Source organism: Dermatophagoides pteronyssinus, unplaced genomic scaffold (assembly GCF_027571235.1).
Source record: "Dermatophagoides pteronyssinus isolate colony J.1.1.1.1 unplaced genomic scaffold, Derpt_VIB-CSIC_2022.12 sq0038, whole genome shotgun sequence".
Taxonomy (NCBI): domain Eukaryota; kingdom Metazoa; phylum Arthropoda; class Arachnida; order Sarcoptiformes; family Pyroglyphidae; genus Dermatophagoides; species Dermatophagoides pteronyssinus.
In genome coordinates, this window is record NW_027461562.1 from 25,774 (window position 1) to 166,851 (window position 141,078).

Genomic DNA, 141,078 nt, shown 5'->3' on the forward strand with positions numbered 1-141,078 from the left:
CGCCCAGAATCTATTCTGGTCTATTGAAAAAAGAGAAAAGAATTCTGTCTTTCCATTGTTGTTGTTGTTCTATTTCGACTATTTCGATATAAACACACACACATTTCATTTTGATAATAACCAAATAGGTTGAAATAGTCAAAATTAAACATCTTTTTTGGTGACTTTAATCTTTTTTGTTTTGGTTTTCTCGTTTCAAATGTCAAAAAATCATTAATCAAATTTCAATTTTTGTTTGGACTTTTGGATTTCTATTCTTCATTTGTCCATTTTTATTCTTTGAACACACACACACACAGAGACTTTGAATTTTTTTCTTATTTTCTGTTTTTACTTCACTTTATTATCAAATGTGACTTTTATTGTTTAATCAACAAGGAACGAAAAGAAAAAAAATTCGTTCAATGTTGTTCAATGTCAATGTTCATTTCAATTTCAATTTCATTCGGAAAAGAGAAGATTTTATGATTCAATTCAAAACAACAAACAAAGAACATCAACAATATTGGATAATTTTAGGATGTTTAATTCTCTCTCTCTCTCTCTCTCTCTCTCTCTCTCTCTCTCTCTCTCTCTCTCTCTCTCCCTCGCTTTCGCTTTAATAATTTCTTATCTTATTTGAAACAGACAGACCAAAATAATGATAATAATTTTCACTCATTCTGGCTAACAAACACTGAATGTCTATTTATCTATCTATCTTGTGTTTAGAATCTTCTTCTTTTTATTTTCTTGGCTAAGCGCTTGATTATTATTATTATTATCGTATACATTAAGTTTGACTATTTTATTTGATCCATCGAGAGGAAAAAACACACAAAAAACAAAGAGAAAAACAAAAATAGAGAAAAACTTATTGGTCGTTGTCGTTGTCGAATCTCATTGGCAAGTAACGAAACAAAATGAAATGAAATGAATCAACCGAATGAAAAAAACAAATGAAAATGATGACCAAAGTAAAAATAGTCGATTCTTGGATTCTGCATTCAGTCATTTTCATGTTTCTTTCGTTTCGCCTATTTCGATCCTTTTTCGGTTCATCATTAATTTGTTCGTTAATAGGAATTTCTTCTTTTTGTTTTTTACAAATAATAATGGTTAATAATAACAATATTATTAATGTGTTATAAGTAGCTTTGTGTGCAAAAAACAACAACAACAACAACAACGATAAAAACGACAACAACAACAACAGAATATTATCATTCTTGACCTTCTTCTTCTTCTTTCCAATCATATTGGTTATTGATGATGATGAAAAGTAGCCAAAAAAAATTGGCTAAGGAAAAAAAATGTAGCAAAAAAGCAAAATTACTATAGAGAGAAAAATAAAATGTGATACAATTAATTACAATCATAATAAAAGAGAGAGAGAGAGAGAGAGAGAGAGAGAGAGAGAGAGAGAGAGAGAGAGAGAGAGAGAGAGAGAGAGAGAGAGAGAGAGAGAGAGAGAGAGAGAGACAATAAATAAATTGTAATGTAATGAAATGTGGAGAATGCGAGAATGTTATGAAATTAATGGGAAATAAACAACGACGAATGTTTGCAACGTTGAATCAGCAGAATATTCTTCTTGGTCTTCTTTGATTCTTTTTTCGTTTTATTTTTCCAGATTCTGATTGGATTCTGGGCTCCACAATGAAAGAAGTAAACTATAGTTTAGTTTTAGTGGTTTGTTTTTTTGTTTTGTTTGATTACAAAAGGTATGTGCGGTTTTAGTTTGTTGTTGTTGTTGTTATAACCGGATTGTCTGAAATCAAAAACAACAACAACAAAAGAAACTACTACAACAACAACAACAGGAATTCTTTCTTTCGTTTGTTAATTAATTAATTAATTAATCTTTTCTTCTTTTTTCTCATTTTCACCGTTAATTGTTTTTTCATTCTTATTGTTGATGATTTTCGTTGGTTTTCGTTGGTTTTTGTTTTTTTACACCGTACACACTTGATAACTTAATTCAATTCTTAACTCACCAAAAAATAACGAACGAATGAATGACAGATCGACTGACATAAGATTCCTGTTAAAGAATTTTTGTAGTTTTTTGTTTTGCAGTGTAAAAAAAACAGAATCTTATAAATCTTTTTGCTTTGTGTTTATTTATTCATGATATCGGTTGTTGTTGTTGTTGTTGTTGTTGTTGTATGAACAAACAACAACAACAACAACAACAACAGAATATATTATTGTCGAAAAAAAAATCATGTTTTGAAATCAATCTTAATTAATCAATCTTTTTCCCGTGTTACGTTGATGAAATAATCCAAAAAGGTTCAATCAACCTAACCAAGATGGGAAAAATGAAGCAAAAAAACTAAAGATTAAGTAAAAAAGAATGAGGATTTTATTCAATGATGTTGATGATGGTCGTTCAATTTTCTCTTTTTTCTTCTCAAGAAAAAAAAAGTTTCTGAAACTTTTTTTTGCTTTCCCTTTGTTTCCTTCTTTTTCTTTCCTTTTTCTCCATTTCATTCATTCATTCATTCTTCGCTTTTTCTTTATCGCTATTTGAAAATTTTCAAAAAAAACAATTCAAACAACAACTTTTGAACAACAACAACTTCTGAAGCACATACACATTCACAGCACACACACACACACACACAAAATGCTTGAGAACATTTGATTTGTCTTTTCTTTCTTAACTAAGAAGAAAAGAAAGAATCAATATTATTTGGCGATGCAAGTCATTCATTCAGTCAGTCTTTCTTCACAGGCAATTTTCATTCATTAGTTTTCGTTTTTTTTATTTGTTCGCCCATCAACCAAACCAAGTTACAGAATTGAAAAAAACGTTAACCAGAAATTTTCCTAGATTTAGATTTTCAAATTCGGATTTTTTTTTTTTTTTGCTTTCTTTCGAAATCAGCTTTTGAAGAATCCAGTGAAAATGACAAATTGATTTTTGATTTAATTGAAATTTAATTTTTAAAACAGATTTCAATGATGATATTTTTATGTTTTTTTCTCTCTCTTAGTTGCATCAAGTGAATTGTGTCATCTTTAGAGTTTTATTTGTGTCAAAAATCAAAAAACAACCAACCAACCAACCAAGAATAAAACATTAGCAATCAATTTTTGGAAAAGAAGAAGCGAAACGAAAAGAATTTTGTTGAAGTTTTAATTTCCACTGTTGTTGTTGTTGTTGTTATCAATGTTGTGATGTTATTCTGAATTTCTTTCGCTGTTTTCAATTTTGTTTTCTTTATTTTTTCCCAAATTTTTGTTTCGTCCTCAATTTTTGTTTTCTGTTTTGTTTCGAATTCGACAATCAAAAAAAAAATATTCAAAAAAAAAAAAAAAATGTGCGACAAAAATCGAAAACGATGATGATGAATAAACCAATTTCAACAATGTTATTTAAATTTTTTAAAAATTTTGAAGAAATTTTCCTGGAAAAAATACCTGCTATTCCTGTTTAAATTATTTTTATTTTCTAATATTTTTATAAGGCTATTGATTGTTTGAACATCAAATGAATGTGGGCAATGTGCGCCGAAGTATCCATCAAACGGTGCCCATCATATCATCATTATCCAAATTATCATCATCAACAACAACAACAACAACAAAACAACAAAAACAATCAAAATCATCATCAACATCAGCAGCAGTATCAAGATCAACAACAACAACAACAACAAATCAATCAAATCGGTTAATTGATTTTGATTCGAATCAACAACAACAACAACAACAACAACAATCATTATCCTCATTGACCGGTTGTAAATCAAATGATTATCTAATATCATCAATTAAATCGATTGAATCATCATCATCATCATTGATTGTGAATGGACAAACAATTAAAAATGGCGCCAATGGCGCCAAAACAATATTCAGCATCAAAGATGCTACAATTACAGTTCCGACTACAGCTATTATTAATAATAATGTTAGCTGTAGTCATCAAAAAATTCCGTTACAATACAATCATCATCCGCATTGCGTCCATCATTTTCAACAACAACAACAACAACGGCAAAAATTGCTACATCAAAATCAGCTGACAACCACTAAAAACGCTACATCGACCGCTAAAAAACGCTACAATCAAAAATCCTTCAATAGAATATAATAATTATTATTCAAATATATTTATAGGATCAAATATTTTTTATTATAAAATTTTGTATTGTGATATTTTTACTTTGTTTTGTTTATCTGTGTTCGGGTGATCAACAACAACAACAACAACAACAACAATCATCTTCATTTGAAAATTTGTAGCCAAATCATCATTCACCGCATCACCTATTGCATCAATGTCTTCTAATGTAAAAATTGTATCAAATTTTTCAACAACAACAATAACTAATACAACCAAATCAGCTACTTCAATCATAAAAAACATTGATCATCCTAATCCTAATCCTAATCATAATCGTCATCGAAGAAGTATTGTAACAAAATTGGATACAATTCCTGAACAATTCATCATATTAGCACTATTACCAGCGGAAAATGCACCATTAATCACACGAGCATTAAGAGATGGTCAATCAAAATGGGAAATATCCACTCATAAATCTGATTATTGGTTCGATAATGATAATGATAATGATAAAAACCAAACTGTAATGGCCACGAATAATATTCAACAATTACGTGCATCAGATTTACAATTAACAATTTATTCGGAACCAATTGAAAATGATACTGAACGTATATTACAATCCAACTTGTGAATGGATAAAAATACATAAACCAAACTATAATACTTTCATTATTAGATAATTATCGTTCATTTTATACATCATTAATTGCGGAATATTTTCAAATACCATTCATATCGATGACACAAAATTATCAAAATGAAATTGAATTCAATTTTAACAACAACAACAACAACAAAATCGACAACAACAACAACAAAATCAACAACAACAACAAAATTGGTAAGTTTTTTTTCTGGATGATTGTCGGGATGATTGATGTTTTCAAAAGATGATTTTCTGTAAACATCACTTTTGAATTCGAAAGCAAATATGGATATCATTGAATTTTTGATGGCACTTACGCTTTTTTTGTTTTATTTGTTTGCTACAATGTTTGCTACAATCATCTTCGTCGTTTTTTCGTTTTTTATGTTTCTTTTGATTTATCGCCAATCACACCATCAAACAAATTCACCCAAGAATTTTTGTTTCATTTAACAAATCCAAATCGAATCCAATCATCATGTCAAAATCGATTTCAATTTGAAATGACTGAAATAAAATGAATTTCCGTATAAAATTACATTTTTGTTGAAAAAATTCATGAATTTTTCAAACTGGCTTTGATCCAAATCAAGAACTTTTTCGATTTGGTTTGGTTTTTTGTTTATGACCAAAAAAAAACTTTCAATTTTGTTTTTGTTTTGTTTATTTGTTATGATTGTATGTGAAAAAATATTCTTGGAAAATTGAGAAAAATTCAATCAATCAATCGATTGATTGATTGAATTTGAATTCAAACCAACCAACCAATGAATCAATTTACCATCCGATATTCTTACATATTCTTTGATCATCATCTTCAGCCAAAGCCATTTATTCTCTAGCCATTTCATATTCTCTCACACTCTCTTTGTTTTTGGATGGCAGAAATAAAAAAAAACATTACACTTTCCAAAATATGTGATGGGATCGTGATGTTTTTTTTTTCGTGATTATCGAGAATTTGGCCAAAAGGCAAAATCAAATATGGACGATGATGATGATGAAAATTGGATTTTTTGTTTTTACTGGTACAAAAATAAAAGCCCGGTTTATACGTGTGCTGTGTGTGTGTACTGTGTGTATACTGTACCAGTGTAAAAGTGTCAAAGAGAATTAGGATTTTCGTTTGGGCAAAGAATTGAAATGAATGAAAATTCTTCAAGAATTTTTAATTCAATTTTCTTTTCTTTTACAAGGAAAAAAGAATCGATCGAAATCAATCGATTTTGGTTGGCTGAGAAATGGAAGAAATGGGTCATTTTTTTTTCCTTACATTGGACCGGATAAATAAGTGCGTTGATGGCGTGCATGCGTGCGTGAGTGTTAAAAACAAAAACGAAAAAAAAAATGTCTACAGAATTAATTTGTTGTTGATGATGATGAGAAAGTGAGGGGAGAACAAAAAATTCTTGATACTTAAAAAGAAAAATTTCCGACAAGTTTTGCAAGTGCAAAACGAGAAATGTTCTCGAAAACATTTTCTTTTTTTTTGATGAGAATCTAAATTGAATCAAAATGACTATTTTTACAAATTGCGACAACAACAACAACAAGCATCATTTCTTTTCATTCCTTATTTTTTTTGGGGGGAAGGGGCTATTAATAAAAGACATACCGTAATGTGTTTGATTGAATTCAAGTGAAGTGAATGTAAGTGAGAAAGACGCCTGTTTCTGTCTTTTCAGAGAATTTCTGAGTGCAAGAATAAAAAATTGTTTTTCATATGTATGATGATGGCGTGTGTTTGCAGCAGCAGCAGCAGCCGTGTTGATGATTAAATTAAAAACAGGGGGTGGAAAAAACGGGGGGTGGAAAAAGCGTCGTTTTACCCTCATATAAGATTTGGTATTCATAAACATGATGTGTGTGTGTTTGTGTGATATACACAAACGTTTGTTCCAAACAAATAGATCCAAGAACGAGAAAAAGGAAGGGAAAAAAATAAGAAAAAGTTTCTTTCCGTACAAAAATGATGGACAGAAAAGGAAAAAAGAAAAGTAGCAATGGTGGGGGAATGGTGGGGGAAAGAAAAGAAGAAAGAAAGTAAGGAAAATGTAGGTCATTTTTGTCATTTTTGTTTTTTCGAGAAAAAAATTGGTGATAATGATAATGATAATGATTATTATTTAAAAGACATTTGTAGTTTTTTGGCTATTTCTACTTTTGCTATTTCTACTTTCCTTTTTTCTATTTCCCTTTTTTTTTCTCTTTAATTGCCAATAATCATTTGTAGTTTTTCGTAATCATCATCATCGATATTATTGATATTGATTATCGATTGTTAAAATATTGCAAAGTTTTTCTCATTTTCTTTGCTATTTTCCGCCATTTGGATTTTTGTTTTTCTCGTTTTTTGTTCTTCCTATTCAATCAAATGAAATGAGAATGTAAAGGAAAAAATCAATTGATATTTTTAAAAGTAGAAAAAAAAAATTTTTTTAAACGAAAAAGAAAAAAAACCACTTTAGAGTAATATCCATTTACTTTATAATTATAATAATATGATTATCATTTTAGTTTAATTTATCGAATTTTAATTTATAAATATAATTATAATTAATTAATTAATGGTTTTTTCTTGTTTTTGTAATTTATTTTTTTTTTGTATATATTACTCTCTGTGCTGTGCGTTACAAACAAACAAAATCATTAAATCAATTAATCAATTGGGAAATTACAATTTCCCAAAAAAAAAATTTCAATATTTTTATCTAATTTTAACATTACTTTTAATCATCATCATCATCATCATCATTGATTTAATAACATTACTTGATTAGAGAGAGAGAGAGAGAGAGAGAGAGAGAGAGAGAGAGAGAGAGAGAGAGAGAGAGAGAATATTGAATTTAATCATTTGAAATTATCATCATTATGATGATAATGATGATAATAATAATGAATTTGAATTTACATGAACCGAATGAAAAAAAATTGGATCATCATCATTATAAATATATAATTCAATTTCCTTTCTTCCAAATGATTCAAATTTTCCTTTTTTGTGTATATAAAGCTAATCAATGTTGATGATGATGATGCTGTTTGAGAATTTTTCCTGGGAATTTTCTATTTTTATTTTTCCGTTGTTTAATTTAGAACGGGAGAAAAAATTACGGAAATTTTCTCTTTTCGGTAATCGACTTGAAATGAAATGAACGGGAGAAAAAAGCGTAATAATGAAATGTTTGATGATTTTCATTTCAGAAAACTTTTCACTTTTTTTTTCCTTTTCCTTTTCCTTTTCTTCATTATCATCATCTTTATCTTGGATCTTTTCGTTTCTTTTTTTCTTTCAAAAAACTCCAAAAACAACATCACTGATAATCGAGAAGAAAAAGTGAATCACTTTTTTCCCAAAAATAAAATCGATAAATCAACGAATTCAGTGATAAAAGAGTTTTGTGAAAATTTTTTTTTTGTTTCTCATTAAAAATCATCAATCGACAACACTTTTTTCTTTTTCTGCAGATAAGAGAGAAGGCAAACATAAAAACTTTTTTGGAAATCACATACACCAATCAGATTGACGGGTATTCGACAGCCTGATGTTTTTGTTGGCGTTTGAAATGTTGAAATTAACCCTTTTTTTCCCGATCAAAGGGTTTGTTGCTTGTTTGTTTGATCAGAATTTTTCCATCAGTTCGATTAAAATCCATTATCAATATGGTTGTGACATAAGTATGTGTGTATATAGTCGCTCGATTGAATGAATCGAGTGAAATGAATCAAGAAAAAGCAAAGAGAATAAATGTTTGTTTCGCTTAAAAAAAAAATATTGTTTTCGCTTAAATTTGGCTTTAAAGCCTTTGCATTGTCATTAACCCTGATAATTTTTTTTTTGTCCAGATAAATTATTTCATTGTAATTTCACCAGAAACAAACTTATTAAAAGTTTTCAAACAAAAAAAAAAAAAAAAATCAAGATTTAAAAGTTTTGGCATTCAAAGTGATCCATTTTTTTTTTGTTTCGGAAATGTAAAAACAATTCAATTCACCTCACCCATTGTAGAATAACACACACGAGCGATGCAAATGAAAAAAAAAATAAATCGAAAAGTTATGAATTTTGATGAATGAATTTTCGAATGTAAAAGAGAGAGAGAGAGAGAGAGAGAGAGAGAGAGAGAGAGAGAGAGAGAGAGAGAGAGAGAGAGAGAGAAGGAAACCACATTCCCTTCGATGATGCATAATGTTGTTGTTTTGCGAAAAAAAGTTTCTTTTTTTTCGAGAAAGAAAAATCGATTAATCGAATCAATAAATAAACGAAGAAAAATATTCATTCATTTTTTTGCTTGGTTCGGTGCGGCTGTTTGATGATGATGTTATTTTCTCCCTGCACTTCCCTCCCCCCCTATTTGCATTCAGCCACCCTCCTCTCCGATCGTTAAAAATTGCTTTTTTTTTTGCTACAAATTTTTTTTATTTGGAAAATTCGAAATTCAAAATTCAAAAAGGAAAAGTGAAAAAGTGAGAAAATAAAGGTGTTTTTGGTTTGGCACACACAAAAAAAACTTTGGAAAACACACTTTGGAGCATCGTTTTCATTCGTTCGATGATGCTTCAGGTGTTGTTGATGATGATGATGATTGTTTCGAAAAATCAATTGAATCAATAAATTCTTCAACTAAACCACGATATTCTTTCATCGATAATTTTGGATATTTTCGTAGAAAATAACCAACATTACCATTTTCCAATAAATCTTTTTCAATTTTTTGTTTTTTTTCTTTGGATTGTTGTCGCTGTTTTTGTTAGAGATTTTGATTTCAAACGCAATTTATTCTGAAAATTATTATAAATTTTTTCAATTTTTTCATCCATTTTTTCCCGATCATTTGTATCCAAATATAGTTTCCATTTTTGTAATGTATTCATTAATTGTTCAAACATTTTATGATTATCATTCGATATCAATGGTTGATGTAGTGTTAATAATTTTGTTATTATTAAATAAATTACATTTAAATCAAAATTTGTTTCAATTGTTTCCAAATGATTGTAGCCATTTTTTTTGTTGTTCAGTTAGTTTTGGTATTTTTTGTTTACAAATTATTTTATAAATCATACGATAATCAATTTCATCATCATTTTTGAAGAATCATCATTTGTAGTTTGATTACGAGAAATCATTGGTGAATAAGTAGTGGCTGGTGATTGATTTTGATTTGGATCCATCATCGGAAAAAAAGTATCAATTTTTTTCAAGATCAGTTTCGCTACTTTTTTTAGAATTTTTTGCTACAAATTCACAACAAGGTTAATATATAGTTGACACATTTCTCGAATTTTTTTTCTCTCATAAATTTTTAAAATTAATTTAATTTAATTAATTTTGGTTTTGTAATTAATTCTTTTGTTTCTGTTTTTGTTTTTCTAAATTTGTAACAGGATAATCAACAACAGCAGCGACAACAACAGCAAAGAAATTTCCCGAAAATAAATCATTGGTTACCCACATCATCATCATCATCATCAACATTGCTACATTTATCATTAGATCCACCAATACAAACATTAGCTGATGCAACATTTAAATTATTACGAAAACAATATTGGTTTGATGCCTTATTAATTATTGATGAATCAATTATATCCGATCAATTTGCTAGACGTTTAAGTTCACTTTGTAATTCATTTCGTTTTGATTATGAACAACGACAACAACGACAACTATATCGACATCAACGACAAACAACTAAAACAATATCGTCGACGAAGACAAGCAAGACATTCATTTTACCACAATTATCATCCTCATCATCATCGACAAAAGCTCAATTTAAATAATAATAATGCTGCCAAACATTCATCATCCTCATCAACATTAGCATCATCAACATCAGAATATGATTGGATACAATTAAAACGTTCAACAATTAAAAAAAAGTGCCATGTTGGCTGATACATTATTGTTACAAAAGCCTACTATTACCACCACCACCACCATCCCCACCACTGCTACAGATTCAAAATTATCATCTAGAATTTCAGTTGTTGATGATGATGATGAATCAATATTTGAACAACAACAAAAAGAAGAAGAAGAAGAATCTTTGAAATATGATAGAATAAAACGACGACGACAACGTCAACGACAAAAGCGAGAAATAAAACCATCAAGTGCCAAACATGAACAACATGAACAAATTCGTCAATCAAAAGCTGGTCTTTTGATGTCAATATGGAAAAATCTAATGATTATTCGTGTAACAAAATCATTACCACAAAAAGAGGTTTGTTTTGTTTTTGTTTAATGTTTTCATTCACACAATATGAATGTTTTGGTCGTGGGATAATGTTTCAAATCAAACAAAGTAGCCAAAAAAAGAAAAAATGTAGCCAAAAAGACAAAATTGCTACATTGTATCAAATATTTAATATTGTATCTTTTTTCCCCCCTTTGTCATGTTTCATTAATTGAATGTTTTTTCCTTTCTTTTGTTTAATTTTTTTGTTCGTAACAAAAAAAAAAAAAAATTTAGTTTTATTTACGTATGGCTGAAATACAGACAACACATCGTCGTATTGTTCTTGTTCATTGTGATAAACGTATAATGAAACGTGTTATTAATACTGGACAAGAATTAGATTTATTTAATGGTGAAAAAATTTGGATTCTATTGGATGGCCGTTTGAAATCGAATGAGAAATTTGATACATCATCAACATCCACTAATGCTCGTCATCAATTTGTCAACAATGTTAATGGAATACCACCACCAGTAACAACAACTAATGGCTACAATGTTGATAATGATGATGATGATTTACCACCATTACCAATTGGAATGCTAGCCATACAGAATCGTTATCGTAAAATTTATGATCCAAAATTATTAGATTCTATTGTTGAATTAATGGGTAAAGCAGCATTAAATTCTTATCAATTAAAATTATTACAACAATCATCAAATTATCAACAACAACAACAAAAACAACAACAACAACAAAAACCCTTTGGTTATTATACATCAAGTGCCTTAACATCATCGTTTGTTTCCAAATTCTTCATCGCCATTACCCAAAAAGTCTTTCATAAACGATAATGATAATGATAAAAAACCAGAACCAGAACCAGAATCAGATGAATTGAAACAGCGAAAGAAAAAATCATTAATGTCATCACCATCATCGCCGACATCGACGACATTATTCAATTCTGGTTGGATAGATTCACCGGAAAATTATACAGCCGAACAAATTGAATATCGTATCAATATTTTACGGTAAAGTTTCTTTTTGGTTTTGTTTCCGGGAAAAGTTTCCAACTAATTATGTCAATGAATAAATTTGTTTTTTTTTTTTTTTTTGGTTAAAAAAGTTTTTTGTTGTTTCCAAATTTGGTTTTTTTTATTATAAATCCCTTATATGGATTGATCAATGGAGTTGAAATAGTCGTTTTTTTTTGTTTGGTTTTGTTTGTTTTGGTTAGAATAGTCTGCATAAATAGTGTAATGTTTACTTTCCGTTATCCAAAAGGATTAAAATTTCTGGGAATTTTTTTCCCGGGAATTTTCCTAAACTGAATTTGAATTGAAAACAAAAAACAAACTGAGAAACAAACTAGAAAACTCTTTTTTTTTCCAAAATAAATTCCTTTCTTTTTGCGTTTTGAAACATTTTGAACACCAAAATTTCTCACTTTGTAACAGAAAAAAAATCCAAGTAAACTTTCCCGAAAAATTTATGACAAATATAAACCAAACACACACATTTGGCGTGTGTCTGGTGTGTTTGAAGCAAAAAAATTCCGTTACAATGAAAAAATAATGTTTGCGAAAAAAAACGAAGAAAAGAAATTCTTTAGTAACAAAAACAAACTTGATTCTTCTTCTTCGTTTTTTTCTTAGTAATTTGAGATTATAAACACACATTGACACACTTGAAACTTGAACACGCAACAAACACACACACAAACACACTTGAGATTCGTTTGGATTCTTTTCTACGATTTTCAAATCGATTGTCGTCAGAGAGAGAGAGAGAGAGAGAGAGAGAGAGAGAGAGAGAGAGAGAGAGAAAATTGATATTATTTTCGATTTCGAGAATGTGATCAAAAGTGGTGATATTCAAATTGTTGTTTTTGCAAATCGAAAACATTCATTCATTCATCCATTTATCCATCCATCCATCCACCCACACACACACACACACTCATGCATATTGGATAAACAAAGTGAAAGCGAGAAAAACCATTTTCTTTTTTATTTTTTAAATGTTGTTGTTTATTCATATAAACAACAAACATAAACATAAACATCGACGATGATGAAACAAAATTGTTGTTTTCTGAATTGGATTTGATTTGATATTCAGTCATTCATTCATGAATGACCCATTTTTTCGCATTCTCAACAACAAATCTTTTTTTTTTTCGATCAAAACCAATCATTATCTGCTTCCCCCTCCATCATGGTACACTTCATCCATAATTTGAATATTTGGTTGTTGTTGTTGTTGTTGTTAATGTTTTCTGTTTTTTGTTTTATATATTGATTGAGATTGACAATTACAATCATCATCATCATTATTTCGGGAAGATTTCCCGAAAAAATTTCTCAATTACACAAAACACTGGATACTTTTTTCCTTTGTTTTTTCAATTGATGATGATCAACTTGATGTTTTTTTTCTCTCTCAATTTCAGATACACTTGGTCATTTTGGTTAATGGATGATTTGTGTTTCAACACAAGTTCTTTTTAATTTGTTTTAATTTCGGTGAAAAACAAACAATGATTTTCAATCAATCCAGAGACAAAAACATCGATCATAAACATAAGGATTTTCAGTCGCTACTGAAACTCTTTTTTCTCTTTTTTTTAAAAATATTTATTCTTTTGATAATGTGATTCTGGATTCTGTAGATTCTTTAGATTCTCTGTTTATATTTTGCCCTTTTTTTCCTGATGTCTATATTTTCACTGATTTAATCTTTTTTCGTTTTTCGGTAATGTTTTTTTTTTGCTTTTCTGAATGACACAGAATTCATTGTTTGTTGATATTCTTTTGACTTTTGAATGTTGGAATAGTGAAAATCCTATTCGTTGATGAAAGAGAATAAACAGAATTTTCTTTCACTTTTTTTCCAAAAAAAAGAAAAACATTTTATTTGAAATTAAAATTCGTATCATGTATGCACGCATACACAAACAAACACCAAATTTGCATAATATCGATTTTCTGTTGGAAAAAAATATGGAAATTTCGAAAATCTTTTTTCTCTCTCTTTGCTTTGATTAAGAATCTCTTTTCTTTTCAGTTTTTCTTTGTTATCATTTCCATCACCGAGAATCTTATTTTTTCGATTTTTTTTTCTTTTTCAGCTTTCGGCTGAAAAAGAAAAAAATCCGTATGACAACAACAAACGACAAATGACAAAATCAAACAAATTTCCATCTTTTTTCTGGATCAAAATGTTTGAATATTTTTTGATTTGAAAAAAAGTTTATATTTTCTCTCTCTCTCTCTCTCTCTCTCTCTCTCTCTCTCTCTCTCTCTCTCTCTCTCTCTCTCTCTCTCTCTCTCTCTTGTCATCATCATCATCATCATCATTTTCGGCATTTCCATTTTGACATGGTTGTCATCATCATTGGACTCTGACAGCAACCAAAACAAAAAAGTTTCTCATCAACGAATATCAATGAATTTCATTTCATTCATTGCTTCGATCATCATCATCATTATCATTCTATGTTTATCTTTGGAATTTAATGAACCATTCTCGTGTTTGCCTTCTTTCAATATTTGTTTTTTGTTTACGATCATCAATTGCATTGATAATATGGTTTTCTGCCAAGTCTCTGGTTCAATTGAGTAAACCGGGTTCCGTCCTCTACAGATCTACAGAAATCCTTTTCTTTCGACTTTGTTTTCATATGGATTTTTCTTCCAATGTTAAGTTGGTCGGTCGGTTGGTTAGCTGATTGTCGTTCCACACACAAACACACAACATTAACCCGAAAAAAATTCATTTCAAAGGAAAAAAAATCGAAATAAAAATTTTGAACCAAAAAAATGACGACCGATGTAATGGACCGAGAGAAGAAACGAAAACCCATTTTCACTCTGTGCAAAGTTTTTTACAGTGCAAAGTTTTTTTCTTTATTTCAATTCTTTCGCCTGCCTGAACTACTCAAGATTCTACAGATATAGATTTTTCAAATTTTTTCTTTTTATTTGACAATTCAGCAACGAAGCCAAAACAAAACGAAAAAAACATTTTAAGAAACCAGAAAGGAACAATGAAATGAATGAATGATGGAAAGAAAACTGGAAAAATAAAAACAAATAAAACAAAAAAGAACAACAACTGGAAGAGAGATGCTAAATAATTCAAAATTCAATATCAAAAGAAAAAAAACCGAGAACAATATTTTTTGTCATTGAGAATGAAAATGAATGAATTTTTTTTCTCCTATTTCCACACAACTGGCTTTTTTTTCTGGATCACGTAATCATTTTTTCTCTTTCAGATAAGTGATGTATGTGTGTTTGGTTTGGTTTGGTTTGATTTAATGCACCACCATTTCCCCACCAGTCATTCATTCATTGAATGGAATAGTGAATTAAGGCAGTGAAGCCAACATTTTTAAACAAAAAAACTTTTCTAAAATATTTCTTTTTGAATCTTTTCCGGAAACTTTTTTTTTTTGTTTGTTTTTTTTTTTTTGACTATCCTATCAGTTCAATATATAACCGATGTTTTTTTTTTTGACTTTTTCTTTCAGTGAACTAAAAAAATTATTGAATCCAATATTGAAAAAATATCATATTCGTTCACATTGTTCATTATCAACAATCGTACAACAACAACAACAACAACAACAACAACAAAAACAACAACAACAATGGCCTTGGTATCATCATAAAATTGTCAACAACAACAACAACAATAATAATAACAATAAACATCATCATCATAAACAACAACAACAACAAAGAAATCGTCGTCATTTTGGTACAAACAACAACAACAACAACAACAACAAAAATAATAGCTTTACTAACAACAACAACAATGACAACAACAACAACAACAACAACAACAATAATGATTCGATTGAAGAAAAAAATGAAAATATTTTCCAAAATTTAGTTACAAATGATAATCATCATCATCATCATCACGATGATAATGGTGATCAGTATAATGGTGATGTTGATGATCATTTGAAATTGTCTTCCAACCTACCACTACCACAACTATTACGATCATCATCATCATCCGGTTTATCAAAAGGGTAAGTTTATTTAATCATTATTACCCAGAAAAAAAATATTACCACTACCCCTAATTTTGTTCCAAAAAAAAAAAATAATAAAATAACTGTATAAACACTGATGACCTCGGTGTAAAAATAAAAAAACACTGATAATAACCGGCTGTTTTGTTGTTTTCTTTGTTTTTTTCACGAATTCCCGGAATTACAGAAATATCTTATCCGATACTATTGATGATGACGATATTGATATCGAAAATATTGATGACATTGATGACAATATTGATGATGATAATAATAATCAGCAACAACCAAAACTAGATTCTTCAATAAAAAGATTGCAGCAACAACAACAACAACAACGACGAAACCTAAATAATAACGATTATAATGATGATGCGTATGATTGATGATGAATATTATTATGATGATAATATTGATGGTATTGATGGTGATAAATATAACGATAAACAGCAGCAAAATAAATATTTTGATGATTTAACAGATGATGATGTTTATGGTGATGCCATTGATGATAATGTTGGTGATGATGATAATAATGTATTTATGCTCGATATGTATCGATCAATAGTGCCTCATTTTGATATTTTAAATTTGGTTCCAATCGATACAATCGATAATGGTAAAATCTCTACAAATATAAATAATGGTCGTTCGACAATCAATCAACCGACATTATCATCATCATCATCAACAACAACGAAGAATCGATGGAATATAGTTGGTAATATTACGTTTGATCGTGCAAATATCAATACTATTATCTATATTGGTTCGGAACAAACAAAATTACCAAATTATATTGTTTATGCTGAAAATATGAATCAACAACAACGACAACAAAAACAACAACCATCACAACAACAACAACAGAATATTATTGTTGATAATCATGATGATAGTGGTGGCGGTAATAATGGTGGTGTTAATGGTGGCAAAGGTGGTGGTGGTGGTGGTGGTGGAAAACCACGTTTTCGTGTTGTTACAAATATTGCACCCCACCATTTGTTATTGAATCAACAAAATTAGATAATAATACTTGTCTGATTGGTGATTTTTGCCTTAAAGTAAGTTCAAAAGTTTTGTTTTTTTTTCGTTTGTTTACATTTTTCATATTGATCGATTGATTAAGAAAATCAAACAAACAAACAAAAAATCTTTTCAAAAATCAAAATTCAATTAATTGATCAATTTTCATCAGAGAATTTTTCTTCTTGAAATGTGAAAAAAAGTATTCTGTTTTCTGCTTCTAGTGATGACAGATATTATTATATTTGCCTAGGGCTTAGATTACTGATAGTAGAGAAAATTTCTGACAATAAAATGGAACAGAAAGTTTTTTTCTTCCGTTTTTTTTTGTTTGTTTAATTAATGAAACTTTTAATAAAATTGTCGCTTTCTTTCTTTAAAAAAAGAAAAAATTTCCGGAAAGAATTTTTTCATTTTAAAATTCTAAAGACAGAATTACGAGAATAGAATTTTCAATTGTTTTTTTTTTTTTTGTTTCGCTCTGTCCAATTGTTTGTAATGATGAAGAGAGAGAGAGAGAGAGAGAGAGAGAGAGAGAGAGAGAGAGAGAGAGAGAGAGAGAGAGAGAGAGAGAGAGAGAGAGAGAGAGAGAGAGAGAGAGAAACGTAAAAACCAGATGCTAATTTAATACCACAAAAACAACAACAACAATTGTCTCTAGAGAGATTAAAGTGAAGTTGAGAGAGAATGATCAATTTGACAAACAACAACAACAACAACCTCATTGAATTTTTGAAAAAAAAAGTTTTCGAGAAATTTTCCAGAAATTCTTTTCCACATCGCTTTTTTTAATATTGAATTTTTTCCTTTCCTTCCTTTTTTTTGCAATAGGTTTCAACAAATGTTCGTGATGATTTAATATCAATATTTACTGATTTTCGTTCACAACGACGACAATTTGAAGGACAACAATATTATGTTAATTGTTGTGCCGGTATTGCAATCGATCTACTAAATGCAGTTGCAAGAGATTTACATTTTGATTATGATCTTTATTTGGTTGCTGATGGTTTATTTGGTATTCGAAAAGATGGTAAATGGGATGGTGTTACTGCTGATCTAGTTAATGATGTTGCACATTTAAGTTTTACTGCATTCAGTACAACTAGTTCACGTGTACAGGTATGGATGCAATATTTTTTTTTTGTTGCAGAAAAAAAGGGTTAATTAGGCTTTCTTCAATCTCTTTGCCTAATGATTTATTCCTTTTCTTCTGCAATTTTTCTTTTTGATTTTTCTTTTCTCCCTGATTACTGGATTCAATAACAAGTTTTTTTTATACATCATTAAATTTCATCCAAAAAAACACTGAAGATTTTCTGATGATGAAACATCAATTTATTGTTTGATTTTTTGTTTTGTTTTTTGCTCATTATATGGATGCAATGAAATTAACAACAACAACAACAACAACAAAGAAAAAGTCATTTGATAGTCAGTATGTATTTCCATCATCCACCATAGAACAAACGAATCAAAATTCAAGTTTTATTGAAAAAAAAATGATGCTAAGGATGATGATATAATTATGATGAATTTCAGTTATTCCTTTCTTAGGATATTCTATTCTTGTTACACACGCACATTTGAATACACTTTATTCTTGCATACAAAAAAACAAACGACAGCAACCAAACTGAAAATAAAATAATCTCCACATCTATATTTCATTTGTAGTTTCGCAAAATATATATATCTTCTTCTACCAAAAAAAAGTAAAATCATTCATATTACACAATCATTTTTTACATTGAATAATGATGATGATGATTATAATCTTGAAATTTGATTCCTATAAATAGAACATATACATATAACACAACGCACACACACAAAGCACAGACACTCACTTATGCAATAGATCTATTTATTTTGAATATAAAAAAAAAAGATTTTTCATTAAATCGAAACCAATCAGGCAAGCAGGCAGGCAGGCAGGCAATAGAAAACAAATAGGCAGGCAGGCAAATAGGCAATTCGTATTTGTTTTTATTTGTTTTTTGTTTTTCAATGATAGAAAAGAACACAATCCGTTTTTGGAACCCGATTTTTGATTACCGAATCTAATTAACTTTTTGTTTTGTTTTGTTTTGTTTTGTTTTGTTTTGTTTTCGGTTTCGGTTTTTTTCTCCTGATATGATTGTTTTTTGTCCCGGCCAAAAAAGAGAAAAAACCAATCATATCATCAATGAAAATAGAATTTTTTTTTTTCAATTTTCAAATCAAAAAACACCGAAAAACATTTTGTTTCATTTCATTGAATTCTAATGACAGATGTGAATTACAAGTAGCGAAAACAAAATGTTTTTTTTTGGTCCAGAAAAAAGTTTCCAGGGAAAAGTTTCCAGAAAACCAAATGAATGTTAATTGAAACAAATTTTTTTTTTTTCACCAGACACAATTCGTGATTTATATTAATTGTTTTTCATTTTCGGCTGCTCTTCATTTTCATTTTCTCTAGTTTTTCTGTTTTGCTTTTCCCTGATCGTCCATTCATTTTGTTTTTTCTGTTTTTGTTTTTTCTGTTTTTCTAATCGATCTAGGCAATCGATTATTCGGTACCATTTTTTTATTCCGGTGTATCATGTTTATCATCAGTTAGTTCATATTCGGATGTACGTTTATTAGCATTCCTGATACCATTCAGTTATGAATTATGGGCTGCAATATTTGCATCATTAGTTGCAACAGCAATTGCTGCTGCAATTTATGAATGGTTTTCACCATTCGGCCTTAAATCCATGGGGTCGACAACGTACGAAAAATTTTTCATTAGCATCAGCATTATGGGTTATGTGTTCATTATTATTTAGTCATCTTGTTGCATTTAAAGCACCTAAATCATGGCCAAATAAAGTAAGTTTTTTTCTATAGAAATTTTCTTTCTTTCCGGGAACATTTTCGTCATTATTAATTTCTTTTTCCTTTCTTTTGTTTTCTTTTGTTTGTTTACCTTTCTTTTGTTTGTTTACCTTCTTTTCCACCTTTACTTTACTTTACTTTATTCGGTTTGTTGTTTGTTTTCCTTTTAGGTTTTAATCAATGTTTGGGGTGCATTCAGTGTTATATTTTTAGCTACCTATACTGCTAATATTGCTGCACATTTTGCCGGTTTCCTTCTGCCAGAAGTTAATGATTTTCATGATAGTAGTGTAAGTATACATGTATACTCTCTATATATTCATCTTATTATTATTAACCCTACACTACTCTCTCTCGATGATGCTCTAAATAAAAAAGTGCCAAAATATTTAGTTTTTTTGTAGAATCCAAGTAGCATTCTATTATAATGCATTAATTTTATTTTCCTTGGGTTAATATTTTAATTGATGTTTTTAATGACTTATAATAACTAATTATAATTATAAATATAATTGATGATTAACCCTTCCCCCCTCCTTCCACCAGAAACAAAAAAAAATCCATATTCCATGTTGTTGTTTGGTTGACAATATACATTATGCACTTAGGAATTTTTATGATGTTGCGAATGTTTTTCATGTGTTTGATGTTTGTTTTTTCCTTTCCTGTCTTTTTCCTTTTCCCTATTCATTTATAGTTAATGCAACAACGTACTGGTACAGCAAGATCATCAGCATCTGAAGGTTATTTAATGGAAAAATATACTGATTTATGGCATCATATACAACGTTATAAAGTTGATAGTTTTGATGCTGGTTTGGAAAGTTTACGGTAAAGTTTTTTTTGATTTGATTTTCTTCAATTTTCCCAGAAAATTTACACCCAAAATTAAATCAAAGTGATTTATCAATGATGATTGTTTTTGCTTTTCTTTTCAAAACTGTTATTATTCGATTAACAACAATAAAACAATCATCGAAATGGTCGAAATAGTCGAAATAGTCGAATTAAGAAACAGAAAAGAATCCAATGATTTTATCATTAAATATTACTTTATCTAAATGATTCTCAATATCAAAAAAACAACAAAACAAAAATACAATTATGTTTCTTCAAGTGAAAATCTTTTTTTGTTTGAGGAACGAAAAACCAATGAAAGTGGAAGAAAGAGCGAAGGAGAGTGAGACATTGTCCGAATTCCGGAGAATAGAATATCATTGTTGAAAAAGGGGAAAAAAATTGTCCAAATTCCATTCGCAAAACACAAGAATTTTGATTGATTATACATTGAACATTGAAGAATGAATCGGATTGTTTTGTGGAAGAAAAATTAGAAATTAGAAATCAAGAATGAAATCAAGAATGAAAACTGTTCCAAAGTCACATTTCACCAGAAAGTTTTTCGGAAATCCAAAACCAAAACCAAAAAAATAATAATCTTGTTAAGAAACAATAAATTTTCTTCGGATAACAACGATAACGACAAATTATTAACTGACCCCGAATGATTTTTTCATTTTCATTTATAATAAGTATATCTTAAATACAAGAAAGAAATTACCGAAAAACAAAAACACAGACCACAATCATTAAGTAAAGTAAAGCAAAGCAAGTAAGTCAGAAAAAAAATCGACCAAGCAGAAAGAAACTTCAAGTATCTTCTAAAATACCAACAACAACAACAACAACAATCATTTTTCATTTTTCCAGAAGGATATCCAAAAAAGAAAAAAAATCTTCCCGGAAAAGTCTTTCCGAAAATATTCTCTCCGCGGTTATTTTTTTCCAGTTTGTTTGGTTTTTCGGTGGATTAAAGTTATCAGATTCTATCATTAATTTTCCCAACAAAAAAAATAAAAAAAAAAATAAAAATAACACTGATGTATCATTATTTTCTTTGCCCTCTCTCGACCTTATTCATTTTCTTTTCCAACCAACCAATCATTATTTTCATCTTTTTTTCTGTTTTTTCTTGTTTCTGCTTTTTTTTCTAGAAATAATAAACTAGATGTATTGATTAGGTGATACAGCCATTCTAGATTATTATCGTGCAAATGATCCCGGATGTAATCTACGTTTATTAGGTGATTCTATATTTGATGATGCATATGCTATTGGTATGCAAAAAGGTTTTCCATTTCGTGTAAGTTATTAAAATTTTTTAATTACAAATTTTTTATTACAAACTTTTTACAAACTTTTTACAAATTTTATTAATTTTAATTTAATGTTTTCTGGATTATTATCGAAAATCTGAATAGTCATTTCACTTTTGGGTTTCTTTCTTCGCTTCTTTAGCGTTTTTCTTTTAGCGTTTCTTTTTCACTGATAAAGATCCCTGCATATAGTTGTTGCTGTTGTTTTTGCTATATGCGACTAGACTTGACTCGACTAAACTAAACATTGTCGGTTTGACCTAGTTTTTTTCCCATCAGCAATGTAGTGTAGTACAGTAGTGTTAAGTTGGGCGTTATTGGTTTCAGGATCAGAAAAAGAAAAACCAAAGTGAACATCGACAACAACATCCGATAGCATCTTGTTTGTTCATTTTCTCTCTCTGCTGCTGTTTTCAATTTACTGCATCCCTTTTTTGCATCCCTTTTTTTCGTTATCGTCGGGACAATACTGTCATCACATCATCATCGTTTCATTTCGTTAGTTTTGCTTTGGTTTTTGGTTTTTGGTTGCCTGCTTTATTTGATTTTTTTTTCCTTTCATCATAATCATCATCATCATCTGTTTCTGCATCTGAAAGCTTTTTTTTTTTTTGGTTTCCGATTCTGGATTCTATCACGATTCTTTCAGGATTCTCTTTTTTTTTTGTTGATAAAATGGATTCTGTATGTGTACCCTTTCAGTGTCTCTCTAGTCTATAGTTATTCTTGAGGGGGGTGAAAAAAGTAGCAAAATTTTATATCTGTTTTGAACAACATTTTGAAAATGAATTTTTCAAATTGATAATTTTTTTTTCGGGTTTTCTGGCTGAATCCCGGGCAAAATCGAAGGAAAAACCGAAGGAAAACCAATAGTGATGATGATGATGATGGAAAAAAGATGGTAAAACAAAAACGAAAACAACGAAAAATGAAAAATGAAACAAAAACAAAAACAACAAAAAACAACAAAATAAAAATTCAAACATGAAAAACAGAATCATCACTTTGATGATGATTATGATTATGATGATACATGCTGCGAACATTATTTTTAAAACATTGTATTTTTTTGATTCTTGAAACACAGAATCCAATAAAGAAGAAGAAGAAACAAAGTAGGAATATTCTTCTATAAAATTATTATGATTATATAATTCAAACAACAACAACAAGACAACAACAACAACAACACAACAACAACAAACGAAAACAACAACAAGGCATGATATTATTCCTTGCCTTTGGTTTTCGGGTTTTTCGGGTTTTTTACCGATTTCAAACCCGAAAAAAAACCAAATGACATGAATGTGATTTCAACCGAGTGAAATTGAATTTTTTTTTGTTTTTCCAAGTTTGAAAAATCCCAAAACAAAACAAAGAAAAAATTTATTCATTCATTTCGCATCATTTCGTTGTTGTTTGTTTTTGCCATTTTTTTGAAATTTGTTTTACTTAATGATTCGATGATTTATTGTTACTTGATTTTTTGGTTTCTTCATTCATTCATTCATTTTCTTCATTGGACAAATAAAATTCTTCATTTCTTAAATTCTGTTTTGGGGTTTCGGTTTTCATTTACCAAACAAAACAAAAAAAAAAAACAAATTGTGGTGATTGTTCATTTTTTCGGGAAATCTTTCCTCAATTTATTTTGTTTCGAGAGAAATTTTCCTTTTCACTTGGATCCTGGAACATTTTTTTTTGTTTCTTCTAAAATTAATGATGGATTTTTTTCTTCTTCCGAGGAAAGTTTCTTTTGAAAAAATCATATTTTTTTTCGTTGAAAAAATTATTTGCTGTTGTTGTTGTTTTTCAACCGAGAAAATTTTCGGGAAAAAAAATTCATTTTTGACTTTTTAATTTCATTTTTCATTTTCCAATGTGCATTGCCATTGTCACCATTATATAAGATGTTCTCTCTCTCTCTCTCTCTCTCTCTCTCTCTCTCTCTGCTGAAGACCCAGAAGAAGAAGAAAATGATGATTCCGGTTGACTTGTTCAAATTCTGTGAATTCTGTTTGTTTGTTTCTCTCTCTAGCTCTCTATACTGGCCTTGTTGGATTTTTTCATTTCTTTGCTGCTCTATTTATCATCCAGTTTTTCCGCATCTTCTTCAGTTTTCGTTTGTTGTTTTGTTTTGTTTCGTTGTTGTTGATTGTCATCGTTGTTTTTCATCAATCATTTTTCGCTTCTTCGCTTTCTTTCGTTATTATCATTTTTTCAAAATTATTTTTAAAGAAATTAAAAATCATTTTTTTTCACTTCTTTGAATTGAATTTTTGTATTTTTGTTTTGTTTCGTTTTTAACCCCTCTCTCCCACCTAAAGGAATCCATTTCAAATTTAATTCTTAAATATAATGAATATGGATTTTTGGATCAATTACATCGTAAATGGTATGGTCGTGTACATTGTTTAGAATCAACATCGTTATCCAAACCAGAACCATTAACCGTACGTGGTGTAGCCGGTGTTTTCCTTATGCTTTTTATCGGTATTTTGGTTGGAATCCTAATATTATTGGCCGAACATTTTACATTTAAATATCTATTGCCCGGGTTTCGTAAAAAACCTAAAGATTGTTTTTGGAAAAGTCCAAATTTAATGTTTTTTTCACAGGTAAAGTTTATAATTGACGCCATAATCGATGGTTACCTTTTGATCTGATATTTACCTTTTTTCTGTTCCCTATGTTTCTTTCCCGTGTTAAAACTATAGAAACTATATCGTTTTATTAATACAGTTGAATTAGTATCACCACATCATTCGGCAAAAGAAATTATTACAAATCTACGTGAAGGACAAATTGCTAGTTTATTTCAAAAAAGTGTTAAAAGGGTATATTTTCGTAAAGTTTTCTTTCAATTTGAATAATCTAAATCCGGGAAAAATTTCCTTCCCCAAACAGAAAGCAAAAGAAGAAGCCCGAAGACGAAAAAGTAAATCACAATTTTTCGAAATGATACAAGAAGTTCGTAAAGTGTAAGTATATAATTTGTTGGGAAACAAACTTTCCGGGAACTATTCTTTTCATTTTTTTTTCTTCTCCAAAAGCGTCCATCTACAACAAACCGAACGTAGTATGCAAAAAGATGATGCTGATGTTGATATTGATGATGATGATGATGATGCGGATGGTGATGATGATTTATTATCCGATCTAATGATCGATGAAGAAGCAGCATTAAATACAAATGTTAATATGCGTGTAACACGACCATCATTTTCATTATCATTATTATCAACTACAACGGATAATTCAATCGATATGGATCAAAATCGTATTTCATCAATTCGTTTTCGAGGTTAGTTATCGTTTTCCTGGAAACTTTCCCATTGAAACTCTCCCATTTTTTCCCTCTATGAAAAACAGAGCCGAATGACCATCAACTGGACCAGCAAACCTCAAATATTGTTGGTGAACGTAAAAGTAATTTGAAAAGTTCATTAGAATTGGAACATCCATTGTTTCGTTGTCGTCGTCGCCATCAACAACATCGACGTCATCGTCGTCGATCAAATCAAAGTAATCAATCGTTAAAAGATGATGAAAAACCAATTGAAACAGCAACCAGATTACGAAGACAAAAATTGCTACAAAGCAAACAAACAAGTCAATCATTTAGTTTGGAAAATATTTATTTTGAAGGACTGTTATCCGAAGGTATTTGTGATCCGGAACAAAAACGACAATATTCCCGTAAACGACGGATATTATCATTTGAAGATTTACCTGCAATAAAAAAAGAATTAAGTGAATCATCACAAGAAGGTGAATTCAGTGGTAGCGGTGGTTATTCAATGATTGAATCCGAACAATACCGTCATTACACGACCAAATCATTATCATCGAAAAAACCAACAAGGAAAACAAAATTGAAAAATTTGCCATCAACATCCACAGCAGCAGCAATGATCGATCATTCATCAATCGAACGGTTATCGAAAAATGAAATTATAAACCTATGGAATTCATCGGAAAAACAACTGTTAAATCGTTTAACAGTAACGATTCAGAAAAATCATATTTTAGAAGAAAAATTACAATTATTACAACAAATGTTAAAAAAACCACCTTGATTTTTTATTCATAATGAAATAATATTTGAATCAAACAAACAAACAATCGATTGTATCGATGATCAAAAAAATTTTTCACACACACACGCCCATCACTTATTCACACACCTTCCTTTCTAAACTATGTTTTAAAAATTTCAAAAATATTTTGATGTGTGTGTGATGTGTGTGCGTGTTAATCTTTATTGTTCATCGTAAATCGTATTGTATGTTGTGTGTGTGTGTGTGCGTTTATGTAATGGAATCAAAAAATTTTTTTTCTGAAATTCTGTTATTCTGTTATTCTGTGTTCATCGATTCCGTTTTGTTTTTGAACAAAAAAAAACAAAACAAAAATGGAATTTGATAGAACCAAACGATCGACACACACACATCAACACAAAATATTGTCATTTTTTTTGTTCTTTTTCTTTTTTTCTCTTCATTTTTTATTCATTGATGTGTGTGCGTTTGATGTGTGTGTGTGTTTGGGATGCCAGAATATTCTTCGATGAAAAAAAAATGTCATCATCATTGTCGTCGTTGTCAAATGATTGTCATAATTCTCTCTCTCTCTCTCTCTTCTTTTTATTACACACAAACACAAACCGACAGACAAACAAATGTGGCAATATAAAAAAAATTTTCAATTTTTTTTTTGATCGCTTTTGGCATTTTTTTTCTCCTGTTAGCTGGTTGGATACAAAATATTATTCTTTTCTGCTTCTGCTTTTTTTTTGTTTTGTTTATTCGATTCCTAAAACATTTTTATGAAACACGTACATTTATAAACAGCTGTTTTTCTTTTTCTATTTATTATTATTATTATTATTATTATTATTATTTGGTAATTTCATTTTGATAAACATAACATACAAAATATAACCAAAAATAGATTCAAATGGATATTTATTATTAGGATTCTGTATTTGATTGTGGTAGCTAGAAACTAACGGCAACCACAACAACAACAACAATCAAAATGATTTTAAATGCAAACCAATGATGATCATCATCATAATGATCGTTTTTCTTTTTCTTTTTTTATTGTCATAAGGAAAATTCTTGAAAAATTTTTTTCAACACACAAACTTCTATTTATTTCTAATACACACACACACACACACATTGCGCCGAATGAGATCTGAAAAAAAAATCAAAAACGTAAAAAAAAAAAAAATTCAAAGAAAAAAAGACTAGACTAGATTAGATATATTCAGGTGTTCAGTAGAGTTGTTTATGATATTCGTAGATTGTTTTTTTCATTTCGGAATTTTTCATTAAAATTTGATTCTTGCATAAAAGAATCGATTTGCTAATCAATCAATTGAATATAGCCATTTTCAATATGAAAATGACAATGACTTGATGATGATGATGATGTTTAACTAACTATCGATCGATCGATCGATCGATCACAATGATAATTATGATGATGATGATGACAATGGCTCCCAAAATAACCAACCAAAAACGAATAAAAAACAAGAATCGTATTTTTAGATGAATTGAATGTAAAAGTGTTAATCATGTTTACTACATTCTCACTGTGATCATTGATCAAAGTTTTTTTTTTAAAAAAAAGGTAAAATTTCTAAAAATAACAAAAAAATTACAACATTTTTAGATTGATTAGATACGGAGTTATAACTTAGGGTTAATATAAAACTTGACTTAATTGGATTAGTTTTTCTTTCTTTCTTTTCTCTCTCCAATCAATCAATCAATCAAAAAATTTTCATTTCAAAGAAAAAAACTAAACTAAACTTTCTCTGCTTTCTTTCCGGCTATTTGCACACACACACGACACACACTTATCTATCTATCTATCTATCTATTTTTATTGCTGAAACACTTACCAAATACAAACACCATAAAAGATTTTTAAAAAAAATTGGATTCCTCACTAACTTATTGTTGTTGTTGTTGTTGATTGATTTTTAATTATTTTGTTTTTATCTTTCTTTTCCTTTTTCTTTTCCTGATTTATAATCAAATTACAAACAAAAAATTAATATTACAAAAATTCATCTTTAGAATCTGTATTATAAATTATAATGATAATATGATTATGAAGCTTTTGCTCTCTCTTTTCAAAATATACTTAACACTTTCACACACACTTAACACTTTATGCCTCATGTTAATCACTGGAAAAAAAACATTGTTTCAACAACAAACAAACAAAAAACCGTTTTTAAGATGAACTTATAAGAAACCAAAGAACCAAAACAAACAAATTCAAATTCAATTAATGGCGGATTCTCGAAAGAATCATTGAATTTCATTTCATTTTGTTCAAATTTTTTTTCTTCATTTTATTTTCTTCTTCGTTTTTGCTTTTTTGCTTTCGTTTTCTCTGTTGAAAAAAATTATTGTTATCAAATAAATAAAAAATTTTAAATTTTAAAAAATGTTTTTCGGATTTTTGATTTTTCATCGATGATGAGAAACTTTTCTGGAAAATTCATTTGAATTTTCAAAAAAAAATTGAAAGAAATTTTCCCGTAAACAAAGAATTTCGAATTTTGCTTGAGCGTTTGTGTGTGTGATGTGCGCTTGGTTGTTTTGTGTTGATTTTCTCGTGTCTTTTCGTTGATGGTTCTGTTTAAATCCGGTTATTGTGGTAATTATCTTTGAACAACAACAACAGAAAACTATGGATGAATTAGCAATGACAAGATTATCCGAAGAACGAAAATCATGGCGTAAAAATCATCCATATGTAAATATTGTTGATGAATTCGTAATGAAATTTGTTAATTTCCATTTGTTTTTTTTTCAATCAAATAGGGTTTCGAAGCTAAACCAGTTAAAAATCCGGATGGAACATTCAATTTATTAATATGGGATTGTTCAATACCTGGAAAATCTGGTACACCATGGGAAAATGGACAATTTAAATTAAAAATTCATTTTAATAATGGTTATCCATTACAACCGCCTGTTTGTCAATTTGATCCACCAATATTTCATCCAAATATATGGAAAGATGGTAAAGTTTGTTTATCGATATTAAATCCAGAAAATGGTTGGCGTCCATCATTAACCATAAGAGAAATATTAATCGGTATTCAAGATTTATTAGATGATCCAAATATTAATGATGCAGCAAATTTATTTGCATATGAAACATATGTTAATGATAAACAAGCTTATACACAACAGATTATTGAACAAGCAGAAAAATTTAAAGTTACCTATTGATTAACCTCCACTTTTTGTTTTTTTTGTTTTGTTTTGTTTATTGTCTATATTTTTGTCCAGATTCAGTATTTATAATATTTTTGAAAATTTTTGTTGTAAAAATTTTTCATGTGATTCTATTGAATTGTTGTTTTTGGTTCCAAAAGATGGCAGCACTGAAAAAAATAAATTATTGTAACGCCATCTTTTGTTTCAAAAAAACAAAAAATCGATATACATTCGAAAAGTATCTATTTTTTTTTTTCATTATTCATTCCCAAAAAAATTCTCAAATAAAATTTTGTAAAAAAAATTTACTTTACAAATTTGTAAAGTATAATTTCTCATTTTATAATATATTTTATTTTATTGGATATTTCTCTTTTCATATTAATAATTTTTTTTGTTAAAAAAGAATATCAAAGATAAAAAATCAAATAAATCAAAAATGATCCTACTCTTGGATGTAAAACACATGTAAAATGTTTTTTTGATGAAACGAAAAACTTATTTCTATTTTGTTTAAAGTAAGTTGGTCCATTTTGATATGACTGAATTGATAATCGGAGATTATATCCCAAATTTTTTAAGGTTAACGAATTCATTACAAATGATAATGAATTCGTCTTTCTCGTTTAATAATTTCAGATATCATCAAGTATTTTCCACATTTTGTTTTAACGAATTGGTTTCGATGTTGAAACTTTTCACTTTTCAACCAATTATATCCATGCTATTCTCTACGTGAAAAGCCGAATTAACCATTAATGGTCCATATAATCGAACGACTTCCGGCAGATGATGGATTACATGAACATTGTAACGATACATGTCCGTTGGGTATAGCTTGTTAAATTCAAACATAAATTTGTCAATGGATAATTTACATTTTTGGATCTCTTCTTCTTTTATCATCGATTTGGTCAGATTGGAAATAATAATATTCGAAAACAAAGCAAAAAAAACTTTGAATTCATTTTCCGGGATTACACCAATAATAAAGCATAATTAATCCATAATACAGGATGTTCTCATAATCGGTCGGTCCTTCAATTTATGCTCAATGTTATGCTGAATCTTCTCAAAATTTGGGAAGGAAATTTGATTTGATTGAAACCCATATTTATCATTTGGATTTGTTGGTTATTGAGTTTGATATTTCCTTTTATCTTTCCCAACCACGAACATCCAAAATAGCCATTGTGTTGGACTTGGTATTTAAAACTTTGGCCTTAGCTGGCGCATCACATATTGCGCGCAAAGAAGTTTGACTGTAAATTTTTTCTCAATCCAACGATCGCCATCGAGAATAAATACATACTTCCAATGGATCATTTTCGATTTGAATTAGTTCATCAATTAATGGTTGGATCATTCAACAAGTAAAGAGAGATGATTCAACAGCGTCACCATGATATTGCTGATTCGAATGGCATTTCTTTTTTGCAAACTAATAGGCTCGATTTTTTTTTTATCAACTGGACCAATAATGCCACAACCACAATAATAATATTTTGATATGATTGGATCGTAAATTCTAGCGTTATCGTGGCATAACTCAATGGAAAAATCTGATTTTCAGCACAAAACGATTATTTACGACTCGCAGAATCGACAACACATTGATTAGTTAAATTGTGCTTAACAGGTTCGCTACCGGAGATTTGGAAAAACACATGCATAGAACTACAGCAAATAAACGACGCATATATGAGTCGCTGGTATACCGCTATAGCGAACGCGTTAAGTTGATTCAGGAACAATGATATAACGCCATCTTTTGTTTCAAAAACAAAAAACAAAAATCGATATACATTCGAAAAAATTGATATTTTTATTTTTTTTTTGATGAAATTCATTCCCAAAAATCTCAAATAAAAAAAGATTCAATAAACTCAATAAATCTTTACTTTACAAATTTGTAAAATATACTTTAGATAATATTAGTTAAAAAATATTATTATTTATATAAATTAAAAAAAGTAGAAAGTTTCAAAGCAAAATTTTGTCGTTTTGTTTGTTTGTTTGTTTTGGTTTTGGTTTCAACTATAACGTTTCCAATCATAAACATTTGTTTCGGTTGTTGATTTAATTTCTTCACGTTCTTCAATCGATTGAATTTGATTACGTCGACGTATTGATCCACTATATGCTAAATATGATTGTGATGGTTCTAAACTTAATGCATCTAAATCCGGTGAATATGGACGAAAATCATAATCATAAAGACGTTGTTTTATGGATGAATTTGTTGTGGTTGTATATGGATTTTCTAATCGTCTTGTTCCAAATACTGATGTTGATGGTGATGTTGGTGATATTGTACCCGATGGTCGTGATCGACGACCACTACCATATCGATGTATTGTTTTGAATGCAGGTTTTATTGGTGTAAAATCCGGTGAATAACATTCATAACGTTTTGGATCGGGTAACCAACGATTACCCGATAATGATGGTTGCTGATCATTATCATCATCCATAGGATAATCAGGTAATGGAACATAATGTCCACTACTAATACGATTACGTGAAAATGTTACATCTTCTTCTGTAACTGAACGTACTTCTTGTGCAGAAAATCCCGATCTAATATGCAAAAAAAATGGAAAACGAAAATCAATCAGAAAAAACCAGACAGAAAATCAAGGGTTAATCCATTATCATACCTATATGTATCCGAATATCTTGTTGTTGTGGTTGTTGTTGGCGGCCTTCTTTGATTCACTTCAGGCAATGATAATAAACGGAAAATTATTTCCCAAGTTGGTGGTTCAAATAATGGACCATACTTGGGATGTTTTTCAATACGTTCAACATATTCATCGATTGTTGTTGATTCACAAATTAATGTACGAAATATTTCATCAGTTAATATAATTTGTCGAAAACGATTCCTAGTTGGTAGCATAAAATATTCATCAATATTTGGTATTTGATCACGTGGTGGATTATTCAATACGCGAATTATTTCATCAATTTTTGTTGTTGTTGTTGTTTCGGATATCGATGTCGTTGTTGTCGTATGTTGTGGTAATGGCTTTCTTGGTATCGAACGTAAACGAACATCAAATCCAGTTAAACGTGATTTAGTTGTTTGTTCTTCTTCTTCAATCAATCTTTCCTTGTTGTTCATCATATTCTTCTTGTTCTTGTTCTTCATAATCAATTTCCAATGTTAAATTTGGCATTGAACGACCGATTTTCGTAGTTTGTTCATTTGTTTCTGTTTCAGTAATATTGGTTATATAAAAATCATCAATATTTTTAACCATAATTTTTGGTGGTTCCGTTGATGGTTTTGGTACTAAACGACGACGATGAACAGTATTATCCAAAAATTCATCTAAATCTCTTGAATGTGTTATATAATCATCATCAACCGTTGATTGTGTTAATGGTCTTGTGGTTGTTGCATTGATAATTGTTTCATTCAAATTATCAATAACTTCATCAATTTCATAAATATCTGAATGAAAATAATCATCTTGATCAGTGGTGGTTAATTGTGGCTGTTTTGTTGGTCCTCGTATACGATGTTGTTCAATATCATCAATAATATCCAATTCCTCGGCTGAATGTACATAAGTATCATCAATTTTTTCGGATTGCAATGATGGTTTTGCAGGACCAAAACGTCTTTGATTTGTAATTGTTTCATCAATTTCATTATCAATTTGTGGTGTAATCATTGTATCATCCAGATATTTTGTTAATAACGTTTTTTTCGGTGGTACAATAACACGATGTGTTATTATTTCATCAACAATTTCGGTTGTTGTTTTCGGTGTTACGAAATATTTTTCCGTTATTAATTTAGTTATACGTGGTTTTTTCGGTACGATTAAACGATCAACTTCATAATCAGTATCGATATCAGTTTCCGAACCATGCATAATGAAATGATCATCAAATTTCCGGGTATCGAATATTGGCATTGTTGGAACCATTAAATTTTGCTGTGTTTGAACAACATCGTTTTCGATAAAATCTTTATCCTGATAAAATATATCATCCATATAGGAAAGTTTAGCTTCCGGAATATATCCAAGGTTTTGAAATTGATAATCATCATGATGTATGATTGAACCTTCCGATATAATAGAATGTTCCTCTGATGATGATGGTGGAAAATATGGAATTTCAGCCGGTGGAACAAATTTTCGAATAACTTTTACTTTTCTTTTCTTTAAACAATAATAACCGATACCAATACCTAATAATAATAATGTTAAAAATAATAATGCCGAAACGATTAATAATAATTCAATTTCGGATAATTTTGCCGGTATGAATGGTATCATTGGTGGTGGTTGTTCTAATCTGGAAAGAAAAAAAAACGTAAACGTAAGCGAAAATTGAATGATTTGAGCGGAATTCGTGAATCAGAAACATACATTGGTGCAGCAATCAATGGTGGTGGTGGTGCTAATGGTGGTGGATAACGACAAACAATTGTTTTTATTTCATCTTCTTCCAATTCTAATGCACGATGAAATCTAAGTATAATATTGTTGATGAATATTCTTGGTGCTTCCTGTTTTGTTTTTCGGTAAAAAATAAAAGAAAAAGTATCGATTGATTATATCGATAGTATCGATTTCGAACATTTTGAAGGGAAGTGAGAGAGAGTGAGATGTGATTATTTACCTGTTTAGTACCGCAACCTTTTAATGGTAAACGCATTTCATAATAACGGCCACCATCACCATAAAATTTACATGGACTTGAACGATCATAATCAGCATAACCAATACCACGAAATGGTTCAGTAAAATTTATTTTTACAATCATTTCACCGCTTTCGCATGATAAATATGCTAAAAAACAAAAATGACAAACGAAAAAAAAGAAAAAAATGGTAAAAAGACAATTGAAATGAAACAAAACAAAACAAAACAAACATGACAAAAAAAGCAAACAAGCAAAACAAAACAACGAGAATAGGTCGTCATTTTCTCTCTCGCCTTCTCCATCTTCAATTTAATATCAATTTGAATTACAATCGATCATTTTGAAACAAAATGACACAGAGATCGATCAATCGATATCTATATTTAATTATATAAAATTGATTGATTGACAGGTAACAAATGATGAATTTGAATGAAATAGGATAAACTAACTAAATGTTGAATGAAAAATAGACATTTTTGTTGTTGTTGTTGCTGCTTCTCTCCATTGTTACAAAAATGTATATATTTGATCTTTAATTGCAAAAAAAAAAACAACAATGCTTAAACAAAAATGAAAAGAAAACATATTTTGAATTGAATAAATAATGTTTTGTTTTGTTTTTTTTTTTTTTGACGAAAAGGAAACTAACTAAATAAAAATCCTAACTATCCTTAATATTGTTCAATCAATCAATCAATGATCAATGAATGATCATCATTATCAATTTCATTCAACAACAACAACAACAAAAAAAAAATCATTCATTGTAATAGCATTGGATTACATCTTTTACTGCTGATGATGATAATGATGTTTATCATGATGATGATGAAAAATGAATGGGGAAAAAAACTTTTTACTAATTATTAAAAAATGAAGAGAGAGAGAGAGAGAGAGAGAAACAATTAATCGTTTATCATTTTTTGTAATTTAATCTTATTTAAAAATGATAAATGAAAGTTATTGAATGTTTTTTTGTTGTTGTTTTGTTTTGTTTTTTGATTGATTCATTAAACTTACCTCTTGTACGATTAGTAATAATTTCTGATTCTAATTGATCAGTTGCTGCTAAACGAACAACATTTTGTGCTTGTTTTTTCGCTTGTTCTTCATTTGCTTGTTCAGCATAAATTCTAGCTTTATTAATTGCTTCAACATCATTATCGACTATATTAACATTATTATCCAATGAATTTAATGATATAAATGCTGTTCCGGGTTGTTGTTGTTGTGATGATACTGTTGCTGATGAGGTTCGATTACCGTTGTTGTTGTTGAAAGTTCTTAATCGTTGTCCATTGATGGATTGACCACCACCACCACCACCAACTTGTGTTTGATTATTCAATCTTCCGATTGGAAAATGAATATTCGAACCCGAATGATGATTGATGGTAGCAGCCGTTTGATTGATCGGGTTAACTTGTTGTTGATAATTCGAATGTTGATTTAGTTGTTGTGTTGTACTATTTTGACGTACATTTGAGGGATAAGTCGATATAGCCGATGAATGATGATGATGATGATGATGAATTTGTGTTCGATTTGGTGAATCTAATCCCGAATGATGATAATTTGGATGTGATGATACACCACCACCACCAGGTTGATTACCACGAGCAAAATTATCAGTTACATCAACAATAGTACCATGATAATGATGACCAATATTTGAACCACCAATAACTGTATCATCTGGATTGATAATAGCAGCACGATGATAACTTTCTAAATCTGTACGACTTCCTTGATGTGCTGATGTAATTAAACGACGATGATGATCATCATCATTATTACTTAATGCTGATCGATTATAATGACTGATTATCGGTTGTTGATGATTTTGATGATCCTGGCCCGAACTAACTTCATAATGAATATTTTGTGGTCGTTGATGATTTGGATGATGGATAATCGATGGATTTCGATGATCAATATGATCAATTTGATTATGAAGTGGATGATGTTGACCACCATGTTGATGATTATTATCATGTATTCTTATTGTTGATGGTTGATTTTCTTCACCAAAACTTCGATCATTATCATCATTAACATTGATACGATCGCTATGAACATTTATGACTGAACCAGTTATTGGTCTGGTTTTAAAACGATTATTATTATTATTATTATGGATCACATTTGATGACGATGATGATGATGGAAATGTTAAAACATTTTGGCTATTTTGACCTCTACTGTTACTGTTACCACCAAATTGAAATATGGTACCATTTGGAAAACGTGGCCTATTATCTTTTGGAATATTTTGATGATGATGAAAATTTTGATTATCATTAACAACAACAACAGAATCAGTGGATATTTGACCACTAACAATAACGACTAGATTGATAATGATTGTGACCAGAATAATTAATGCAGCATTGAAATGGATTGATGTTGGCCGACATTTTGTACGAATTATATTTCGATACGTTTTCCTAATCATCTTTGCTGTTTTTGTATCATCACACACACACACACTATTGATTGATTTAATTGATGATCGATTGGCTGAAAAAATAAATATGGCAGATTTGATTATCGATTGATTATTGATTGAGGATCACATTTGGTCATTTTTTTTGTTTCTTGGAACGAAATTGAAAACAGCGTTGGTATGTTGAAATTTTATTACATTCTATTGATTGAAAAAAAACGTAAAAATACGAAGAAAATTTTAATTCAAAAGAAAAAAATTAGCTAAATGAAGAATGCGTGCGTGTATCGTCATCATCAACATCGTCGTAATGATGTTTTTATTGGATTTTTTGTGTATGATTGCAACAAAAGACAACAACAGAACTAGAGAAAAATTTGTAGAGAAAGAAAATTTACGAAAATCGTTCTTTTAAAAACGAATGTTTAATAGATTTTCGTTTCGCTTCGTTTTTTTCATCATTATTTAATTAAGAAACTTTGAATGTTTGAGAGCCACACACACACGCACACACACACAGACACAGTGCATTCAAGATCAACACGATGTTAACAAGGAAAACATGTAATACACCTTAGGAGAGAGAAGAAGAAGAAGAAGAGAAAGTTAAAAGGGAAAAAGAAAAAAGCCACCAAAATTAAAAAAAACACATTTTTGTTTAGGTGATTAGGCGATTAAGTGAATTTTGTGGTAGGAATAATCCTTGTTGTTGTTAAAGAATCCAAATTAAGGCATCAACAACAACAACAACAACATGGTTGTTATGATTGATAATGATTTTTTTTCGGGAATCCTACGCTTTTTGATTGTGGTTAAATGGATAGATTCATCGAAGAAGTTTATACTTCGATGATGTTTGACGATGATGGTTATTCATTCGTTGTCCAAAACAAACTCCTACGCAAACAAAGCAGAATGACTACGACAACGACGACCACGAAGATTTTCTTTAATTTTTTGGTCATAATTGACTACAACTAACTGACTACTGTAATGATTACCGCTACTACCACTTTCATTATCATTATCATCATCGACATCGACATCGACATCAACAACATTATCATCACCTTCATGCCAATCATTCGAATTTTTTTCTCTCTCTCTCTCGCTCACTCGCTCTCTCGAGCAATCTCACATGTATTCAATGTAATGAATTAAGAAATGTAATGAAAATGAATAATTTATGCATCATAGATTTTGTCATTGTTAATATTTGTTTTGTCTCGCTTGTTTTGTTTCGTTTCGTTACAAAGAACGGAAGAAACCTCGAAAGAATCTCTATCCTATATATGGCTAAAAAAATGAATGATAAAAGTTGATGATTATCATCATCAATTGAGAATGAATCATTTTTTGCTTCTCTACAGGTGGATATTACCTTGAAAATGTTTTTGTGAAAAAAAAAATTGAAATTTTTTTTTTGTTTTGAAAATCAAGTTAATTAAAGATTTTTGTTATGGAGAAGAACAAAGAAGAGAAACGAAGAACGAATGAAATCTATCCGCGGATACATTTTTTTTTAGGGATAAACGTTTAGGATGGAAAACCACTATTACGATGAAATAAATTTAATCACGATAATTGATACATCGATCGATCATCCATCATCATCATCGATATATTCGATTATTAATCGCAAAACTAATTGGATTTGATTTTTTTTCCGCACAAAAAACACATGTTTTTTTTTCTTTAGTCCGATTGATTGAATGATTCCGGGTTAATTATACAACAACAACAACAACAAATCATTAATTATGGTTATTATATAATTAGGAAAATTTCAATCAATCAATCAATCAATCATCGATCAACGTCAATCCAAAACGATCTATTTTCCAAAATTCCAAAGATGAATCATAATGGAAAAAAAATGGGAGAAAAAGAAGAAACACAATGCAAGGAGAGAGAGAGAGAGAGAGAGAGAGAAAGCCATGTTAAAAAAAATTATAATGACCTTTTTACAACTAAACATTTTCTCTTGTTACTTTTTTTTATAATTTAATAATAAAACCTATGTGTCATCATCATTACCATTACCATTATTATTATTATCATCATCATTATTGGAATTTGATAGTTTCGTAATCATTTCATCGTTTGTTTTGTTTTGCATTCTGGCAAAAAAATTGACAATGGAAATTGAGAAAAAGATGATGATTTTTTTTGGAGAAAAAAAATAATGATGATGATGATTACTATATATAAACATCTTCAGAACTGGAAAAATCTGAATTATTTTGGAGATTTAGATCAAGTTCACCGTAATGGAAGATCCTTGAAAATCATCATCAAAAGAACAGACAAAAATAGCCAAAATGAAGAAAGTTTTTTTCTTGTTTTTTGACCAAATTTGGTTAAAATGATGATGATCATCATCGAGGAATGTCAAACGAAAACAACGAAAACGAAAATCCAAAAACTTCAATTCTTCAATGAAAAAAGCGAATTTTAGTGAAGGTTGTTGTTTTGTTTTTTGTATCGAACCAACCTGAATAAGCAAAACCAAACAAAACATAAAAAAATCATATCATTGTGGTGGATGGATGGATGGTTTGGTGGATATAACCATATTTGTAACAGAAGATTTTTCCTTTGATGATTGAATCCAAATTTGAATTGAATTTCAATCGGAGAAACGAAAAAAGAGAAAAAAAATCATATCAATTTCCAAACCACCAACCAACCAACCAAAAATACTTGATGATTATCAGCATCGTCAAATTATCCAGCGATATAATTATCTTATCAAACATTTTTTTCTTTGATCTAGATCGAGCGGGAAAACTTTCTTTCTCGGTTTTCCATTTTTTCCGTAAATTTTTTCGTTCGGTTGATCAATGAAACACATTGATTATTAACTTGATACTTTTTTTTTCCGTCGTTGTTGTTGTTGTTGTTATCATTATCCGATCAATGAAGAAACTATTATCATCATCATCATTATGTAATCATCGATGATAATGATGATGATGATGATGATGATAATGATCATGTCCGATGACCAATCACTCAACAACAACAACAACAACAAAGAAAGAAAGAAAGGATAATTTCAGTGACCATCAAAAACAACAACAACAACAATAATCAAGATTAGCTGATTTTGATCTGGATTTAAGTTAAGAGAAAAGTGATTCAAGGAAATGAATTGAATCAATGACCATCAATGACCTTTGCTTTTCTGTTTTGCTTTCTGTTGTTTTTGTGAAAATCATTCATTCATTCTCTCTCTTGGTCTTGATGTTTGCTCGCTTTTTTCGTAGAATTTTTGGATTTTTTTTCACATTTTTGATACAGGGTGTTTTTTTTGGGAAATTTTCTGGAAAATTTCGATTCAATTTTCTCATTGATTTCGGAAAAATAATCAATGATGATAACCGGCGATTAACGAGGGAAAACAAAAAATGATGTGAACATTCACATCGGAAAAAAATACAGTTTGAAAAAAAATATTTTCAAAATCTGGAAATATTTCGAGCAAAAACAAACCGGAAAATTATTTTCGAAAAACTTTTGATTTTTGATTTTTCTAGAATTTTACGTAAATTCAAATTCGACTTTTATTTTCTATATTTACAAATTTTGTAATTTCAAGTTAAAAAAACTAAATCTCACCATTTTTTATAAAAATTACAAGTTTTACAATGAACAATTTGTTATAACGAAATTGAACTGAAAAATGATGGAAAAAAATTTAAAAATTTTATTTATCATAATTATAATTATAAAAATCGTTATAATTATAATTATAATTAAAATATCTAAACAACCATTATTAATGAAACCAATAATGTTGGATATATTGAATAGAATTGATAATAATAATAATACAAGTTTGAATAGAAATCGTTTGAAATCCATAACAACAACTGAATCAACAGCAACTGAATTTTCATATATAACTGGTTTTCGTTCGGAAAACATCCTAGCCATAATTGATACATATGAAACGGGTTATGTAACAAAAAATTGTACCTTGTTTAATGTTGAAAAATTTCAAGATCAAGAAAAACCAGAAGAATTAATTCGTAATCATCCTGCACTTTATGTTTATCAAATGAAATATATTGATTATAATTTACTATTATCGTTGATACGTCGGTCATGTACAATGAAATCGTTGGAGCAACAAAGTGTTAATGAAGTTGGTGAAAAAAGTAGCGATTTTGATGATGAGGATGACGACGAAATTTCATCAAATTTAGCATCAATATTGAAACAAATTGATAATCAAACAACATGGCATGCACCGAAAACATTGTGGTGTGGTACAGATTTAACCACCACCACCACCATTATGAATGATTATTGGAATTTGGGCCCGGCTAGATTTGTTGATATTTGTTGTCGTGAACATGAATATTGTTCAATCGTACTTAGACCAAATGAAAAACGATACAATTTATTTAATGAAAGTTTATTTAAAATGTATCTTTGTCAATGTGAACAATTTTTTTATGATTGTCTTAAACGTAGAATACGTTTGGGAAAAAATTACGGTGATGTAATTAGAAATGTTTATTTTAAACGATCAAATCTAAAATGTTTACAACCAATCGATTGTAATGCTGGTTGGATTTTCGATAATGAATGGCAATTGATAAATGATAAAGAAATTTTTCAAAAACCATGTAAAAATAATTTCAAAATAATTGATTTTAAATTATTAAATTGAATTTTGCAAATTTGTAATTTTGTAATTTTGTAATAAAATAGAATTATAGAATTTTTATAACAACAACAATTACAAATTACAAATAAAATTACAAACAGCGAAATAATTTTTTTTTGGTTGTAAAAATCTTCAAAAAAAATTGTAATTTTGAATTTGTAATTTTTTTGTAATATTTTGAAAATGAAACAAATATTTCGTTTCGTAATCAACATTTCAATCATCCTGTTGTTTATTTTTACTGATAAAATTTCAAAATTATCCGTATTATCATCACCGGAATTATTTGAATTATTTCAATCGAAAATTGATACAAAAAATGAACCACTTAAACAATCAAAACATTCGATACAATCAAGATCAATACGAATGCCAATCTTCATTGAATCAACATATTTAATTGGTTTTCAATATGAAAATTTACTTACAGTATTAGAATTATATTATTATAATCATACTATTTATAATTGTGCAATATTTGATATGAAAGAACAGACAAGAAAAAAAGAATCCAAAATTTATATAAAAAAATTTGGCCATAATAAATCCTATTCAAAACATCATATTGATTATAATTTAATGTTATTAATTATACATTCATGTACATTATATGCATTAAAAAGATATACAAATAATATATTAATTAAAACGGATAATAGTAGCAAATTTTTCAATGATAATGATCTGAAAAAAGATGATAATAAATTTATGGATTTTATTGCACCGAAAACCAAATGGTGTGGTATTGATGATGTAGCAAAAAGTTATTGGGATCTTGGTAATCAACCATTGGTTGATATTTGTTGCAGGGAACATGATCATTGCCCTATACATATTAAATCAAAACAAACTAAACATGGTTTACATAATAATAATATGTTTATGGTATCATATTGTCAATGTGAACAATTTTTTTATGATTGTTTACATCGTCGAAAAGGTATACATTATGAAGATGTTATCAGAGAATTATATTTTTTACGTTTTGATGTTGATTGTATTGATACAATTGATTGTAATGCTAAATGGATTTTTGATAATGAAAAATGGAAATTATTAAATTTTGAAAAATTATTAAATGAACCATGTTCGGAAAAATTTCATATTGTTAGATTTAAAGATTATAGAAAAAATCGTACAACAATAACAGCAACAGCAATAACAACTGATCAAAATGATAATGATGTTGATAATATTGATTACAAGGATGATGAACATGATGATGATAATGAAATTAAACCAGATACATTTCGAAAACCTAATGATAATAATGTTACAAAACATAATGATAATCATAACCAATAACAAGAAGAAGAAGAAGAAGAAGAAGCAAGACTAAAAGAGATTCGGGATAAAAAATAGAATTTATAACAGAATAAAAATTTACAAAATAAAAAATTCTTATCTTTTGCTACATTTTTTTTTTTGCTACATTTTTGTTGCAATTTTGCTACATTTTTTTGCTACATTTTTTGTTGCAATTTTGCTACATTTTTTTTTTTGCTACATTCTTTTGTAACAAGGAAAACAGAATCAAAACTCGAAATATTCGAAATCGAAATTAACAAATTAATTCGATATTGTCGAACAACAACAGCAAAACAATTAACGTTTGTAAAAAAGCTAAAATTCAATTATTAAATTTCTAGATTTAAAAATGGTCGAAAATTTCTCCCTGGTTATTTGTATCCATTTTTTTTCTAAATTTGTTTCATTTTTGAAATCCAAGAAAAAAAATAAAATGAAAATCAAACATTTTTGTTTATTGTTTATCGTTTTTATCCTATTCACTTGTAAAATTTCAATGTTACCAACATCATTATCATCAATATTTGAATCAGCATCAAATTCTGAATCATCTGAATTTAATATCCAACCCAAATTACCGATAATGGATAGATCAATAAAGATGCCAATATTAGTTGAATCAACATATTTGGTTGGTTTTTTATTTGATAAAACATTAACCGTATTAGAATTATTTTATAATACACATAGTATATATGATTGTGCTATATTTGATTTAAGCATACCTGAACGTAAAAAACAATCAAAAATTTATATAAAAAAATATGGTAAAAATAAAACCTATTCAAAACATAAAATTGATTATAATCTAATGATATTAGTTATACATTCATGTACATTATATTCATTAAAAACATATTCAAGATTGTTACATATTAAAATGGATAATGGTAGTAAATATTTTAGTGAAAATGATATGAAAAAAGATGATAATTTTATTGATTTTATAGCACCGAAAACTAAATGGTAAAATCATTTTTTTTTACTTATAAATTGCTACATTTTTTTCCTGTCTATTTCAACCTGAACACAGGTGTGGTGTTGCCGATATAGCCGAAAATTATTGGGATCTTGGTAGTGAACCATTAGTTGATCTTTGTTGTAGAGAACATGATCATTGTCCATTAAATATTGAATCAAAAAAATCTAAACATGGCTTACATAATGGTGGTATGATAACAGTATCATTTTGTTTATGTGATCAATTTTTATATGATTGTTTACATAGACATAAAGGTTTACATTATGAAGATGTTATTCGAGAATTATATTTTTTACGTTTTAATATTGATTGTATTGAATCAATTGATTGTTATGCTGAATGGAAACGTGTTAATGGTAAATGGAAATTATTAAATTATGAAAAATTATTAAAAAAACCATGTATGAAAAAATTTCGTTTAACAACATTTACTGATTATCAGAATACATTATTAATTACAAAATATAATGATTATAATGAAACACTTAATGATGAACATGAAATGAATGAAACAAATGTTACAAAAGATGAAATTAATAACAACAACGGAACCAAAGAAGAAAAAGAAAAAGAATAAAAAAAGCGATTTGTAACAGGAAAAAATTACAAACTTTTAATTAACTTTTTTTTCAAAAAAAAAAAATTGTAGCAAAAAATTTTCTAATTAAATTCAAATTTTTGTAAAAACTTTTTTCTTCGAATTTAAAAATGTTTTTGAAAAATTTTTCTTGCGATTTTTGCCTTTTTTTACGTTTTATAATGAAACATTCATTCAACAACATTCTGATTCTATGGATCGTTTTTACCAATCAAATTTCAATGTACTTTTCACTTTGTAACCAAAAATGTTGTAACAAAAATCACAATAATAATAATGGTGATGATGATGATCAGGAATTGATATTTGAAATTTTTTGTAACAAAATTATCTGGGATTGTTGTGATGATGATAATCGAACAACAACAACAACAACAAGAATAACAACACCAACAACAACATATCTGGTTGGTTTTAAATCGGAAAATATATTTACCATTCTCGAATTACTATTTGTAAAACATGAAATAATTGATTGTATAATATTTGATTTAAAGAATTTCGATCGTCAAATACAGGCAAATGAATATCTTGAACAAAATTCTCATAAAAAACAATATTCATCGCATGAAATTGATTTCAATCTTATGTTACTTGTAACTGAATTCTGTTCGAGAATGGCTATAAAACAACAACAACAAAGACAAAAAAGACAAAAAAGACAAAAAAGACAATTAATAAAATGGAATCTGATTTCACCTGGTACAAATTGGTGTGGCCCTAATAATAAAGCCCAAAATTATTCGGATTTAGGCCAGGCAAAATTAATTGATATTTGTTGTCGTGAACATGATCATTGTCCAATTATAATTGAATCTAAAATGACTAAATATAATAATATTTATAATAATGATTTTTTTACATTATTATTATGTCAATGTGATGAATTTTTTTATGAATGTTTAAATCAATTACCATCATTATATTCATATTATGAATATCTGATTCGTAATTTATATTTTAAAAGACCATTAATGAAATGTATTGAAACGATTGATTGTGTTGCTGAATGGCAAATGTATAGACCAATTGTTATTGTATCAGCTAATAAACAATGGATATGGAAATTAGATAATTTTGAACAATTATTTAATAAACCTTGTAGGAAAGAATTTCGATTAATTACATTTGATGAATATCAATATAAAAAGAAATTATCATCGATTATCATTATTGATGGTGGTGGTAATCAAGTAAAACCAGTTCATAGTCATAATAAAATGAAACCAGGTAATAATAATGGATCCAGGGAAACGACCACCACTACGACAAAAAGTGACCATCGTGATGATGATCATCAGGACAAAAATCAATCCAATTCAAAGTGTTTATGTGTTTATATTTGGATATTCTTTTCAATTTTACAAATTTTTTTCATTCATTAAAATTTTAATGAGTGAATTCATCTATGTAATTCATATGAATTCTTAATGATAATTACTGAATAGATAGATGAATTCATCCACGGAATTCTGAATTTTTGTTGCTGTTATCGTTTTTCCTGTGATTGAAATGATTGCCAGTGTCAAGGTTATTTCCCGAAAATTTCAATGTTGTTGTTTTTTCCCTTTTCAAAATGAAAAAAAAAACATGCAAAAAAAATAAAAAACAAATTACATTCGAGAATAATGAATGGATTGTTGAATTTTTGAATAGAAAATTTTTTTTTTATGAATGTCAACGATTAGTTGTAGCTTTTTGTAGTTTCCAACAACGTTTGAAAGTCTATATGTAAAAAAAACCATTCAACCATGTCACAATCATGGATGTGAAATTTAATGAATTTTAATGATGATAATGTTCATCATCATCAAACAAAGTTTCAATCATCATTAATTAAGGTTGAATCATCAAATGATTGCACCCAAATAGACAAAATATTCAATTAAGTTCAAGATGTTAATGTTAAAGTTGAGTTTTGTTTTCAATTTCACTTTTTGCAAAGATTTCATTGAAATTTTTGAAATTTCAAAACAAAACTTTTCTTCATTACACACAGTGGTTGGTTGGTCAATCATCAATCTTTTTATGGTCATTTTTGTTTTTTTTTTTTGTTTCGTTTCAGACGTTATGTAAATTAGTCAAATTTGTTTGTTGAAATGTGGCCGAAAAAACTAAACACTGTTTTGGCCAACCACTAATGATGTTTGTGGTGGTCAACAAAACAACAAAATAAACATCCTCAACATTCTGGGGCAAAAAAAACAAGTGAAAGTTATGAATATTGTAAGCAAGGGAAACTTTCCGGAAAAAATATTTTTTCTAACAAGTACTTGATAAATTTTCCTAGAAATTTCCTAGGTGTTAATTTTTTTTTATCGAAAAACTAATTAGGAAAACTACTACTAATGATGATGATAATAATCAGAGAAACCATTTCAACTCAAATGGTCAATCAAATTTTACCTTTTTCGGTAATCAATTTTCAATTTGGGTTTTCTCTCCCCACACATTACCGGTGTGCGTTTGGTGTGAAAAATCAACGATAGTTTTTCAATCTAACACTTCCGTCTCTACTGCACGAACTGAAAAAAATTAATAAATTTTGAAAAATTTTGAAAAAAAAACACGAGGCGCACCTTTTCGTTTCGTTTCATTTTTCTTAATTAAATTTCTTAATTAATGATTTTTTCTAAGCGAAAACGAAAAAATCCTGTAAAAAAAGTTTCGTTTGATTTGATTCGATTCAAGTTTGATATCCCGAACGATGATGATTATTGTCATCAAACAACATGTATACCTGTTGGACACCTGTCAAATATCGTTGTTGATTTTCGGCGCGCCATTTTACACACACACACACAAACAAACAAACAAACGATGTGACCTTTACAAAATTGAAAAAAAAACTAATTTAACATCCAACGAACGAACGAACGAATGTTGTTTAAATCGAAAGAAAAAAGCATGCAAAGAGATAGAGAGAGAAAACCACATGAAAATAATTATGTGATGATGGTGGTGGCCCAAAAAACATCGCTGCTGTGTGTAACACTTGTGTTAACGGTCAATCGAAAGTAAATCAAAATGGAGAAAATGGAGAAAGTTTTTGATTGATTTGATTTGAAGAAAAAAAAATCAAGGTAACAATCGATCGATATGCATACTTTCCAAAAATCGATCAATCGGTCGATCGATAATGATCGAATTTTTTTTCAATTACGTAATGACAGGCAACACAGGTTCAATGTCAGGTTAACCCTGTGTGTTACGCCCAAAAAAAAGAAAAAGAAAAGAAAAAATCCAATCAAAAAAACATTAAACCGTTATGATATTGAAAAGAAGTAAACATTTTTTCTATTTTGACCACGATGGCCACCACGACGACCACCATCATGGACAATCATCATCATTAAGACTTTTTTTCAAAATCATGATTCGCACACAGGTTCAATGTCTATTTTTCTTTTATTCTAATGATGTGTTTCAAAAAGAAAACGAAAAGTACGAAAACTTCATTCCCACTATTTCCACTTCACCTGCCTCCAAACAAAACAAAACATCATATCATATCATATTCACCTGTATATGGTGTGAATGGTTTTTTCGTTTCTTCAACAATATTGACCACATCAGTTTGTTTTTTTTTGATTTGCGTTTGAAAGAAATCGTTCAAGGTTTCTCTCTCGTTATTTTATCAAACATCTTGGAACAACAACAACAAAGCAGAAGCAGAATGGATGAGGAATTTGGAAAATTGAAAAACAAAAACAAACAAAACAAATGTCTAATTATGGAAAATTGTTGTTGTTGTTGTTGATGGATTAACGCGTTCGCTACCGGAGATTTCGAAAAACACATAGAACTACAGCAAATAAACGACGCATATATGCGTCGCTGGTAGCGAACGCGTTAATGGAATTTTTCGATAATCAATTAATCAATCAATCGATCGATCGATCAAATATCCGAATTTCATTCGAATTTTCATTTTGGTCAAATGTTGATATTGAGCGGAATCGAGAGTCATGGCTATTTAAACACATCGAACGAAAGAAAGAAGGAAAAAGATTGTGTTTTTGTGGATCGTTTTTTTTTGTTTGACAAAAAAAAATGTTCATTAAAACAGCTAATTAATTTTGTTAATTAACCACAGATGATTACATTTATGGCACAAAGAGAACTTACCTTAATTTCCAAAAAAGTGAAAGTGAAAAAAAAGAGTTAAAGTTTCTTTTAATGATCAAAAAAAATTTTTGGAGCAATTTTAGTCGAAATAGACGAAAATTTTATTCGATTTTTTTGTTGTATTTCCTATGAATGAATGAAACATTTGGCCATGTTATGGATGACAGAACTGAACAACAAACAAACTTTGTTTTTGTCTTTTGCTTGCTTAAATTGATAATCATTATGCTTGAAACAAATCGAATCTGGATGTCGGATGGATCGGTGGAAACTTTTGTGTTAAACAAAACAAAACAAAAGATGATCGTGAAATGGTCAAAAGTTGAAAAAAATCAGCCAAAGCCAAAGCAAGCAAAAGATAATCGCATTAACACTTGATGGAAAGAAAAGAAGAAGATTATCTTTGATGATAAAGATGAGTTCATTGAATGAATGAAAATCGTTGCTGCTTAATGATGATGATGATAAACACTGGAGATTTTTTCAGAAAAAAAAGTTAATCTTTTTTTCAAGAACAAACAAACACTTGCTGAACACAAAGCGAAAAAGAAACTGTTCCAATTGGAACATCACCAACGAACAAACACGGACAAAACACGAAATGAAATTTGTTTACCGGTCAAAAATTTTTTTTCGGATAAAATTCAATAAATCAAACAAGCAAGCAAGTTAAAAGCAAACATTTTGTCCCTGTTTGATGTTTTCGCTGTCGTTGTCCAGTGTTTCAAGAAGAAACAAATCTTAAATGACCATATCATTGCCATCTGGACAACAACAACAACAATCTTGGTGAGAAAATGAAAAAGGAAAACTTCTTTCTCTCTTTTTCTTCCACCAAAGATTCTTTTGAATTCACCATTTGGAATGTTTTTGCTTTTCAAGTGTAAATCAATCATCTTTTTCTCTCTCTTTTGTTTTTCGTCAATTTCGAAACACGTTGTATGATTAGATTTTTGCGCCACGATCATCATCAACATTTTGTAACTGTATTTACAAAAAAAAAAAAAAAAAAAACAAAAAAAAAATCTGATGTCGAAAACTTCTTCAAAGATATACCTCGACCACCACCACCACCAAACACTGTTTATCATCACCTGAACGCCATACACTTGATGTTTTTTTCTCTTTAGTTTCCCAGAGAAAAAACTAAAAATCCAGAATGGATATGCAGAGAGAAATTCAAAAGAAGAAGAGAAAATGAATTGAACGAATGTTGAAACAAACTGTTGAATTGTTGAAATTTTTGTAATTTTTTATTAGATCAGATTTGAGGAGAAAATGTTGTTGTTTGTTGACAAAAGTTTGTTTGTTTGAAAGGTAATATTAGTAACAATTATGTTTGTGCGTGTGTGTGTATGTTTTGTAAATTGTTGAATATTACAAATTACGTTACAAAAAAAAAAAAAAAAAAATATTACAAAAAAAGGGTTATCAATATGTTGATGATGATGATGAACAATAATAATAATAAATCCTATCAGATTGAGCAAAAGTTTTTTTCGTTTCGTTTTGTTGTTGTTTACATCATTATGAAATAGTAGCGATAAGTTTGATTACGATATGTGTGTGAAAAATGAAACAAAAACAAAAAATGAAATGGAATAATAGAAACAGAAACATGAACAGAAAAAAGTGTGTGTGTCGGATATGGATTTTTGAACAAAAAAAAAGGCATCCAGGAATAAAAAATCAATCAAATATATCACTGATCATCCATCGGCTTCGTTAGTTTGTTTGTTTGTTTTCAACGATTCATGAACAACTACCACGAATAAAATTATTAACTTCATCATTAATATCAATATCATTATCCAATAGATTACATTCATGACGATCATCATTATCAATAATATTCATTGGTATTATTATTAATTCTTTATCTTTGGATAATGATTCAAAAAATGATGTTTCAGATAATGACCAGAATTCAGATTTTGGTGATACATCTAATTGAGAAAAAAGTTATTGAAAAGTTTTTCTGATTTCTGATTTTTCAAATAAATATTTTACCTGCTAATGCAGCTTTAAATGAACGTGCTGGATATTGTTTAAAACGATCATCCAATTTATAAATTTCATTTGTTAATATTGGTGTAACCATACCATAATCAATAAAAAAACATTGACTTGTTGATTGATCCGAATGATTTACCACTTGTATTCGTGCCCAACGTTTTTCCGATTGTTCTAAAGTTGATGGAATTTTCGCTACACCATAACGATTATTTTCAATCGATGTTGAATATAATTCAATTAAATTTATACGATTTTTATCATTATTATAAAAATGATTTAACGATTCTTCAAATTCCATAAACGATACAATAATATCCGGATTATTTTTTATCAGATAAAAATTACAAGGTGTATTGATTTCACCAATAATTACATCATCGCCTGCATCAACTTTTGCATCGGGTATACGTAAATTATCATTTATATTTAAATTATCCAACGGATTATTATTATTATCAGCATTATTTGAATGATTAGGATTATCAGATGATCCATATAGATTATTAATAATTTTATCAGTATCCAATGATTGTGATCGACCATAATATAATGTTGTTGAACCTTTAAAGCGATTATCGTTATTATTATTACCATCATTATGATCATTATTATTATTAACATCGGCCATTTGTATATCATTTTGATTCATCATAGCAAATTTTTCCGATAAATTACGTATAACATTGAAAACTTCATCCGAACGCATACGTTGATAATAAATTTCCATGTCCATTGTTTCAAATCGCAAAGAAAACTTAACCAAAAAACAAAAAAAACAAGAAGAAAAAACGAAACAAAACAAGAAAAAAACCAAAGAATGTCACAGGTTAAACACACACGCAATCGAACACACAACAAAAAAAATAACATTCGAATGACGGAAATCGAATTTTTATAACCAGCCAGCAGCAATGAGCGAGTTGAGTGAGTTGACTCACACAGTGAAAAAAAGTGAGTAAAATTTGGTGGCGCCAGTTGTCGCTTTTGGATAAAATTTCCATTCATAAACATGATTATGTCGAATTCGAGTTCGATTTCGAATTTATTCGGCTTTTTTTTGTCGTTGATAAACGCGTGTTTTTTACATGCGTTTTCGTTTTTGATTTCGTTTTTTACATTTAGTCATCATAACCTGATGAATCTACAAGAGATGATCTTCAGCACTGCAAACAATTTTCAACCTTGATTCATGGATGTGTAATATGTGACGAAGTTATCTTTAGAACTTTAATTCTCCGAGTGGATTTTATGATGGAAAAAAGTTATCGACTATTGAAAATAACTGATTATATCGATGAAATCAATAAACGGTATTCTGGGAAAATGTGAATTATCCCGTTTAGAATACTTACATCTGAATTCAATTGCTCCACCAGAGTATTTATTTACATTCGCAATTGATCGGTTCTGTTAAAATTTATCGATAAATATGCTTGGCTTGGAAAAATAAAAGGAATTACCGCACAGATACCGAGATATCAATTCAAGTTTGAAAAACGCAATAATCCCAAGTCCCTCTGTATTATCTAAAAATGCCTTATTCATGTCCATTGAAACTCAGAAAAATGGTTATCGATCATAATATCGAATTTGAGCAAATCAACGATTGATATTCAAATGGAAGAGAAGAAACGTTTGTGATTGATTTCATTAAAGATTTCACCTATAAATACCCTATCAATATTATATACCGCAATCATATATGAATATAGATTCAAACAATACATTTTTACGACTATTGTCGAATATTTTGTACCATAGTTTACCTGCATTTAAAAAAAAAAATCATATCATTTTTGTAAATGATTTTTAATACTTTTTTTTTGTTATAAAAGTTTTTTTTTTATTAAATAAACAATTTTAAAGAAAAAACCCAGTCGTATTTTTTACAAATTTTCTGCCTGAGAAATTTTCTTTTTCGTTTTTTTTTTGTTGTTGTTTTCGAAAACAAAAGTCTATTATTTTATGAAAATCTAATATTGCTGTAGTGTGAAACCCCCCACCCCCCTATAAAAGATATTTTGCGATGTGGATTAACGATAGAGGTCGGTCATGTTGGATCGATTTTAGCCGGTTGTTGTTGTTGATGATTATGATGAATAAATCCATGAAAAAATTCCATAGGAATCTACAAAAAAAAATCAGAAATCGGAAAATTTCCAGAAACATTCTTTTTGTTGTTGTTGAACAAATAAGAAAAAATTTTACCGGAAAAATTATTGTAGAATTTTTTTCACCAGCAATTGAATTTAATGTTTGTAAATAACGTAATTGTAATGCAGCCGGACTATCCATCATAATATCGGCTGCTTGTTTTAATGATTTGGATGCACGTTGTTCACCTTCAGCGGCAATAACTTTAGCACGTGCTTCACGTGCTGCTTCAGCTTCAGCTGCCATTGCACGTTGTAATTGTACTGGTAACCGGACATCTTTACTGTTTATATTTTCAACGATGGCAAAAAATCAACGATTATTGATGGTGAGCGGAAGATAAACGGTTTCAAAAACTTACATCTCAACACGTTCAACTTTAACACCCCATGGATCGGTTGCTTCATCCAATGAACTTTGCATAACATGCGATATTGATTCACGTTCGCTTAGAATTTGCGATAGATCTTTAGTACCCAGAACATTTCTCAATGTAGTTGCAGCCAACAAACGAGTTGATCGGCCATAATCTTCAACATTCGAAACAGCAACTGTTGCATTACTAATACGAAAATAAACCACTGCATCAACGGAAACTGTTACCGAATCACGTGATAAAATCTATTCGTATGATTTGAATGGGAAAAAAAAGGTTCGGTTATTCTTCACCAAACTTTGATCATTGATCAACTTACTTCTTGTGGTGGTACATCAAACGATACAGTACGAAGATCAACTTTACGATAAGAATCAATACAAGGAATGATTAGAAATATACCTGGTCCTTTTGAACCACCTTTAGTTAAACGTCCTAAACGAAATATAACAGCACGTTCATATTCTTGTACAACTTTTATACAGAAAAATAATGAAAATGGTAATGTTATTGTAATCAATATTATTGATATGATTGTCAATATGAATGCACATAATCCTGGATTGGCGCCAATAGTTCCTGTGTTAAATTAAATCAAATTAGAACAAAATGAAAAGTAAAAAAAGTAAGAATGTTTTTCTGTGTTAAAGTTCGCTTTAATTAAATTTTCTTTCGTTCGTTTTTTGTCCAATATTTAAAGGTTGGTCGTTGATTTCGTGGAAATTTGTTGTTTCCAAACGAAAAAATATTTTTTTTAAAATCCAAAAAATTCGGAAAATGGAACTAAAAAATTTAGCCAATCATTTAGCTGAATCATCAGAAAATAATGATAGAAAAAATGAACAACAACAACAACAACAACAACTGAATCAACAACAACAAAATCATCAACAACAACAACAACAACGTTTGATGACAATTAAACCAACAACAACAACAACAATATCATCATTATCATTACATCCATTAGAAAATTGTTGGGTATTTTGGCATTATCGTCGTGCTAGAAGACGTTCAACAAAAAAATGGATGGATTGTCAACGAACATTAGTTGAAATCGATACAATAGAATCATTTTGGATGTTTTTTGCTAAACAACGTTCACCATCAATGGTACGTATTAATCAAGATTATGCATTATTTCGTAAAGGTATAAAACCAATGTGGGAAGATCCGGCTAATATGAATGGTGGACAATGGATATTTATTTTACAAAAATCACAAGATAATTATGATCAAATTATTAATGAATTATGGTATAAAATAATAATGGCTATGTTAGGTTCAATATTTCATAAAGATATTATTGAACAAATATGTGGTATTGTATTTTCAATGCGTATATCATGTTTTACAAAAATTTCTATTTGGGTTACTGATTATCGTGCTATTAAACAAATATTAATACTTGGTCATGAATTAAAACGTTTAACAAAATTTAATGATTGTATTTTATTTCGTCGGAATGATAATATGCAAACGAAATTTATTTTATAAAAAATAAAAAACGTGAAATAAAAATATTTTTATAAGAAAGTTTTCGGGAAATAAAATTCCCAGAAAGTTTTTCATGATTTTTTTACCTGATATGGCTGAATTGACATTTGCTTTCCATTGTTGTTTACGATGATTACCGGCAGCGGATGATGATGATGGTTGTTGTGGAACATTGATTATAGTCGATGATGATGATGGTCGCTGTTGTTCGACAATGTTGACCATTTTTTCATTTTTCATTGCGAATAGTGTTGGTGGTGGTGGTTCTAATTTTGGTAATGGTCGTTTGAGTATTTCATTTGAATAATCACGATATAAATCTGAAGACATTTTTCTTTCCGAATGTGATAATGCAAACAACAACAACCAAAAAACATTATGACAAAAATCGAAAATAATCTGAAGTGTGTGGTGCGTAGGTGTTGAATGAAATACACGAGATTGTTTTTGGTTGCAAAAACAAATCAAACGTTTATTGATTGTTGATCGATATTCTGATTGAGAATTTCTCTTTTTTCCTGTCTCGTCTCTCGGAAGAATTGTTTTTGTTTGCTGTTTGTTTTGATTTAGATTTTGATTTGCAATCAAAAACACAAATCAAAACAACGACATCAAATTGAAATCAATAACAGAAAACAAACAAACAGACATTCAAACATCGACAATGATTATAGTGATGAAAAGAATATGCAAAAACATTGATTTGACCGACTTTCAGCCGAATGGATGAATGGAATATGGATGATAATAATTCTAATTAGAAGAAAAAAGATTTCTTAATGAAGTAAAGAAAAAAAAATGAAAAATTATTAGGAAAAAAAACGACTAATTACATCAATATTCTAGAGAAAGAAAGAGAAGATATTCATAACAACAATCATATAGAAAGAAAGGAATTGGTGGATATAAATATCAAACAACCAAGCCAGATCATCACGATGATCATTTTCATCTTCACACCATAAATTTTCCATGGCTTGTTTGATACAAAAAAACCTAATATTAGACTGAAAAATAACGATGATGAAGAAGAAGAAACTGAAGAATAGATTCCTTCAGTTTTTGTTTTTCTTCTTCTTTAACACTTCTGTAGTTTGGATGTTTTGTTTTGATTTCAATGTTGATGATGATATTCAAAAAATAGCATAAAATATGTAAAAATGACAATATGAAAAAATTATTATTTTTTCATTTTTGTCGGCTGAATGGCAATAATGGTAATGTTGCTGATAGAAAAAACTAGAACATTCAGATTTTCATCTGCTGGTGTGTTAGCGGGAGGCGAAATCAAGAATCAAGAAGAAGAAGAAGAATCGTTATGGATTAAATTTAGAAATGAAAATTGAAAATTTAACCTTTGTGATTCGAGATTTGCGATGATCCATCATCATTATTATGAATTTTCTTTTCGTTTGTTGTTTCTTTCAATAACAATGATAGATTGTCAAGAAGAGAAGAGAATTTTTAATGATAAAAAAAAACGTTTAAAGAATCAAAGAATTGATATTATGTTTATACGTTGTAAATAATATTATTTTTTGAAAAAAAAAATTCTGTGCACAACTTTCAATGTATAAAATCAACAAATCGCACACATGTTATTATTTTTTTTTTTTTTTTGTAAATAAAAAAATTCAATAACAGAATTTAGAAGAAAAACAAAAAACGAAAAACCGATGAATAAGGTAAGTTTTTTTTTGATTTTAAAACAAGTTTTTCATTTGAAAATTATCCTTCTTTTCGTAAGATTATCCGATTAACATGTCAACCGCCAGTATTATTTCGTCGATATCAGTCGATATTATCGGCTTCCACAACAACAACATTTCATTCAACATCGATTAATAATAATAATGCAAGTTTATCAAGGAAAAATCAATTAATGAAAAAAAACCGAATGCCAGCCGATGATCTAGGTGAATGGATACCAATATATAAATTTCCATATATAGTACCATGTAGAATATTTGCACGTGCAAAACTTCATATGACAATAATGATGACAACAATATTGCCGGCTAGTTATTTTATTAATGCAGGTAACCACATCAAATCAAAAAAAAATCAAAGTCAAAGTCAAACGATTAACTCTTTTAACCCTTTTGATCCTTCTTCTTTAAATTTTAGCTTCATATGAATCAAACGATCTAGCCATGATTGGTGGAATATCAACATTTTCGCTAATATTAATCTATGGTTTTGGACAAATATTTCGTCGTTTAATTGGCTCCATCTATATATCTGCAGATAAAAATAAGAATCTTGTTCGTATATCACATCTAACGTTTTTTGGTAATCGTGCTGAACGAATTCTATCGATGGATAATTTATTAAAATTATCCGATTGTAATACAAATTTGAATGATTTTATTCTGAATGTTTCACAATTAACCGATGATGTTGATCATCCAGATGATTTAAAATCAAAACAATCATCCGCACTATACATATGTTTAAAATTTGGTGGTATTTTAGATTTAGAAAAATTTCAAAATATTTTTGGCAACATTCAATGAATGAATAAAGTGAAGAATGTGGAAAAAGCGAGATCATTTGGACCGATACCAATTTGGATACAATCAAATCGATCGATTAATACAATGGAAACAATGAATTAATGAAACAAGAAAATGTTTTCCCGGTTAATGGATTAAAAACAAAAATTTATTTAAAGATCTGATTTATTAAGGTCATAACATCGATAATTGCATTTGGATTTGAATTATCATCGCTTTTGTTTTTTTCGTTGTTCTTGTATCAAAATTTGTTTAATGTAAATTTTGTTGTTGATTTTGGATATAAACAAAACTAGAAAAAATGGTTGTTATTTTCGATGAACGTAAATCATTCTTCTTCTTATTCTTCTTCACTTACCATGGTTTTCAACACTCATATCATTCTTAACACCGGGTTTTTTTTTCTTTAATATAAACATCTGTGTGTGTGTGTGTGTGTGGAGAAATTGGAAATTTTATAAAACTTTTTTTTAAGAGAAAAAAACCTTATGGTAAATCTTAGAGGATTGGAAACTACAAGCTTCAACACCATCATCATGATGATGATCATGATGGTTTGAATCTGTTTGATTACCGATTCGAAACAAGAAATAAATTTTTCCGAATAAAGAATATTCATTTTGATTTGATTTTTTTTTCGGATTTCGATCACATTTTGTTTAAAAAAAATTCTGTTAAAGAATTTCAATTTTTTTTTCCATTCATTGTATCATCTTCGTTTCTTTTTGTTTTGTTTTGTTTTGTTTTCTTGATTCGATGATGATGATGATGAATATGATTTATTGAAATTTGTAAACAAGAATTTATAAACAAAAAAATTTATTTTTAATAAAAATCTTTTCGCAAAATATGAATTTTGAACCGAAAGAATCGAAAAGAATCATCATCATTTTGATTCGTGAATTCATATCGTCGACATAATTCTCATTCTGTTGATCGAAAATTCTGCAAAAAAAAATGGAATCATTCGATCCGCAGCAACAACCGTTGACCATTAATGATGATGTTGAAATAGTAATCGATAATGATCAACAATCCTTACAACAACAACGACAACAATCAATTCGTAGCCATTCACAACAATCAACAATACTGAAAACTGGATATAATCTACCATCAACACCAATTATTCAACAACAACAACAACAATCAGGAATTATAAATCGTAAATCATTACAAAAACGACCAACACCACCATTACCCGTAGAGCTGATACGTCCACCGATTGTAAATCAACATTTAGAAGAATTAATTACAAGTATGTTTTACATTTTCATTTTACTTTTCCAGAAAAAAAATCAATGTTTTTTCCCCTGCATTTGATTATCTGATAAAATCGATACACTACTGCTGTATAGCAAGTAGTGGTGAAAGATTCCGGCGAAAAACAAAATCAATAAAATTCTGTCAAATGAAAGAATAAAAAATTCTTAAAATGATGGCCGCCACCAAAAGACAATTCTTGTTTGTTTTTTCTCCTTTTTTGCTATTTTTAAATGCGGTTTTTGTTTCCCGCATTCGAGATAAAGATAATGATGATGATCACATCAGAATATTCTTCTCCATTCTTCTCATTCGCTTCGTTGGATGGATTCAAATTTCATTTCATTGATGATGGCAGTGACTTTTTCTTTTTTTTTGGACACACACCATTGACAACGACAACGACATCATGTAACCATCATTATGTAATCATTATGTGGTGTGCACATGACAAAAAAAATATATTTTTGAATGAAACGACAACCCCGATGATGATAATGATGATGATTTTGATGATTTTTGAAGTTTGATAATTTTTTTTCTTATGTAAAAAAAATGATGAGGGTGGTGGTGGTGGTGGTAACGGTGGTTACCCAGGAATCCAAGAAAAAGAAAATTTCTAAATAAAATCAACAAACGAACAACAACAACAACCATATGATATTCTTTATATTCTGGTTGTTGTTGTTGTTGTTATTCTTTTCTCCATTCATTCATTCATTCATTCGCTATTTGAATGAATGAATGAATAATGGTCGTCGGTCGGTCGGTAATTCTGATAGTTTTTTTTATTTGGAGAATATTCTGGTGGTGGTAACGATAACAAGACAAAATCATTAATCGTAGAGTGAATGAATGAAAAAATTGTTTTTGTTTTACTGGAGAAAAAAAACTGGGAGTTAAAAATTTTTAAATTTTTTTTTCTTTGATCAACAACGTTTGATAATGATAATGATGGTTTGTGGTTTATGATGGCTGTTTCCTCGATCTCCTGTATCATTTATAACTTGGCTATAATCTTGACAGACTGACTAACTGAAAAGAATTTTGCATCATCCATTTTCGCCATTCATTTTTGTGATTTTTGACTTTTGATTTTTCGTGAATTTTGACTTTTGACTTTTGATTTTTCGTGATTTTTTGACTTTTGAATTCAATTTAAAAATGGAAAATTTTCCCAATAGTGATTCGATTGATGAAAAACAACAACAACAACAATTTCAACAACAACAATCAATTCCTGATTCATCAATGAATAATGATAATGAATTATTGGAAATAATTCGACCACCGATTTCATCCAGACAACAACAACAACAACAACAATCAACATCGATACAAATGTTATCATCATCATCGAATGATGATGATTATAATTTTCAACAACAACAACAACAAATAACATCAGCTACATTAAGAGCTGATGATTGTTATTCAGCAAATTCATCATCAAAAAAAACAAGTACTGTTGCAAGTACTGGTTATCTATTATCAAGTTGTAAGCCCAAAAAAATTCTGTTTGTTTTTTTCAAACTTTTAAACTTTTTAAAGAAAAAATTCTGTTTTGAAATTCTGTTTTGAAAGAATCAAATTTCAAACAAAATTCAAACAGAATCAAAGTTTGAATGATTCTGTGTTGTTGTTGTTGTTGATTGACTGACGTTAAATACAATGTTTTTTTTTTTCATTTGGAATTCTTGATTCTTGATTCTTGAATTTTTGTTTGTTGAAAAGTTAACACTTTCGAGAACAGAAATGTCATTGTTTTTTTCGTTCTAAACAAAATCTGTCTGTCTGTCATCGCTTAAAAATCCGTAAACATTGAAATTAAATATTGAAAAAAATTTCTGAATTTCAGAAATCAAACAAACGAACACGCAAACAGACATTCAAATCTTATTAGCTGCTGAATCATCAAAAAAAATCTTTAACCTAAACTTTTAATCATCAAGTGTGAAATCTGAATCAAATTCAGATTAGATGATGATTGTTTGTTTGTTGAGGATTCTGTTGTCTTTAATGGCAAAGATGTAATAAATTCTTTATCAAAAGTGTTTATGTTTTTCTCGATTCAAAACGGTGGCTAAAAAAACGGACAAAAAATTCTGATTGTATTCCACTGAAGACGAAAAAACCGAACAGACAAACAGAAAATACCCGAATCAGAAAAAAAGATAGCGAGAAAAAACGATTGACGAAGCATTATTTACTCTTGTTTCAATGTTGTTGTCTCTTTATCGTATCGTTTGTTCCTTCGTGTGATTGCATCTTTTTAACATTCATTTCATTTTGAAATGAATGAATAAATTCTAATTTCAATCAAAACAAAACAAAAAAGCAAACATCAAATACAAGGAAAGGAAATTATTCTGAAATTCTATTCTAAATTTAAATTCTTTCCAAGTTTTCTTGTTTCTTATTACCATAGTTTGTGCTTATCACTGCTTTCTTGTTTTTCAATGTTCTCTGTGTTCAGATCATTTTCCATTAATTTAATTAGAATTTTCAGTTAGATTAAGATTCTTTGATTATTTGGGAATTATCAGACGAAAAATTTTGTCTAGTTTTTTTTCGCTTTTCAAATCGACTAACGCCAATCAAACGCGCCATATAGCAAAAAAATCCTTTTCTCTATATATGTTTTGTTTTGTTGTTCTTGATGATGATGTGCTTATCTCCAAAAAATTGTCGCATTTCTTAGTCATCCTTTCTCTGGTTTCTTGGTGATGTTATTATGGATTATATAGCGATATATTCTACTTGCGTTCCAAACACACATATAGAAGAATATTCTTGTTGACCAGTTTTTGAGCACATTCAGTGTTTTCTGTATGGGCATCTTTCCATCATCATTATTAACACTTGTTATTATCGTTTTTGGGGGACGAACCAACCCAACCGAAAAAAAATGACCTACAAAAAACAATCATCAACCATCATTGACAACATCCAAAAATCCTCAACAACATTACCACCAATCATCATCAACAGCATAATCGTCGTCATCATCGATAAAACTTGTGATTAAAAACTAACTTTTTATTATTAGTCACTCTTTTGATAACCAAAAATGATGATTTCATCCATTCAATCCATCTAACTAAATTAAGAGAGAGGGATAGATCCATGACATCATTGGATGCAATCAACAACAATCATAATTGCTTTCTTTTGCTTTTCTGGAAAACTTTTTCCTATATAAAAAGTTTGTTATCGATCAATAGATCCATCCATAGTGATCCATCCATCCATTGTTTTTCTTGCTGATCAGTTTTCATTAACACTCGTCGCACACACGTGGGAGTTTTTTCCATATTTTTATTTGTTTTTCATTGTCGTCTCTCTTTTGATTCTTGATTCTATAATTAAAATAAACAACCGAAACGAACTAAACAAACGAGAAGAATTCATAATTCATATAAAACAAGATAACGTCATCATCATCATTTTCTGTGTTTTTTTCTCTAAACATCTTTATTATCGTTATTTTTGTTTGTTTGTCTGTCTGTGTTTTTGCTATCTGAAAAGTTAAATGTCATCGACATGTCAAGCGATACGGATAAAAGTTCTTTGACGGCTGTCAGAATTAACTGTGATGAACAAGGTTTTTCTATACATATTTTGCATATTCATATTTTCTTGTTTCCTAATTAAAAAAAACTGTCATTTCATTTCATCATTAGCATCCTTTTTTTGTCGTTGATGTTGATTTAATTAATTAACTTATCATTTTTTTTTTTTTTTTTTTGTCTCTTTCCCCGTACTTTTTTCCCCTGTATTTAGCAAATGTTAGCGAAAGTTCTGGTTTTTGTGCATTTGCATTAACAATCATATCAATAATATTGATTGTTTGTACATTACCATTTTCATTATTTTTATGCATAAAAGTTGTACAAGAATATGAACGTGCTGTTATATTTCGTTTAGGACGTTTAGTACGTGGTGGTGCAAAAGGACCCGGTATATTTTTTATCATTCCTTGTATTGATTCTTATTGTAAAGTTGATCTTCGTACTGTTTCGTTTGATGTACCACCACAAGAAGTAAGTTGATCAATGATCAAAGTTTGGTGAAGAATAATAACCGAACCTTTTTTTCCCATTCAAATCATACGAATAGATTTTATCACGTGATTCGGTAACAGTTTCCGTTGATGCTGTTGTTTATTTTCGTATTAGTAATGCAACAGTTGCCGTTTCGAATGTTGAAGATTATGGCCGATCAACTCGTTTGTTGGCTGCTACAACATTGAGAAATGTTCTTGGTACTAAAGATCTATCGCAAATTCTAAGCGAACGTGAATCAATATCGCATGTTATGCAAAGTTCATTGGATGAAGCAACCGATCCATGGGGTGTTAAAGTTGAACGTGTTGAAATGTAAGTTTTTGAAACCGTTTATCTTCCGCTCACCATCAATAATCGTTGATTTTTTGCCATCGTTGAAAATATAAACAGTAAAGATGTCCGGTTACCAGTACAATTACAACGTGCAATGGCAGCTGAAGCTGAAGCAGCACGTGAAGCACGTGCCAAAGTTATTGCTGCTGAAGGTGAACAACGTGCATCACAAGCATTAAGACAAGCAGCTGAAGTTATGTCGGGTAATCCGGCTGCATTACAGCTACGTTATCTACAAACATTAAGTTCAATTGCAGCGGAAAAAAATTCAACAATTGTTTTTCCGGTAAATTTTGTTGTTGTTTTTCAAAGTTTTTCCAAAAAAAATTAACCCAATCTTTTTTCGTTTTTTTTATCTTCCTTCCTAATTAGATACCATTGGAATTATTCAAGGGTATGATCAAGGCGTAAATAATTTATTTATATAATTACCATGCATGTTATGCCATCCATTTATTTATTTATTACTAACACATCCATTCATCAATAATCAATCGAATAATCAATCGAATAAATCATCAAAAACATCATCACCAATATTAATCAATCAAATAATAATTTGCTTTTCGGAATTCAAAATTCACTAACGTTCGCGAACATTTGTTTTTGTTATTATTGTTATTGTTTAATGTTATTACTTTCTCTCAAACGCCATCTATTGATTTTAATTTTCAAATGTTATTTTTTTTCATCATTTTTAAAAAATTCCTAAAAATATATGTAGCGATAATACCGAAATTGGATACAAAATATTCAACCGAACAAGTAGCAAAAAATGTTTGAACATGTTGAAACATTCATTCATTTTAGCCATCGTCATCATCATCATCTTCATTTGGCCATTTTGTATCATTTTGTTTTTCGACATAGAAGAAAAAAGATACAAAAAAAACGATACATTTGTAGCAAACTTACCTACATACACACACAAAAACAGAAGAAAGGGTTAAGAAGGGTTAAGAAAAAAAATCTTTTATTTTTTATGAAATTCAAACAAAAACATTTAAAACATATAAAAAACGACAAACGAAATAAAGGAATGTTTTTGGAAAAATTATGCCATTTGATTTTGATTTAGTTATTGATTGATTGATTTTGCATCATCGAATTGGATTAAAGGGTTAAAGGGTTAACGGATTATTTCGGTTCAAATTAATTTCAATTCTTCAAGAATAAATATTTGAAATATTTTCATCAGATTATTGATGGTAGGATGATGAAGATTACGGCCATCATCACCTTCAAGATGCCAATTTAATGGAAATGGTGTCGATATGATATGTAAAATATTTACTCCCAGTTTTTGAAACGGTATATGATCATCTTCAATTTCGGATGTTGAAAATGGACAACGTGAAAAATAATTTGTTCCACTTAAACGATTTGTTTCCAATAATTTAAAACGATTTAATTTTCGTTCAATACGAGATAAATGATCAAACATTTTCTGTGTTTTCGAATAATATGAACAAAATCTTGGACTAGCTTCACCAATTAAATCCAACAGGATTAATACTTGTATTCGATCCAGTTCGGTTTCAACATTGCGTGGACATAAATTCGAACGTGATGATAATGAATTTAAACGTGCAGCTAAATGACGTGATCCATATAGGGAATCATCATTTGTCCAACGTTGAAATGCTTCTTCACCATCAAACATAATCACCTGCAGTGTTATATCATCATTCTATTAACCCGGTGGGGGGAAGAAACAACAGAAAAATTAGACATATTTTTCAATTGATTGAATCATCATCACTAACCTGATTTTTATGTTGTTTTAATTTCGGATCAAGTTTTCGTAATAATTCTAAAATCATTGTACAAGGTACAGCTGAATCGGTTGCACCAAGAAAATCAAAATCCGGAAAATATTTCGAATCATAATGACATGCCAAAACAATACGTTTACATGCTTGTGGATTTAATGTTCCGACAATGTTTGTAAATTTTTTCCGTCCCATCGGTGTATTGGTTTCAAATTCATCCTGTTCAACTGTCCATTCGAGATTATTTAGATAATTAACAATAAACTAATGGTGGGGAAGAGAAGAAAGATTTGATTAGAATCGGTTAGATTTGAGATTGAATAGGTAAAATACATTTTTAACATTAGCATGACTAGGTGTATCAACAACTCTTGGTACCAAAATTCGTTTCAATGTTTGATTAAAACGTTGCAAATCATCATTATTCAATTTAGTCCATTGTTTTAATGTTTGATCAGGTTTTGTTTCAACACCGGCCTGATTCAATTAAACGAAAAACAAAAAGAAAAATTAATCAACTAAATGGCAGAAAGACTGAAAAAAGTCATACCTTATTATCACGTTTTGATGATGATGATGTTGATAAAACAATATTATATAATGATAATGTTATAAATAATGATATTATAAATATTAAAATTAATATTAAAGGATTATTACGACGTGATAAAACCATCATCGTTAGTTTATCATTTGTTTGTTTAAATTCCAATTCAAGGACAATAAGAAAAAACGAATGAATCAAATCAATCAATCACAATATTAGGGTTTTCATTTTATCACAACATTATTGAGCAATCATTTGTATTAGGATTCGTCCATTTCATTTTCATATGAAATTCGTGGCGCCAAGCAAAATAAATGATTTGAAATTCAAAAAATAAGAAAAAGAAAATCAGAAAAAGAAATGAAAATTTTGAAAAAATTGACGACGTGGTGATTTTTTTGTTTTGTTTTGTTTTGGTTTTTGTTTCGAATTTTCTATTCGAAACGGACGTTCATAAAGGACGTAATCGAATGTTTTATTTTGTAAAATTGGATTTCCCGTTATGTTTTTTGTTTACTTTGATTCTTTTGATGATAATGATCATTTGGAGCATTTGAAACATTTGAAACATTCAAAACACACTTACCATTTGCTGGAACAAGGATAAAATCGATTCAAATTGTCGGGATTGTCGTAAGGGTAAATTATTATTAGCATTACCATGATTGATTTGATTATAATTAATCGATAAAATTTGACAAAAATTTTTATGAATTAATTGTTGGAAAATCAATACAATCAACAATAACGTTGGAATGAAATGGAATCGTTCGATTCGAATGAAATGATGATGAAATGTAGCCATCGTTTTTGTCAAATTTTTTGAAAATGTTTGCTAACCAAAAAAAGTGAAGTGAAGAAGAATTTCGTGAAGGATACAAATCAACAAAACGAAAAAAAAACTGGTTTCCAATGATCAAACAAATAAAAACTGGATAATATCACGATCTGTCAATGACCATCACGTCTAACGGAGAACTAATCGATTAATTGAGCCACGAATCAAATCAATTCATCGAAAAAAAAACAAGAAAACTGTTTCACATTTGAAAATTTTAAATTTCAAACAACCATTGAATATTCAATGATCCGATTTGAAAACGAATGAATGACAACGATGAATGGCAAGGATGATGATTTTGTTTTGTTTGAAAAATTCAACTTTTTCTCCGCATCCAAATGTTTGAAGGTAATATGATGATGATGAGAAACAGAAACAGAAAACGATGTTTAAATCACGATTCTAATCATGATGATCATCATGGAAATGAAACGAAACGAAAAAGTTTTTTGTTTGTGTTTAAAGTTTCGTCGTCATCAAAATCGAATCAAACCAAAATCTGATTTTGGTTTTTGGTTTTATTTTTAGAGTTAACCATGGTTCGTACGTCATTCACCCAAAAACAAAAATTCCTGCTAAATAAATTCTTTTTTCCCTTTATTTTGATCCAGTTATAAGTCTTCTCTCTTCTTGTTGCTGGAGTAATTAACACATCCATTTTAACCATTCAGTCGGTACCACCTACGCATCTTGTTTGTTTGTTTGTTTACCGTAATAATTAATTAAAAATTGAATTAAGAAATTATTCAATTAATCATAATCAACAACAACAACAACAACAATGAAAACAACAACAACAAATTTCTCGGTACATTTGGTTCCCATTGGAAACCTGATGTCTGACCAGAAACAAAACCAGAAAACCGAAAACCAGAAAAAAAAATTGTCATAAATAATTAATGATGATGAGGAAGGGAAAAAGTGGAGAATATTCTACGAAAAGAAAACGAAACGAAAATAACGAAAATGAAATGAAAATTTCAAAATAAAAAAAAAAAATCGGATCATATTACAAATACGGAAATCGAAACATTTTTTTTACATTTACATTTCATTCAACTACAGTGATAACAGGACAATTATATTTCTGCTTTTAAAAAAATCATCATACATGTATTTCACTATTCGCGTTTTCCCACAGCATTTGCACTTGATACAAAGAGAGATACATACGATATATACAGAAAGAAACTGACAGAAATCATACGATATATAGAAGATATATTTTGTATCGATTTTTTTTGTTTTTGCTACATTTATACATACATTTTACATTTTATTAAATGGCGTGTGTTTTATATGGCTTGATATATATAGTGAGATAAAAAACTAGTAGCATTATCTTCAAAAGATGCTGTTATGCTGTTATCGATGATGATCATCCTTTCGGTTTAAGAATAATAAAAATTTTCTTCTTCTTCTTTGAATATTAACCTTGACGTAGTAAAAAAAATAGTTGAATAAAGAATAGGGTTGTGCGGTTTGTTTGGTGTAATGAAAGAAAGAAAGAAGCCATGCCTGAATCGAAAAACCAAAACCAAAAAAAAAAACAAAGATTGCAAAACTGGCTAGCTGATGATGATCTGTTTGGCAGTGAAAACAGACAATGAAATGAAATGAAAAACATTGAAAAAAGGTTTTCTGTTACTTTTATCAATTTTTTTTTGTTTTGTTTTGAGAAAACATCATTTTTCTTGATTTGTTTTGTTTTGTTTTTTTCCCCAGTTATCAAGCGCAAACAACACAGAAGAAGAAATGATGATGATGATGATGAACAATATTTGAAACGATAAAAGGTATGTTTTTTATATTTTTTATTTATTTGTGTGGTTATGATTTTTGAATTTGGTTAATTTTTTTGAAATAAAAACAGAAAATTCAAGCGAATTTTCATTGAATTTTCCATTGAATTTTCATTGAATTTTCCATTGAATTTTCATTGAATTTTTCAAAATTTTTTCAAAATTAAAAAAGTTATTAGTAGTAATCAATTTGATCATCATCATAATCAAATTCCTGTGTGAAAACTTTGTTTGTTTTTTTTTTAAAATGTTGAGGAAAACAATCAGGAAAATCATTATTGGTTATCAATCAATCAAAATTTGACGTAGTAAATTTTTTAAACGTCAAATCAAGTTTCCAAAAAAAAAACTGAAAAGGCTGAAAAAAGCTAAAAAAAAACAATCGAAAAACCAAACAGAGAAACAATGTTGAATTTTGATTGAAATGAATGGAATGAAATGAACGTCATTGATTGATTGATTGATTGATTGGTTTATTGCATATCAAACAGAACAGAAAAATTTCCCCTGATTTCACTGATTTGAATGGACATATTTAGTGAAACCAAAAATCGATAAAAAAGAATGTGTGAAAACGATTGAAAGAAACGAGACAAGCAAGCAAGCAAAGATTTACTGTTGTGTTATTTAACACGTTGGTGTGTGTTCCTTCCGTCAGAATTCTAGAATTTTTTTCTCCTTTTTCAAAACAAACAAGCAAACAAACAACATTTCTTTGCACACATTTTACTGGGGAAAAAAAAGATACATTTTTTCTTTTTTTCGAAAACCAGAAAAACCAAAAAAAAACAACTTTTTTTCCGCCTAGTTCATCAAAAAAATTCTTCTTTTCTCTGTTTGTTTCTATATAAATCGATTGTTTGATTAACCCATTACTTCATTCCAGTGATTTACTAATGATTTTTGTAATTGCTAAAATAATTCATTTGTAAACGTCAAATATTTATCAGTGAAATTTTTTTTTTTACAATCACTATTTGTATGCGTGGGTGGGATGATGTTTGGTAATTTTTTTTTTTTTTTGTAAAAAAATTACTAAAAGGATGATCATCATTTGAAGAAAATCGAACCATTTGTTGAGATAATAAAACACACACGCCATCATAATCATCAAACAGAAGATAATTGAAAATTGTTAAAGAGAAATAGCGAATGAGAGATAGGTGTATATTTTTTTTGTTTCTTCTTTTTCATTTCTTAACTGATTGACCAAAATACATCACGCCATTTCTCTCTCTCTCTTTTTCTCCCTATCTCCCTTCCTTGGTGTTAATATAATTAGTAACATTTTTGTTTGTTTCAAACTTTTTTTTATAATTTTTTATTTTAGATTTCTTTTTTTAATCGTTCATCACTTCCAAGAAAACTTCTTCAAAAAATTTCTTCAAAACTTCAATCACCATTCAATTATTGATCCCTCTGTGTGTTTTGAATCCAATCATTGAACAAAGTTTTACCAAGAAGAAACAAAGCAGAAAAACAAAACCAAAAACAAAATGAATAATTTTCAATTATTGTTACCATATAAAACAAACAATCCATTATCACCAAATTATAGTTTTATATTTAAATTTGAAAATGAATTTCATTATCAACAGCATGTTAATTGGATGCGTAAACATTGGTTTGATTCATTTTATTGGTCATTTTTTTATTTATTATTTATTTATATTGGACGTAATGTGATGGAATCACGATCAAAACCATTTCGTTTACGTTTACCCCTAATAATATGGAATATAATATTGGCTACATTTTCAATTGCAGGTACTATACGTGTTTGGCCTGAAATGATACATATATTAAAGAATTATGGTTTTTATCATTCTGTTTGTTCAAATTCATATCATAAAGAGGTATGTTTTTGGGTTAATTTTTCTAATTTAATTAACTAATTTAATTTATTTAACACTTCATCCACCCAAAAGGTACCAATATCAAGTTTTTGGACATATTTATTTGTATTATCAAAATTACCCGAATTAATTGATACAATATTCATTGTATTACGTCGTCAGAAATTAATATTTTTACATTGGTATCATCATGCAACCGTATTAATATTTACATGGTATTGTTATGCAGATGAAACATCAGTTGCACGTTGGTATGTTTATATGAATTTTTTCGTACATGCAATGATGTATTCATATTATGCTATACGGGCATTGGGTATACGATTACCTAAACCATTGGCAATGACCATTACAAGTGCACAAATAGTGCAGATGATTATCGGTTCAATTGTTACATTTTATGCATATTATATACGAGTATCTGGTCGTGAATGTGGTATATCAATGGATCGTCTTTATGCCGGCCTGGCTATTTATATTTCTTATTTGATGTTGTTTGCAAATTTTTTTATTAAATCATATTTATCGAAAACAACAACAACAACAACAACAACAAAATCAACAACAACAACAACAAAAACAACAACAACAACAAATGGCGATATGAAAAAAGTTCAATAAATACAAACAGTAACAACAACAACAAGTGAATCTCAACCCAGAAACAAACGGGAAAATTCAATTTTTCTTCAATTTCTCAATGTAGTTCTCTTTTTTGCCTAATATAATACTGATATTGCTATAGTTATACTCTCTCTTTTTCGTTGATTATTTTCAAGGTGATTACAAAAAGTGAAAAAATGTTAATTATTATTTTTCTTACAAAGATTTATTATTTATAATGAAAATTATAATTAAAAAAATGTTAATTACAAAAAGAAATTTGTAAAAAAAACTTGTAAAAAATTTTGTAAAAAATTTGTAAATTTTTTTCAATGGAAAATGAATTTGGTTAGTTCGACCGACACTAGATGGCGACTGATGTTTTGTTCGAGAATAATTCGAATGTTTTTTTTTGGTTTCAACAACGGAAAAAAATTCAACGGAAAATTCTTTTTCGATTCTTGCAATTTTTTCAAATTGAATTTACGTTTTCGATTGGCGAAAAAAATTTCGGGTATAAGTATCGTTGAAATTCATATTCAAAATGTTATTGTAAAGTTTATTTTTTTGTTAATTTTTGGTTGAAAAAATTCAAGCATTTTTCTCTCTGTTTCATCCGCCTAAAAATAGAAATTCTTCAAAGTTGATACATTTTGCGTTTGATTGATTGATTTTACATCTACAACAACAACAACAACAAACAAACAAACTGATTCAATTATGTCTGATCCAAAATCAACATCACTTGATTCAACAACAGCATCATCATCGACAGCATCGAAAACAGTATCGACAACAAAAATGCAATCAAAACAAGATAATGTTACTATTGGTGGTGGTCAATCGAAACTATTTTCACAAACAAAAATTGCTCCACCACAATCGCAACAAAAAGGTATTGAAAAATCACAATCAAAATCAATGATACCGGTAGCGGCGGCAAAAACGCAATCATTACGTAAAGTACAAAATTTTCCAACCGGTCGAGAAAAATCAATGACAATGCGTGATCCACAAACATCGGCTGTTGCACAGATGACAAAAAAATCTGCATTTATTCCATCGAAAATGCGATCGATGACACCTGCACCTGCACCACCGCCACCGTCATCAACAACAACTACTTCAGCACCAGCTAGTGCATTACAGATAATACCGTATAAAGCACCAGGACCATTACAAAAATTAGATCAACCACCATCATTAATGAGTAAAACTGAAACATTAGGTTCGGAAATAAAATCATCCACTGAACCAACAATCGAAACAAGAGAAACATTATCAATAAAAATATCACATGGTAAAGAATCAACACAAATTACACAGGTAGTGGAAAAAAAATCACCAAGTTGGAAAAGACGTAAACGTTCACCAAGATCACCGGGATCAAAACGATCACCACCAACATCACCACGATTATCGATACAAACACAACCTCAGCAACAGCAACAACAAGCAATAAAAGGTCCACAACAACAATTGTTATTGATGCCACCACCACCTGGACAATTAACAAAATCAACAGGATTAACAACAACATCAAAATCTGATTTAATACCAATAACATTACCATCATCAAAAGAACAACCAGCATCAGGTATTATTGCATTATCATCAACCGATTCGACTGGTTTTGATTCATCAAAAAAAATTGGTCATGTAATACCATTAGTAGATGAAACAAGTAGAAAAATATCTATACGTAAAACACCACCAGCAGCAGCAGCAGCAGCAGCAGGTGGAAAAATTCAACCAAAATCACCAAAACCGCCATCATCACCACCAAAGAAACAACAAGTGGCTAAAATTGAACAACCAAAAGCAAAAGAACAACAAATACCACCACCACCACCACCACCACCAGCAGCATCCATAAAAATTAAACCAAAATCAAAAGAACAACAAAAACCACCTACACCACCACGATCATCATCACCGGCAGTAAAAATGGAACCAAAAAAACAACAACAACCACCATCGATAGTTCCAAAAACACCACCACCACCACCAGTAAAACAAACTTCATTTCAAACAGCTATAACAGGATTAAAATCACCAATAAAATTAACACCATTATCATTTGGTGATATTGTTGGCGGAATTGGTAGTCGAACATCATCATCATCATCATTACCAAGCAAAACTAAATCACAAAAAAGTGATAAAGTATCTATAACACGTGAAACATCTAAAAGTGATTCCAGTGGTGGAAAAGTTGAACGTATACATGCCAAAGTAACGCAAACAATTACACAAAAATCTCGATCGCAAAAAATTCGTGAAGAACGTTTAGATTTATTATATAGTTGTTCATTACATTTTCTTGCACAAATTATTGGTTGTTCAATGTTAATTTTATTGGCCATTTTATGTATTCAATTTTATGGTGGATTTGGCCTTGGAAATGTTCAATCAATATTTAATTATCATCCATTAATGATGGTATTTGGTTTAGTTTATCTTGGTGGTAATTGTGAGTATATTGTAGCAATTTGTAGCAATTTTTTTTGTAGCAATTTTGTAGCAAAATGTTTCTAATTGTAATTTTTTTATTTAAAAAAACCTAGCATTATTATTTTTAATACCAAAAAGTAAATCCTATGGTCTAATTCGTTCAATATTATTATTATTAATGTGTATTGTAACAATAATTGGTGCAATTGCAACTGTTTATTGGCATTTTAATCGTGATGTACCGAATTTTTTTACATTACATTCATGGTTCGGTATGATGACATTAACATTAATGATTATTTATTCATGTGCAAATTGTTATCTATTTGGTTCGGGTGGTGGTAAACGTGTATTACAATTAGAAAATAATGAATCAATTGAATCAATAACAAATATCCGTTTGATTGGTATATCAACATTATTGATGGGTGTTTTAACCGGCCTATTAGGTTTGAATCAATTATCAAGTTTTATACAGGCGGATAAAGATTCAGAAGAAAATTCATTTCAATTAATTATAAATATTATTGGTACATTTATGATATTATTTTCAATATTTATATTATTTTTATTATCACGTTTACGTACACGTAGTAAAGCACAACAAGAATGGGAAGAACGTGTACAAATGGCAGTGGATAGAGCAATGGCTAATATGGAAGCATCTGGTGTATTTGATTCACCTAAATCACCTGCTGCAAAAAAAATGCCAAAATCTATTACAACATTAACAACAACAAAAACATCACAACAATCTAAACAACAAAAATCTGATAGTAAAATTGGTGCTGGTGGTGGCAGTGGTCAAAAATCATCATCATCTAAAAGTGGTATAAAAAGATCATCATCAAAATCTTCATCATCATCAATAACTAAACAAAAATCCAAATCAAAAAGTCAAAAATCATTTAAATTACGTGAAAGTAGTACAAGTTTAGGTGGTATAAGTATTGGTAGTAAAAGTAATGCTAGTACAAAAAGTGAAACAACATTAGGATCGACAATACCAAGACGAAGACGTAGTAAAAGTAAAACAACAGGTAGTAATAGTACTACAGATATTTTAGAAAAAAGTACAAAAAGTTTAGGTAAAAGTAATATTGCTAAGACCGGTAGTGTTTTAAAAACAACAACAGTCAAATGAGAAACATTTTTTACACACACACACACACACACACCATTCTTATTTATTTTTTTCTTAAAAAAGAAAATGAAATGAAAACGAAAATTAAAAAATGTTATTAAAGGGTTTTTTCCGTTAAGAAAAAAATGTATCTTTTTAAAAAAATGTAGCAAAATGCGTTAAAAAATGTAGCAAACAGAAGGAAATCAAATTGCCACATCATTCAAAAATCGAAAAAATCGATGACAACACTATCGATACTATCGATAGTTTTATGATGATAACGAATGATGATTATGACAAACATCGTTAAACATTATTATTATTGAGAATTCCCCGAAGAGATTTGAAAAAGAAAAATCAAAAAATCAAAATAATAATCATTCTCTGTTTGTTTGTTTGTTTGTCTGTTGTTTGTGATGTTTATGGATGTGTTGATTTTGTTTCGATTCTATTCGATTCCGAGAATGGTCAAGAATAATTTATATAAAAAGAATCCATGTTTTTCCTTTGAAAATTCCTTGTTGTTGTTGTTGTTGTTATTCAATATTATTAACATTATTATTATTCTTATGGACATCATTCATTCATTCATTCATTTTGCCTCCGATCAATTTATATCATCATTGATGATGATCGAATCGAATCGAAAAATGAAATTCAGAGAAACATTGAACACTGGACACACAACAATTTGAATGAAAGAAAAGAACAAGGCAAGTAAACAAATATATTTCCAAAGAAAACGAAATTGATCCACATTCAAAGAACATAAAGTAGTGTATATTTATGATTAGCATCATAAATGAATCGACGAGCAAAAAAACATGATATTTCGATGTGATAGTAATCGATGTGAATCAAATATCACCATACACATATAGACAGAGAGAGTGAATTACACATCAGAATTGTGTCATTTTTTTGTAGGAAATTTTTCCCCGAATATTTCCGGAAATTTTCTCTTGAATTTAATCAGAGAAAGAATTTATTTTTCAATTTGTAATTTACTTTAAAAAAAATTATCTAAATACAAATATCCTGTTTTTGTTTATTTGAAAACATTTCCATTATCATTTCGTAAAAAAAAATTTTCGTAAATGTTTTTCTGTTGGTTTTTCCGGGAAATTTCTTCAATTTTTTTTTGCCCTCGCTTTCCACTAAACCAAATTCATGTTTGTTTGTTTATTTCTTTCCTCGTTGCGATTAACCCCCCCAAACTTCTCCCCTTTGTATACACAATTCCTGTCTTCAAACAACAACAACAACAACAACAACAACAAGAAAAACGACAACAAAGATAACAGATATTTGACAGCTTTATTTTTCTTTGTCACCCAATAATAATAATAATAATAATAAACCAATTCCCATATAGATATATCGTCAACAACAACAAACAAACAAACAAACAAACAAACAACAACAACAACATTGACATAATAAAGACAGAATAACAACAACAATCTAACAACAAGAATCCAACAACAACAACAATAATAATAACAAGAAGAAATTATATTTACGGATGAACTCATTTCAATTTCCTTTTTTTCGTTTTCGTTTTCCCGAAAACTATTTCAACATGATGTGGAAACATTTTCGTTGTTTGGTTGTTTTGGCACTTTCAGTTTCACTCAGTTTCACTTTAAGTTTACCCATTATCATCATTGAAAATGATAATTCAAAGTTTTTTTGTTGTTGTTTTTGTTGTTGCTATCGAAATAGTTGATGGAAAAAATATTTATCGGATATTTTCATCTGAAAATTTTTCTCAAGTTGTGTTCGATTGATTGTCATCATTGAATTGAATTGAATTGAAAAAAATTCGTTTTAAAAACATTGTTGAGAAAGAAATTTTACGGGAAATGAAAAGTGAATTTCTCAGAAAATTTCTTCCGATTACAAAATAACGAAAAAATATTTAAACAAATTGAATGAGAGAAAAAAAAACAACAACATTACAATGCTGATGGTGGAAAATTTTTTTCAGGAAAAACAATTCCCGGCAAGTTTCTTTTCATAAAATTTCTCCCCTCCCAGAAAAATAATAACAATAACTTCTCTCTCACTCTCACGCGAGAAAAATCCAATTTTAAAAGTTCATAAAGAAGAAAAAATTTCTTTCTTTAACACAAACTCACTCCAAAGGAAACCAAAAAAAAACCAGAACCAGCTTCGAGAACCGAAAAAAACTAATAATAAAAAATTAATTGAAATACAAAATGAAAAGAATAATGAAAACAGGGAAAAAAAGCCAAATGAAAAATGATTTCAAATTTCGTCATTTTTCATTCTTACTTTCGTTTGTTCGTTTTGGTTTTTTCATTTTGCTATTTTTTTCGATTCCAACAAAATATTTGCTACAAATTTTGATAATTCTTTCCAAAGATTAGGACCCGAAACGAGAAATTCATTTCGATTTCCACAAAACGAAACAAAATAATCCTTGATTAGAATCAAACAGAGATTACATTTTCTTCTTTCTGTGTGTGTGTGTGGGGGTAGGATAATCAATTTGTTTTTTCGATGTTTTGACCTGATAGAATTGTAAAGAAGGAAATGCGAATCCAAAAGGAAAACGATCGAGAATTTGAAATGGAAATGGCGTAATGAAAGAAGAAAATAAATGATTTAGATTAGCAAACCTTAAATGAAATTTTTAAAGATTAAATTCAAAAATCAAAAAATTTTAACGAAAGAATATGTGATGGGAGAGAAAGAAAGAAAAGAATTCCGTAAGTCAAATTAAAGAATCACAGAATTTTTCTTTTTTCTTTTCTGCTTTTGATGATAAGAATATTCATCAACTTAGTTTTATTCAAACATTTTCTTCGCTTATTCTCGGTTACTTTTACGGAAACTTTCTTTTTCCCAATTTCTTCCCTATCAATATTCACAAACATTATCGGAATTTTTCGGTTTTTTCGTTTTTTTTTTTTGTTTTTTCATATTACCCGAAACAAAGATAACCGAAAAGGAAATGAAATGAGGAAATAAAGATAAACGAATAAGGAGGAACGGAAAAAAAATTCTTCAGGCTTTCATCAAGAAAATCATCTTGCGACGATCGTTGCCGATGCTAATTATGTAAAAGAAGATAAAAATTTCTGTTACATTATTGGAATTTTTTCGGGAAATTTTTTTCCCGGAAAGTTTTTCTTTTATTGTTGATAAATTATTAATACCGATAAGCGTTTGGGAATATATTATAAAATCGGAAGAAAATCGGTTGCGAAACAAAAAAAAAAATATATTTTCCAGAAATTTTCCAGAAAACTTTTTCTTGGTAAGAAGATTATCAATTTTTGATTTTTTCAGGCTAATTCTGAAAAATGATGATGATGATGACGGCAAAAATCAGAAATCTTTTCTGGAATTGAAACAGAGAAACTTTTCTTAACAAATCACAACCAGACAAGAAAGAATTTTTTTCTTAATTCGTTTTTCGCAAAAGTCTGTTTATGAAAAATAACCGAAAAAAAAACGTTGGTTTGTTCTTTTGGAAATTAATCCTGAGAAACGGAGAAATTTTTTGGGGAATTTTAAAATTTTTCTGAAAAATTTCTCTTCCCTTCAAACACACATTATAAATGATCAGTTTTTTTAAAAAAAAGAAATGTCAGAAAACCTTCAACCGAAAAAATTTTTGTGGTTGACATTTTTTTAACCCCAAATTTCATCATCATCACTGGAAATCACTGGGCAAAAAAATGATCAATTTTCCAGGAAATTTCTCAATTTTTCCTTTTGGGTGCAAACATTCAGTGCAAAATCATCATCATCATCATCAACCCAACCGAACCTGAAACCAATAAAAAAATCAAACCAAAGAACGCCATCATCATCATCGTCATGTGAGAAAATTAATTTTGATCAGAACAAAATGAAAATGAAAATAATGTCATCATAATTAAATACAAAGTTTCAAACTCTGAACTGTTTCTCGCTGAACGGAATATCATATTCTATGCAGAATATTCTTTCATGAATCTAGACACACACAGAGAGAGAGACAGTAGACAAAATAATTGCTTGAAATTGCATACCAAACACACACTGACTGACTGACTGACACACACTTGCATCAAACGTGCAACAACAAAAAAAATAACGAAATAACGAAACTTAATAATAATGATGATAGTTATTAATATCAGATTTTTGGAATAACATATTCTGCACACACAGAATTCTGGCCCTTGAGGAATATAGCCAACAGAGAGGGGAGAGAAAGTCGTTATTCAAAAGCAATTTTTGAAACTTGAATTGAATTGAAATGAAAAAAAAAACATTTTTTGAAATAAAAAATATTTTTTATGTATGTTTTTATCACACCATATTTTCTTTTTCTTTTTCTTTTAAACTGGCAATAAATTGCAATAATGAATATTTGAAAGTTTCTCTTTTTTTCTTGGTTCTGGTTTTTCTGGTTTATTTTTATTTGGCCAAATCTGGATACTTTTTTGGTTATGAATTTTATTATGATGATGATGATGAAAATATCAAAGGTTAAAGCGTTTTTTCTCGTCGGTGGATACAATTGATGACGGTAAATCGATTTTTCTTTTTCTGAGTCGGGAAATTTTTCAGGAAAGAAAATTGCTGCTGAAAAAAACAGCAGATATTTCGAAAAGGAAGAAATTTAAATTTCTGGAAAATTTCTTTTGTTCCCTGAAACAAAACAAAAATCATTTTTAGTTTGATTCGGTTGATCGAACCGAACCGAACAAATCAAACATTCAAAATTGGATTTGGACAAAGATGAAAAACAAACAAATGGACCACATTTTCAATTCAAATTTTCTTCTTTTTTCGTTGGTCAATTCTTACATGAAAAATTTTTTGTTGGATAAGAAAAGAATTGACTTTTTCGTTTGGGTGAAAAACAAACAAAACAAAACAATGGTTACAGTCATTCAAATTACGAAAAATTTTTGAATATTTGAAATAAGAGAAACACACAATTTGAATTTCTTCATTTTTATATTCTGTGCGGGTCAAACCCGAAAAAACAAATTCTTTTTTTTTTTGTTTGTTTCAATTTTCGTTTGTTTTCGTTTTATCCGATGAACAAAATGGTCAATATGGGTTTGTTTTTTTCGCTTTTCGCTTTTCATTTTGTTTGGTTTTCAAACAGAAAAAATTTCCAAAACAGAAAATTGAATTTAAATTGAATTTGAATTTCAGTTTTTTTTGAAACAAACAAACGAACAAAAATAAAAACCTGGACATCAAATGATGCGGATGGTGGTGCGGGTGGTGGTGAAAATGAAATGAATTTTTCATTTTTTCAGTTTGTTCATTGCTTTTTTATTGTTTTTTTTTTCGTCGAGAAATTTTCAAGTTTAAAAACTTTTAAGGAAAATTTCCGGAAAAATTTCCGAAAAAAATTCTTAATAGGTTACCCGAATTGATTGGTGAAATAAAACCGATAATGTTTTCTTCCAATCGAATTCTTTTGAGTGTCAAATGGGCGTTTGAAATTCTTTTTCACAACTTTTTAATCGTAACTTTCATTGTGTAAACAAGCGTTTTCTGATATAATAAGCATCATCAAAATGATTGATAAAAAAAGTTGGACAAAAATAGGCATCATTCTTGATGACATTCTGGATACTGTTTGTTACTTGTTTGTTATGATGTTTCAATCAATGGTGATTTGTATTGATCGATTGATCAAGTATCACTCGGATTTTTTTTCGGGAAATCATTATTTTGATGATTTTTTGCTGTTTTTTGTTTGAAAAACTCAGACCGAAAAAAAAGACATTTATTTTTCCGACAAAGAAATTTTCCCGGAAAAACAAAGAAGAAAATTTTCCTGTAAAATATGTTTTCAAGAACTTTTTTTTATGGCCAAAGATTTTTTTTTCAAAAAGAATAAATTGATTGAATATAGACCAGAGAAATTTTCTATTAAAATTAATATGCAAAACATCAAACAACAATGAAACGAATAGATTTCCAGGAAAGTTTCCCAAAAAAAAACAAAAATGAGTAATAAGAATATCATCATGATGATAATGATGTTAAAATAATCAAAAGAATCAAAGGAAGAAGATGCCTTTAAGCACAGAATGTTTTTTTCTCGTTCAAGTATTTTTTAAACGACACCAAGAAAAAATTTTTGAGATAAAAACTTTTTTACTTTTAATGATTGATGATGAAGAAAGGAGAAAAACTGAAAATTCAATCACAAGACGAGATTCCTGTGATCAATATTGCCAATAATATTGACAATCAGTCTGTTTCGCCTTCGAAAAAAAAGAAAACATCTCCATTTTGATAATGATGATCATTAAGCCAATGTGTGTGTGTGTGTCTCACGGAGATCCATCAACACAAGTAAAGTATCATCAATGAATTGGCCATCATCATTATCATCAATATAAGTCAGTAAGGAAAGGAAAAAAATGGGAAAAATTTCTGCCAGAAAAAAATAATCATTTTGTTTTTTTTTTTGTTTATCTTGAAATTCAAAGTAAGGGAATTTACTTTACATTTTTCTTTTCCCACTTCCATTTTTTAACCCATAATATTGATTATGGGTTAAAAAAGAGTGAAAAGAGTTGCTTCTGATTTTGAATTTTCAGATTTTTTTCAGTTCCCGAAAACATTTTCCCGAATCTTTACATTACTCACATCATCATCATTTGAATTATAATAATGATGATAAGAAAGTGAGAAGAAAAAGAGAAAGTCAATATGGTTCATCTTCTTCGCATCTTCTTCTTCACATCATCATCATTATCATCAACTTCGACATCAAAATCAGATAGATTGGTGGGGATGGTGGGGAAAATTTGCAGAAAAAATTGGAAAATGTTGATTTTTTGGTTTTCCAAAACAAAAAACAAACAAAATTATACAGAATAAATAAGAGACTATTTTCAACTATTTCCACTTTTTTTTTTTGTTCACCTATTTTCATCCTGTTTGTTCAGTGAGAGGAAAGTTTGTAAGAGAAAAATAAAGTTCAAAAGGCCAAACAAATAAAAAGATTTAATGGTCGGTCTGTCTGTGGTTTCGATTGAAATTACTAATCACAAAAAAAATACGAACATCCACAAAGGACGTTTATCAATTTATATTTATAGACCGACCATCGTTAACACCACCACCATCAGTAGCAACAGCGGTTAATGAGCTGATCTAAATTTAGAAGAATCCTGAGAAAATAAGAAGAATCTTCAGCGATAATGAAGAATCTCTAATGAAAAACTTTGTTATTTTCATTCTGGGCAAAACGAAACGAAAAACGGGAAAAAATTGATGATGATGATCAGGGAAGTTCATCAGGAAAAGATTCTTATCAACAACATTGCTAATTGATGAGGTTTACTTTTGGTGAAGGGGATTTTCAAACCAAAATGAAGTAAAAAACCAAAATGGAAAACTTTCCAGAAACTATAATCATCATCATCATTTATTGAGCGAGAAATGAAATGAAAATGATTTCAAATTCAATTCAAGATTTTCTTTTCCTTTTTCAATCATGAAAATATTTATTTATTTCTTTCTTCATTTCACAATCGATCAATTTTATCGAAGTATTATATATTTTTTTTTTTGGATTTGGAATGGCCATCATCAATATGATGATGATAATAAAAAATCGATCAAATCGATTGGATCACCAAGAGAGAGAGAGAGAGAGAGAGAGAGAGAGAAAATCATCCAACCTCAACCGATAATAATAATAAAATGACAAACGAATTGAAAGTAAAAAAAAGTGAAAATCTTCTTTAAAAAAAATAAAAATAACCTTATTGAAAAGAAAAAGAAGATTATTTTCAAGAATTTTGGAAAGGAATTATCATCGATTGACATTGTTGGTCGGTTGGTTTGGTTTGTTTGGTTGTTGAGTGCTCTTAAAATGTCTCTCATAAATGCCATCTTTATATAGAAATGATTAGCAGATGGACAAGAAAAATTTTCAGGGAAATTTCCCGAGAAATTTTTTGGAAATTATGATCAGATCTATTTGATTTGTAATAATCAGCAACCTGGAAAAAGCAGAAAAACTGTCAGCTGTAACCTAACCTGATTCGAATTGAAGTTATGGAAAATTGAACGAAAGAATCGCTAAACGAAAAAACTTTTAGTTATTCAAATTCTTCAATTCAATTCAATTGAAATTCTTTCAAGTGATGAATCGAAAAAGATTCATTTCAAAAAATCAATTTTAACCAAAGAAAAAACTACTACTACTTTTACTATATTTCGAAAGAATGTTATTTTCTTTCGCTTGCCTGGGTGATGATTTTTGATTTTGCAAAAAAAAACGATACCGATATGCTACCCGAGTATATTGGATATTGGAAATTTGAAGAATGAAAAAAAAATTCAATTTAAACGAATATCAAACCAAAAGCAATAAAGTAAATTTAGGAATGAATTTAGTTATTCCTAATTTTTTTTTTGGTTGTTTTCAACTATTATTTTTATTATTATTTTACTAATAATAACAGAAATAGTAACAATCAACCATATATACAAGTGAAGTAGAAAACGAGATAAGAATTTTTGTTTTTTTGAAAAAAATCTTATTCTGGTCAACATTACTTTAGATTCTTGATTTTCAAATCGACTTTTGGCATCGAAAATCGGAATTCTGGAATTTTCCTTCGTTTCTTTCACTTTTTTCTTTTCTTATTCTTTAATCGGAAAAATGTTACCAGCTTTTTCAGATTCTTCTTTTCGGATTCTTCTTTTTTTTGGTTAGCGTCGACTAATAATATGGAAATTAACTTTTTTTTTTACTCTTTTTGACAAACTGCAAATGCAAATTCAATGAAGAAAAAAAACAACCATAATAATAACCATATAGCCATAATAATAACCATAGTAAGCATCATCGGGTCAGGAGAATCAAAGAATCTTATATATTCTTTATATGCATATATAAATTCTATCCGCATCAATTTTTTTTCACATCCAAACACACACATCAATAATACTGATGATAATAATAAAATTCTTTGATTGAACAACAACAAAAGAAAAGAAAAGAAAAGAAAATTACAGCAAACAAACAAACAACCAAAGTAACCAGGATTTTCAGCTATAAAAAGCTTTCAAATTTTTTTATCCAGTTTTTCAAATTTTTTTTCCAGTTATTCAAAATGAATTTATTTAACCCCCCAAAAAAAACTTTCCCAAAAACATTCCAGAAAAACTTTCCAAAAAATGTATTCAATGCAAAAAAATAATGAATTGAATTTTGAAATTGTTATTTTTTTCCATTGTTGTTGTTGTTGTTGTTGTTGAGACCCTATGGTATCATCATCATTGGTAAAATCACATCATCATCATCATCATCATATGATATGATGGGATGTTTAATAACTTTTACAACAACAACAACAACAGCAAAAAAACATTATTATTATCATCATAGAATAATATAATTATAATAATTATATTTTCACATTTGATAATGATAATAATGATTATAATGATGATTATAATGATGATGATGAAGATAATGATGAAACATTCATTCATTCAGTATCTTGGATTCATTATATTTTTCGCCAGACAAAACAGAAAATATATCGAAGTTTACAATGCAAAAAAAAAATATAATGAGAAGGAATTTTTTGTTGTTCGAGTTTTTTAACACTTTTTTCTCCTTTTCTTTTATGTTTTTTATTTCAATTTTCAAAAGTTGGAAAAAATCAAATGTTTTAAGCATCATCATTATTATCAAAGATTTTGTTATTTTGTTGTTGTTGTTGTTGTTGTAGATATCGTTCCTATATCATCCATTGTCCAATTTTGAATATCAAATTTTGTTCGGTTGTTGTTGTTCTGGATTGTTGTTGTTGTTGTTCGGTTGTTGTTGTTTGGGCTATTTTTTTCTGAATTTGTTACAAAAAAATTTTCACATAATCATCATCATCATCATCATTGTCGCCAACTTTGTTGTTGTTGTTGTTGTCGATGTCAAGAACATTCCAATCGAAAATGAATGATAATGAAATACCAGAATAGCACGAAAAACAAAGCATAAAATGTATAAAGAGAGAGAATATTCTTCTCCATCATCATCTGATATCCATTCTTGTTTATTACACACACACAGAAAAAAGAATACTTGAAAATTTGGTTTTTTTCTTCCATTCAAAAAGTTGACAACAACAACAACAACCAGAACAACAACAACAACAAACTGGAACCGATCATCATCAATAATCATCGTGAGAAATTGAAAATTGAAACGCCCCAACGTTGTGAAAAACTAACTAGGAAAAAAAACTAAAAAGTCTATCCGAAAAAAAAATTTTGGTTTTAATTAACACTGAATGAATCGAATAGGATGGAAGAAAAAAAAATCATTCATTCATTTTTTCACTGTTATTAATCATCATCATCATCATCATCATTTACATCATTTGCATCCAGAAATAGTAAGAGAGAGGGAAATTTTTTTCCCAGAAAATTTCTCTTGACATTATTTATTTCGTTGCTGCTGTGGTGATGGTGATGGTGGTAATCAATTATTTTCCATAAACTTGTTATTGATTTCGATCAATCAATTTGATTTAGTCATTTTTTTTAGTTTCTTTGGCTTATTAGTTGGTTTGGTTAGTTGATTTGGTTTGGGCCCATTCATGAATGACATTTATGAAAATAAGATCGATTCATATACTTTCATTCATCAGAATCAGAATCAGAATGCGCGAAAAAAAATAATCGATTAAAGTCGGGTAAAGTTAATGAAGAAAGAACTTTTGGATAGAAAAATAAACGAAACGTAACGAAATGAAAGTAAAGGGTTATTTAACCAAAATGATGATGATGGTGACGATCAAAAGATGATAATAATGAAATGATATTATGCATGTAATTTTTTTGCCTTTCTTCGTCTTGCTTAGATTCAATTAAATCAACCCTTTCCTTCTTTCCTTTTTTATTTTCGCTCGAAAGAAAAAAAACCTGTCGACCGAATTGATTGGCGTCTTTCTTAACAATCGTTTTTCTTCTTTGAATAAAGGTTAATGATAATAATCAAATGTGATGTGATGGATAGAGATAAAAAAAAGTATCGATAGTATCGATGTTGATGGTTCAACAATTTTCAATTATCTGTTTTATTTTTTTTATATTTCAAATTTCCTTTCTTCCTTAGTTTTTCTTCTTTTGCCTTAAAAACCTATTAACAATCAATCAATCTTGTTGTTGTTTTTCTTCTTCATTTCTGCTTGCTTGATGTTCATTAAATTTCATTCAATCTTCTCTCTCTCTCTCTCTCTCTCTCTCTCTCTCTCTCTCTCTCTCTCTCTCTCTCTCTCTCTCTCTCTCTCTCTCTCTCTCTCTCTCTCTAGATATAATCTAATATCAAAGATTCAAGATCAAAAAACATCAATAAAACAAGGAGAAAAAAAATAATTAGATTTTATTTTCGTAAACAAAAAAAACCAGAAAACGAAAAAAATGATAATGATTTTTATCGATATCGATCGATTGATCGATTCACCGAAAGAGAAAGGAAAAGAAAAATGCAGAATCGCATCCGAATTTTTCCAAGGGAAACTAAATTTGATGCTTAAATAGAGCTCGAATGAATGGTGAATCCAGAGAAAGACATTGACCAATAACAACAACAAAAAACAACATTTGCATTCATATGATAATATCCTGATGATGTTGATGATGATGATGTTTGGAATAAAAATAATCATGTAAATTTTCTTTCTTCAGGTATACCAGTCAGGATTCTGGATTTCAAAAGACGTTTTTCCGAGTTTCTCTCATCGACCAAAATGACAACCGACCAAGTAAAACGTCGACGACATTAATCTTACATTTCATTATGATTCTTCGGAAAAATGCAAAAACAGGAAAAAACAGAAAAAAGAAAGAAAATTTACATGAAAATAATCGAAAAGTTTTCGAAAAGATTTTTTTTCCCTAGTTTTTATTTCTCTAGTTTTCGTATCATTATCATCATCATTATTTTTATATTTTAGAAAAGAGAAAAATTCTTGTTTGATTCTCTTTCAGATTCTGTAAAACTTTTATTCTTGTCTACAGAATCAAGAAGAATCAAAAGAAGAAAAAAAATTCACAAACATCGTATACCCGAAAGAAAACATTGAAAACAACAACAAGAATTCCTTTCGGACTAATTTTTTTGTTCGGGAATTAATCTTTGTTTTTTCAAAAAACAAAAAACAAAACAGAATCAAGAATTATTCCTTCAGTGAAAAACAAAACAAAACAAAACAAAGCAGAGATTTTCAAAACAAAGAAGAAAAAAATTTGTTTCTAAACGTTTTTTTCGGTGTGTAGTTTTGCATCGTTTTTTCGTTTCTTCAAAAGATGATGCTAAAATAATTGTCTTATCTTTACTGTTTCTACTCTAATTCCTTTTCTTCTTCTTCGTTTTCGTTTTCTTGCATATCTTTTGGTTGCTTCTTTTCGTCTATTCTTCATATTCCAGAATTTTACATGGAATTTTTTCACTGTGAATTTTTTCTCATTTCATCGCTTTTTTGAAATAGTGAACCGAAACGAAAACAAAAAAAAAACAATAGAGATTCTTTTTCTGGGTTATAATATTCTTTATCGGGATGTTTAGATTTTATTTATTTTTCGTTCGTTTCGTTTTTTCGCTTTTTTTCATATTTATTTTTGTATTCATCATGTGTGAGTTTGAGAACTAAAACAAGACAAAGACAAACTTTCAATGTTTCCGAAGAAATTTAACGATGCCATGATTCTTGCGAAAAATTCTTGAATTTGATGATGATAATCATGATGATGAGATTGACTGACAGAAAGAATACCATTGAAACGATTGAATGTGAATTGAAAGATTGAATGAAGCAGAAGAGAGAAGAGAAAAAACATTATAATAAATCAAAATAAACAGAATTTTCCTTTTCTGTTGTTGTTGTTTTTGGGCCAGGAAAATGTAATGTCTTAACCATATCGAAAAAGAAGAAAGTCTAGAAAGAAGGAAATTCTGGTAAAGAAAGTGTGGAAAAACAACAGCAAGACGAGAGATTTCGAGAACATTTCCCAAAGATTTTTTTCTGCTCTCAAAAATAATCCAAAATGTTTGCATCAACTTAACCCGCACACACACACACACACACACACAATCAGATCCCGACAGAATCGACAGCCAAAACCGATTAAAGATGTCGAAATAAGTATTATTTCTTTTCTCTGTTCGGATAAAATAAAGAAAAAAACAATAAACCGATTTAATCGTTCCAACAACAACAACAACAACAACAGAAAAAAAGAAAGGATTCGACATACACTCAATAATAATACAGCTAATTCTCTAAATAGGAATCAAGAATTTTCTTGTTAGTTGCTGTTGTTGTTGTTGTTGTTGTTGTTGTTGTTACTGTTTTCTGATTGAATTTAATCACACACACACTCGAAACATATTGATCAACAACAAAAACAACAGAGAAAGAAACAAAAGAGTTAAACTTTTGCTGTTGTTGTTGTTGTTCTGCTGTTCTGGTCTACTGTAAAAAGAAATTGATAAAGTTCTTTGGAAACTAAATTGAATGTGAAAGTCCACAGAAATGTTGGAAATGATTCGACTATTTGGACATTTTAGTTGGTAGTGATGCAAATGGTGAAAACAAAAGAAAAAAAAGTTGATTTTTCTTGGTTGATTTTTAACGTTGCCAGAACTTGTTTATTAACCTGATTTTTTTTTGTTGGTCCCTTTTTTCGAAAATATGAAAAGTTTCAAGCCAAGGCAAAATCAAGCAAAGCACAGAATTTTTTTTCTCCCCTGAAAGTAATGTCCATTTATTAGATGATTTTCAATGATGACGATGAGGAGGATTCTCTATCTTGCTTTTCATCATCATCATCAACAATCAAAATAAACTACTTTGGTGGATGATTACCAATTTTATTTAATGATGGTCATCATCGTGGTGGTGGTGGTGGTGTTCCAATAATATCGTGGTCCGTTCATTTAGAAAAATAAAACTTTTTTCGGGTTTGAGAATTCGGGTTTTTTCTGGTCCGAACATGGCCAAAAACATCAAAGTTTTCGCTTTTTTTCGATTTTATCGTTTTTCGCGAATCATCATTAAATGAAAATACAAAGTTTGTTTTCATTTTCTGGTTGAAATAAACAAACACAGGTAAAGGTAAACAAACAAACAAACAAAAAAAAGAAAAGGTATTTCTAATTTGGCAATCATAATGATCAGATGGAAAAAAAAACCTGAAAATTTATTGATTGGATTCTCATTTTTTGATTTTGATTTGGTCGAATTTCTTTCTTTCCATTTCGATTCTCCCCTTGTCCAAATGATTATAATGTTGTACCAAGGTTGGTCAGTTAGTTTTTTTTTTGGGTCCAAATGTTTTAATGATGGACATTCAACCACCCACACACACACACATACACTCGAGCACACAAAATACCTGTAATCATTACAGGTAAATTACAACAAGAATAATAACAGGAATTACATGAAAAGAATCGAAATCAAATGAATCATTCGAGAGAGAGAGAGAGAAAAACAACGAAACTAATTAGTTTAAATATTCCATGTTGCTGTTGAAATAGGATTTTTTTTTCTACAGTTTGTTAATAATTATCATTTGATGATGGTCATCTAATGATGATAATGATGATAATGATGACCATCATCAACTTTATCATCATTGGTCATCATCATCATCATCATCATTAAATGAAATCAAAGACAATTAATAAGGAACCGAATAATAATAATAATGAACTTGCATTCAGTCAATAATGATGATAATGATGATGATTGTCGGATGGACATCAAAATGGACATCAGAATTAATTGAATCCAAAAATGATGATGATGATGAATCCGGCAAAAGGCACGTTTTGATCATTATCAAAACAAAACAAAAAAAAACTCCTTAATCTAATTATATCAGGATATTCGACTATTTTAACCGAAATAATAACAACAAAATCAGATATATATCATTAATTTTGATCATTCATCATTATAATTTTCAGTTAAACAACGAAACCTACTAATTTTGTCAAATATATTTCTCTCTCTCTCTCTCTCTCTCTCTCTCTCTCTCTCTCTCTCTCTCTCTCTCTCTTGATTTAATGAATTTTGTTTTCATCGTTTTTTGTTGTTGCTAGGTAATGAGAAATCTTCCCAAAAATTTATTTCAATTTTCATTTTTTTTTGTTTTTCGGGAATTTTCCCCATTTCAATTCAGAGAGGATGTTTCTCGACCCTCATCAGTAGTTACTCATTTCCTTTTCTCTCTCTCTCTCTCTCTCTCTCTCTCTCTCTCTCTCTCTCTCTCTCTCTCTCTCTCTCTGTGTGTGTGTGTGTGGGTAGAAATAGACTAATCATCCCAACAAAAAAAAAAATTTGTTTTAAAAAAATTCAAAAAAAAACCAGCAGTAGAATTTTTTTTCTCTGGTTGTCACTGACATTCAAAGACTGATTCGCATTTAATAAAATTAAAGCCCAAAATGTAATGTAATGTCATTTGTAATTTCCATGGGTCTAATTCATTTGTCGTTTTGTTTTTTTGTTTGGGAATTCAATAGACTGGTTTATACACCAACAAAAATGAGCGGAATTCATTTCCTTTTCCGGTTTTTTTGGATTCTCTTTTGCAATTTTCTTCCATTCAAACAAGCAAAAAGAATATCCTAACAACCATCATCGTCATTATCGTCATTAAACATTCACTGTTTTCTTTTTAGCTAGGCTAGCTTGATTGATTTTAATGAAAATGAAAAAAATTTTCTTTTCATTTATCATTAGGGTGATGAGAGTGAGAGAAAGAATAATTATCATTATTTTTTTCAACCAAAAAAAAAAATTCGCATTTTATTCCATAATATTCTGTGTGTGTGTGTGTGTCTGTGATAACAATGGATTCTGGTTGGCAAATTCTGTTAAGGAATTTTTTCTGGTTTTTTGTTTTAAAATTTCACATTTTTTCTCTCATTGTGTGTTGACTCCATGGAGAAGTTGGAAAAAATTTTCTTCACAATCTTCTCCATTCATTTCATTTCATTTTATTCAAAAAACGCAAAAACAAACTAAAAAACATTATTATGATGACAACAAGGAAAAAAAAGGGGAACAATTGAATTTGGTTGTCTGTTTGTTGGTGTGTGTGTGTTAATACAAACATATAGTGTTTGTATGTGGATTCTGTAGGGGGAGGGAAATTCTGTAAAGAATTTTTTTTCTCAAATAACCAATATACTGTGTGTGTCTGTCATTCGCATCAATATTATTATCACTATAGTTTTTTCCCCTTTGAAAATATTCGTTTTTTTTGGTTAACAAAATGGATCCATTGATAATTTGATATGATTTGATTGGTGTTGTTCCTGATGATTACGGTGATAACGATGATAATATCCACTTGTAGTTGTTGATGATAACGGTAATGGTAATGGTGTAGCGATTTCCGCATCCAATTCCGATGATAATATTGGAATTAAATCTTCATCATCATCATCATTATCTTGATTACGGTCCATTATCGTTGATGATAATAATCTTGATGATGGTAATGTTGATGTTGATGGCAATGTTGTTGTTGATGTTGTTAACATTAATCGACATTTACGATATGGTTCACAACGATGTAATGCATATAAAAAACAACCTGATGCTAATGCTTGCATTGTTAATATTAAACAAGCAATTGTTTCCATAAATAAATTTATTGGTAACCATGCAATCATTGGTACTGTTAATAATGATAATAATGATAATTCTTTATTTAATATTTTTGTTATATGTTTTATATGTATTATTGTCGTTGTTGTTGTTGTTGGCAGTTGTTGTTGTTGTTGATTATTTGTTGTTGTTGTTGTTATATCTTGATCTTGATAATAAGGCTTTGGTGATTGATTTGTTGTTGTTGTTGTTGTTGTTGCAGAAGGTGTTTTTGTTGTTGTTGTCGAAGGTGTTGTTGTTGTTGTTGGTATCAGAAATAATGATGATAATGGATGATGATGATGACCATGTTTCAAACGTTTCTTTTTAAACCAATAATGTTGATGATTCTGGTGATGAGGATTCTGATGATGAGGATTCTGATGATGATTATGTTGTTGTTGTTGTTGTTGATTATGTAATGATGATGATATTGATGGATGGATATGATTTGATTGTTGTTGTTGTTGTTGTTGTTTTATTTGAATTTGATTTTTTAGAAAAGGCAACGATGGTGTTAAATTATTATTAAAATCTGTCATCATTCTATCATTATCATTATCGTTATTATTATTGGTCATCGTTAACCATTTTGGCATTTTTGTCGTTGATGTTAATGATAAAATTGGACGTTCAGAATTTGATGATGCGGCTGATAATCTCGAAGAGGAAGAAGATGCATTAGCACTATTTCCACCACTATTTCCACCTCCATCACTACCGCTACTACTATTATCACCTTGTTGTTGTTGTTGTTGTTGATTAGTTTGATAATGATGATGATAATAATAATAATAATAATTATAATCATTTTGTTGTTGTTGTTGATTATTATTATTATTATTTTGATTATTATTATTATTAATTTTAACTTCTTGTACTAATTTTAATAAAACAAAAAAATAACTAGTTTGTAAAAATAAAAATAATAACATTGCCAATGCATATAATGATGATAATAATATTGAACGTTTTATTGTACCAAATAGGCCACTTAATGATATTATCAATGATAAAAATTGTACAAATAATTGTAATGATTCAATTGGTACTAATATTATTGCAATTATAATTGTACTTATTATTGATATTAATGTTAAAAAGGCCATTGAATATTGTATTGGTATAAATAATATTTCAATTGGATGTTTTTCATAATGATCATTATAATGCTTTTGTCCACTACCATTACCATTATCAGCAACATTTTCATCATTTGACGCATCATGATGATGCGGCAAATGTTGATGCGAAAGATGGCAATGCGGATAATTTGATTGTATATCTAAATCATCATCTTCATTATCAATATTTGGATTGTTGTTGTTGTTGTTATTATTATTAATTAGAAATTCTTGTTCCAATAATAATTGATCATAACAATAATAACAATAGTCATTAGTGTTATTACAAGTACCACAAGATAAATATGGATATGATTTTGAATTTAGATGATGATGCGGATGATGATGATAAGAAGAATAATTTCTTGATTTATCAACAACAACGCCATTATCACTATTATCATTGATTTTTTGTTGTTGTTGTTGTTGTTGATTTATAAAACGTAATCGTTGTTGAATGGATCGTCTAAATCGATATATAAATCGATTTAAACGATTTGATGATTTTAGTAGATACATGATTTTTTGATTCTTCTGATTTTTACTTGTGATATGATCAATAATGTTTCGATAATTTGATTGATTGATTTTTGGATAAATTAAAAAATTTTGAAAGTTTTTTGACAGTTGAAATAGACGATGATGATTATGAGAAATTCCTGACAGAATACAGAATTAAAGCTCTCCGACAACAACAACAACAAAAATTAAATTATAAAAAAAACTTGTCAAACAAATTTTTTCAATTACAGTTGATGATGATTTGGTTGGTTTGTTTATCCTGACCTGGTTTGTTGTTTGTTTTTGATATGAAACGAAATTGACATTCTCTATGAAACAAATTGATGATGATCATGATGGTGATTATTATAATGATTATGTGTTGACATTATTGTTGACATTTTTGATATTATAATCATCATCATCATCATTCAGGATTATAATTAAAAATGATGGCCGTATTAATGATTATGATTACGATGATAATGATGATGATGATGAAAATATTTTCATTATAATAATAATAATAATTTTGGGTTTGATGATTTATTTATTCGGTTGTTGTTGTTGATTTTTGTTGTTGTTGTTGTCGATTGTTGTTGTTGTTTTTAATTATTTTTAATATTTTTTGTCGTTTTGTTTATTTTTGGTTTCCTTTGTCGACCTTCAATCATCATTGACGTCAGAATTTTTCATTTTTTTGATTTTTGATTGATATGATTTTCACACAGACACACCAGACACAGAATCACAAACACACACAGAGAATATTCTTTATTTGTCACCAAGAATATATCATCAAACAAGCAACAACAAATTGTAGATTTGGAAAAAATGTAAATTCTTTCTGGTTCTTTACTTTTCCAGAATTTTAATAAAAGTTATGAATTTTATTTTTTATTTCGAGTTTTTGGTTTTGAACCAAAGAATTTCTTCAAGATAATGTCTGTCGTTGTTTGGTTTCAGCAATGAAATTATTCGTTTTGCATTTTTGATAAATTACGATTATCCCTGTTATTATTATTGGATTTTTTTTCTGGGAATAATAAATGTCTTTTGAAAGCAGAAAACAGAAGAAGAGAAGAAGAAATTCTTTTACTTTTCTTACATTCTTTTGGATTTTATTGCTTTGTTTCAAATGATTTGTTTTCGTTTTTCAGACAAAATGAATTATAGAATCTCCAAAAAACAAACGATCGTTTTACATTTTGTTTTCGGTATTTTTTTCGGTATTTTTTGTTTATTGACAAAATCACTGAATTTTATTTTGTTTTTTGAAAAACTTTTTTGCACAGGGAGTTTACTGAATAATTGACGGAATATTTCCCGGCAATGTTCCCGGAAAAAAATTCTATAATAATTTGACCTTTTTTACTTTTGATATTTATTTAATCTGATTATGTCGATTGATTGATTGATTGATTGATTGATTGACATATTTGATAAATTAATTAAAATTTCTTCGATATGTTTTATGTTTTTGTAATCAGTTTGATGATGATGATGATGATGATTTTAAAATTTTAAAAAATTAAAAAATTTAAAATTTTAATTAGCATTTTTTTGTTTTCTGATTTGCAAATGAAAGAGAAAAGAGAGTTGAAATGTTGTTGAGTTTATCACAAATATTATTTTCTGAATTGTTTTTTTTCGGAAAGTAGTTTTTCTTCTTCGTTGTTGATTATGATGAATTCCATTCAATGATATGCAATGAGATAAGATTAACCATTTACAAGCACACCGGGGACACCCACACACACTTGAACCAAATTGAACATAGATTCAAAGATGATGATGATATGATGAATTTAGTTGTTTGTTGTTTGGTAAATCCACGGATTTACCAGAAACAAATTGGAAGTTTTTTGGAAAAATCTTTCGGAAAATTGCTGCTCTTTTTTTTGCATCATTTAAATGATTTTTTTCAGTTGAAAAACAAAGAAAAAAAATTCATTTAAATAACCGACATAATATTTACTCAGAAGAAGAAAAGGACATCAATGTGTGAATGACAGAATACTCGCACACACACAGAATTTGAAAAAAATGTGAAATTTTTTTGCAGTTTTTCGTTTTTGGTTCACATTTTTTTTTAATAAATGTCGTGTGCTTGAAATAAACACAAAAAGCTCAAGCAGAAGCTTTTTCGTTTCTCACATTTCTCAATGAAAAAAGAATAATAAACATTTCACATAGAATCGACCGTTATCATCGTTTAATAGTTTTGAAAGTTTTTATTTACTACAACCAGAATAACCAGAATAAGGTTGAATTTGCTGGAGTTATTGTTGGAGTATGATGAGAGAGAATTTCTCATGTAGTAGTGGTTCCCAGAAAAAAAACCATAAAGAATATTCTTCAAAAAAAAATGCATAACCTAAAACTGGACGCAGAATCAATATCGTTTTTAGGTTGTTTAGTTCAATTCTGGATATATTCTTGAATTCTGTTCCATTTTTTTTCTCTCTTCAATGACGACGATAATAATAATAATTTCCAGAAGAAAAAAAAATGGCACGATATTTTCATTGCTGCTGCTGCTGTGTGTGTGTGTGGTTATTGTGAATGAACTTTTCATATAGCCATAGATAGATAGATATATGGCCAGAAACTTCCCAGAATTTTTTTTTTTTTTTTTTTGATTCACAAAGACTAAACTACCCCAAAACTATATAGTTTTTCGGGATGTTTTTTTTTGCCTTCATCATCATCATCATCATCATCATCATCATGATCGTCGTCGTCCGATTCAAATGTTAAAAGTTGGCTAATCTGCCTTGCATTTATTTATTTTTGTTTCTGGTTCTGGCCTTTCGATTGATTTTCTCCCCTGCTTTTTTCCCCCTGGAATCGATTCCACAGGACTACCACCCTGAAAAAACCAATTGGAAATATTTTCCTCAACAACCAAATTGCCATTGGGCAAAACTATGTTTTTGGTGGCTGGATAGTCAGAATGCTTTATCTTTCTTCCAAATTCTTTTTGACTTTCTTTTCTTTTTCTTCTTTTAAGCTTCTTTATTGTCATTTTTCAAAAAAAGAAAGAAAGAAAGAAATATTCTCGGTTCTTTTGTTTTTATTAGTTGCCGAAAAAAAAATAGAAAATTCCTGGGAAATTTCTCAAAAATAAAATTCCTTGAAATAAAACGAATAACTAACCGATCAGATTGACTGAATCAAGAAAAGAAAAAAGTCAAAAAAATCATACCAGTAGTCAATGAATTTCAGTGATTTTTTTTTCTATTCAATTCTTGATCTGAAAAATTTCCCGAAAACTTTTTTCCCTCTCTCTCTCATGTCTATATTTATTCAAACTTCATATAGTAAGTGAAAATGAAGAAAATAAAACAAAAATATGAAAAACGTTGACATTGTCATTGTCATCATCATCATTCGCAAGCAAACAAAAACTACTTGAAAAATTATATAACAACATGATGATGATAATGTCAAGAAGTTATTTCCACATTTTTTTCTACTAACACTCTTCTCTCTCTTTCTGCCTCCGTATATTGAATAATTCAATTGAGTCAAAATATGATTGGTTTTGCCTTGTTTGAATGATGTTGTTGTTTTTTTTCCTATTCCAAATTCCCGGTTTTTGCTTTTTTTTCTTTTTCGCTGATGCTGAGGTCATAATCAAAACAAAAATTCCAGTTCTTTTTCTCCCTGTTACATTGTTTTTCATTCATTCATTCATTCAAACCGACGATAAAATAGTAAAATTTCCAGAGAAAATTCTCTATTGGCAATAGAAAAGTTGTCAGAAATTTTTCAGAAATTTTTTTCCCGGGAATTTTTTTTCCTCCCCATTCAAATGAATAAATATTTTATCGGAGAACAACAAAAAAAAAGATTATTTTTTTCCTGTTTTATTTGTCAAAACAGATGTCATCATCAAGAATCAAGAATCAAACAACAAAAATCATGACAAAAAAGTGTGTTTTTTTGTTTTGTTTTAAAATTTTAAAATTTCGAAAAAAAATTTCAAAAATAACTTAATTAAAGAACGACATCGACAACAACAACCAACGGGAATTAATTAAATTTCTCTCGTTCGTTTTGTTTCGTAGTTTGTGATGTTGTACCGATTGTGAAACAAAAAGTGTTAAGTTTGTTTTTGGAAAAATCAAACTGAAACAAGGAACAAAAAAATGACCAGAAGCAATGGAATAATTAATAACAAAAATTGCAGAAAATTTTCCAAATAAAACAAAAATTCTGCCGTTTGACAATTATAAAGCAACAGAATCGGTAACCATCGTGCAATCGCTTTTGTTGCAAATGAATGCTTGAAAAGCGAGATTATCGACGAAACCCGTAGCAAATACGAAAAAAAAACTTGAAAAGGAAAGGAGATTTTCTTTTCAGCCAAGTAAGAATTATGGCAAACAAACAGAAAAATTATTGAACAACATTTGTGGATGATGATGATGATGATGATGATGACGACGAGAAATTGATTGTTTCAAAGACGAAAAACTAAGGAAAAACGAAAACAAATGTTGATGATGATCATCAATGATTATTCTTTATTGAAACAACAACAACAACAACAACAACAATAAAAACATCAAAAAAAGATGAAGGAATAAAGAAATCAGCAATCTAGAAAACTAGAAAAAAACAAAAAACGACATTGTTTTTTTTTTTTATTCTGGAAAGTTTCTTTGCTTTCGAAACAGCAACTGAAATGATGCTGACGATGCTTTGCTATCATCATCATCATCATCGATGATGATTAGGAAGGAAGGAGATTCTCTGATTCGCTTTTGGCTGCCTGCTTTGATTTTGATCTGAAAAATTCTTTCGGGTTAAAGAATAAGGAAAAAAAACTAAGAAGAATTTTCTTTCGGGTAATTAGGCGCTCTGAAGGGAAAACAAAACTTATGTGCTTTTATGTTATATAGTGTGGTGTGCTGGAACAGAAACGAAGAGAAAAAGTTTGTTCTTTTTTGGATTCCTTTTACAAATCTTGTAAACTGATGCAAAGAAAAACAAACAAACATTGAGAAAGAGAGAAAAAAACGATTTGAAACGATCTACGAAAAGCGAAATACAAATAAAAAAAAAATCGGATTTTCGAAACAGAATCATTTTCGGGAAATTTTTCGGGAAAACTAAATTTCTAAAATTTCAAAAATAAGCTTAAAACCTAACCTTGAATGATAATAATGGTATGATGATCCGTATTTTATTCGATGGATTTTCGTTTAGTTTTATTTATTTGCTTAAAAGCTATTTTAACAACGACGACGACGACGATAATAAATAAATAAATAAAAGAAGAATTTATAGCTATTTAATCGTCTTGGACAATAACAACATTGATGAAATGAATGAAATTTTCGCTCCAATTCTATCGATATTTTCCCTCGGAACTATTTCCACCCAATCGATCCAATAAGGTGCGTAAATCTAAATGAATCGTATGCCACTTTCCCTCTATTCTTCATTGTACTTATTTTTTAATTCCGGATTTTTTTAGTCAGCCAAAAAAAAAGAAATTACAAAACGACAGCAACAACAGAATTATAATAATAATAATTATTATAATTCTGGGGGAAGAATATAGAAAAATCATAAGAAGAAAAAAAAATAATAACAATAAAGAATATTCTTTTTCTTTTGACAACAATGTAACAAACAAACAAAAAAAAGTTTCGATAAAATGTGTGACATTATGGATGATTATAGATGATGACGGTGATGACGACAACAACAACAACAACAACAACAACAAAAAGATGTTTAGACACATATTTTCTTTATTTATTCGTTTGTTTTGTTTGTTTGGCCAAAATGACCAATAATTCTATATTCCCATAGTTTTTTTATTTTTATTTATTTGTCATTATTTTATTAGTTATTATCGTTTTTGTTGTTGTTGTTGTTGTTGTTTGTTGTTCTATTTTCATAACAACAACAACAACAACAACAAAAATATATGAATAGAAACTTGTAACTTTTTTATTTTTTTTGCTGTTTGTTGTTGTTGTAATTTGAATGATGATTCTTGATTCTCGTTTTGTTGTTGTTGTTGTTACTTTGTTGTTGTTGTTGTTGTTCTGTTTATAGATAAAGTAGGCGGAATAAAACTCATAGTTAGTGTTTTTTTTATTCTTCTTTTGAATGGAATAAATTATGATCCGAAATCAACACGAAAAAATAAAAAACTACGAAACTCGAAACGAAACTCGGAAATCATATACAACAAGAAAAAAAAAACAAACTAATTCTTGGAACAAATTCTGGGCAATTTCTCTCTCTCTCTCTCTCTCTCTCTCTCTCTCTCTCTCTCTCTCTCTCTCTCTCTCTCTCTCTCTCTCTCACATATGTTTCCTGTTTTTTGTGTTTCCATTCATCACTATTCATATTCCACAAACACAGAATCCACATATACTGAAAATTCACAGAATCCGCTGAACAAAATGCAAAACAAGATGCTTACCGAGAATGTAAAACAATAAAAAAACCAAATGAATTTTCATATTTATTTTCACTAAGTAAAAAAAATTTTGTCCCCCATTATCATCCGTAATAAATAAATATTATGATGGTTTAGAAAAAACCACTATAGGTACTATAGTTAGTGGTTAGTGGTGTGCGTGTTATTAGCCTTTTTTATTTTTTCGTTTCGTTTCGTTTCCATTCATCATCCAGTGAAATGAAAAACAAAAATAGAAACAGAAAGAGTAAATTCAAATGATTATTATGGTGGTTTGGTTTGGTAGAGAAATTTGCATATTGCGTGCACAGTTACAGTTATTTATTTATCTTTGAATTGAAAATGGAAATGAAAATGTTTCCTGCTTGTTTGTAATATTATTTCATTGGTTTTTTCTTCGTTTTAAGCCTTTAATTGGAATCAATAATTTTTTTTGTTTTCACTCGATAAAATATTCTGACTGATTGTATTCGAGGGTTATTTTTTCGCATCATTTTTACATCATGAATTTCACGAGAAAACTAAAAATTCTGAAAAACCCCGATAAGCAAAACAAAAAACAAAAGCAAAAACCAAAATTGAAAATTCTGAAAATGAAAACAAATTATCATTATTATTATTTTCAAGGACCTCTCTCTCTCTCTCTCTCTCTCTCTCTCTCTTCGTTATTATAATTTGTATTTGTAATGATAAGTGTGTTTAAATTCAACTGGGATTTATTTATTTATTTATATTTACACATTTATAAATAAAAACCTAGAAAAAAAACTGGATCAAGTTGATAACAACAACAACAAATGAACAACAACAGCACCAAAAAAACCATTGCCATAATTACCTTGATGGAAAATAATAATAATCATTGAAATGAAATGAAAAAAACAAAACAAAAAATTGTTTGTTTTGCTCCAAAATCATCATTCATATTCAATGATGATAACTTTTGCTTTGTTTCATTTTGTTTTGTTTGTTCTGATTTCCATTTTATCAAATGGGCTATAAACAAACCCAAATTGTCGTCATCATTGAGTGAAAATAGTTCAAGATTATTATTATGATGATGATGATGATGATGAAAAGAGTTAATTTATTAACAGGATCTTTGTTGTTGTTGTTGTTGTTTTGTCATTCACACGAATCATCATTATTCTGATGAAATTAACATTCAACGATGATAATAACAGTAGTGAATGACGACAAAAACAACAATAACAACAACAAATGACGACAACAACAACAACAATTTAGGCCGATATTATTTAACCAAATGAGCGGAAAAAAGTTTATTTTTTTTATCGTTGGTTTTTTTGTCGACAACAACAACAACAACAACAACAACAGAATACAGAATCTGGAAACAAAAACGTACAGGAATCCTAAATAACCTACTAAAAGTCTGAATGGATTAAATGTTGTTGATGATGATGATGATGATGATGATGGAAAATAATAAACCAAACCAGAAACAAAAAGTGGAGAACAAATTACAAGATGTGCGAGAAAAAAACTTTTGAAACAACCAAAAAAGAAAAGAAAAATTCTGTTGTTTTTTCCAAGGCATTCAACGAAATTCTGTTCCTAGATTCTGGATTCTGAGAGAGTTGAAAGGCTAGCCAGAGAGAGAGAGAGAGAGAGCAGAGAGAGAGAGAGAGAGAGAGAGAAAGTTGAAAAAAACCAGAAATAATGATGATGATGACAACGAAAAAATTAGACAAAGTTTGTTTGTTTGTTTGGTTGTAGACAGGGCCAAAAAATTGATGCGAATGATGGTGAAACAGGAAAAGAATTTGCATATATTTACTGTATTCTGTAGCAAAACAAGAGTTTACCTTGAAGCAATTATTCCTACAACAGGATAATTAGGAATGGAATTCAGTTTGTTTTTGTTTTTGCTTTTGATTCTCGATTCTTGATTCTTGATTCTTTCATTCATTAATTTTTTTTGTTGTTGTTCATTAAATTAAATTAAATTAAATTAAATTCTGGTTTTTTCCTGGTTTGAGAATAAAGAAAAAAAACTACCCAAATTCTGGTTTTCATTCCGCACATTCATTTATCATTGCAAAACAAAAACCAAAGAATTTAGCCAATTTAAAATGGCCGAAAAAAAAATCAAAATCAAAACATTTTGGTTTTTTTAGGTAGCCATTAATGATTCAAACACAGAATTTTCTACTTTCCAGATTCTACATTCTACACTCTGGAATTCCAAAATTAAATTCTGGAAGTAGTAGCTTGGAAGTAGTTGTTATAAGAAAAGTAATTTATGAAAAAAAGGAATCCAGATTTACATTATTATTTCATGGAGAATCGGATTCTTCTTCTTCTCAAACCAAACAGAATGAATTTATCGAATGAAATATGAAATTCTTAAAGAATAATAATAAAAAATATGAACAACAACAACAACAAACGACAAACAACAACAACAAACAGCAACAACAACAACGATGAAGAAACAAAAAAAAATGAAAATGAAAGAAATTGATCCAGAGTTCAGCAACTTACTAACGATGTTTGTTTTGGTTACTTTTTTTCTAATATTAGTTCGAGATTTTCCAAGCGTCAAACATTACTTGCACACAGATACACACACACACACACAATACTTTCAATTTCGACCATTTCATTGTGATCGTCACGTAATTTTACTTGGAGAAAGAGACCAGCAAGCAAAAGAAGAAGAAGAAAGGAGATTATCAATTAATCATTGGACAATTATTTCGATTGAAATTGAAATCTTTTTTTTTTTCTTTTTTGGGAAATGTCATAAAGTTTTCGGTGGTGGTGGCACGTTTCTTTCTTTCTTCACACCATCAAAAAGGATATTTTTCTGGTCTTTTTCTGGTATTTCTGGTCTTTTTCTGGCTTGAAAGACCCCAAAGATCGATTGCTGGATGATGCTCAGAAGCAAGCTTACGAAAAACCAAACGAAAATCAATTTTTCATCAAGGAAAAATTTTCATTTTTTTCACTGTTACTCCCAATATCAAAAATTATCAAATTTAATAATTGAAAGAAAAGGAATCCAAAAAGCGAGAAATTTCCCAGGAAACAAAAAATTATGAATATTCCAAAATTCATTATCATCAGTGTTTTGGCATCACGTGTGATGATTCTTTTTCGCCAATTTCATTAACCAAAAAAATTGAAACTTTGTGTCTTCATTTTCATAATAACTATCTGCGTGTTTGATTCAAACACACACACACATCATCATCATAATTAATGATTTTTCTTTTTGCTTTGTTTTTGGGATCCATTTGAATGAATGAATGAATGAATCTCCTGAGAGAAATCTACGATAAGGTAGAAATAGGTATGATAATAATGTAATTTTATTTTCACAAACAAAAACAAAAAAAACGAAAAACAAGGAGAATCATTGAAACAGGAAAACATTGGAGATAAAAATAACAAAGAAAATCAAATCAAAGAAAATCAAAAAAGGTTTGAAATAATGAAATATCATTGTTTCAATTGTACTGAAGAAATGAAATGAATTAATTTCAATCATCATTATCATCAATTGTAAGATTGTATGATTGTTTGCTTTTTTTCGAAAAATCAAATCAATGTTTTTAGATCGAGAAACGAAAACAACTTGGCTTTGGATGAATGATTTTTTTTTTGTTTGGTTCCCGCATCTCTACATCTTACTATCATTTGATTTCTCAGACAAAAACAAAACAAAACAAACATCATCATCTTTAAAAAAAACACAATACATTCCTTTTTTTTCATTTACCTGCATGATTCATCAGGGTTAATAATAATAATAATGATTATTTATTCATTGAAAAGCAAATAAGAATTCTTTTGAATTCCAAAAACTTTCTTTTCGGTTTTGTTTTTGCTTTGGTTATCAAATTGAGGCAGGGAAGAAAAAATTCTGGATCGGGTATATTGTTTCTCGATTCTAGAATATTTCCCGGAAGAATTTTTCTTGAAATTTTTTTTTTTGCAATCATATTAATGGAATCATATCATATCATTATTAATTTGATGAAAGAAAGAATCGATCAATCGATCGATCAATAGGTTTTCAATAAACAAAAAAAAATTATTGAAAATTCCAATCTCAAATCGGGGAAAACCTTTCCTTCAAGAGGAGAAATTTCCCATAAACATCATCATCATCATCATTATTTTTTCCATAAAATTTACCAAATCAAAACGAAAAAATCAATAAAATGTAAACAACAACAACAATCCAAACAACCAAAGATGTGAATATGGTGTGTGTATATGACAATGATAATGATGATTATTATTATGATAGTGCTTCAGGGTTATTTTTTTCATTTCATTTCAAATCATCATCATTGTCATTGATTAACAATGGGAAAAAGTTTGCTGATTCGGTGATATTGTTGCTGCTGCTGTGATTTTGTCATACCTGGAAGTTTCCCAGAGAAAAACTTTTCTATTTTTGAAGTGGGAAAAAACAACGAGAAGGAAGAACACTATAGTGGGCAGAATTTTTGAAATCGATCCGAGAATCTTCCCAGGAAATTTCTCTCTCTCTCTCTTCTTTTCCTATTGTTATTGCATGTTGAATTGACAAACAAGAAATTGAAAACTTTTTCTGTTTGTCAATTCAATTTGATTTTGACATTTTTTCCCCTTCCCGAAAAAGAAAAAGAAAAACATTGAAATTTTGTTCACCTGGGCACCATCAATTTAATTTTGAAAAATCCAGGTTTGTCATTTTCAAATAAACAAGTCCCTCACACACACATCAAACATTTCTGGAAAATTTCTCTCTTGTTTGTTTCAATCGAAAATGAAATCGTCTTTTGTCATTTGTCATCAGAATTTCAAGAAACGTCAGCAGAAAATTTTTTTTCAATTTTTTTTTCAAAATTTCTTTGGGCATCTTCTCGATACAAACAAAGATGTTTTGAACAAAAGAAAAATTGTCATTCAAAAAAGAAGAAAAGAAATGGAAAAAATTGATTTTGGTCATCATAATTGTCATTGAACACAGACGCACATCACAGGGATGTTTTTTTCTCCATTTCATATAGGAAATATCAATATTTTGTTACAAATAAAAGGAAAAAAATGGATTTTTTCTTATTTCGAAAATCAATATTGAAAAAAAAAACATTGAAACAACCTGGAAGCTGCCATCTTTTTCTCTCACAATATTCGGTTACACACACATCTCATATATGCTGGTAATGTATCAAATTTCTCAACGGGAAAAATAAATGTCATAAAACAAAAATTTTGGTTGAATTTTTTGGAAATACAGATAGAAACATAACCTGTCCATCATTTTCCTTTGTCAAATCGGTTTTTTTCTGGTTTGTTTGGGTTTTCGAGTTTATAAAATTCAAATTTATTTATTCTTTAGGTTTCCATTTTGCTTCCATTTTCCCTACGACCAAATCAATCAATCAATGCATTTTCCCAACCAAATATTTTTCATTACCAGATCAAACATTTATCATCATCATCATTGTAAATAGTAACCAAATGTAACCAATTTTTTCATATAAAATGGGGAAAATATTGACAAATATTTTTATTTTTTCGGGAGAGAAAAAAACAGACATTTTTACGGGTATCTTTCATATTTTTTTCGGTAAATAAAATTAATAAATTTATTACCGAATATATGAATGATGATGATGATACATTTTGTAATATGAATCATTCATTCACTCATACAGAATTTATATTAATATATTACATTATCATATTTTTCGTCGTTGTTGTTGTTGTTGAAAAAAATCAAATAACGTAAATACATGATGGATGTTTTGGTTTGGGTTACTTTTGGATTTTTGGTTTTCCATCATTTTGTTGACAACCAGAATATCGATCAATGTAGCTTTCTATATTGATCCAATTGTTAGATATTGACAAACAAATTAAAATACAAAATTAAAAAATTCGAATAAAATCTTAAAAAAAAAAATCTTTTTATTATTATTATTTTTCTCCATTTCAATCAATCAATCATGTTTTTCTTTTTGTTGAAACAAACAAACAAACATTTATATGGTCAATATATTAATATTATTTTAAAAAAAAAAATTTAAATTTTAAATCCTAATTTCTCTGGTTATATATTTTGATTTGATAATGATAATGATGATGATCCATAATCGGAGGGGGGATGATGATGATGTAAAATAATCAATCAATCAGTTTTATCCAATTTTTTTGACGATATGTTTGTTGTTGTTGTAGTTTTCAATTGTTGTTGTTGCTGTTGAAATTTATCGGTGGTCATCATCTTATCATCATCCGATTTTTGTTGTTGTTGTTTCTGTTTTTGTTGATAATATTGTTTTAAATTACTTTGGGCCATTGAATTAATTATTGATATCATAAAATATGTAACCATAATGATGACAAAACTTTCAAATATTATAGAGATCCATGATTGGCCCTAACACAAAACAAGCAAATATGAAATATGAAAATAACAAAACACGAAAAACCAGAAAAAGTATCCAGCATACCTTTGTTTCCAACATTTGATTTGTACCACGATGTAAACTATTTTTTTGTTGTTGTAAATAATCACGTAATGGTTCATGAATATAATGTCCAATGTATGGAATGTTTCTATGTATGAAATGGTAAAAAAAACGTAAAAACATTATTCATTCGTTGTTTTATGTCGCAAAACACAGGTAAAAATGACCATCAATAATGGCTATTATTACTACTACTACTTACCTACAAAATGTTAATACACTTTGAACATATGTTTCATTGAATACAATAATAACAACTAATTTTTGTATATGCATTTTAAAAATAGCTTTTCCCAATAATGTTGCACCGAAAAATGTCCAAAATGATATTAATGAATAACCACAAATAATACCGGCTAAATCAAATAATGGATTCGGTATCGATGCACAGGCTAATATACCAAAAAAACCCATTCGTTTCATTAATAATACCATTTTTGTTTTCAATTTTTGTCCCCATGATGTAGAAAGAGTGGATGCGGATGATGATTGACGACGACGACGACTACGTTCAATATTCGTAGTAGATTCTTGTTGTTGTTGTTGATCACCACCATTATCACCATCATCATCATTATCAACATTTGTTGTTGTTACTAAATCTTCAATTTCTTCCAATTCTTCAAGAATATTATCATTATCAACATCAATATCTTGATGACCTTGATTTACAATTGCTAAACGATGTGCACGAGATATAAAATATGGTGGTAATTCACCTAATGCAGTACCGGCACCCCACATAAATGCTTCTAAACGTACTTTTGACATAATCGACCAAACATTTATTGATGATCCAATTGCTGCAGTAGTAGCAGTAGCTGCAACATTCGTTGGACATATTATCCTATAAGGAAAAGAAAACAAAAACAACAAAAATGAATGGATGAATGAATCCGACAAAGAAAATTAGTAAAATCAAAATGTTCAAATGTAATGATCATAAATCATCGATAAAACAAACGAAAAAAACATACTCATCTGGATAAGGCGGTTCAGGAAAATCCAATGAATTACATTCATATGCTGCTAATGTTACCGATGCAATATGTGGACCCTTTTTACCGAAATTTCCAAAGTTTTTCCGAGTTTTGTGGTTATCCAATTGGAATATGAAAAAAATGAGAAGAAAAAAATTAATGAATTTTTGTTTGAAAAAAAAGGTTAAAATTTCATTTACCAAATATAAAATAAATGTATGCAAACCGGTACCAAGACCAACTGATGATAAAATACCTAAACCACACCAATAAATACACCATGCTAAACGTTTATATATAAATTGTACATATGGTTGATGTAAACCATTTAATTGTAAAGCAATGAAAAATATTAATATAAATATTGTCATTGAAACACAATACATTAAATGATGTATGATCCTTTATTATATGCAAATACATCCAATATATGCAAATCCAATATATTCAACAAAAACGAAAGAAAAAACAAACAAACATCATTATTATCATAACGATCATATATCAAAAACAAAAAAACAAAAGTAAAGTAAAGTAATGATGCCAAACAAAATACTTACAAAAATGTATAACAATTGTTGAGCAAATCAATAAAATTCTTTATAGCATGATATATTGTTTGTAATGGACGACGCCAAATGACCAATGATTGAATTTCTTCCTATTTTATAATAATAAGTAATAACAAAACCAAAACAAAACAAATAAAATAGATTAGCATCATATAAAACAAACAAAACAAAAACATTTGTTTTTTTTTTGGGAAAGGAATTTCCGAACGGAATTTTTTTCTAATATTTCAAACATTTAGAATACTGTTGGAACAAAAAACAACAAACATTACTTTAACATCCATTGATAAATGATGATTATTATAATGATGATAATGATAATGATTATTAGCAGAATGTTTAATTTGTTGTTCAATTATAAATGATGATGATTTTGTTGTTGTTGTTTGATTATCAATATTATTATTATTGGTCATTATTGATGATTTTAAATTAGATTCTTTTGTTTCATTAATAATCATTGATAATGAATTTTTATATAAATTTTTCGTTTCATTTACATGATCATCATCATCATCATTATTATCACCATTTAATTCTAAATCTACTGTTGACATTTTATTCTCGTTACTAATGGTAATCATCATCATCATCATTTTTTTCTCTATCTCTCTTTGTGTCTCCCTCTATCTAACTCTCCGGTAAATTGAAAATATCTTTGGATTTATCACATTTGTTGATGCTTGTTTGTTTCAATGGAATCAATTTAGAAAAATAACAAGGATTTCAATCACACATCTGATGATTGATTTTTAAACGATATCATCATCATCGGATTATACAAAAATAATTTGATTATGACGTTGCATTTATCGATTTTGATCATCATTGATCACTGATCATTAACGATCAATGATCATCGATCATATGACATCATTATTACAAATAATAACAAAATTACAAACAACAAAATTACTAAAAGATATATGTTTACATTTACATTTTCATTCCAAAAAAATGTAAATTTCGAACCAAAAAAAAAAAAAACAAAAACAAAAGGAGCCAAATGAAAAATTCCAAAATGTACTCATAAAGTACGTAACAGAATTATTGGTTTCTTGGAATTTATCAAAATTCTGTGTGTTTTGATCGATTGGGTAAATATTCTTCATTCTAATCACCATGATCATGATCATTTAACTAAGAATTTTACTAATCGATTTTCCCTTTGTTTAAGTAAAATGTAAATTCCTTTGGTTTGGTTGTCAAGGATTCCAACAAGGATCAGAATATCGATTCAAAGAGATAAAAGGAAATTCTTACCTTTTGTCTATCGGTAAGATGATAATGATGATGATGATGATGTGAAAATGATGATGAACGTTGACGTGATGATGATGATGACGAAGAATTATTATCCGATTGATGATTATAATGATGATGATTATTATGATTATTTAGAATTCCATTTTTAGGCTGGCTACCACCATTCGATATTTGTTTGGAATTAATCGAACCATTTTGTTGTTGTTGTTGTTTAAAATTATTTGTTGTTGTTGTTAATCTACTACGTAAATTATAAGAAGATGTTGTCGATGATGACATTTCTGTTCTGGTTGTTTTGGTATTTCTGGTTATTTCGGAATTGAAAAACTTAAATTTTTGCACTTTTTTCGTAGAATTCAACGGTAAATGTTTGTTTTCGGACCAAGAAAAAACGAAAAAATGCTGCTGTTTGAAAGAAAAGAGAAATTAAAATAAAAAAACTGATTATTATCATGTGATCCGTACATACACACACTGCTAATTACGTTTTTTTTCAATTTAAATGATGATGATGATGATAAGAGAGAGAGAAAACGAGAGAAAAGAAAAAGAAATTGGCTGACTTTTATCAATGTTTATGATGATGATGATGATTCAATGTCTTCAAGACAAGACAAAAACTACTAAATGTCTTTGTTGTTGAATGAAAGAAAATCATATGCAACGACGATAGCAATGATGATAATGTCGATGATGATGATAATGATAATGATTTTTTTGTTTGTTCAAGATCAATGAACAGACGATGAAATGATGCTAAATTCTTTCAGAAATTCTTATTCTTATTGTTCGAATGATGATGATGATGATAATGAAAGAATCTTCTTTAGAAAGAATGGCCCTACATAAAAAAGAAAAGAAACGAAGGAAAAAAAGATTACGTCAAAAAAGTTTTTGTTATGAAAAAAACTAGAATAGAAACAAAACAGTTAAATTGTTCAAACAAACAAAAAACAACGGCGTAGGTATAGTAACCAGCCAAAAAAAACAACATTGAAAAAGGAAAAAAAAAGATATTACGTAATAAGGAAACAAGGAAAACACGAAAAAAAATCGAAGTTATGTAAAAGTCAAAAAACCAGAGCAAAGAAATTTTATGTAAAACAAAATCTTTCGAATGATATTCTCCTGGTGGATTCTGTGAGAGAGAATATTCATTGATCATGTAAATTCTTACTTTATTTTGATGATACTTCTCGTTGCTTGTTTGTCTGTTTGTCTGCTGATTGATTGTTTGATTGATGGATTCAAGAAAATAAAAATAAAACCAAAAAATCAGGCGACCGGTATTTTTTTCTTTCACTTTGCATACGTTGCTCACACACACAAACACAAACGTATTTTATGTATGGCGTTTTAGTTGCCTGTGATCATCGATAGATGGCAATACTTTCGAAAGATACAAAGTTATTTCGAATGATTCATTTCATTCTCATCTTTCTTGTTTTGATTTTTGTTTTGTCTTGTGTTTACATCATCATCATTATTATGAGGATGAGGATAATGTTTATTTTTTCCTTGATTTTTGATTGTTGTTGTTGTTGTTGATTCAAATTTTATCAAATAGTATTCATTTTTTTCTATCTAATTCGATCAAATCAATCATCAATCGATCAAATCAATCAAATCAAATCAAATCTATCTGAATTGGACAACCAAACAAAATGCATCTTGTTTATCCGGTAATCAATCATTGAATTTTTTGATGAATTTTGAAATAATTTTCTTTCTCTCTTTTTCTTACCTATGATGATTAAAGAATGTGCCTTATTGTGGTCCAACAAGTGAACAACTTCGACCTGGATCAATCATACAAGCCAAAGGACAATCACAACCTGATTCAAATTTGTATGTTTTTTTTTTATTGTTTTGTTTTTATTGAATGCATTCTGAAAAATCTAAAAATCTTTTTCGTTTTTGGTTCGGTTAAACAGTTTTGCAATATCATTACAATGTGGATCATCCCTAAATTTTAATGATGATGTAGCCTTGTATTTAAGTTTAGCATTCAGTCCACCACCACGTATTATACGAAATTCATTAATTTCTGGACAATGGGGACCTGAAGAAAGTTTTGGTGGTTTTCCAACCAATCCTGGTGCACCATTTGAAATATTAATTTCAATCGAACCGAATGAATATCGTATAGCAATTAATGGACAACATTTTACTGAATATCATCATCGTTTACCATTTGAACGTATTACACATGTTTCATTAACTGGTGATGCTCGTATTGATTCATTTTCAATTTGGTATACAAATAATCATCAAATGGGTTCTTCTTCAGGCAATTATCCTGGACTTTATCCACCTATACCATCGGAATTGGCTGCACCACCACCATATAATAATCCAGGATATGGTTTCGAAGGACAACAAGGAGGAATGCCACCTTATCCTACCGGTCAAATACCATATCCAACAGGTCAAACACCTTATCCACCTTATGCATCACAGCCATCAGGTTCACAATATCCTCAAGCTTATCCTCCTTCTGTTCAACCTTCAATGCCAGGAAATTATCCAAATCAACAACCTTATTATCCAACTGCTAGTGGATCAAATTATTCATATGATCCACAACAGCAACAAGAATCAGGAAAAAATAAATCATCTAGTGGTGGAATTGGAAATATGTTAGGTGGTGCATTAACAGGTGTAGCTGGTGGTATAGCAACACATGCTATTAGTAAAAAATTATTTGGTAAACATCATTCACGATCAATGGTACCTGGTATTGTTTCTGGTGTTGCTGGAAATGTTCTTTCCGGTGGTGGTATTGGTGGTGGACATCATCCAAAACATAAACATAAAAAATCAAGTGCAGCAATACCGATTGCTGGATTAGCAGCTGGTGCAGGTGCTGCTGCATTAGGTGCAACATTATTAGGTAAAGCATTTAAACATAAACATAAAGGATCATGGTCACATAAAGGTTGGGGTGGTCGCCGTTCATCATCAAGTTCAAGTTCCGAAGAAGAAGAAGAATAGTTTCCGGAAGCATTTTTTTCGGAAAGATTTTTCCCGGAAACAATTTTTCCGGAAACATTTTTTTTGTGATATAAACATTTATAAAAAATGGAATTTTAAATTGAATTTCCATCAATTTTTTTTTAATGTTTATTATTATTTTTTTTTGTTTTTATTATTTTTCATTGGTATCGGTATTGGTGGTGGTGATGATAATCTACTATCACTTAAATCATAATCATGATTATAACTACCATCATTAAAATCTTTTTGTTCATCAATAGTAAACATTGTATGTTCAATTGTTTCACGTAATTGTCTTTCCATTTGTTGACGAAATATATTACCAGTTAATGGTTTTTGTCTAAATTTTATTATCATATACATCATTATTGTTATATAAACAATAATTAATATTGCCATTATATTTGCAATTAATATTGTTTCTGATCGGTATGTTTCTTCTTTAAAATATGTTGTATAATTTTTTTCTATTGCATAACGTGGTGGTTGTTTTTTCGTTGTCACCGATGTCGAATTTGATGTTGATGTTGTTGTTGTTGTTAATGGAATTTTCATCGATATTATTTGATTCAAACCAATCAAACAAGTTGTACCGGCTATAATTAATGTTGCCAGACCGAATAAACGTACAGTAAATACCAAATCTAAACGTTGTTGTTCAGTAATATCTTGATTATCATAAACATATAATATATAACAAAAATAAAATATTAACATTATTAATGTTAATATACCTAACCATGAATGTAATGATTGTAAATGTGGTAATTTTACATTCATATGCCAATAAATTGTAATCATTAAACCAATAATATCTAATGAAAATATTGTTATACTTAATATTGAACGGGCTGTTGTTAATTTGTTTGATGAATTTATAAATAAAATGGCTATTTTTATAAATGAAAAAAATGGATAAAATTACAAATTAATTACAAGAAAATTACAAAAAAGTTTATAAATTATAATTACAATTGGCCATTACAAAAACCATTGTAAATGTCATTACTAATGGATGAAAATTAATAAATCTATCAATATGTTTTTCATCAATAATATGATGACCAATCAAATTAAAACCATTAAAATATCTTATTAACCATGTTAACATTATAATCAATATTATTAATGCTAATGATTGTGCAATGAAATATAATTTACAATTCAAACCATTTGGATCGATAAAATTTTCTTGTTTTGTTTCATCGAATTTTGCACGAATTTTTATTTTTTCAATTCTTTGTGGTGGTCGTCGTTGTTTTTTTGCTGGTGGTGGTTGAGATGAAAATGTCGGTGGTGGGGGTGGTGGTGGTGGTGAAAAATCTTCTTCAATAAAAGCACCTGTTTCATCATTTGTATCAACAGGTTGTTGTGATGATGATGATATAAATGCTTCATTAATATTTGAATCATAATCTTGTTCTTGATATTGATCATCATCTGGTATCATACCTTCATCATCATCATCATCTTCATTTACAAATGGTGATTGTGATGTTGGTGATGATGATGATGAATTTGTTGATAATGGTGACATTATTATTCCTGTACCTGGATGATAAAAATTACAACTCAAATAACAGCTATGATAACTTATTGTTGTCTTGATTGATTAATTGAGATTTATTAATATAATGATTTTTTACAAAAATGAAAAATACTGAAAAAGTAATAAGAAAATTCACCAAAAGGAATAATTATAATTTTTAAAACAGAAAATTTCGCATTTACATTCAAAATAAAAATTACAAAAGCTTTTTTTCCTGTGTAATGGGCTATTTGTAATGGGTTTTATTTAAATAATTAAAATATTCTAATTTGTAATTTGTAATTCTGGAATTACAAATTACAAATTAAATTTTCGAAATAAAGAATTATCGACAAAAATGTATAAAATTCAGCTGAAAATCCATTACTTTCAAATCGTTTTTGTGTTTAATTCTTTTTTATTTTTTTTCGTTTTTTCCTTTGTGTGTTTTGCCTTTAATATATATTTTTTTTCTGTTGTTAAAGGCTAACCTGAAAAAAAATTATAATTGCGCCGTTACAAAAAATATTAACCGAATTATTTAATCGTTATATAACACCAATATATCATATATTGATTGAAAAATTATCGATTAAAAAATCAAAACGACCAAGATCATCAAAAAAGAAACAACAACAACAAAATTACGACAATAGCGATAACGACGATCAATCAATCGATAATAATAATAATAACGATTACGATAACAACAACAACAACAACAACTACTACTACAACAACAACAACAACAATCAAAAAATGGATGACCGAACATTTCCGTTTGCATTTGAAAAAACAATTGATGAAAAGTCAAGAAAAACTTTTGTACCATTAGAAACGATAACCGATTCGGATACAATACGTAGTAGTAGTATATCGGATGTAATAAAAAAACCGCATTCAAAATCGCAGTCAGAATCAGAACCAGAACAGGAACCAGAACCGATAATAAAAACAAATTTTGATGAAATGAAAAAATCACAATCAAAATCACAAAGTGAAAAAACAGAAAAATCAATTGCAGAAACATTAACAATAAAATTACAACCGGAATTACAAAATGATAATGAAGAAATTATTGTTGATGAAGAAGAAGGAATTATTGGGAAATATGATTCATCCAGATCAACATTGGCCGCAAATTCATCATCAAAAGATCATCATCATCATCATCATCCAACGATAAAAGATTTGCATAGAATTCAGAAACAACAACAACAACAACAACAGCCTAGACAACAACAACAACAACCGAAACAACAACAACAACAACAACCTAGACAACAACAACAACAACCAAAACCATTGATGGTATTACCATTTAGACCTTTTAATGATAATGTACCAGAAAAATGGATACCAGTACCATCAACGAAACATCGTATACCAGAATTTTCATCGATCGATGAAAAAAGTACTCAAACAGAAAATTCAATACAAGAATGTTATCCATTGATGAAATCAAGAACAAATAAATCAATAATAAAATATTCAACAACAACAACAACAACAATACCGACAACAACAACAACAAAATCAACAACAACAACAACAGCAGAACAATTAAGAAATAGAGTTAAAAGTAGATTATCACCATCATCATCATCATCATCATCGCAATTAAGAAAAAAATCAAAAGATTTAAAACAAAAACGGTTATTATCACCAAAATCAACAGCAACATCGGCAACAACAGCGACAAAATTTACAGCAAGCAAAATAACTACATCATCAACATCAACAATGAATATTCCAAAAGTATTATCACCGAAAAAAAGATTATCACCACCACCATCGGGTAGTAGAAAAAGATCACCAAAACGACAAAAATCATTGAAATCAAAATCACACGGTAAAGTTAAATCGAAGCGGAAAACACCACCGCCACCGCCAACAGTAGCAGCAGCAGAAAAAACCTTTAATCCACCATTATTTTCAACATTATCAGCAACAAAAATACCGCAAACAACAACAACAACAACAATGGAAAAACAACAACCGCAACTACAACCGCAACTACAACAACAACCGATTGCTGGATTAAAATTATCCAAAGGACCATCAAAATTATCACCAACATTAACAACAAAAACATTATTACCACCAATTATTTTGGAACAACAGGAAAAAACAACAACAACTGAACCAACATTAACATCACAAACATCCAAAACATCATCAGCAACATTGAATAATAATAATAATAATAATAATAATAAAGGTGGTGGTGGATCATTATCAACGGATAAAGATAAAGATAAAGTAACCGTTATAAGAGAAGTATATAGAAATAAAAAAGGTGAACCAATAGTGGAAAAAGTAAAAGCACATATTGTATCAACAACCGGTACAAAATTATCGGATAAATTAGCAGTGGAAAAAGATGCACTAATACATAATTGTATTATCTATATGTTGGCACAATTATTAGGTATTATATTGATTGTATTACTTGGTTCATTAATTGTACAATATTATGGTGGTTTTAATAATAATGGTGGTAATTTATTTGATAATGCATTAAGTTATCATCCAATGTTTATGATTATTAGTATGATTGTATTTTTAGCTAATTGTAAGTTTTTTGTTTTTTTGTAAAAATTTTTACAAGATAAAATACTAATGATTTTAATATTCTCCCTTTTTATATTTACAAATAATAGCATTAATATTAATAACATCCAAACGAACAATAAATTATTGTCGTTTACCATTTTTAATAACAATATTAACATTATTATTAATAAGTTTTATAATAATTTATAAATGGCATATAATGAAAAGAAAAATACATTTACAAACAATGCATTCATGGTTTGGTTTAATAACAATATTAATATTTACATTATATTGTATTGGTAATTTTTATCTATTTTTTAAACAAATACCATTACAAACAAACAAACAAACAAACAAAAATAATTTTTTACGACCAAAAAAAAGACAAAAATTTTTAAAAAAATTAAATCAATTATTATTATTAGTACGATTATTAGGTTTAGGTTGTTTAATAATGGCAATGATAACAAGTATCATAGGTTTAAATCAATATGAAGATTTTTATAATGGTTTTCAAAAATCATCATCATCATTATCCGATATTGATTATAATACAAGTAATCCATCATCACCAAAATTATTGACAAATATTGTAGCAATATTTTTAATAATTTATTGTGGTTTTATGTCCTATTTAATCGCCCGTCAACGTTATCGTTCATCCGAATCAATTGAATTTGAACAACAAGTTGAACAAGCAGTTGAACGTGCAATGAAAAAAATGGATGCAAAAGGTGCATTCAAATCTAAAAATCGTACAAAACGTTTATCAATGCGTAGTGATCAAAGTTTAAGTAGAATAAAATCCAATGGTATTCAAAATATTCGTAGTAGTGGTGGTGGCGCTTTTGGCGTTAATGATGAAACAATTGGCTTTAAAAGTAATAATCAAAAACATCCAATTCGTTCACCAAGATTAACGGAAACAACAAAATTTGATGATACTACAACACCGCCACCACCAACATCAACATCATTATTTGATGGTGAAGAAGAATTAGTAAACGATAATGAAGATTATTATAACAACAATATTACAACAACAACAACAACAACAACTGAATAAAAAAATGAATTTTGAGTTTTTCTTCAAATTACAAAAATTTTTTCTATATTTACAAATTTTCTATAATTATAATTATCGAGGTTGTAATAATGAATATTTTGACGGAATATTTGCAGTCGAATTACTAGTGGTGCTACTATTTGATGACGATGAAATCGATATTGATTGAAACTGGAAATTTGTTGTTGTTGTTGTTGTTGTCGGTGTTTGCGGTGGTTGAGGTTCTTTTACGGTTGAAGATGATGCCGATGACGATGCCGATGTTGATCGTATAAATGGACTCTGAGGGGGTTAAATTAAATTGAAAAATTAGAATCAAGAAAACGAAAATGAAAACAATGACTTACCAAATCATTACCAAACGCTAAACTTAATGGATTTGTTGTAATATCATTAAATAACCAATGATATGGATCGGTTGATGAAATATTTGATGGATCATTTGATGATGATAGGAATAAATCAGCTGCTGACGTAGTTGATTGAAATGTAGCTCCAGAATGTTCAGCTTTTACATGAATATTTGCGTTGTTGTTGTTGACGCCAAATCTGAACCAAAAATGTCAAAACAAAACACAGAATAACGACGACAGAAACAGAAAAAAAATGTCAAAAGGTCGGAAAGGAAGAAACAAACAGAAAAAAACAATCGATTATTTTTATATATCGATACTATCGATTCGAATTTAATTTTTTTTTTTTTTGTTGTTGTTCATCACTATTTGTAAAATACAGAATTTCTTTTTTTGTGAAAGGAATGATATTGATTTTCTTTTTTTTTAGTAAAAAAAAATAATAATAACAATAAACATTATAGATTAGGAATAAGTAAATAAATAGTGGTATTGGTGGTTGGTTGGTTGGTTGGTTGGTTGATTGATTGTTTCAAAAGAATCTTTAATCTATTCAATGGAAAACCAATGGTCTTTTGTTTTGTGGGCAAACAATTTTTTTGTTTTTTGTTTTGCTATTTTACGTACGTCAAATCAGTGTTATTAGTGGAAAAATTTGCCGCTGCAGATGAAGATGAAGACGAAGAAGGTGATGTATGCTGATGTTGATGTTGTTGTTGTTGAAGATGATCACCATCAAATGGTGAAAGAAATTGATTAATCGGAATCGATCCACCACCATTTGTATTATGATGATGATTATGATGATGATCAAAATTCAAATGATGATGATGATGTGGATGTTGTTGGTCAATATTGAATGGATGTTGATGATATTGATGCGGATGTGGATGCGGATGATGACCACCACAATTATTATTATTATAATGATGATGATAATGCCCATTATTCATTGTTGTTGTTGTTGTTGTTGCATTTGTTGTTCCCGATAAATTATTACCAATAGTTGTTGTTGTTGTTGTCGATGATTGTTGTTGTTGTTGTTGTTGTTGATGATTTGTTAAAAAATCATTTAAACATGGATTATAAATAGTTGACAATGGTGAATTATTATTGTTGTTGTTGTTGGTTGTAATTTGTTGTTGTTGTTGTTGTTGAGAAAATGGACAAGATGATGATGATGATGATGATGAAAATTGTTGTTGAGCTATAAAATTTTTAATACTTGAACTTAATGTTGATGAATAATTACTATTATGATTATGATTATTAATTGTATTTGTATTTGTAAAATTTTGATAACCATTATTATTATTATTATTGCTACTAATAATATCATTATTTTGATCTGATAATATAATTTGATTCGATTTATTATTATGTTGCTGTTGTTGTGTTAATGAATTTTGAACATTATGAATATGATTATGATGTGGATGATGTGGATGTGAAGACGGTGGTGGTGGTGGTAGTGGTGGTGGAACCGAAACAATACCATTCAAATGTGAATGCGGATGATGATGATGATGATGATGATGATGATTAGTAGTTTGATGAGAAGAAATCGAAGGTAAAATACTTAAATCAACAGCAGCAGAAGCAGAAGCAGCAGCAACAGGATTATTACTAGTAATATTTGTAGCTGTCATTATTGATTTTGTTGGATTTCTTTGTTGTTGTTGTTGTTGTTGTTTACTACTATTATTATTCATTTGAACATATTGATTATGTATACTTAAATCATGTGGTCTTTGTGATTGTTGTTGTTGTTGTTGAAATAAAGATTGTTGATATTGTTGTTGTTGTTGTTGTAATGGTGCTTTAGGTCGAAGATTATTACCATTATTATTATTATTATTACCATTATTAACCAATAATGATCCAGATGATGATCCAGATGATGTCGAAACATTAACATTTGAATTTGAAGTAGATGCTGTTGTTGTTGTTGTCACTGCTGCTGCTGTTGTTGTTGTTGTTGCTGTCTTTGAATATGAATGATTTTGTTGTTCAAATCTTGCGCTAGCAGTAGCAGTAGTATTTTGATTCTGTTGAAGAATTTGATCAACAATACTTGCCGTTGATTGATATCCCGATGTTATTGATTGTGATGATGATGATGATGATGTATTCAAAACAGAATTTTTCATCTTATTTATTGCATTCAACATTGTTGATGAATTTAAACTAACAATAGTAGGGGAAATTTTTGTTGTTGAATTATCACTTGCATTCCTTCCACCACCACCACCACCACCACTTTGTCTTGATGAATGATTAGAAGATCTTGAATTACGTGGATTATAATGATGATGGTGATTATGATTACCAATATTTCTTGTTGTTGTTGTTGTTGTTGTTTGTGGATTAATTTTTTCAAATACAATCATACAATCATCATCTGAATCATCATTATCATCATTATTATTTTTACAATCATTTGATGAATTTGATGAATTTATACGTGGATAATTTGAATCTATGTGAAAAAAAAGGGTTAAAAAGAAATGGTGAAAAAATTCAAAAATCAGAAATCAGTAATCAAACACTTACAATCAGTTTGTGAAATAATTGTTGCACTACTACTAGCATCCGAATTATCTGAACTACTATTCTTATCACTATCATCATCATCATCATCATCGTCATCATCATCTTTATTATCATCATCATCATCCGAACTATCAATAGTAATCCATTCGATTGTTGGTTTTTTTGGCGTCTTCAACGTCGAATCTAAACGTGGTTTTTTATCTTCATTTTTCAAACATAATGATGATGATGAATTTCGTTTAAGATTTGTTGTTGTCGGACGACCTATTTTTTTCATGAGTGACAAAAAACAATCAATGAAAATAATGATAATCAGCAGCAACAACATTACCTTCGGAAATATTTGGGTTATTTATTTTAACACCATTTTGAAGATATTCAAAAGTACCATCCGGAAAAATTTGTGCTTCATTCGATTCGGTTGGTGCATTTTTCAATATTCGTGTAACCAGTCTGTAATTGACAAAACAAAACATAACAGCCAACAAAAATTTTGATTTTAGTAACATTAAAATTTACAAAACAAAAAATTATAAATAAATCAATCATTACCCATCGATAATTAAATCATCAAATTTAATATAAATTTTACAAATTGGACATTTCCATCTTGGCGTAATATCATTAATGGATATGAATGCTTCACCATCAAAACAATGTACATGATCACAATGTTTTGAACGTGATGGTATTTTTAAACGTAATGATGTAAGCTATAGTTGAAAAGCGAAAACAAAAAACAAAATAAAGCAAATAAAAGTCAATAACGAAGAAATACAACAAACAAACAAAAGGAACTTACCGGACATAATAATGATACTTTCATTACATTATCACAAATAACATCATCATCATCAGTAAATAATTTCTTTTTAACTAAATCAATTGATAATTTTGTATCATGCGGTCCCTTATCTTTTAATAATTTTAATAAATTTTTATGATCAATTTTTTTCATTAAAAATACACCATAATAATAATCCGTATTGGAAAAATCATTATGTTCCGGTATGGTTGCACGAATATAAATTTCATTATTTTTTTCACCAACAATACGTTGTGTTATATCATATGGAGCGAATGTATATTTATTTTTTATCTAGAAAAAGTTTTCAATTAGAAAATTTCCGAAAAGAAAATACCCGAAAAATATTACATACCGTAAATGTACATTCATTAATTGATAAATTAAATGATTTTGGTAAACAATCCATTTGTTCATTTAATTGTGTTGAATATTTACAAAAACGTAAAAATACTTTATATTGATCACTCATTGTTAATGTTGTAACCATTGTTGAACGAAATGATTGTCTTGTTGATTCACCAAATGAATCTATATATTTTAAGGATGATGATGTAAAAAAGATAAAGATCATTTATCAATTAACTCCATTCAATAAATAATATAAATAAAAAATTAACCCTTACTTATACGTTGTGGTTTAATTAATGAACGAATTTCTTCATATGAATTATGTTTAATAAAACGAACATTCATTGATTGTAAATATTTTTCTATTGATAATGTTGTTGTTGTTGAAAGTGTATTATTGTTGTTGTTGTTGTTAGTACCAGTATTATTTGTCATATCTTCTAATCTTGGCATTGAATAAATTGTTGAACAATTCATTTGTTGTTGTTGTTGTTGATGGAAATTTGTCGATGATGATGATGTATTATTATCAAAATGAATAGAATTTGAATTTCTCGATAGACCACCATATTGATCACGATTTTGATATTGTCCCGATACTGTTAACGTTGATGCTGATGGTGGTTGCGGTTGATAATTTGTTGATGTCGATGATGATGATGAGGCAGTGCTGTTACAAGATGCAGATGATAAACCATTTCGTAATTGATTTGAATTTGTTGTTCCTAATGTTATTTTACATGTACGATTCAATTGATTTGTATTTGTAATCGATCTTGATGAACGAGTATTTGGCATTGGTATATATGATGGAATTTGATGATGATTATGATGTGAATGATGTGAATGATGATGATTATATTGTAAAAGATTACGTGTTTGTCTTGTTGATATATTTGCCATAGACGATGATGATGATGATGATGAATTCGAAGAAGTTGAAGTCGAATTCGTTGATGAAACTGCTGTTGAACGTGAATTTCGAGGCATTGTTGCTGTTGAGGAAAGCTATTCTTTTCCAGAAAAAACCGTTGGATAAATGAAAAAAAGTTCTCAAAACATCAATACGGATGAAAACATGCTTCAGAAAATCACCAACAACAACAGACTGGTTGTTTTTGTTTTTAAGATTCTTTTTCCACTCTCTTTTGGCTTGTTTTGTTTTGTTTTGTTTTTTGTTTTTTGCACGTAAACCAAAAAAAGCGGGTTTACAAAAAACACACAAATTTTGCAATGAAACAGAAAAACACTCGCAAAAAGAAAGAAAGCTCGCTTATTTTTTTGTTTTTGTTTCCCCCATTCGATTCATTCAATTTCTCTCTTTCTCAAACGAGAATATTTTTATTTTTTTTTTTTTTTTGCTGTTGTTGTTGTTGAGAAAATGAGTCATACATAAACAATCTGTGATTTTTTTTCCCGGGAAAGTTTTTTTTTCTTACAAAAATTTTGGAATTTTCTGGAAACATTTCCGTATGGAACATGTGTCTGTGATTCAAGTTTGAAAAAGTTTTTGAAAAAAAAAATGTTAAAAAATAATTTTTTTAAATATTTTAACCGTGATCAGATGTCTGTGATTGGTATGATTCATGTACGACCATTACCAGGTACACCTTGTGCTTCAAGAAACCATGGTCATTGTTTTGATATTCAACAACTTATCGATCATGCTTGTAATGATGCTCTGATATACATTCGTAATGGTATCAATGGTATTTTAGTTGAAAATATGTTCGATATACCATATATACAATCAGAAGATTCTGGTCCAGAAATAACGGCTTGTATGACAAGAATATGTACAGAATTACGTCGTATTATTCCCCGGGAAATTCCATGTGGTATACAAATTCTAGCCGGTTTAAATCAACAAGCATTAGCTGTTGCACAAGCATGTCAATTTCAATTTATTCGTACGGAAGGATTTATATTTAGCCATGTGGCTGATGAAGGATTAATGCCTAAAGCATGTGCTGGTCCATTATTAAGATATCGTCGTCAAATTGATGCTGAACAAATATTAATCCTTACTGATATTAAAAAGAAACATTGTTCACATTCAATAACCGATGATTTAAACTTAGTAGAAATGGCTAAAGCAGCTAAATTTTTTCTAACCGATGGTATCATCATAACAGGTCGTGAAACAGGTGATCCACCTTCGATCAACGATATTGATCAAATTAATCAATCATCAATGATCGATGATAATCAATCGATACCAATATTGATTGGTTCCGGTGTAACCGAACAAAATCTATGCAGATTTTTCGATAAAAACATAGCAGCCATTATTGTCGGATCATATTTTAAACAAAATGGAAAATGGTTTAATCATTTATCGGAAGAACGAATCAAATGTTTTATGTATAAATATAATCAACTTCAAAGAAAATGATAAAGATTTTTTTGAATTTGAATCGATGGGGAGCCATCCAAAGACATTTGGGTATGTTATCATTAATCATCATTCGGATTCAAGAATCAGCATTACGACGTACACTTTTCAAACTAATCATTGAACGACTTGATAAAATTTCATTTTCTCTTAATACAATTGGAAACCATGGATGTTCACAAATTTCACGAATATTTGGACGATGTTCAGGATCTGGTTCCAATAATATCCGGATTAAATCTTTAATATCATTTGATGATTTTTCTTCAATACTATCTTGTAATTTATATTGTCTATTCAGTTGACATTCATACATTTTTTGTTTATCATGACGATCAAATGGATAGATTTTATTTATCATTATGAATAACATAACACCTAGACACCAAATATCAGCTGCAAATGGATCATATGGTGTTTGTTTTAATACTTCAGGTGGATTATATGATGTTGTACCACAATATGTATCACTTTTAACTACTTGACCAGAATCAGATAATCTAACAAAACGACTAAAACCAAAATCCGATACCATTGGATTCCAATGTGAATCCAAAAGGATATTATCCAATTTTAAATCTCTATATATAGGTGATAACGAAGGGTTAAATTAGTATAAAAAAAATGTTTTCGAAAATTAATCATACCTATGTGCAATTCTATGTTCATGTAGATATTTAACAGCACGTGCTACTGGACAAAACCATGCACGTGCTTTCCATTCACAAATCGGACCATGTGTTTTAACCCAACTACCAATAGTACCGTTTGGCATAAAATCCATTATAATATAAATTTTACCTTTACTACGAAGTAATTCTTCCAACCGGACACAATTAGGATGTTTTACATTGCGGATGATTTGCAGTTCACGTTTCAAATCATCATCCAACCGAGGATTATTTGGATCTTCAACATGAACAACTTTAATGGCAAATAATTTTGTTTGTTTAACTGATTTATATACTTTTGCTTGACCACCTTCATCAATCCTGACGAATGATTCATAACCACGACGCATTAATTCATCCATATTTTTTCACCTGTGATTTTTTTCAAAACTTTTTGTAGAAAATTTTTTTATTATTCTTTTTTTTTCAACCCCTTTTTCAAACAGAAAATTATTCTTCAAATTAAATTTTTTTATTTCAAAATTTTTATATCAAAAATTCAAGCAATAATTCAATCAAGAAAATCAACCAAATCAAATCAAATATCGATAATCAAATCAATCGATTAATTTGATTTGAATTTTCCAAAATTTTTAACCCTCAACATTTATCGTTTTCATTTTCGTTGACAACAAACAAGCAAACATCAGCATTTCGTAATCTCTATATAGAAAGATCTTTATCTCCAGAGATTTTGTTGACGGAAAATGATACCCACACACTTTCAGACACACTTACGCGCAGAATCCAGATAAATGTTCCAGATGGAACTGTTTTTTTTTCTATATATTTTATTCTTTGATTCTTCAGAATTTCAAGTAGCCATTTTGTTGATGACGTAAATTATGTTGTTGTTGTCTTTTTATCATTCAGTGAGCTTACAACTCAAAGCAAAACTTCATTTTTTCTTTGTTTCTTCGTTTGTTGTTGTTGTTTGTTAGATTCTGTAATAGCTGTTGAATCGATTGATTGTTTGTTGTTTTTTCATTTGTAATTTTTTTAGATTTAAATTTAGTTACAAAAGCAAAATGAATTACCTTTGGAATTTAGCGTTAGTCAATTTGATTTTGTTGTTTGGTGGCTACGATTGCGGCGATCAATCATATTTTTTCGATGATAGCGATTATCGTATACAGAATTCTCTGTTACATAATTTTATTGAACGTATGAATGAAGATCAACAATTACCGCAATCGCAATTATCGCAATTACCGCAACAACAACAATATTTACTTGTCGATCCATTACAAGAATCATCAATGATAACACCGAAGGATTCTCTTTCTTATCCATCATCATTATTGGATTCGAATGTAAGTTGAGAAAATTTTTGGGAAACTTTCTCTAAATTTCTGAAAACTTTCCCACAAATTCTTTTAGAATTATCGAATACGTAAAGATCTTAGTGAACAACGTGAACAACATGATCAACAATCAAATGAATTGATGAATAATCATTATCATTTACAAACACGTGATGATATTCTATTACCAAGAGAACCTGTACCACGTAAAGAATTTTTGGAACATTCATCATTATATGGTCATCAATATGTACAAGGTGGCGCTGGTGAAGGTTTACAACGTTTAAAACCAGATGGTAGTATACCAAATGTACAGGTGATAAAATCGGATTCAGTATTACCGGCTTATTGTAATCCACCAAATCCATGTCCGATTGGTTATTCAGGTTTGATTTTGTTTAAATAGCTCCCAAAAAATAATCATTTTTTTGCTAATTTTTTTTGTCTATTTCAACCCAACTTGTAGCTGATGATGGTTGTTTAGAAGATTTTATCAATTCAGCCGATTATAGTAAAGAATATCAATCATCACAAGAATGTATGTGTGATTCGGAACATATGTTTAATTGCCCAGGTAATACGGATGAAAATGAATTAGAAACATTAGCACGTTCAATACAAAATGAAGGTATCGAATTGGATACAACAATCAATAAAATTATCGATACTATCGATACATCAAAAGATGATCATAAAGTTGTTGCAAAAAAATTTTTTCAAAAACGTAATGAAAAATCTACGATTGTAAAACGATCAATAATCAATAATGATGATGATAAAAAATCGGTAAATTATTGATTTTTCCACTATTTACACCCTGTTTACTATCTTACTATTTTTTCATTCATTTAGTTTAAACAGAATCCATATTTAACTGGTGAAAAATTACCGGTTGTGGCTAAAAAAAGTCCACATACAGCTAAAATTTTTCATTAAAACACTGAAAAGGAAAAAGTCATCGTTTCATCTATAATCAATCAATCGATTGATTGATTTAATTGCGTTCAAATTGGACAAAACAAACTAAAACAAAAAATTGAAAATTCACTTTATTCACATCACATTATTGCAACCACAAACCGATGAAATTCCTGTTTTGTGTTTTTTTTTTCTCGTTGATTGTTGATGTTAACCACACACACACAAAAAAAAATTCTATCTATTTCTGTCAAAATAGTTGTTACAAACAAAAAAAAACTAAAAATTTGAAATAAAATTATGATGATTATTTTTCCCAAATAAACCAAACGGACATGAATTTTATTCTATTTCGACAGTGGTGGTTGATTTTTGAAATTTTGGATTTTTCGGGGTTAAATAACATTAACCAATCGGTATCATCATGGTGATCATAATAAAAAAAAAGAAAGGAATTTTCATTAAGATTTTGCTAATGAAATTTATTGATTTTTGTTATCGATTGATTGATTACCGTAACAACCAAATTTTTTTTAAAAAATCAAAAATCAGTTTATGATGATGATCATTATTGAAATATTTTAGATTTTTGTTTCAAGTACCAGCCAACCAACCAACCAAATGATAAAATCAAAGAAAATCCTTCCATCCATCCATCCATAATTAACTTTTATCAATTCGTTCATTGATCTTCTCCTTCTCCTTCTTTGATGCTTTGCCAATCAATTTTTAAAAGAAAATCATTATCATCAGAGTGATATTGTCGATAAATTTTTATCAAACATAAAATTTTGAATATTTGTTGAGGATGATTTCTATCAATCAAATCAAATCAATCAATCAAAACTACGATATTAACTCAATGGATGTTGTCATCGGTTGTTGTTGTTTACCATTTTCCAATCAACGAAATAAAAATGAAATCACCGAGTTTGTTTTTCGTGAAATAAAAACAACAACAACAAAAAATTCATTGAATTTTTCATTTCATCAAATTTTCTTTTCAATTTTCAATTTTCAATTTTACCTTTTGAAGTTTTCTGTTTTTGTTTTTTCCATTTGATTAAATTTATTTCAGTTTTTCCATCGAAATCTGCTTTTTTTAGTTGAACTTTCAATCAAAATCAATTTTAAACACTGTGTGTAGAAATCGATCCATCAAAACCAGAAAAAAACTTTGATGATTGAAAATTTTTGGCGTTCAGAATAAGAAAAAAATGCCTACGGGTTTTCATCATCGTTAATTTTTTCTACAAAATTCATATTTCGGCTATTGATACGGGCCAAATAAAAAAATTATTAACTTTCAAAAGTTTTTCAAAACCGAACGTCATCATTTTTTTTTTAATTAAATTTTTTCCGGCAAGTTTTCTCCTGGTTTGATTGAAAACCGAAAAAACAAACAAAACCATTTTGGAATCTTGAACTGAAAGAAATATTTCAAAAAAAAAATGTTCCCGAAAATTTTTCTCATTTTCTTCGGTTTAGGTTTGGCCAATTCTTCGGTAAGTTTCTATTTTTTTTTCATTATTATTATGATAATATCCAGTATAATTCTGTTGTTGTTGCTGAATCTCTTAATTTATTCGTGAAAAAAAAATTCCAGAAAAAGATTCTGAAAATTTTTTTTCTGGTTACAACCCTTTTTTATTATCATATTCTTTCCCGAATCAAAATTGGATTTTTCGTTTCAGTTTTTTTTTGGTTTTTGGGTTGACCTAAATTTTTGGGAAATTTCTCGGAAACGATCTCGATTCCATTTTCAATTCAAATATCGATATTCAGTGATTCAATGATGATGATTTCTAGATTTTTTGATTTTTTTGAAAATGTTTTCCCATCAACAGTAATACCTATGTAGTTATTCAAGATAGAAATCAAAAGAAGAAAAATTTCCAATAAATCTGATTAAGTTTTTTTTTCTTCTTCATTCTTTTCCCGAAAGTTTCCAATCATCATCATCATCATCATTAGGGAAAATCCTTTTTTCTCTCTCTCCTTTTTTCTTTCGGTTCATTTCATTTTTTTTAACCCTCAATTCCCATTATCTTTTTTTTTCTTCTCATTGAAATTTTCATGGATTACCGCCATTACTAGCCAAAACTATAGCAAATAAATAATAACCGCACCCGAATCTACTGTTAAAAAAATGAAATGAAATTCATTTTTTCAAAATGTAGTTTATTATCATGATGATTATCATAATGAGGGTTTTTCTTTCCGGAAAGTTTCTTCGTTTAATTGAGTATTTCTATTGGAATTTACCTGGAATTTATGATTCACTTTTGAAGTTTTGTTTTATTGTTTTTTTTTCTGCTTTGTTTTGTCGTATTAAATTTCATTTTTCTCATTTTTCTCGTTTTTTTTCAAAATTAGCCAAATCAACGTACATTTACAATTGATGAAAACGAAGGAATATTCCGGAAAGATGGTGAACCATTTCGTTATGTATCCGGTTCAATGCATTATTTTCGTATACCAGAACAATATTGGTTGGATCGTTTACAAAAAGCCAGACAAGGTGGCTTGAATGCAATACAAACGTAAGAAAGATGAAATTTGAAAAAACAAATAACCGGAATATTCTTGACATTTTCCCAAAAACAAAAACCTAAAAACCAAATGAAAAACACCAAAACAATAGCTACATTGAATGGAGTTCACATCAACCAGAACCCGAAATCTTTGATTTCAAAGGAAATTTAAATTTTTTAAAATATTTTCAATTAGCACAACAAACAAATCTGTTGGTTATTGTTCGTTTAGGTCCATTTATTGCGGCTGAACGTGATAATGTAAGAAATTTTTTTCATAAATATTTTTTTTAAAATTAACTTCCTGGAAACTTTTCCCAATACTATAGTCAGGTTTACCATATTGGTTAGCATCAAAAAATTCCACAATGCAATATCGTACATCAGATCCATTATTTTTACATTATGTACACCAATGGTATTCAAAAATGTTACCATTATTAAAACCATATTTATATCAAAATGGTGGTCCAATTATAATGGCACAAATTGAAAATGAATATGGATCATTTATAATTGATGATGATCAATATAAAGTTTGGTTACGTGATATAGTTCGTTTTTATCTTGGTCATGATTTATTATTATTTACTGTTGATGGTAATAATAAATCTTATCTTATACATGGTACAATTGATAATGTTTATCCTACAATTGATTTTGGTCCTGGTGCTAATATAAGTAAATCATTTGATGCACAGAATATTTATTCTGATAATGGACCATTAGTTAATAGTGAATATTATACTGTTTGGTTTGATTGTTGGGGTTCTAAACATCAAACCGCTTCGGTAGAACCAATAACTAAAACATTTGATCAAATGTTAGCATTAAATGCATCAGTTAATTTGTAAGTAATTTTGTAATTTGTAATTTGATTTTTTATAAAATAATAATTACAAAACAACCAAAAATACAAAATTAGCTATATGTATCATGGTGGTACATCATTTGGATTTATGAATGGTTATTTTGGTTATTGGGGTGAACAATCAGCACCAATGACAACTAGTTATGATTATGTTGCACCAATTGGTGAATATGGTCAATTACGTCCATTATATTTTGCTATACGTAAAATTATTCAAAAGGTTTGTGTTTGATTCTTTTTCCCATCCACTTCAGTCAAATATCGATCAATTGAATTCAATGTGTGAATTTTCCACCCCCTCATTTTTATTGATTGATTGATTGATTTTGACCCTCTCTCTCTCTCTTTCAGTATTTCACCCATGTACCACCATTATCAAAAAGATCAATCGATTCCAGTAATATTTCCTATACCAGCAATGAAATCATTATTGATGAACCAAAGTTCAATGAAAAAATCGATCAAGAAGAAAAAATCATTCGAATGGATTTTCTAATCGATATTTTTCAATTGATCAAAAATCATTCAAATTTTGAAAATTCTCTCATCGATATGGATGAATCAAATCAAATCAAACCAATTGAATCCGAATTACCATTAACATTTGAACAAATCTCCCTACGACATGGTTTTATTTATTATGAATATGAATTAGATTTTTATCCATCTGATCCAATATTATTAAATATAACTGAATTACATGATCGCTCGCTGGTATTTGTAAATGAATATTATCGTTCAACATTAACACGTATGGATATGATACATAAAACACCATTAAATTCATTAAAAATTGGTGATCGAATTGGTTTGTTGGTTGAAAATCAAGGTCATGCTTGTTGTACATCCAAACCTGAATTAAAGGTTAGTGTTTTTTATTTTGAATGTTTTTCTATTTTGACACATTACCATGATAACCATTCATTCGATGAGTGGTTTGCCTTATCTTGTTACATTGATAAAATCCACCAGGAAAAAAAACAAAACAAAAAAATTGATAAGTTTTTTAGGATTTTTTTTGTGAATGAGTTATTATGAAAGAAATTAATGTTTGTTTTGTTTCTGGTTGCTGGTTGCTGGAAACACCAAGTGGCCAAGTGACTTTTGTCATTTTTTTTCAGTCTGTTTGTTTTGTTTTGTTTGGATGTCATGATATTGTCAACCGAAAAAAAAGATAAAGAGAGTGTGTGTGTGAGAGAGATGGGCCAAGTTTATTATCACCAGAAGAAAAATCTCTATTCTTTGTTGTTGTTGTTATTTAACTTTGAATTTCTGTTGATAAATGTTTGTTTTGTTTTCTGTTTTTGTTGTTTTGGGCTATCTTGTTTGTCAAAAGAGAACAAAATTAGTAAAATTAATCAAAACTAATTAAAGTAATGTAACAACAAACATATAATGAATGAATGAATGAGATATTCTCTGTTCTGTTCATTCATTCATTTCTGTTCTGCTATGTTGCTTACATTTTCTGGTTTTCTGGTGACTTTTGATCCATTTTGGCAATTCAAAGCTGCTATCAAAGTTTTGTTGTTGTTGTTGTTGTTTAGATTAGGTTAAGTTATCCTTACATTTGTACATCCACCATTATAATTTTCATGTGATGTTTGAAAATGAATGATAAATACGTTTTTTTCTTCTTCTAATCATATAAATCATCATCATCATCATCATCATATTTTTTCTGGTTGCAAAACATTTTTCCCAGGAAATTTCTTTGTCGATTGATCAATCGATTGGACTTTATTGAACATTTTTCTCTTGTTCATCCAGATGAACAGAATCCAGAATTTATCATCATCATTGCCCCCCCCCCCTAAAAAAAATATCACATCATTTGACAGTATCTTCATCAGCATCAACAAACAACAACAACAAATTTGTTTTGGATGCAAAAAAAATGTTTGATAATAAATATCCATACAGTAGCCGCCAGATGTTACATCATTATAATCATCATCAAAATGATGATTTCATTAAAATAGATTTTTGACATAATCGGGTGAGAGAGAGAGAGAGAGTGTACAGAATATTTGTCCGGGAATCGATATAATCAATGAATTGGATGTCGTCAAAAAAAAATATCCGGCCAGACTTATCAAAGAAAAAATTGATGAAATTAAATGAAAAAAAATCATCAAAATTTATCATTTCCTTCCTTTTTATCTCTCTCTCTCTCTCTCTCTCTCTCTCTCTCTCTCTCTCTATTTAGCGATGATGTTTAATGATTTATGATATCCACGCCACACCGAACAGACAGACAAACAGAAAGACAGACATTATTTATGATTAATCGATTCGAAAATCAATCAATTATTTCATCGGTAATTATTATCTCTTTTTTATTGTTTGAAAAACCAAAACAAAAAACAAAAATTCACTAAAGTTAATAAGCTGAATGAGTGTCAGTGTGGCTTTTTAAATCTTTTTTTTCGTTTGTTTGGTTTCATAATTATTGATTGAAATCAAATGAAAAATCTCTAAAATCTCGGATATTCAATGAATTTTGCTTCAAAAATTCTCTGGTAATTCATGTCCAGTCGTTACATTTGTGGATATAAAATGTTCCTGAGTGTTTTGTTTTCGTTTGGTTGAAAATAAATTGATCCAGGCAGTCAGATCAAACCTTTTGCTTTTGTTTGAAAAAAAGCAACCAAAAGCCAAAACATCAAATGAAACTAGCAAAAGATTAATCGAAATTTATTTGTTGTTCAAAACCAAAAAACCAATCGATAACCATCCATCGTCAATTTAATCTTCTTCTCTTCTTCTCTCGACCCAACCATATCAATTTATTTTTCAGGAATTTTATTTCTGCTGAAACAAAACAAAAAAAAACCGGAAAAAAAAGTTTAGTTTTTTATTTCGTGGAACATTAAAAAACCCGAAAAGTTTACGGAAAAGTTTATTAGAATTGTGGGGCAAAAAATTCTTTCAGAATTTATTTCTGATTCTTCTTCTTCTTTTTTTTTCTTTTTCTTCATTATCATTTTGGATAATTTCAAAACCAAACTAAAACCAATGATAATGATGATGATGACGACGATAAAATTCGGTTTAAAGTGTGTGATTGACGATGAACTTTTTTTTCTTTGGTTGTCTTACTATTCTGGTTTTGTCTTTATTTTCTATTTAATATACTTAAGGAACCCAAAAATGAAAAAGAAAAAGAAAAAGAATCTGAAGCAATTAATGATCTTTGTCGTGATGAAGAATAGGATATTAGATAAGAGAGAGAGAGAGAGAGAGAGAGAGAGAGAGAGAGAGAGAGAGAAAATGGTGAAACTAAAATACGATATATAGAGGGATTTAAATCCATAAATATAGGAAGAGATAGAGAGAGAGAGAAAATCTTTCAAGATATTTAAGAAATGTTCCTGAAAAGCAACAACAAAAACGAAGAAAAAAATTGATTACGATCAAATTCTAATAATAATAATAAAGTTTCCCAATAATAATAATAATATCATAAAGAATTATTATTATTATTATTATTATGATGATGCAATCAAGTAAATTGAAAAAGTACTTAGTATTTTTATTTTTATTTTTAGTAAACTTGGATTATTATTATTATTATTTCTACGAAAAGAAGAATTTACAAACAAAAAAAAATTTATTAATTTTCTTTTATTTTTCTTTCATTTTTCTTATATAATCATCATCAACATTACGTTATATGTGAAAGGGAATTGTTGGTAATGTAACATTAGGTAATCGTTTATTAAAAAAATGGAAACAATATCCATTATTTTATAATTGGTCAACAATAATCGATACTGTTTCGATTGGATATCGAAAATCAATGAAACAACAACAACGACGAAAACAACAACAACAACAACAACAAAATCGATTGTTGAATAACCGAAATGAAGAAAAATCCAATGATGATTGTATGAATGATTGTCCTGAACGTACATTCAACCTTCGTCCTGCATTCTATTTAGGTGTATTCAATATGACCGATAAGGATCGCCAGCGAGAATGGTTTCTTGATGTTCGTAGTTGTTCTCGAAAAGGACAAGCATTTTTAAATGGTCATAATTTAGGTCGTTATTGGCCAGTTATGGGACCACAAATAACATTATATATACCAAATGTTTGGTTTAATTTCAATGATGATATTAATACATTATTATTATTTGAATTGGAAAGTGAACAAAAATCTTGTTTCAAAGTTAAATTGATTAATCAACATATTTTGAATGGTACTGTACCGGATAATTATCAATAATAACTAACTAATCGAACTTACCAATCAACCCCACCATCCCCACCTCATTACCTGATTTTTACCTGTAATTTTCGTTTCGAAAAAATTTTTAAAAAAAAATAAATAAATTATTTTGGAATGTTATTTGATCATTTTGATTTTCATTCAAAACAACATTTTTTTTCCCATAGAAAAAAAAAATTTGATCTGCTTAACATCTTTGTTATGCAATAATAATAACAACGACAACAACAACAACGACAGCGAAATGATTAAATTTCACAATTCTGTTCTTTGGTTCAACAACAAGAATCTTTATTCTGTTCTGTTAGTGATTCTGTTTTGTTCGCGATTCTGTTGCTGTTTTTTCGTGCACAATTTTTCAATGAAAAAAGACAAGCTTTAGTGAACTTTCGAAAACTTTCTTTGCACTCGATTTACACTTGTTTTCGTTTTTTGAACATTTTGAAATTTTTCATTTTCTTGTTTGCTTATTTCGAAAACACTTTTTCATCAAAAGCATCATTCATTATTCAACAACAGCAGCAACAACAAATTTTATCGATTCATCCATGCTGCAATCAAATCAGATGAATGAATGAATGTTTTTTCATCAATTTTTTCCTAATAATCCTTGTTGAACATTTTTGAATAGGATTTTTAATTTTTGTAAAGTTTTTTTCCATTCATTCATTTGAATGAATTTTACATTTTTTTTTCTTTCCGAAAACTTTTTCCGAAAAGTTTCTTCAATCGACCAACATTTCATAATTAATTTTTTGCTGTTGTTGTTGATTTCAACTATATTTTCAACAATTGTGGCTTACAAATCGATCGATCGATGAAGTTTTGTAAACTTTTTTTGTTTTGTTTGTTTGAAAAAAGTTTTTCTGCCCAGAAGAAGAATTTAACGTTTTTTTTTGTTATTCTGGAAGGAAAATTCTTCTGTCAGATTCTGTTTGATGATGATATGATAATGAATAAGAATAATGTGTGGTTACTTGCCTTTGGATTCTTGGCTTCCAGAATAAACAAAACAAAGCAAGAATTCTGGACGACATCTGGCAAAAAATTTTAATAGATTTTTCAACGATAAAATTCTGGATTCTGTTTTCTGTTCACAAAACTTTTCACTGCATAACTTTTCTTTTCATTTAGTTCAATGAGGTCAGGTTAGGCTGACTTACAAGTTTAATGCTAGGTTAGGTTAAACTGACCATAACACAAAAAAATGCTTATTAAGCGCATTTCTTTTTCTTTTGTATAATGAATATTATAATATCACATTTTTGGCCAGAAACAAAACAACAGAAAAAATGTAATTAATTTTCGTTTGACATTTTCTGGTGGTCACAGAAAAACAACAGACAGAGCAAATTGCACCCAGAAAAACAAAACAAAAATTGATGAAACGGACACAGAAAAAAATGATATTTTTTTTGTTTCACTGATGAAATAAAATTCCAAAAAGCATCACCATCCTGATTCCCATCAGATTTCTTTTCATTAAGTGAGATTCACTTCTTCTTTGGCAAGAGTAAAAACGAAGAAATCTTATTCTGGAATCTTTTGAAGTAAGTAAAATGAGAATATCGATTCTTTGTGTGTTTGTCTCTTATTTTTATTCTTGAAAATTGATAAAAAAAGTATCAATAACATCAACAACAGTAACAGTAATAATAAGTAATTTAACCCCAGAGAAACAAAATTGGAGAATTTCTACTTCTTCTTCTTTTGTTTTTTGTTTGGAAAAAAAGTTTTGATTGTCAATTTGAATTTGTAGTAGAAAAAAACAAAACGAAAAAAGACAATTTCGAATCTGGAATGATTAATGTGTTTCTTCTTCTCTCTATTCTAATGACTGAAAAGTGACTGAATAAAGATGTTATTATTCAAACATTTCAAATCAAACAGATTTTCAATCTTATCTTACCATTTTGATTTGAAGAAGAAGGAGAAGAAAAAATCATTCAATGATTATGGTTATTATCATTATCAGTATTGATCATCAATGATGATCATTACATCATTATTTGAACAAATTATCTTCAAAAAATAGAGATCGATAACAAACAAAACGAGAAAAACTAAACTTGAAAACAAAATAGGAAAAAAACAAACAGGCGAAGAACAGGCAAAGAAAATGAAAACATCAACGATGACTGCCGATTACATCTCTATGCAATTTTCTTGTTGTTTTTCTTAGTTCCTCTTATTTCGTTTGTTTGTTTGTGTAAAGTGGATCACAGAAAAAGAATTTTCCTAGATTCAAGATTCACATTCTCAATTGACTATCGAACATATCAAGTGTGTGTGTTTTGCTTAAATTCAGGAAAAAGAAAAAGAAGAAAAAACGAAAAACAAATAAGACATTGCATTCTGGCATTATTCTGCTGTTATTTGATCTAATTTTACATTCGTTTTGGCTCGCTCATTTTTTTGCATTCCAAATGGAATTGATTTTTGTTTTTGGGTCATCAAATATCATCATCGACAACAACAACAAAAATTATTATTAAGTGGATCCTTATGAAGAAAAAAAAAGAATATTCTTGTTGTTGTTGTTGTTGTTGTTTCGATTGTTGTTGTTGTTGTTTCGTTTGTTGTTGTTGTTGTTGTTTTCGTTTGTAGTTTGTAGTTTGCCGGCTTTAATCAGAACCAAAAAAAAGAAGAAAAATCAAAGAAAAAAAAACATCAATAATCAATCGATTGATCGAAAAAAAAGCAAATATTATACCGAATGGAATCCAATATATGCAATGAAATGAATTAAGCAAAAAAGAAAAACAACAAAACAAAACAGAAAAGGTCAAGCAAATCTTAATGATGCTTTTCACAAAGATGATGCATTTGATTGATGCTTGATGCAAAGATGATTGAATCCCTGAAAAATAATAATCCTTATAATCAATAAGTGGCTTGTGACATTCTTTTTTTTGGCTGAGGAATTTTCTTTGGCTTTTTCTTCTTCTTTTTTCTTCTTTTCTTCTTTTTCTGAGAATATCAAATTGATTTAATTTGATTGATTGATTTTCTATGTAGTTGACAAAAGAGAAACTTCTTTGATTCTCCTATTTATACATTGAAAGTACCAAATTTCTGAAAAAAATCCCGGAATTATTCCGGAAAAACCAGAAATTTTCCGAAAAAAAAATTGCTTTAAAAAACCGGAAACAAAACCAAATTTTCTGAAGAAATTGATTTTTTTTTTTGCTTTCGCACATCTCCAAATGATGATGATGAGCTTTATTTTTATTTTCTTCTTTTCTCGGGGATTAAAATGATGTGAAGTGGAAATAGTCGTCGAAAAAATGCTTGAAGACATTTGAATTTTCGTCAACGACAGCGATTATGCAGCCAAAAATCATCATCATCATAAATAACTTTTCGCTTAACTTCACTTTGCTGGTTGACTATGATGATGATGATGACGACGACAAATTTGACAACAACAACAACAACAGCAATTTTGCTTTCTCTTTTCCTTTTTGGTCTAAAGCAGCGAAAGAAGCGAAGAAACTCGACACATTTGTAGATTGAATTTCATAAAAACGAAAATGAATGAAATGAGAATGGAATGGAATCGAAATCAATTCAAATGAACATTAATAATAATTAATTTTTCGTAGCCGTTGTCATTATCATTATCATCATTTTTGATTTGTCATAATTAATTTAGATTAAGAATTGGAGGGGCGGGAACAAGAAAACAAGTGGGCGGACAATTCCGTACATTGCATTTGTGACAAGCAAGAAGAATATTGAATTCAGGAATCTGATGGAAATAGCAAAAAACAACCGAAAAGATTCATCAATAATTTTTTCGATAGTCAAAAAAGTGATGGACGAATTGGGATGGATTTTTTTTCCTTTTTTTCTTGGTTGAGAAAATCATCATCAACACAGTTGGCTTCTGGGATTCTGGAGGGGGAGGAAATTGTCGTTATTTTTAATGATGATATTTTTGAGGAAAAAACCATGGTTACAAAAGAAATGATCCATTTGAGTGGGGGAGGAAGGGGGAAAAGGATTTTGTTTTTTTTTTCAATATCGACACCATTATAATCACCACAAAATAGCCATAACATTTTTTTTTCGTTTCAAAAAAAAACTTTACGGCATTTTCTTTGGTTCATTGACATTATCATTTAGTGAAAGATTTTTTTCCGGGAAATTTTCCAAAAAAAAAAAAAAAAAAAAAATCTTCGACTTACACACACAGCAGGAATGAGAATATTAATTACGAGAAACTTTTCTTTTTCTCATTCCCTCCTTACATTATTACATCAGCAGCAACAACAACAACAACAGCAAAACGATGCAAAATTCATAAATAAAGTATCGATATTTTTCTCTTTTTTCTTTTGTTTTGTATGGTTCAGGAAACAATAATAACAGTAATAGATTTTTTCCATTCAATAATCATCATCATCATCGATGATTGCAGTGATTCGGTTGCAAGGAAAATACTCATCGATAATTATTGATTGGTTTTTTTTTCTGCTACGCTCCTCTTCACTTATTATTATTGATATGTTTTTTTTCTATATTTCTTGATTGTTTTTGTTGTTTCGTTGTTGTTGTTGTTTGTTTAAAAAACTGTAACAGCAGCAGCCGAAAAAAAAACACTGGACATTTTTACTCCCATTTCGTTTACACTCCAGACACACAAACATATTGTGCAAATACAACAACCTCGAGAAATATATTTCTGAAATGAAAATCCTTGTAACTTGAAAATAAAAGCCCATAGCAAAATGGCGAAATATGTAATGTCACTATGATGATATTGTTGTTGTTGTTGTTGCTGTTTTTGTTGTTGTTGTTGTTGCTGTTTTTGTTGTTGTTGTTTGTTGTTGTTGTTGTTCTTACAATTTTATTTAAAGGATATATATTATTATTATTATATTATTGTGCGAAAACGGAAGACAATAATAATAATAATAATATAAACTGATGATGATGATGATGAACGATGATGACAGAATTGCTTTATTGATAGCTTTCAACAACAACAACAACAACAACAACAATATCGACAACAACAACAACAACAACAAAATAGCATTAGGCAATAAAATAATAAAAATTGGAAGAAAAATATATTGGATTTTTCTTCTTGTTTGTTTTGTTTGTTTATCGAAAAATGAATGAAAATCTTTTTATTTTTGAAGCAAACAAAAAAAATTTCCAATCAATCGGAAGAAAAACGAACGAAACACACAGAATAAGAAAAAATGAATAAAAATCTTTGCAAAAAACAAAGAAAGAAAAACAATAAGACAATTTATCCAATTCTGTGTGTGTTCTGTGTTCTGGATTCTGGATTCTGTGTGTTCTGTTGCATTATAGAACCAGAATAATGGATATTATTTTATTGGATGGCGCAACGAAACAGAAAAACAGAAAAAATTCAATAATAAAATCGAAATAAGAAAATAAGAAAATATTTTTTTTTCATCAATTTTGTCGTTTTGTTGTTGTTCCTTGTTGTTGTTGTCATTGTTAAACAAACAGACCAAAAAAAGATATCGATATAATCCAAAATCCTTGTGATGACACTAATAATATTTTTGTTTTTTAAACAAAAAAAAACAAGCGAAAATACCATTAATCTTTCTTTCTTCGTTTCTTTTTCATTATGTTTTCTATATTGGCTGATTGTTTTGAAGATTCTTTAAGAATTTTTGAAAAAAAATTCGTAAAAGTAAAGTGAAAAAAAAACAAGAATTTTTTGTTTTTTCGAAAGAAAAATTCCGAATTAACAAAAACAAAATTTCCAGAATTTCCAGAATCCAGTATCCAGAATGAACAATATCGACAATGTGTTGATGAACAAACAAACAAACAAACAAACGAAATGGATTCTTTATTCTTGAATTCTTGAAGAATGTTACTTTTTTTATTTTCCCGAATCGAAATTCTTTTCTTTTTTTTGCCAAAATAAAAAAAAACGTTACTTTGAATCAATTTACTTTTTATCGAATGACTTATTCAACACACACTTACCTTATACCAGGTTCTCTTAACTTCAATATTGACATTGAATATACTGAATAACATTAGTTTTGTTTGTTTGACATTTGGAGAGTGAGAGAAAATAAACCTTTTTTTTGATGAGATTCTTTGTTTTAATCGATATTTTGTCTAACTTCCAGTCACTTGAATTCTGTCAAATGTCAACAAAATTGACAAAAAAAAACGAAAAAATCAATTTCAAATTCAATTTCAAAATTGAATTCTTCGATTGGAATTTTTTTAAAATAGCCATTTGCTGGGAAATTTTCCGGGAACAAATTTTTCGCAAAATTTCCACTATTTTAAATTCAATTTTTTTTTGTTTTGTTTTGGAAACTTTATTAAACTCTTTGTTGCTGAATTGAATCACAATCATCATTAATTAAAATTTTCTTTTTTAGCATCTTTTTTTTCTTTGTTGTTGTTAAATTTAATTCACTGAGAAACTTTCCAAGTAATTTCATTTCAAACAACAACAACAACAACAACAACAAAGAAAAATTCCAATGAAAATCATCGATCTTTACCATTTTCTTTCTCTATTTCAAAACACACTTTCCAAAATAATGTAATTTTCTTTCTCTTTCTTTTTCTAATCATTCATTCATTCCATCAATTCAATCTTTTTCTTCTTTTCGTTTAAATATCTTTATCTATGAAGAAAAAAATTCCTGGCAAATTTCTCATTGATGATGCATCTGGAATCTTCAACAACAACAGAAAATTTCCAATTCTTTGAATTCTTCGATTCTCTTTTTTTTTCTTTTTTGAATAAATAAAAACATTTTCTTTTCTTTTCTTCACAAAAAACTATCCCAAATAACAGAAAAAAATGCATGTAAAGTCGAAATAGTTGCCTTTTTTTCGGGCTAATTTTCTCCATGTCCGTATTGAACTTTTTTCCGTTCACTTGCTCTACATTCTTTTTCGTCATTGAATCGTGTATAAAATCGAAAAAAAACACCCTGTATGTGTGTATGTGTGTTTTTGAATAATGAATATGCAAACATTTTCCTCCCCCCATTCCGTTTTCGCACTCGATTTCTCCCCCATTCCGTTTTATCAAAAGAAGATGGAGAGAGAGAGAGAGAGAGAGAGAGAGAGAGAGAGAGAGAGAGAGAGAGAGAGAGAGAAAAAGTTAATCAATGATTTTCAATTCTGAAAAGGTTTTGTTGTAGAATATTCTTCTTTTTTGAAGAATTTTTTTTATACTCATTGTTGATGTTCATTCATTCGTTTGATAATCATCATTGATAATAATGATGATGATAATGAAATACATTTTTCTTCTCGTTCTTCTTCTTGTATGTAAATTCACAATAGGAAGACAAAAAACAGAAACTTTTTCACAATAGAGAAAACAGAAACTTATTCATAAACGATAATTTCGATTTATTCATTCAAAATGAAGGTAGGTAGGTTTCTAGATATTTCAATCAGGAGAGGGAAAAAATTGAATGAAATGAATGGCCTATTTTGAATTTTTTCACTCGAAAAATGTTTTTTAAGTATTTAGAATTGAGAGAGAAAAGAAACGAAAGAAAACCCAAAGAATTCGAGAAAAAACGAATCAATTTTTCTTTTTTCTTCTTTCTTGAATTACGAATCGACGAAATGCCTGGTATGCCAACCAAGTGTTAATTATTATTATTTTTTTTTTTTTTTGTTTAGCCGGTCGATTTCAACCTTTTTTTCTTCTTTCCACTCAATTGTGTCACATTGCTGCATTTCAAAATCGTTGTTCTTGTTTTTTCCGGGAAATTTCCCCAAAAAAAATAACTAAACAAATTAAGAAAGAAGAAGAAGAAATTCTTTCCTTTTCTGGAATTCCAGAAGAATATTCTTCTTGTTTCTTTTTTTCGTCAGAAAAACTATAGAAAAAATCAATGATTCTCTTTCTCCTTCTTCTTCTTCAGTTGTCATTGCTCCAAAAACAACAGCAACCCTTTATTTCGACAAGTTTTTATTCATTTTCTTCTTTCTTTCTTTGAAAATTCAACGAGTGAAAAACAAAAATCTTGTTTAAAATCCAAGAATGAACATTAATCATATATTTTTTTTGATTCAAATACATATCATATTTGTCAGAGAATATTCTGTTTTTTTCTCAACTCAATTCAATTCATCATCCATTCATTTCTTTCATTCATTAATGGAAAAAAAGGCGACAATTATACACACAGACACACACAGAATACACTACACTTTAAACATGTTACCAGAATTTGATTTTTTTTCTCATTTCTGGTTGTTTTTGAACAAGATCATTTTGATGATGAGAAAAATGATTATACGAATCATTTCTTTCATCAAATCAAATCAAATAAAACTAATGATAATGATGATGTGTGATTTCAAAGAGAAAATGAAAAAAAAAGAATTACATCAAAAAAAAAAATTGAATCATTGAAGAAAGTTGAACGAAAAAAATGATGATGAATTCAAAGGAGAAGATTGAAACTTTACTGATTCTTAGTTTCTTTTATTCACTGTGTGTGTGTGTGTGTCTTTCTGTGTGGTTTTTATATTCTTTGATTCCAAATGGAACATTTGGAACCAAAGAAAAATCCTTTTTTTTCACTTCACTCAAATA

General features: G+C 28.8%; 28 protein-coding genes and 2 long non-coding RNA genes across 38 annotated transcripts; 21 read left to right on the forward strand and 9 right to left on the reverse strand.

The window, feature by feature from the left end:
* The first annotated feature begins 4,820 nt into the window (after positions 1-4,820).
* LOC142646017 (uncharacterized) lies at positions 4,821-10,496 on the forward strand. Its single transcript, XM_075823837.1, has 2 exons — positions 4,821-4,904; positions 10,098-10,496. Exons 1-2 carry the CDS (start codon positions 4,821-4,823, stop codon positions 10,494-10,496), a joined length of 483 nt encoding a protein of 160 aa, XP_075679952.1.
* A 104-nt stretch (positions 10,497-10,600) lies between these two features.
* On the forward strand, positions 10,601-11,755 carry LOC142646018 (uncharacterized). Its single transcript, XM_075823838.1, has 2 exons — positions 10,601-10,942; positions 11,192-11,755. Exons 1-2 carry the CDS (start codon positions 10,601-10,603, stop codon positions 11,753-11,755), a joined length of 906 nt encoding a protein of 301 aa, XP_075679953.1.
* A 4,442-nt stretch (positions 11,756-16,197) lies between these two features.
* On the forward strand, positions 16,198-26,751 carry LOC113796915 (uncharacterized). Its single transcript, XM_075823875.1, is given in 14 exon segments — positions 16,198-16,947; positions 16,950-17,018; positions 17,812-18,102; positions 19,524-19,712; positions 19,714-19,836; positions 20,013-20,132; positions 20,540-20,673; positions 21,837-21,861; positions 21,863-21,985; positions 24,326-24,616; positions 24,716-24,835; positions 24,906-24,979; positions 25,052-25,302; positions 25,371-26,751. Coding segments are annotated over 14 exon segments (3,144 nt in total). The 5' UTR covers positions 16,198-16,320; the 3' UTR covers positions 26,078-26,751.
* Positions 26,752-28,590: 1,839 nt separating this feature from the next.
* LOC113796896 (SUMO-conjugating enzyme UBC9-B-like) lies at positions 28,591-29,273 on the forward strand. Its single transcript, XM_027347190.2, has 2 exons — positions 28,591-28,781; positions 28,850-29,273. The coding sequence occupies exons 1-2, from the start codon at positions 28,716-28,718 to the stop codon at positions 29,261-29,263; spliced, it is 480 nt and encodes a 159-aa protein (XP_027202991.1). The 5' UTR covers positions 28,591-28,715; the 3' UTR covers positions 29,264-29,273.
* A 1,997-nt stretch (positions 29,274-31,270) lies between these two features.
* Positions 31,271-36,374, reverse strand: LOC113796874 (uncharacterized). Its single transcript, XM_027347167.2, is given in 6 exon segments — positions 31,271-31,831; positions 31,912-32,369; positions 32,371-33,565; positions 33,640-33,779; positions 33,893-34,062; positions 34,940-36,374. Coding segments are annotated over 6 exon segments (3,945 nt in total). The 3' UTR covers positions 31,271-31,284.
* Positions 36,375-36,485: 111 nt separating this feature from the next.
* On the forward strand, positions 36,486-41,010 carry LOC113796987 (acidic phospholipase A2 PA4-like; the record flags this gene model as incomplete). Its single annotated transcript, XM_027347294.2, has 2 exons — positions 36,486-36,543; positions 40,206-41,010. A coding segment is annotated over exon 2 (582 nt), but the record flags the coding sequence as incomplete, so codon positions are not given.
* Positions 41,011-41,179: 169 nt separating this feature from the next.
* LOC113796885 (uncharacterized) lies at positions 41,180-42,459 on the forward strand. Its single transcript, XM_027347178.2, has one exon. The coding sequence runs from the start codon at positions 41,227-41,229 to the stop codon at positions 42,346-42,348; it is 1,122 nt and encodes a 373-aa protein (XP_027202979.2). The 5' UTR covers positions 41,180-41,226; the 3' UTR covers positions 42,349-42,459.
* A 271-nt stretch (positions 42,460-42,730) lies between these two features.
* LOC113796998 (uncharacterized) lies at positions 42,731-44,020 on the forward strand. The gene is made up of 2 exons (XM_027347305.2): positions 42,731-43,317; positions 43,385-44,020. Exons 1-2 carry the CDS (start codon positions 42,785-42,787, stop codon positions 43,908-43,910), a joined length of 1,059 nt encoding a protein of 352 aa, XP_027203106.2. The 5' UTR covers positions 42,731-42,784; the 3' UTR covers positions 43,911-44,020.
* An 80-nt stretch (positions 44,021-44,100) lies between these two features.
* LOC142646019 (uncharacterized) lies at positions 44,101-45,316 on the forward strand. Its single transcript, XM_075823839.1, has one exon. The coding sequence runs from the start codon at positions 44,153-44,155 to the stop codon at positions 45,314-45,316; it is 1,164 nt and encodes a 387-aa protein (XP_075679954.1). The 5' UTR covers positions 44,101-44,152.
* A 3,969-nt stretch (positions 45,317-49,285) lies between these two features.
* On the reverse strand, positions 49,286-50,977 carry LOC113796811 (uncharacterized). The gene is made up of 2 exons (XM_027347101.2): positions 50,070-50,977; positions 49,286-50,005 (listed from the first exon to the last, which is right to left on the reverse strand). The coding sequence occupies exons 1-2, from the start codon at positions 50,806-50,808 to the stop codon at positions 49,812-49,814; spliced, it is 933 nt and encodes a 310-aa protein (XP_027202902.2). The 5' UTR covers positions 50,809-50,977; the 3' UTR covers positions 49,286-49,811.
* A 952-nt stretch (positions 50,978-51,929) lies between these two features.
* Positions 51,930-54,849, reverse strand: LOC113796798 (stomatin-4-like). Its single transcript, XM_075823849.1, has 5 exons — positions 54,189-54,849; positions 52,925-53,184; positions 52,591-52,850; positions 52,284-52,512; positions 51,930-52,203 (listed from the first exon to the last, which is right to left on the reverse strand). The coding sequence occupies exons 1-5, from the start codon at positions 54,430-54,432 to the stop codon at positions 52,126-52,128; spliced, it is 1,071 nt and encodes a 356-aa protein (XP_075679964.1). The 5' UTR covers positions 54,433-54,849; the 3' UTR covers positions 51,930-52,125.
* LOC113796828 (eukaryotic translation initiation factor 4E1-like) lies at positions 53,087-54,141 on the forward strand. Its single transcript, XM_027347119.2, has 2 exons — positions 53,087-53,230; positions 53,306-54,141. The coding sequence occupies exons 1-2, from the start codon at positions 53,215-53,217 to the stop codon at positions 54,100-54,102; spliced, it is 813 nt and encodes a 270-aa protein (XP_027202920.2). The 5' UTR covers positions 53,087-53,214; the 3' UTR covers positions 54,103-54,141.
* Positions 54,850-55,620: 771 nt separating the features above from the next.
* On the forward strand, positions 55,621-56,782 carry LOC113796839 (transmembrane protein 186). The gene is made up of 3 exons (XM_027347130.2): positions 55,621-55,787; positions 55,850-56,141; positions 56,230-56,782. Exons 1-3 carry the CDS (start codon positions 55,779-55,781, stop codon positions 56,616-56,618), a joined length of 690 nt encoding a protein of 229 aa, XP_027202931.1. The 5' UTR covers positions 55,621-55,778; the 3' UTR covers positions 56,619-56,782.
* Positions 56,783-57,453: 671 nt separating this feature from the next.
* LOC113797051 (uncharacterized) lies at positions 57,454-58,065 on the forward strand. Its single transcript, XM_027347369.2, has 2 exons — positions 57,454-57,876; positions 57,977-58,065. The coding sequence occupies exons 1-2, from the start codon at positions 57,576-57,578 to the stop codon at positions 58,039-58,041; spliced, it is 366 nt and encodes a 121-aa protein (XP_027203170.1). The 5' UTR covers positions 57,454-57,575; the 3' UTR covers positions 58,042-58,065.
* An 853-nt stretch (positions 58,066-58,918) lies between these two features.
* On the forward strand, positions 58,919-63,338 carry LOC113797029 (mechanosensory protein 2-like). Of its 2 annotated transcripts, none has more exons than XM_075823847.1 (6): positions 58,919-59,379; positions 61,665-61,924; positions 62,001-62,260; positions 62,339-62,567; positions 62,654-62,675; positions 63,006-63,338. In XM_075823847.1, the coding sequence occupies exons 1-6, from the start codon at positions 59,046-59,048 to the stop codon at positions 63,062-63,064; spliced, it is 1,164 nt and encodes a 387-aa protein (XP_075679962.1). In that variant the 5' UTR covers positions 58,919-59,045; the 3' UTR covers positions 63,065-63,338. The 2 variants fall into 2 exon arrangements, with proteins under 2 accessions (XP_075679962.1, XP_075679963.1); XM_075823848.1 differs by lacking the exon at positions 58,919-59,379 and adding an exon at positions 61,090-61,485.
* LOC113797038 (glutaminyl-peptide cyclotransferase-like) lies at positions 63,238-65,408 on the reverse strand. Of its 2 annotated transcripts, none has more exons than XM_027347358.2 (4): positions 65,187-65,408; positions 64,387-64,530; positions 64,048-64,317; positions 63,238-63,971 (listed from the first exon to the last, which is right to left on the reverse strand). In XM_027347358.2, the coding sequence occupies exons 1-4, from the start codon at positions 65,403-65,405 to the stop codon at positions 63,429-63,431; spliced, it is 1,176 nt and encodes a 391-aa protein (XP_027203159.2). In that variant the 5' UTR covers positions 65,406-65,408; the 3' UTR covers positions 63,238-63,428. The 2 variants fall into 2 exon arrangements, with proteins under 2 accessions (XP_027203159.2, XP_027203150.2); XM_027347349.2 differs by lacking the exon at positions 65,187-65,408 and adding an exon at positions 64,604-64,752.
* On the forward strand, positions 65,160-66,348 carry LOC142646026 (uncharacterized). Of its 3 annotated transcripts, none has more exons than XR_012847050.1 (3): positions 65,160-65,239; positions 65,402-65,984; positions 66,053-66,348. It is a non-coding gene; the product is annotated as an uncharacterized LOC142646026 (long non-coding RNA). The 3 variants fall into 3 exon arrangements; XR_012847049.1 differs by having other exon boundaries at positions 65,402-65,980; XR_012847048.1 differs by having other exon boundaries at positions 65,402-66,348.
* Positions 66,349-66,791: 443 nt separating this feature from the next.
* Positions 66,792-69,981, forward strand: LOC113789170 (very long chain fatty acid elongase 6-like). Its single transcript, XM_075823850.1, is given in 4 exon segments — positions 66,792-67,237; positions 68,574-69,099; positions 69,172-69,618; positions 69,620-69,981. Coding segments are annotated over 3 exon segments (894 nt in total). The 5' UTR covers positions 66,792-67,237; positions 68,574-68,739; the 3' UTR covers positions 69,707-69,981.
* A 268-nt stretch (positions 69,982-70,249) lies between these two features.
* Positions 70,250-73,420, forward strand: LOC113789169 (uncharacterized). The gene is made up of 2 exons (XM_027338665.2): positions 70,250-72,175; positions 72,270-73,420. The coding sequence occupies exons 1-2, from the start codon at positions 70,423-70,425 to the stop codon at positions 73,298-73,300; spliced, it is 2,784 nt and encodes a 927-aa protein (XP_027194466.2). The 5' UTR covers positions 70,250-70,422; the 3' UTR covers positions 73,301-73,420.
* A 15,663-nt stretch (positions 73,421-89,083) lies between these two features.
* Positions 89,084-93,801, reverse strand: LOC142646022 (uncharacterized). Its single transcript, XM_075823842.1, has one exon. The coding sequence runs from the start codon at positions 91,602-91,604 to the stop codon at positions 89,577-89,579; it is 2,028 nt and encodes a 675-aa protein (XP_075679957.1). The 5' UTR covers positions 91,605-93,801; the 3' UTR covers positions 89,084-89,576.
* A 10,274-nt stretch (positions 93,802-104,075) lies between these two features.
* On the reverse strand, positions 104,076-108,691 carry LOC113789175 (vacuole membrane protein 1-like). 5 transcript variants are annotated; one of them, XM_075823835.1, is made up of 9 exons: positions 108,527-108,691; positions 107,835-108,190; positions 107,347-107,751; positions 106,072-106,172; positions 105,712-105,913; positions 105,509-105,588; positions 104,734-105,378; positions 104,514-104,619; positions 104,076-104,440 (listed from the first exon to the last, which is right to left on the reverse strand). In XM_075823835.1, exons 3-9 carry the CDS (start codon positions 107,626-107,628, stop codon positions 104,189-104,191), a joined length of 1,668 nt encoding a protein of 555 aa, XP_075679950.1. In that variant the 5' UTR covers positions 107,629-107,751; positions 107,835-108,190; positions 108,527-108,691; the 3' UTR covers positions 104,076-104,188. The 5 variants fall into 5 exon arrangements, with proteins under 5 accessions (XP_075679950.1, XP_075679949.1, XP_075679948.1 ...); XM_075823834.1 differs by having other exon boundaries at positions 107,347-107,754; XM_075823833.1 differs by having other exon boundaries at positions 107,347-107,754; positions 107,819-108,190.
* Positions 106,954-107,622, forward strand: LOC142646016 (uncharacterized). The gene is made up of 2 exons (XR_012847045.1): positions 106,954-107,180; positions 107,261-107,622. It is a non-coding gene; the product is annotated as an uncharacterized LOC142646016 (long non-coding RNA).
* A 130-nt stretch (positions 108,692-108,821) lies between the features above and the next one.
* Positions 108,822-110,610, forward strand: LOC113789167 (uncharacterized). Its single transcript, XM_027338663.2, has 3 exons — positions 108,822-109,031; positions 109,109-109,197; positions 109,284-110,610. Exons 1-3 carry the CDS (start codon positions 109,014-109,016, stop codon positions 110,341-110,343), a joined length of 1,167 nt encoding a protein of 388 aa, XP_027194464.2. The 5' UTR covers positions 108,822-109,013; the 3' UTR covers positions 110,344-110,610.
* Positions 110,470-112,079, reverse strand: LOC142646015 (uncharacterized). The gene is made up of 2 exons (XM_075823836.1): positions 111,319-112,079; positions 110,470-111,236 (listed from the first exon to the last, which is right to left on the reverse strand). Exons 1-2 carry the CDS (start codon positions 111,881-111,883, stop codon positions 110,479-110,481), a joined length of 1,323 nt encoding a protein of 440 aa, XP_075679951.1. The 5' UTR covers positions 111,884-112,079; the 3' UTR covers positions 110,470-110,478.
* Positions 112,080-112,291: 212 nt separating this feature from the next.
* LOC113789174 (uncharacterized) lies at positions 112,292-115,536 on the forward strand. The gene is made up of 2 exons (XM_075823874.1): positions 112,292-114,449; positions 114,538-115,536. The coding sequence occupies exons 1-2, from the start codon at positions 112,634-112,636 to the stop codon at positions 115,497-115,499; spliced, it is 2,778 nt and encodes a 925-aa protein (XP_075679989.1). The 5' UTR covers positions 112,292-112,633; the 3' UTR covers positions 115,500-115,536.
* Positions 115,497-120,904, reverse strand: Su(var)2-10 (E3 SUMO-protein ligase Su(var)2-10). The gene is made up of 9 exons (XM_075823873.1): positions 119,837-120,904; positions 119,566-119,741; positions 119,208-119,504; positions 118,958-119,118; positions 118,737-118,858; positions 118,406-118,669; positions 116,480-118,331; positions 115,847-116,048; positions 115,497-115,781 (listed from the first exon to the last, which is right to left on the reverse strand). The coding sequence occupies exons 1-9, from the start codon at positions 120,549-120,551 to the stop codon at positions 115,572-115,574; spliced, it is 3,999 nt and encodes a 1,332-aa protein (XP_075679988.1). The 5' UTR covers positions 120,552-120,904; the 3' UTR covers positions 115,497-115,571.
* Positions 120,905-121,021: 117 nt separating this feature from the next.
* LOC113789166 (uncharacterized protein F13E9.13, mitochondrial) lies at positions 121,022-122,597 on the forward strand. The gene has a single exon (XM_027338662.2). The coding sequence runs from the start codon at positions 121,084-121,086 to the stop codon at positions 121,954-121,956; it is 873 nt and encodes a 290-aa protein (XP_027194463.2). The 5' UTR covers positions 121,022-121,083; the 3' UTR covers positions 121,957-122,597.
* Positions 121,866-122,989, reverse strand: LOC113789165 (testis-specific serine/threonine-protein kinase 3-like). The gene is made up of 2 exons (XM_027338661.2): positions 122,604-122,989; positions 121,866-122,537 (listed from the first exon to the last, which is right to left on the reverse strand). Exons 1-2 carry the CDS (start codon positions 122,987-122,989, stop codon positions 122,036-122,038), a joined length of 888 nt encoding a protein of 295 aa, XP_027194462.1. The 3' UTR covers positions 121,866-122,035.
* A 495-nt stretch (positions 122,990-123,484) lies between these two features.
* On the forward strand, positions 123,485-125,170 carry 7B2 (Secretogranin_V domain-containing protein 7B2). The gene is made up of 4 exons (XM_027338660.2): positions 123,485-123,940; positions 124,008-124,317; positions 124,398-124,717; positions 124,784-125,170. Exons 1-4 carry the CDS (start codon positions 123,656-123,658, stop codon positions 124,865-124,867), a joined length of 999 nt encoding a protein of 332 aa, XP_027194461.2. The 5' UTR covers positions 123,485-123,655; the 3' UTR covers positions 124,868-125,170.
* A 520-nt stretch (positions 125,171-125,690) lies between these two features.
* LOC113789171 (beta-galactosidase-like) lies at positions 125,691-132,611 on the forward strand. The gene is made up of 7 exons (XM_027338667.2): positions 125,691-126,354; positions 127,226-127,392; positions 127,494-127,644; positions 127,713-128,233; positions 128,309-128,474; positions 128,606-129,118; positions 131,940-132,611. Exons 1-7 carry the CDS (start codon positions 126,301-126,303, stop codon positions 132,486-132,488), a joined length of 2,121 nt encoding a protein of 706 aa, XP_027194468.2. The 5' UTR covers positions 125,691-126,300; the 3' UTR covers positions 132,489-132,611.
* The last annotated feature ends 8,467 nt before the right edge of the window (positions 132,612-141,078 follow it).

Coding starts and splice junctions, on each gene's coding strand:
- LOC142646017 (XM_075823837.1), top strand. CDS start 4,821: ATGAAATTGAATTCAATTTTAACAACAACAACAACAACAAAATCGACA. Junction 4,905..10,097: donor CAACAACAACAACAAAATTG/GTAAGTTTTTTT, acceptor AATTTGTAACAG/GATAATCAACAACAGCAGCG.
- LOC142646018 (XM_075823838.1), top strand. CDS start 10,601: ATGTTGGCTGATACATTATTGTTACAAAAGCCTACTATTACCACCACC. Junction 10,943..11,191: donor AATCATTACCACAAAAAGAG/GTTTGTTTTGTT, acceptor AAAAAAATTTAG/TTTTATTTACGTATGGCTGA.
- LOC113796896 (XM_027347190.2), top strand. CDS start 28,716: ATGGATGAATTAGCAATGACAAGATTATCCGAAGAACGAAAATCATGG. Junction 28,782..28,849: donor GGCGTAAAAATCATCCATAT/GTAAATATTGTT, acceptor TCAATCAAATAG/GGTTTCGAAGCTAAACCAGT.
- LOC113796885 (XM_027347178.2), top strand. CDS start 41,227: ATGAAACAAATATTTCGTTTCGTAATCAACATTTCAATCATCCTGTTG.
- LOC113796998 (XM_027347305.2), top strand. CDS start 42,785: ATGAAAATCAAACATTTTTGTTTATTGTTTATCGTTTTTATCCTATTC. Junction 43,318..43,384: donor ATAGCACCGAAAACTAAATG/GTAAAATCATTT, acceptor ACCTGAACACAG/GTGTGGTGTTGCCGATATAG.
- LOC142646019 (XM_075823839.1), top strand. CDS start 44,153: ATGTACTTTTCACTTTGTAACCAAAAATGTTGTAACAAAAATCACAAT.
- LOC113796811 (XM_027347101.2), bottom strand. CDS start 50,808: ATGGACATGGAAATTTATTATCAACGTATGCGTTCGGATGAAGTTTTC. Junction 50,006..50,069: donor ATTTAAAGCTGCATTAGCAG/GTAAAATATTTA, acceptor TTTCTCAATTAG/ATGTATCACCAAAATCTGAA.
- LOC113796798 (XM_075823849.1), bottom strand. CDS start 54,432: ATGTCTTCAGATTTATATCGTGATTATTCAAATGAAATACTCAAACGA. Junction 52,513..52,590: donor AAAGTTGAACGTGTTGAGAT/GTAAGTTTTTGA, acceptor AAATATAAACAG/TAAAGATGTCCGGTTACCAG. Junction 52,204..52,283: donor ATTCTACAATAATTTTTCCG/GTAAAATTTTTT, acceptor TTTTTTTTGTAG/ATTCCTATGGAATTTTTTCA.
- LOC113796839 (XM_027347130.2), top strand. Junction 56,142..56,229: donor TAGTTATTTTATTAATGCAG/GTAACCACATCA, acceptor TTTAAATTTTAG/CTTCATATGAATCAAACGAT.
- LOC113797051 (XM_027347369.2), top strand. CDS start 57,576: ATGGAATCATTCGATCCGCAGCAACAACCGTTGACCATTAATGATGAT. Junction 57,877..57,976: donor TTTAGAAGAATTAATTACAA/GTATGTTTTACA, acceptor ACTGCTGTATAG/CAAGTAGTGGTGAAAGATTC.
- LOC113797029 (XM_075823847.1), top strand. CDS start 59,046: ATGGAAAATTTTCCCAATAGTGATTCGATTGATGAAAAACAACAACAA. Junction 61,925..62,000: donor TTGATGTACCACCACAAGAA/GTAAGTTGATCA, acceptor TCATACGAATAG/ATTTTATCACGTGATTCGGT. Junction 62,676..63,005: donor ACCATTGGAATTATTCAAGG/GTATGATCAAGG, acceptor AAATATATGTAG/CGATAATACCGAAATTGGAT.
- LOC113797038 (XM_027347358.2), bottom strand. CDS start 65,405: ATGGCTACATTTCATCATCATTTCATTCGAATCGAACGATTCCATTTC. Junction 64,531..65,186: donor TATCCTTGTTCCAGCAAATG/GTAAGTGTGTTT, acceptor TAATTGAATCAG/GCCGGTGTTGAAACAAAACC. Junction 63,972..64,047: donor TAAAACAACATAAAAATCAG/GTTAGTGATGAT, acceptor CCGGGTTAATAG/AATGATGATATAACACTGCA.
- LOC113789169 (XM_027338665.2), top strand. CDS start 70,423: ATGTCTGATCCAAAATCAACATCACTTGATTCAACAACAGCATCATCA. Junction 72,176..72,269: donor AGTTTATCTTGGTGGTAATT/GTGAGTATATTG, acceptor AAAAAAACCTAG/CATTATTATTTTTAATACCA.
- LOC142646022 (XM_075823842.1), bottom strand. CDS start 91,604: ATGTATCTACTAAAATCATCAAATCGTTTAAATCGATTTATATATCGA.
- LOC113789175 (XM_075823832.1), bottom strand. CDS start 106,679: ATGATGATGATGATGATTACCATTAGTAACGAGAATAAAATGTCAACA. Junction 105,914..106,071: donor AACAATTGTTATACATTTTT/GTAAGTATTTTG, acceptor CATATAATAAAG/GATCATACATCATTTAATGT. Junction 105,379..105,508: donor GAACCGCCTTATCCAGATGA/GTATGTTTTTTT, acceptor TTTTCCTTATAG/GATAATATGTCCAACGAATG.
- LOC113789167 (XM_027338663.2), top strand. Junction 109,198..109,283: donor TCACAACCTGATTCAAATTT/GTATGTTTTTTT, acceptor TCGGTTAAACAG/TTTTGCAATATCATTACAAT.
- LOC142646015 (XM_075823836.1), bottom strand. CDS start 111,883: ATGTCACCATTATCAACAAATTCATCATCATCATCACCAACATCACAA. Junction 111,237..111,318: donor GGTTTTTGTAATGGCCAATT/GTAATTATAATT, acceptor TTATAAAAATAG/CCATTTTATTTATAAATTCA.
- LOC113789174 (XM_075823874.1), top strand. CDS start 112,634: ATGGATGACCGAACATTTCCGTTTGCATTTGAAAAAACAATTGATGAA. Junction 114,450..114,537: donor GATTGTATTTTTAGCTAATT/GTAAGTTTTTTG, acceptor TACAAATAATAG/CATTAATATTAATAACATCC.
- LOC113789166 (XM_027338662.2), top strand. CDS start 121,084: ATGTTAAAAAATAATTTTTTTAAATATTTTAACCGTGATCAGATGTCT.
- LOC113789165 (XM_027338661.2), bottom strand. CDS start 122,989: ATGGATGAATTAATGCGTCGTGGTTATGAATCATTCGTCAGGATTGAT. Junction 122,538..122,603: donor GAACATAGAATTGCACATAG/GTATGATTAATT, acceptor ACCTATATATAG/AGATTTAAAATTGGATAATA.
- 7B2 (XM_027338660.2), top strand. CDS start 123,656: ATGAATTACCTTTGGAATTTAGCGTTAGTCAATTTGATTTTGTTGTTT. Junction 123,941..124,007: donor CATCATTATTGGATTCGAAT/GTAAGTTGAGAA, acceptor AAATTCTTTTAG/AATTATCGAATACGTAAAGA. Junction 124,318..124,397: donor ATGTCCGATTGGTTATTCAG/GTTTGATTTTGT, acceptor CCCAACTTGTAG/CTGATGATGGTTGTTTAGAA.
- LOC113789171 (XM_027338667.2), top strand. CDS start 126,301: ATGTTCCCGAAAATTTTTCTCATTTTCTTCGGTTTAGGTTTGGCCAAT. Junction 127,393..127,493: donor GGCTTGAATGCAATACAAAC/GTAAGAAAGATG, acceptor CCAAAACAATAG/CTACATTGAATGGAGTTCAC. Junction 128,475..128,605: donor TACGTAAAATTATTCAAAAG/GTTTGTGTTTGA, acceptor TCTCTCTTTCAG/TATTTCACCCATGTACCACC.